A 117,439-nucleotide genomic window follows, 5' to 3' on the forward strand; every position below is an offset into this window, starting at 1 on the left:
ACCCTCGCCTCTTGCCCAGGACTTCTCCGCGGCTGGAAGGTGGGGAGTCTGAGGGAGCCTGCTGGCTGGGCCCAGGGGGAGCAGTAGTACACCTGGGACATCAGGGAGTGGGGGACATGCCCTGGGGTGACCCCTGAGAGTGGGAAATGGGGTTGGGGGGTGGTCACCCCTCCCCACTCCCCTATGAGACTAAGCTCAGAGGCCCTCAGTGCGAACTTGAGACCACGCCCATAGAGTGGCTCCCCACCCCCCACCCACGTCTCCCCAGGCCCTGGGACCCCTTCTCCAAATCAATTCTGTGTGTCTATGCGCTTGCCACACTCTCTCTTCAGTAAAAACCTGCTTCTTGAGTTATGGGCAGTGAAGAGTACAAGGAAGGGTATGGGTGTTGGGGTGAGAAATTCCTCAACAAATTCCAGTGTCTTCTCAGTCCCTCCATCTCCAAACCTCCTATGGGGGCGGTGGGAGGGGGGAAGAAATTCAAAATCGTCTCTGCGTCTGAAACCTCACCACTGAAAAGGGACAACAGGCTTTTTCCTCTTTGTATTTTGAAGTTGGTTCAGGAGGAAGTCTGGGATCATTTCTGTCCATCTGGCGCCGGCCTCCAGGCAGCGGAACGCGCTCAGCCAGGCTCGGCGGGCCGAGGAGGTGACGGGAACCGCAGCGCCCACGCGCTGAGCACTCTCCAAGCAGCCCTCTTGCCAACTGGGCTTTGGCTTCGCCCGTGCCAGCCACTCTCTTGCTCACGGCCTGGAAGAGGCGTTTTGGCAGGAAAGGGAATGGCGGGTGAGTCTGCCGTGATGTTCCCATCCCGACTGGTGGAGAGGACAGGCAGAAAACAAGCACGGGAGTGGGGTGGGGGGGGGGCAGTAGTGGTTACCTTGCAGGGTGCTCCTCCCCCAGACGCCCACCTCTTGTTGCCCAGCTTCCTGGGCAACTGCCTCTCCGCCCCACGCTGGCCCCCGCCAGCTGCCGGCTTCATAGTCTCATTTCACAAACATGTGTTGGGCCTGGCACTGTTCTAAGTGCCTCGTGTATGTGAACGGTATACCACCTGTAGGTTGATATTATTTTTAGATCCATTTTACAGATGACAAGACTGAGGCTCAAGTTCAGAAACTTGCCCAAGGCCACACAGCGGGCAGCCGGCCAAGCCAGGCTTCCTGCTGCGGCCTCTGCTCCAGATCCATCCGTGTGCTCCACCACACGGAGCTCTTTCCACCTTGAGGTGGACTCGCCTGCATCTCGCCCCTCAGGGCCCACGGTGGTCAAGGAGCGGTCAGCTCGCCCTCTGCTAATGGGAAGGAGTCAGGAGACAGGACCTTCCAGAACCCACTCTCTTCCATTTGTCCTTGAAACTCGGAAGCAGGGCTCCCAGGGGGCGATTTTTCTGGCTCCTTTAAACCATCACACCTGTGTCCAGGGGCCACTGTGTTCCAGGTTCTCCCACATAGTCCTTCCAGAGACTGCAAGGCAGCCTCTCTCCTTGCTGGTTCTGAGGGCTGCGGGGCAGATGATGGGGTTGGGGGAAGACTGTCCTTTGGGACAAGGAGTGTTTCTCAGAGCATCTGAGACCAAAGGTTGACAGCTAATTGCAGACAGAGCGTCGGGGAGGCACAGTCTCCCGTGTCCTTGGGTTTCATGCTGCTGGTCACCAGGAACATTTGCTTTGTGGATATTTGTGTGTTTATTTGCTTATAAATGCCCACCTGGCTCACGAATAGCTGGCTGTCAGCCCCGGGCACCGTGACAGCAGAAGCACTGGTGATGGATGTGGACAAACAAACCAGGGAGGATGGTGGCTAGGTCGTCATTTAGAAGAAAGAGAAGAGGAATTGGGATCCCAGGCATCTCTGAAAACTAAGAGGGACGGGAAAGAGAGAGAGCAGTGAGCCGTGACAATAAGCACTGCCTCGCACCCGAAAGGCGGGCTGTCCAGCACAACCTCCGGCCCCTGGGCGGAAGGAGCGAGCCAGGGACGACAGGTCAAGAGGTAGGCGGCAATGTGAACCAGGCGAGTCCTGTCTCCTGGGGAGAAAGGCCGGGGCTTGGCTCGGTTGTGTGCAAATGTTTTCCACCACAGACTGTTCCCTCCAAATAGATCTCACTCCAAAATCTATCTAGACCAGGCAAGCGTGATCCTTGATCCTCAGCCCTGGTCAGGGAGCGTGCGGGAGGCAACCAATCGATGTTTCTCTCTCTCTGTCTCTCCCTCTCTTTTCCACTCTCTCTAAAAATCAATGTAAACATATCTTCAGGTGAGGATTAACAACAACCAAAAAAAAGCAAGAAGCTTAATCTATACTAATAAAAGGGTAATATGCTAATTAGATCGGGAGACCTTCCAGGAGACCTTCCGGATGTCCATCCAGACAAAGCCATGGTGATGGGGCCAAGGCAGAGGCAGTTAGGGGCGATCAGGCCAGCAGGGGAGGGCAGTTGGGGGTGAGCAGGCCAGCGGGGGGGGGGGGGCAGTTGGGGGCAATCAGGCTGGCAGGGGAGGGCAATTGTGGGTGAGCGGGCTGGCAGGGGGGGGCAGTTGGGGGTGATCAGGCTGGTGGGGATAGGCAGTTTGGGGTGATCAGGCTGGAGGGGGGGCAGTTGGGGTTGATCAGGCTGGCAGGCAGAGTGATTATGGGTGATCAGGTAGGCAGGCAGGTGAGCATTTAGGAGCCAGCAGTCCTGGATTGTGAGAGGGATGTCCGACTGCCGGTTTAGGCCCAATTCCTGTGGGATCGGGCCTAAACCGGCAGTTGGACATCCCCTGAGGGGTCCCAGATTGGAGAGGATGCAGACCGGGCTGAGGGACACCCGCCCCCCCCCCCATGCATGAATTTCATGCACCGGGCCACTAGTTTCTAGATAAAGAAGGACCCACTGGCTGGGAACGGAGCCTCGGGCTGTGGAACCATCTGTGGAATAACCCTGTGCCTCCCCCCCAGTACCTTGGACACACCAGGGCCCCTTGGCCAAACCTGGGCTTCGCTGTCCCGAAGGTGTCCTAGCTGAGGCGGCAGCAACAGCAGCTGGAGCACAAGGGTGCCACGGGCTCCTGCAGGGTGAGGGCAGGGCTCCCCCAGAGGCGGGCCTGCCTCCCTGGCACCCTCACCTGTCCTGACCTGCCCTGAAGCTGCAGCCCTGCGTCCCTGCCATCACCTTCACCCGGAACGCACTGCAGGGACAGCCACTCGCTGCCCTAGTGTGAGCACCCTCGGGATCACGAAGGTGTGATTGGCCGGAGGGCTTTCCCTGGTTTTTGACAAGTCAGCTCCCATGGCCTGACTTAGAAGCAAGCCAGGCCTCTGTGAACAGCACAGTCTGGCAGGTGAGATAAAGCACTCAGAGGTGGAGGCAAGTGCTCCTGTGTCAGTCAGGGAAGCTGAGAGGTGTAACTGCCTGGGGCCACGAGGGGTGTGGTGCACCCCACCATTGTTCACGAGATCACAATCCTAACTATGCTCCCTCCATCATCTGACAAACGTGACTTCAGAGCACAGGGCCAAAGGTCTTTCAGTGGTCAGCATAAATGGGCCACGGGCCACGCTTGTCCAAGGGGCTTTCGGCCGTGGGTGCGGAAGTCAGGCCTGGAGCCTCCAGCCTCCAGGTCTCCTGGCCTCACACCGCCCGCCCGCCGCCCCCCCCCCCCCCCCCCGCCGCCCCCCGCCTCCTGTCTCCTAGCCTCACCGCCCAGCACTGCTCATGAGCTCCCGTGTGGACGGCTGGAGAAGAAGCCAAGCAGACGTTTCATTAAACATCCAGGTTCCCTCCTTCCCTTCAACCACCCGCACGATCTGGCACTGACCCACCGGGTTTGCCGGCAGCCGAAGAGCAAAGGTTTTCTGAATGTCCCTTTGTTCACAATGAAATAGTAGATGTGTTGACATTTTTAAACAATTCACAGACTAAACTGTGGATTTTTCAGGTGTTCTTAGTCTTGGGCTAATGTGGAGGGGGAGGGGCTGAGGTTCCGTGGAGGAGCCCACGTGCCAGGCCCTGTGCCCCATGTTTACCGTTTGCCCCGATTCACAGAGGAGGTCCAGAGAGGGTGAGAAGCTGAACCCAAAGTCCCTCAGGCAGGAAGTGGTGGCACCAGGATGTTTGACTTGCAAGGCTGTGCCCTTTGTGAAAACTAAGTCGGGAATCAGTGGTGTGAGTCAGCAAACCCCATCTACAAGGCAGCCGATGAAGGGGGTGATTCTTCCTGCACAAATGGGATTGTGGGACCGGTCGTTATGCGGAAAATAAACAGGGAGGACAATCGAGGGGTTTTCAGTCCTCGTGAGCGCAGTTTGGAGATGGAAGACGCGAAGGCAGCTGGGACCCAGCAGATGTGTGTTGTGGAGCAGGAGGACTCCTGCTGGGCGGGGCGGGCCGGGGCGGGGCCAGCCCAGTGGAGGTGACCTGCTTGTTTCAGCCTCAGTGAGAGAAGCACCGACAAGAAGAAGGTATGTCCAGTGGCCAAACTGGTTGGTCTGGTTTTCCCTAAAATTTCCAAGTGAGCTCAGTGGCCTGGGAATAAAGCAGGCCTCACTCAGCAAGCACCAGGCCAACACGATGACCCCGTCAGCAGCTGGTCCTCGCGGGACCCTTGCTGAAGTCTCCTCCTCGTTTTCCCTTTTTCCCCTCATTCCTTCCTGAGCACAGAGTCTCTGATCTACAGCGTCGCCCCTGTCTTCACCTCAGTTCCTACCTGAGCTACTACTCCTGGACTCCTGAGCACAGGGCCCTGGCTGCAGGCCCTCACTTGGGTTTCGGGGCTCACCGGGGCTCCGCATCTGCTGAGCCTACCACGGCCAAGTCCAACCCGGGGCCCTCTGGTGGTGGGAGAGGGGCTCTGAGGCACTGGGGTGGACAAGACATCACGTGTGGTCACTGTCCAGTAAAAAGGGCCATATGATTGTGATCAGTTCAATACCAGTGCTTCAAATAGGACAGGGGTGACGATGATGTTCTTAAATCACCAACTCACGTGGCTGCTCTCATTCATTCTTCAGGAAAGCTGTCCAGAAAGCCCCCTTTTCCCAGGCCAGGAGGCCAGCCCAGCCCGGCCACCTCTGCCACGTTAGGGGCAGCAGCTCCACCCCCAGCGCCACGCCAGGGACAGTGGAGCCACCGGAGACGGTGCCTATGTATTATATTCCGTGGCACAAACTGGCGGAAAGAGTGTGAAATGCTGGTGAGAGGTGTGTGCTGTAGCGGACGGGGTCTTAGGCTGTCGGCGGTGGGCAGTGGGCGGAGCCTCCCAGAATGGCCGCGTGTGGAGGCCGGAGAGGGGACCTGTGTGCAGGGCAGTTGCTTTCTGTCTTGTACTAGTTTCTACACCAGAAACCACAATTGTAGGAAAGCATTGAGGTCCTCACTAGAAAAAGTCAGAAACTCTAAAATGGAATTCCAGCTCTGCTATCTGCGAGTGTTTGAGACTCCAAATACATCACTTAGTGTTCAGAAGCCTCAGTTTCTCAACAAGTAAACTAGAGATAATAATTCTTGCTCCCCCGCCCTCACAGCATTGCTGAGATGATCCAATTATATTGTGAATTAAATATGTTGTTTAAAAAATATAAAGCACTTTAATAATGCAAAGTATTTATTCTTGCCCTGCAGTAGAGGGAAGATGAGAATACCGTATTTTCTGGCGTATAAAATGACTGGGCATATAGAAGATTTTCCTGGGTTAAAAAGTCGTCTTATACGCTGGAAAATACGGTAATTCGTGTTATTATATCCACACTAGAGGCCCAGCACGTGATTGAAATTGCGCAAGGAGGTGCCCTGCCTCCCGCTGTGTGAGGAGGCACCCCGTGGGCCGCCATGGGAGTCAGGCCAGATCAGCGCCGTGGGCGGCTGGGACCAGAACCTGACTTCCGCCCCAAGCCCCCCTGGACCCCTGCCTGTGTCTGCTCTGGGCCACTGGAGCTGCCGCACCAGCTCGGGCAAGCTCCCCTGTCTCTGTCTCCGTCTCCGCTCTGGGCCTCACCTGCGCACGCAACCTCCTCCTGTCCAGTCGTCCCATTATGGAGTCCTAGCCTAATTTGCATATTACCTCTTCATATATTAAGATTCTCCTCCTAGGCTTTGTGACAGTGAAGACGTGGTGTAGATTATATAAACCCCTAAAAGTTTTATTGTCTATTGATCAACAACAACAACAACAACAAAATCTTTTTTAAAACATGTAAAAATGTTTATTAAAATCTAATAAATGCATCTTTAGAAAAGTGATCCAGGGTCTTCCCATTTTCACGTGGCTGTTGGGAGGAGCAAGGACCTTATGGAGCTGCGACCTCCCCGGAACTCAGAAAAGCCATTCACATCAGCTGTTGCTGTGGTCATTGGTGGTGCAAGCCCAGAGGCAGCAACGTGCCCGACCTGAGTGCCACAGACAGAGGGAGGTGACACACTGGAAGCTGCAGAAAGAGGTGTGGGTGGGACGGGGGGCTGGATGATAAGCATGAGGGGGAAGAAGGTGGGAAAGAAAGAAGGGGGACAGAGTGCACAGAGGTTCCGTAGGTGGAAGGGGGGCCCTCCTGGCCCCTAATGGAGACCCTTATCCTTTCTCAAAAGACTAAACTCTGGTGAGCAGGGGACCTCCCTTGGGCAGAGGACAGAAACATCAGGAGCCCTGGGTCCAAAGGAGGTCGGGAACCAGACTGGTCCTGAGACACCTGCCCTGCCTCAGGTGCACTGGCCAGTCGGTAGGTCAACGTCCTGACACCAGGGACTTGCCCGCCTTCCTTCCTGATCTTTGAGACCACAGATGCCCAAACTCGTCATCCTTCTCACGGTGGGTTTTGACACTGAGGATCCGACTCTGCTGGCTGGAGTGTCACCTTTCCATCCTACAGCGCCCGCCAGGAGAGGATGGTGAAGCAGGTGACACCTGAGAGGGTTGCCGGGACAGCGGACACGTGCCCCAGGAGCCGATGGCTTTTGGACGTATTCCTGGGGATGAGGGCAGCCCAGGCTCCCAAGGGGGCTGTCTACGGAAAGCTCCTCCTTCTCCCCAGTGGTCATGCTGAGCAGGGAGGCTAAAGCTTCTCAGAGCAAGAGACCAATGGATCGTGAATCTAATCAGCACCACGAAACTGGTACCTCCCGGTGGCTGGGAGCAGATGAGGCCTCCGGGAGCTGGGTGTGGACAGGCCGGCCGAGGGTCCTCATTCCCGTGGGCCTGCCCGGAATGGTGCCCAGAGGCTGTCGGGTCCCAGTGGGCTCCACCCTGGGCAGGGTCTGGAAGCCGGGCTCCTGCAGGCTCCGGGGGCGCTGGGGGCCCTGTGCACACCTGTCAGGGAGGAACTGGGTGTGTCACTGTTTGGGGAGGAAAGAAAACAAGCAGCTTAGTCAGACAAGTGGAATACGGTTTCCACTCAACTTTCTTCTTCGGATTCACACGCCTGGGCCACTTGCTTCTGGGAATTTACCCACTTGCCTGGAAATCCCCCCTCTCTGCAGTTTCTTGAAAACAAAGACTGGAAACATAAGAAAATCCTTTCATTAACGCCTCCCCTCCCCCAAATATTCTAGCCAGGAAAAGAGTTTGCTTCAAGGGAAGGAAGGATCCATCAGAAACTGGACTTACTCAAACTGATCTGATACGGCAGCCATAGCATAGTTTTCGATCGACCACCTGTATGCCAATGCTGCCCGTGAAAGGAGGGGCCCTGGGGTGGGTGAGCATTTGCCACCAATGGAATTTCCCAAGATGCACCTGCTCAGAAACCAGCCCAGTGTCACGTGAGCGATTGCTAGCCCTGTCTGCAGCTCCGAAGGCGGACTGCAGACAAGAGGGGCTGAATACCGAGGGGTGTACTATATAAAGGATATAATTGTCTAACCACCAGGCTGTACCCCTGAAACCAATCCAAAATAAAACTGAAAGAAAACAAGAGGCCTTGCTGATCCCTTCAGCCCTGGAGACCAACCGGACCGGCTACAGAGAAGGTGCCGTTGCTGGGCGACCACAGCCAGACTGGCGGCTCTTCGGAATCTGCGTCAATTAAGCAATTGGGACGGGAGAGAATATTTGCAGGTAAAGTGTGGTTCAAAGTATATAAACTCCTCTGGTGAGTAGATTCATCTTGGGTGAAAAACACGGTTCATTTTCCCCGCACATAAGGCATCTCATGCGCGTTCAGGGTAGGGCTGCTATTGTGGAAAGGGGTGTTTGGGAATGACATATCAGTGGGGGTAGGGACTGAACCCCCTCTGCAGGACAAATGGCACAACTTGTAGGTTACCGCCCCCACCCCTGAGAATAGCAACCCTCCCCCGTCCCGTGTTCCAAACCAAGAGTCCAAGTGCCCAGAGAGGGTCTTAGCCCATCTCTGCAGATGCTTTTGGGAGAATTGCTTTGTATTCATTCCAGAGACGCAGGCCCCACGTCCAGTGCTGGGCAGGGCCAGGTGGGACCCGCACCAGCTCACTGAGAGTAGATGCCAAGTGACTGACGGCTTACAATCGTCCACAGATCGTCTGCTCCTCTGTGTGTGAGTGTCTGTGGGGTGTGTTGTGTGTCTATAGTGTGATGTGTGTGTGGTGTGTGTGTGCACTGTGGTGTGTGTCATGCACGTGTGTGTGGTGTGTATGGTATGTGTCTGTGGTGTGCCTGGTGTGTATGGTGTGTGTATGGCGTAGTGATTGTGTGTTATGCACATCGTGTGTGCTGCAGTGTGTGGTGTGTGTGTGTTATACACCTGTGTGTGGTGTGTGTCTGTGGCATGTGTATTATGTAGGTGCGTGTGGTATGTACCCATGGTGGGCATATGTGTGTTATTTATGCATGTGTATGCTGTGGTGTGGTGTGTGTTATGCATGTGTGTGTGTGGTATGTATCTGTGGTATGTGTGTGCATGTGCATGTGGCATGGAGGAGGCAGAGGAGGCTGCGGACTGGGCTGGTCGGGCACTGGGACTGGGTAATGCTTCTCGAACAGCAGGCAGGATGGATCCTGTCCCAGCTGCTGTCAGAAAGGCCCAGCTCCTTCCAGCAGCCAGACCCGGAGCCCAGGCTGTGAGGCCAGGGCAGGTCCGGGGGAGGGAGGGGCAGCACTAACTGGTCTGCTCACATTAAATCCAAAGAACAGACTTTTGTCAAAGGCATTTTAGCACAAAGGTGCCAAGTAGGGAATCCGCATAGAATATGGGAAACAAATGGCCTTAGGAGAATCCTGCCTCAGAAGTGTCCAGCAGCCTGTGTCCTGGCTTTATAGGAGCGTGTCAAGAGGGGTTTCCATAACCTCCTACGTCTTACTGACAAAATGATGACAACTCGTATCATTGACCTTTGCCAAAACTTACAAGTCTTCGTGCCCACTCACCTGAGAATGACTTAGAACCTATACCACTACTGCTCATGAAAGCTTGACTTACTAGGGTTTTCTTGTGGACATCTGCTGACACAAACAAGATTTCCGCGTCCTCAGCTTGTCCCTCCAGCCTTCCCTCACAGACAGACTTCTCACTGCCCGGCGTGTCCCTGCCCCTGCCCACCACACCTGTGGGGCCCGAACCCACCTTGGAAGCAGTGCAGCCTCCCCCTCCCCAGAGCAACAGCGCTGGGCTCTAGAGTGGCCAAGGGCCGCGTAGACCTCAGAGCATGCGCAGTGGCAAGAACCACAGCTGCCAAGAGAACGTTTAAGGGCTTCCGGGCCTGGAGGACGGCCCTGGAGGACGCTGGGCTCTAGGGAAGAAGAGGGGCCCTGGGAGCAATCGTGGGGCCCCTGCGATCCTTTCCTTCCTTCACAAATATGCACGGAGCACCTAGAGCGTGAAGCTCTGTGGAGGCTCATGGGATGTGGTAAGAAAACAGGTACAGCTGCTGCCCACCTGGAGTTTGTGTGGCTGTGGGAGGGAGCTATGCCGGGAGACAGAACAGTGACCAGAATGCGTGAGTCATTTGTCTGATTCATTTATATGATTTGTTATGAAGTGATAAGCACTATGGAGGGAAAGAAAGAGAAATAAAGAAGGGAAGAAAAGAGGGAGGGAGGGAGGGAGTTTGGTTAGAAGATGAAATAGTAGTGGGGGGTCAGGGAGCACCTGGGCAGGGTGGGGAGCATGGGGGCTGGTGTGATTGCCAATAGACAGGGGTAGCCTCTGAGCAAAGATCGCAGGAAGTGAGGCGACCCGCTAGGAGGCCAGGGCAGGTGGGCGATGGCAGGTCGGACCAGGTGGTGGCAGATGAATGAGAAATGGGTGGTCAGTTTCTGGTAAATTAAAAGGTAGAGCCGTCTGAATCCTGGTGGTTGGGTGTGGGGTGTGAGGGCAATAAATGTTCATGTTCTCTTGAATTCATGGTCTGAACAACTGGAAGGATGAGTGGAGGAGACTGACAGGGAGAGGGTGAGGGGAGCAGAAGTTCCAGTGGGTCCTGTTGAACTTGGGATGTCTATTAGACACCCCAGTGGACTGTCCAGGAGGCAGAGGCTGGAGTTGAAGGGCTGGGAGTTGAGGAGGGGCTGAGCTGCAACTCTAAACTGACACGATATTTCAAGCCATGGTTCTGGGTGAGACCCCACAGGGCACAGGAGGGGACCAAGGACTGCACCTGGTACCTCCAACTTAAGGGGCCGAGGAGGGGAGAACCAGAACGCCAGAGGATAGAGGAAATCCAGGAGAGGGGGCGGGAGAAATCGGGGTGGGGGTGGGGGTGGAGAGAATGAAGAGGAATGGTCAGCCCTGGAGCAAATGCTGGTGAGGACTCAGGTCAGATGGAAATGAAAACTCACCACTCCATCCTGGGGCTCAGAGCCAAAGACTCTTTCATACCCTTGGTTGTCCTTCCTGGGTTGTGAAGGCTCATCCCCAGGATTCACACTTGGTTTCCATCAAGGGACCCCATCAAGTTCAATGTCCAGTGTGGTGACAACAGGGAGTCAAGGATATGAGCTTATTTAGCCTTGAGCTTACAGTACAAAGTGGCCAGCCCAAGGTTAGCACAGAGAGTTAGAAAAATAAAAGCACCATGGTCATCATGTTCCCACACAGATCGCAAGGCAAGGGCACCACCAGTCGCCACCTGCAGACAGCGCCAGCCTTCCAGCCGCGAAGGCAAGGATACTTCCATTCCTCAGGGGCGGGGCATTGCTGTTCCGAACCCTTACAGACTATGGATCCACTGGAGCGTTTTCTCTCAAAACCAAATAAAAGAAAGATCTAAGGATATTGGTCAAGGAAAAGCCTAAATAAATCCGTTGCCCTCCAAACCACCCTGAGGTTACGTGGCGCATCAGCTACTCCAGCACTGGGTCCAGCCTCTCCTCCCCTTACTATGGGCAAGTGCCTCAACTTCGCTGGGTGTCTGGTGCCTCTCGTGTAAACTGGGATGATCATGCCCACTGCCCGCCATGCTCAAGGATTAAATGAGATACAGTGTGTAAGAGCCTGGCATATGGCGGCTGGTAAATAGTAACCCTGATAAGAGTTATCATTATAACTGTCCGGCTTTAAACATACTTCCCCAGAAGATAAATTTCTACCAGAGGTCCTCCTCTCCCAGCCCCCCATGAAGCCCTCAAGTCCACTCCTGACATTGCTGGGTCTGCCCTGCCCCCTCCAAAACCCCCTCTGGCCCTAGGGACCCCTAAGGGAGGACTGCCCAGAGGAAAGCAGCTGGTACCCGGGCCTGTGGGAGGGGCCACTCAGGACTTGCTCTCCTCACGCTGGGAGGAAGGCCCTTTGTGGGTGCGTGGCTGACTGAGGGGGCCCCTGCGTGAGGTGCTGGCTTGTGAGTCACATCCCAGGCCTGCGGTCGGAAACTAACCGTTGCCAGCCCGCTGTGTACACAGACGGGCACCGGTGACGTTCCTTGCCAGGTTCTTTCTTGTTGGCTTGGACTTGGCCCCCACCCACCTGAAGGGGAGACGCCCAAACCCAATAGAAAAAGCAAGCAAACTCCGGCCTCCAAACCCAACTCCACCCAACTGTGGTCAGCCAGGCTGCACCTGCACCGCTCGCTCCAGCACAGGCACCCCCGCCCGCCTCCCCCCATCCGGGTCCTCAAGAAAGTCTCTCACTCCACAGGACCCCAGGGGACACGGGTTTGTCACCAGGCAGGGAAGGCCAATATGTCAAACCCAGCGTGGAACGTTGAAAGGGTTTCTGGTAAGTTTCTATAATGGCCTAACTGAAGTCCTCGGCCTTTTAAATTAAAAACAAAACTAAATATGGTTGAACCTATATTTTCCTATCACCCTCAATAATAATAATTATTATTTATTAAAGTAATAGCTAGTAACTATTAAGCACTTAAAATGTGCCAGCTCTCCGTGAGGTGACTGGCATATGTTATGTGTTAATTTCACAATATCCAATGAAATGCACTTTATCTCCCATTTTACAGACGAGGAGGCTGAGGCCATGTGAAGAGGCAGAACAGTAGGTGAATCCTGGGTCAGGATTCAGTCCTTGTGATGGGATGGGGGTGTCTCCCCTCCCTCTCCAAATTACCCTTCCCCGAACTCCCCCACTCCATCATGCTGACGCAGCCACCCTCCCCCAGGCCAACCCATTCCCCTCATTCCCACCCCTCCCGCCTGAACTTGGTGAAATAATCTGGAAGTTCGGTTCCCCATGGGTCTGTGGGCTTGTTTTTTTACATCACGCCTCCTGTTTCAAGAATCTTTTCTTGGCTCGGCCAGGGTGGCTCAGCAGCTGAGCATTGACCCAGGAACCAAGAGATCACAGGTTCGATTACCTCCTGGTCAGGGCACATGCCGAGTTGCAGGCATGATCCCCAGTGGGGGTTATGCAGGAGGCAGCCCATCGATGATCCTCTCTCATCGATGTTTCCATCTTTCTATCCCTCTCTCTCTCTCTAAAAATCAATAAAATGTATTTTTCAAAAATATTTTTTTAAACAATCTTTTTAAAAAATTGTATGAAGTCTCTTGGTCACATTATCAACAGCTGTTCAAATTCAATTCTGAGTTTTATTCATATCACTAGAGGCCTGGTGCATGAAATTTGTGCACAGGGGGGGGGGTCCCTCAGCCCGGCCTGCACTCTCTCCAATCTGGGACCCCTCGGGGGATGTCCGACTGCCGGTTTAGGCCCATTGAGATCGGGCCTAAACTGGCAGTCGGACAGCCCTCTCACAATCAGGGACTGCTGGCTCCTAACCGCTCGCCTGCCTGCCTGCCTGATTGCCCCTAACCGCCTCTGCCTGCCAACCTGATGGCCGCCTAACTGCCCTCCCCTGCTGTCCTGATCACCCCCAACTGCCCTCCCCTGCAAGCCTGATTGCCCCCTAACTGCTTGCTCCCCCACACCGGCCTGATCTCGCCCCTAATTGCTTGCTCCCCTGCTGGCATGATTGCCCCTAACCACCTCTGCCTCGGCCCCAGCCACCGTGGCTTTGTCCGGAAGGAATTCGTATGTCCGGAAGATGTCTGGTCAATCCGGTCTAATTAGCATATTATGCTTTTATTAGTATAGATTGGTCTCTGTGTTATAAAGGGCACCTTCCTTTCCTTGAATTCCTCCTGATTCCCTTTTCCAATTGGTTGGAGTATTTCATGAGTCAGGTCTTCATGAGAAATGGCATGTTTCTGTACACCACGCTTTCCTCTCTCTGTTCCATAGGAAAGATGAGGTTTTAATGTGGCCCCACTGTTCTGCTGACTCTGTGTCTTCTTCTAGGGACACCCCCAGATGGACTCACATTTAATTTTTTTCCCCTCTTTATCCTTGGAATCCCTAAGTGCCTTTTAAAATCATTCCACCCAGCATTGGGGGAGCATTTTTTAAAAATATGTTTTTATTGATTTCAGAGAGGAAGGGAGAGGGGAAGAGAGATAGAAACATTAATGATGAAAGAGAGTCATTGATCGGCTGCCTCCTGCATGCCCCACACTGGGGATGGAGCCCACAACCTGGGCATGTGCCCTGACTGGGAATCGAACCAGTGACCTCCTGGTTCATGGGTCGACGCTCAACCACTGAGCCATGCCAGCTGGGTGGGGAGCATTTTTGACTTCAGCTCAAGGAAAACATCTTGTTTCTTTGATCATTGCTTCACCGCCACCATTTCCGTTCTCCCTTCCTGGAACCTGTGGCATGAAAACAAAAAGGACCTCTTGATTCCCCTTCTTCATAAATAGTCCCTTGTAGTCCCCACCTGTTTGCCTTTTTGGTCTGGGGTGGCCACACTTCCTTGAACTGCACTGGGCTCAATTCATCGCGCCAGAGCTCAGCTCTGTCCCACCATCTACTGCCTCTACTGTTTCTCTTTTATTCTCAAAAATTATGTTTTATCTCCAAGACATCTTTTTTGAGCCCCAAGTGCTCATATTTTAACAGCAAAAGCTCTCATTTCCTTCCTTTAATAGCTCCTGAAATTTTCCTCAGGGAACGCATACTAGAATGATATGTTAGGTTCCCCACATCTTATGGCCCCGTGTCTGGGGACCTCTCATTGTCTGCACAGATGTATCGGTCAAAGCTAAGACTGATGGATTTGGTAGCTAGTGTGGCTCTCTCTGCAACCAGCCTGGTGGGAGCCTTTGGGAGAGAGTAGAGAATGGAATGGGGGAGGGGGGAGGGATCAGCAGACGTGCTTGCTCTGGGGATGGGGCAGTGGATGGGGAGCAGGAGGGCTGGCTAAGAAGCAGCTCACAGGGGCTGGCTGCACTTTTGAGCCAGGTGGGTGGCCATGGGCCCTTCAGTCTGCAGGCAAAGGCCGAGGGTCACTGTGTAGAATTCCTGGGGTTTTTGAATTTTCCCATATCTGCTCCAGGCTTGTCCACCCACACTCCCAGCCTCTCTCTGCTGGTGGGATTTGGGGGGTGTCCCTGAGGGTCAAGGGGAAGGCCAGAGAAGCTCGCACACAGCAGGGGCCGGGCATGCGTGGGCCCTCCATTGCTGCCTGGGGCCCTCCCCCGCCTTCTTTATTTTATGGCACTTGAAGGACACTGCAGTGCTGCCCTCGCTGCCCTCGCCCCCTGGGTCCCTGCTGAGGGCCTTGCCAGACCGGAGACCGTCCCTCACCCCATAGCAGGCAGCCCCGGGGACAATCGGAGGTCAAGGGCCACGCTGGCTGCTTTATGCACAGCAAGGACCCTACCTGATTATCTGTCTCTTGAGGTCCCTTGCTTTCCCCTACCCTGACCCCCAACAGGATGCCCCACCAGAGCGACTCAACTGCACCCTGAGCTCGGGCGGGCTCTGTGCCCCGAGCTTGATGGGAGGTGATTTCGGGGCATGCTGCTTCTCTCTCTGGGGGATGAAGCTGACCTGATGGAACTGGGCCCCACAGGAGTTCTGAAACCCCACTGAACCCGGGGTGCCCTGGGAGGGGTGGTGACGATGCAGCTTCCTCCTGTCCCCAGTACCTTCTGGTTTGCATTTTCTCCAGCTTTTTCTTCCTGGTTTTTCTCCTTCATTCCCTCCCTCCTTCACTCTTTTGCTTCTTTCTCCTCCGACAAACAGGCAAATCCACACAAAGGATGGCTCCGTCCTCAAATGGCCCCCCTCACAGCAGATGCTTCTGCAGGCACGCTGGGGAATCAGGCCTCCTCCAGACTTCCAGCGGGGAAGGGAAGCGCTGGAGACTTTCGGACGGTGACCAGCACACATCCAGCACTCTGCGGAAGACGCCTGTGCAGCCAGAGGAATGGGTCTGCGGCCAGCGACCCACTTCTGGTCTCGCCACTGCCTGCATTGCCATTAATATTGATTAATCATGACGATGTGAAAGAGAACTGTGAACTCCAGAGGAATACAAGATACGGGAAGAGGCATCGCTTGCTCCGTGGGCTCCTCACGGGTGTCTCCCAGCCTCCTCACCCATATCTTCCCCAGGGGAGCGACGGGGAAGGCAGGAGAGCGAGGTCACAGTGGGAAGAGAGGACATTGGAACTGTTACCAGTGAGACGGCGGGACCTCAGGTCTCGTCTTCTTGAAGGAAATGTTTCCATCCAGAGACAACGTGCAGCAAAGCAGCAAGAATTCATTGGCCAAAGCAACACCACGCTCAGGACAGTGCAACAAGGAAGGGCATAGCAGCAGCAGGAGAGCTGGGGCTGGACTGCTTTGGCTCACTGGGAAGCCAGAGAAAGGGGGCCTCAGGGACAGGCGCAGGGGGTTAGCCTGGGACCAGCTGCTGGTGCTCATCGATCCCCTGGTGCCAAGGCTCATGGGGCCCCTTAGAGGGAAGAAAGGGGAAGGGAATGGCACAGGCGTGCTCCCCTGAGGAAGAGTGCTCACTGGGTCCTTTGTATTGAGGGTATGGCTCTCTCTCCTGCAGGTGGGAATCTTAGGGCGGGTCTCAGGGGAGGGTTTCACTACAATATTCAACAGTTTCCCAGATGTGCTTGCTCTTTCAGGGTCCAGGTCTCCACTGATTGGCTGGCTGGCACCAGGGCAGGGGGTCCTTCGTCAATGCAGCTGGTCCTGGGGCAGCCATGGTGTCGCTGGTCTGGTTTTGCTGCTTTTCTGGGCCTGGAGCTGACATACAACCGAGGCCTGGATGTTATCTTCCGGGAGGAAAGGTCAGGGGTCTAACCCACATAAATATGCCAGGGGAGGGAAGGCCACCCTGGGGCGAGGTCCTTGTTTCCCAGTTTCCCCCCTTGTTAAGCACCCGCACCCAGGGCTTTCTGCCCTCGGCCCATCGTACTTGCTCTGCTCATGTCTGTCTAACTGCCTATAACAGTACCAAGCTCTGGAATGGGGTAAACAGGAAGGACGACATGCAGATCAGCACCCCCAAATCCCAATATACATCCCCAGTGGCCAGGCCTGTTACCGGAGCAATATGGATACGGGGGTGCCGTCCGTAGGGTCTCCTGGCCTGTTGTGCATGAGGAATTCACATCAGCATGAAAACTCCAAAGGCATGGAGGCCACATTGAGTAGAGATGACATTTTGGATCAAGGAGAAATGGTGGGAGGGAGCAGGGTCTTAGATTTCAGAAGTGAACCGAGGGGTTTACAGGTGTTTGGGGAAGAGCAGAGCACACGTGGCAGGAAAATTCCTGCTGGGCAACCCAGAAACCATGGGACACGGGCGTGGGGTGGGCCACGGCTCTGCTTATAGTCTTCCTGTCAAGTCCAGTGCCAAGGTGATTATGCTAAGGTTCCCTTCCTGAAGCAGGTTTTCTACCTGAACCTCTTAGGCAGGAAAGGGGGAGGGTCAAGAGTCTTTCTTTCATATATATATATATATATATATATATATATATATATATATATATATATATATATATTAGAGGCCTGGTGCATGAATTGGTGCATGGGTGGGTCTGGCCAGGGGGAGGGGACATGGGTGGTTGGCCTGCCTGCCTGCTGGTCAAACTCCTGGTCGAGGGGACAATTTGCATATTAGCCTTTTATTATATAGGATATACACTGAGTGGCCAAATTATTATGCCTTCAGAGATCATAATAATCTGGCCACTCAGTGTATATCTTGTTTCATCTTTCACTTATCTTATTTTTAAAACTGATTTGTTATTGATTTTTTTTTTTTTTTAGAGAGAGAGAGAGAGAGAGAGAGAGGGAGAGAAACATCAATGTTTCGAACCCACAACCTGGGTATGTGCAATGGGGAATGGAACCCACTACCTTTTGATGTATGGGACCACACTCGAACCAACTGAGCCACAGCGGCCAGGGCTGAGTATTTTGTTTCTTAATAACTGGCTTAAATATCAATATCCCCAAAAGCACAGGTTTTTTTGGAGGCAGTGGGGGCTATGGCAAAACTTTGGTTCCCATCATCTGCAAACTTAAGGCTCAGCTCTCATTTTGCATTTTTCTCTTCATTGTTAACACAGTGTCTGAGACACAGGAATAGTCATATGTTGTCAATGACTTAACACGCAAGAAACCAAAGAAAGATAGTACAAAACAGCGGTTTTTCCAAGGGGGGTTTTAGTTCAAACTATTTTTTTTTAAATATGTTCTTATTGATTTCAGAGAGATGAAGGGAGAGAGAGAAAGCGATAGAAATATCAATGAGAGAGAAACATCCATTGGCTGTATGCCCCTATGCCCCTACTGGGGATAGCCCACAACCCTAGCATGTGTCCTGACCTCCTGGCATCGAATCGATGACCTCATGAGACTATGCTCAACCAACTGAGCCACATCGGCCAGAGCAGTTCAAACCATATATGTGTGTGTGTGTGTGTGTGTGTGTGTGTGTGTGTGTGTGTATATATCCTCTCTAATAAAATGGTAATATGCAAATTAACCATCACTCTGCTACATAAGCCATGCCCACCAGCCAAGCCATGCCCACCAGCCAATCAGGGCGAGTATGCAAATTAACCCCAATCCAAGATGGCTACAGCCACAGAGAGCAAGGTTTCCCAGGTAACAGAGGAAGCCAAGCTTTCCATAGCCGTTGTAGGCCTAAGCCTCCACTCAAGCTACAAAGTTTCAATTATAGAAGGTAAACAAATTCAAACAAATGGCGGCAGAATGGAGCTTGAGAGAGCAGGCCAGGGTTGCCGGCGGCAACAGGGGAAGCAAAGCTTTCTGCACACCCTGGCTGGGCTCAGGCCTCTGCTTAAGGCTACAAAGTTTCAATTGTAGAAGGTGAATTAACTGCCACAGAAATGGCTGCCACCCCAGGCTACAAAGTTTCAACTGTAGAAGGAAAATAAATTCCAGATACCAGGGCCTCCCCTTGGGTTGCCAGGGGGCGTGGCTGGCCTGCAAACCACCACAGGCCCCTCGCTCAGGCTGCCCCACGCCCCAAGGGAACCCCCACCCTTATCTGTGACACCCTTTAGGGCAAACCAGCTGGCCCCCACCCGTGCACCAGGCCTCTATCCTATCTAATAAAAGAGTAATATACAGATTGATCATCACTGCAACACACAATATAGCTGCCCCCATGTGGTCAAAGATCCTGCCCCCATGTGGACACAGATGGCCACTACAAGATGGCCAGCAGGGGAGGGCAGTTGGGAGGCACCCGGCCTGCAAGGGAGGGCAGTTGTGAGGGACCAGGCCTGCAAGGGAGGGCAGTTGAGAGGGACCAGGCTTGCAAGGGAGGGCAGTTGGAGGTGATCAACCCTGCAGGAGAGGGCAGTTAGGGGTGACCAGGCTGGCAGAGGAGGGAAGTTGGGGGCAAACAGGCTGGCAGGGGAGCAGTTAAGCATCAACTAGGCTGGCAGCGGAGTGGTTAGGGGGTGATCAGGCTGGCAGGCAGAGTGGTTAGGGGCAATCAGGAAGGCAGGCAGGCAAGCAGTTGGGAGCCAGCAGTCCTGGATTGTGAGAGGGATGTCCGACTGCCCGTTTAGGCCCGATCCCACCAGGATCGGGCCTAAACGGGCAGTCGGACATCCCTCCAGGAGTCCCAGATTGGAGAGGGTACAGGCTGGGCTGAGGGACAACCCCCCGCCGTGCACGAATTTCGTGCACCAGGCTTCTAGTATATATATATAAAGCCAAGCAACTGGAGCCACTGAAATGACCGTAACAACCAGTCGCTATGATGCGCACTGCAGCTGGCCAACCTCCTGCGGTCTTTCCCCGGTCCCACAAGCCCCCATAGCCCCATCGGGCTGGGCCCTGGGCTGGGACAGGAAACCGGGGGTGGGTGCAGCCCCCTTTCCCAGGGGGGCCAAGGGCCAATCTCCCTCGACCCCTCCCCCCAGCCGGCAAACCTCCTGCACTCCCTCCCCCAGCCAGCAGGCCCCATCCCTCCCCCTGGCGGTGGTGAGGGAAGGAGGAGTGGGGGGATGCAGGGAACCCCACGGTGGCGGGGCACCAAGGGTGGTATTGGTGTCTGGGATCCGTTCCTTCCGCACCTGGCCCAGCGATTGTCGCCACCTCTCCCGACCTCACCAAGGCCTTTGGGCCCCAAACAGCCCACCCCAATTGGCCTGGCCCCAATTGGCCCTGATCACAAGCCAGGCCTAAGGACCCCATCTGTGCATGAATTTCATGCACTGGGCCACTAGTTTTTATGATAATACTAAAATGTTACTTTCATCTTCCATGCTCAGTCTCTCCTGCATGTTGGGTAGAATTTTCCACAAGTTTCTTAACAGACTGAATGCAGGACATAGGAGAATCTAGCTGCCTTCTACTAACGCCAGATAGAGGTTTGCAAAAAACTATAAAAAAAGTAATTCTTCTCACTAGTTTTTAAAGTATAGTTCTAATTAAAATGTTACTTCTGTTGCTGTGCAATGGGTTTATTATTAAATGAGTGGTTACATATTGTTAAAATTTCTCCGTTTTATTTCCTAATTTGGTAACTATTGATAGATGCCATCCCCATAAACAACAGCTCTTTGGGGTCCTCAGTTCTTGAGAGTATAAAGGGGCCCTGAGAACCCAAAGTTTGAGGAGGGCTGGTGCAACAGGGAGCCAAAGCTTTTTTTTTTTTCCTTTTTTTTTTTTTCCTAATATATTTTATTGACTTTTTACAGAGAGGAAGGGAAAGGGATAGAGAGTTAGAAACATCGATGAGAAAGAAACATCAATCAGCTGCCTCCTGCACACCCTCTACTGGGGATGTGCCCGCAACCAAGGTACATGCCCTTGACCGGAATCGAACCTGGGACCCTTCAGTCCGCAGGCCGACGCTCTATCCACTGAGCCAAACCGGTTAGTACGGGAGCCAAAGCTTTTGGTCACAGTAGCCAGAGCCAGTGAACACCAACCAGCGGTGAGAACAGTCTCTGTGGCCAAGCACCTCCGGTTTCTGGGAGAAACGCCTGGTTAGCTCCGTGGGCTGGAGGGGGACCCTTTCTCACCTTTGGGGATGTGCTTAGTGACCACCCTGGCTCTTTGCCAGGAGGGAGGGCCCATCTCACTCCAGGCTCTGGTTTCCCTGCGTGGACCAAGGAAGTGGTGGCTGCCAATGTAGGTGGGCACAAAGGCTGGGGGGGGGGGGGAGAAAGGGGGGAGGAGGAGAGGGGAGGGGAAACCTATAGGAGCAGTGCGGGGGAATAGGCCAGCTGAAGATGTGTATGTGTGTGGGGGATGCTATCAGGGAGTGAGGGTTCACTTCTCCTCCCTCTCCCTGCATGGCTCCCCAATACTATAGGAGGGGGCTTCCTTCTTAGAGAAGTGCTTCCAGAATGACAGGAAGGAAAACCCATGTTACCCCATGTAGGAATCCCTTTCCATGTCCCGCGTGGTCCAGGGTTCCGGTTCAGGGTTCGGGTTCTGGAGAAGGGCCGCACACAAATGAAAGGAGACTTTAAGAAATACAATTTGGCGAAATGGGGGGCCCGGCGGTAGTCCAACTCTAGCGGGAGAACTACTCCCTGCTCTGGCCCTGCCATCCCTTTTATTGAGGTTTTGGGGGAAAACATCTTAGGCAAGATAAACAGAAACTTACATGTAGCCCTTAGGCAGGAAAGAACAGAAACTTACATGGGACAAACAAAGGTGGAGGCTGCTTCAGCTAACAATATCTCAACTAAAGGGTGAGTGGTTAGAGCAATTAAGGTTGTTGACCAGCCTTCCTGGCTCCCTGTCAACATCTTTTAGTGAAACTGATTTGTTTCCGGCAACCCCACAAGAGGACGGCCACATGTGACTGCCATTAAAATACCTGGAAAGAAAATCATTGTTCCCTAAACCCCGCCGGCCAGCACCGGGGGATCCAGAACGCTAAGAGCCCACCAAGGGGCCGGGTGTGGGGGCGGTCACTCCTGCCGCAGCATTTTCTGAGGAGCCAGCTCTGCCATCCATTGCGGCTGCAGACGCTAGGTCTCTAAGGCACCAGCGTATCTGCCAACCGAACTAGCCCTCTTCAGATTAAAAGCTCACACACACACTAGATGGAGCCAGGAGTTTCATGAAGGACAAGCCTTAATTAGACTTGATTTTTAAAAATTTCCCTTGTGGTTCTTAATTGGAGAGAGCAAATGTCTCCGGTGTTGAACGTACCCATCGCGTAGCCCGTGTCCATGTCCTTAATGCATTCCACGTGCTTCTGTAAGGTTCCCTTCTGAGAGCTGTCGGAATGGCCGTTCAACGCCCCCAAGACTGGACACGGAGGCGTATAACAACTTTTTAAAAATTACACCTCCTCCACAACCTTGATTTTGAAATGAGAATATATGAATGTAATCGCTCGGAATAAGTATGCAGATTTATGGAGAATCGCAATTTCGGTTTTATCCAGGGACCCAACTAGGCCTCTCTTCGTGTGCCTGGGCGTTTGTTAAAGTTGGGGATGTAGTTTGGGGGAAATGGGGTGTAGAGTTAAAGTCATCTAAAAAGCAATACCGTGAAGCTCCCTGGAAGAGCCACAGCTGATTCTAACATGGAGAAGACAGGGATAAAAGTCAAATCTTGAGTAGAAGTCGCTGGAAATTGCAGCGAGGAGGGAAGGTGGGCGCCAACCACCCCAGTGTGTGAGGATGGACTTTGTTTTCCTTTAAAACACCTAACACAATTCAGCTGTTGGAGGTAGATTTTTCTACTCCTTGTTTCGGCAGAAATCGATGGACTTAGGCTGTGTAACTGTCCTCTCTGCGTTTAGTTGCTAAAATCAAATAACCCTCATTGCTTGAATTACTACACATATTTCTGCGGTCCCGGGGTCTACAGCCAAGCAAGTGTGAATGAGAGAATCCGCCGCCTGGAGCGGCTGGGGGCGGGTGTGGGGGTCGTGCGGGTGCAGAGGGACTCGGCGGCCCCGGGTTTGGATGGTGGGATGGTGTCAGCAACTTGCCAGGTGGACTCAGGGCGTCCTGCAGGCGGTGAGCAGGCGGCTCCCGGCAGCATCAAATCTGCATCGCTGAGGAACATGGGGCGGAGAAGTCCAGGGTCAAGGCCAGTTTCGGGCACCCCCTCCCCCAGCGGGAAACGGGGGGCGCCAGGGAGGACGGAGGCTCTGGCTGCAGCGAGAGCAGCCAGGCCCTTCCCCCCATCCCGGGTTCCCAGGATTTCCATGGAGAAGTCTCCCCAGCTCTCGCGTCCTCGCCGGCCACCCCGCCAGACCTCGATCCGACCCCTTCAACATCGCTGAGGCCGCAGTGGGGCGGAGGGAGGGGAGTGGGCAGGAGTGGGGGCCGGGGGCTGGGGTCGGCGCCCGGGAGATGCCCCGGGGAGCGGCCAGACCTCGGTGGGCTGGAGGGCGGCCCTGATGCACTTGGCGAGGGGAGGCGCAGACTCGCTGACTCCGCAATGCTCACGGCTCCTTCCCGACTCCCCGCTCTCCTCTCGGATCCGGGTCACCCCTGCAGCCCCGCCCCTGCGGGGCCCGAGGACACCGGCGGGGCGCCCTCGCGCGCGGGGCCCCCGGGGGTTCAACTCAGGCCCTCGCTTCCCCTTTAAGGGTTCCCGAAACTTTCCCCCTGGTATCAGAGGAGCCTCGTCACATCCGTTGGCCGTGGCCGCCGGGGCGCGTTCCGAGGAAGTTCGGGACACGAGTTTCCCCGGGGAAGAGGCGCGGCCCGAGCCCGGCCAGTGCGGGCAGGGCCGGCCGGCGGACCTCAGCGGACCCCCGCGCCGCGCTGCGACCTTGGCCGCGCGGGAGGGCCCGGCCCTTGCGGGGCAGCCACCGCCCGCCAGAGGGGGCAGCGGCGACCAACTTGCTCAACTTGGCGGCTCGGCGCCTCCTCCTCCTCCCCAGCCTCCTCCCCCGGCCCTCCTCCCATCCGCCGCCGCCGCCGCCGCCGGCCCGGGGCGCGCCCAGCCCTTCCCCGCAGCCCCGCGCAGCGCCCAGTCGAACCGCACGCAGAGTCGCCGGGCGGGACAGGACGGGCCGGGTCGGGCGCGTCCCCCGGGCCCCGCCGCCGGCATGGGCGCGCTGGCCCGGGCGCTGCTGTGGCCGCTGCTGGCCCAGTGGCTGCTGCGCGCCGCCCCGGCGCTGGCCGCGGCGCCGTTCACACTGCCCCTCCGCGTGGCCGCAGCCACCGGCCGCGGGGTTGCGCCTACCCCCGGGCCCGGGCCCCCCGCCGTGCCCCGCGCCGACGGCCTCGCTTTCGCCCTGGAGCCGGCCGGGGGCGCGGCCAACTTCTTGGCCATGGTGGACAACCTGCAGGGGGACTCTGGCCGCGGCTACTACCTGGAGGTGCTGATCGGGACCCCCCCGCAGAAGGTAGGTCTGCGGGCGCTCGCCCGTCCCCCCGGACCGACATCCCCGCCAACCCTGCAGTCCTCAGGCTGTAGCCGCGGGATCTGGGGGGCTCGTGACCCCAAGGCTGGCTGCGGTGGGGGGTGGAGGTGGGGGGTGCGCCGGGCTCCCCTGGGCCAGAGCGGGTCGCGCGCCCCCGGAGCGGGTGCAGCCCTGCCGGGGCGCAGCCAGGGGCGTGTGCACGTGTTTCCGAACTTGTTCCTTCCCCGCTCCGTTCGGCGGGGCAGCGAGGGGAGACCTGTAACTTCCATCAGGAAATTCCTTCTGGCGGCTACGCCCCCTTCCCGCCCGGAGACGGTGCCGGGGCCTCGGGCGCGAAGCTGTTATTGGGGGAAGCACTTTGTGTTACTATTTACACCCCACCCTCCCCGCGCGTCTCTCTGCTAAGGCGGCAGGTGGCCGGCTCCGGCGGCGCGGGGTGCTCGGAGCGGGGGTTGTGCGTGCGCCCCGCGGGAAGCTGCCTGGTCCCGGGGGGGGGCGAACTGTCTGCGGGGCGAGCCGCGTCCCCTCCGCGCCGCTTCCCTCTCCCCGAGGCGGCGGCTCTGCTCCCTGGGCTCCTTCAGCCGCCCAGCCCCTCTGCTCGGACCCCAGGGTCTGCACACGCGGTGCGAAGTGTTAATGCAGCCCAGCTGCTGGGGAAACAGACCGGCTGAGCTAGGCTTTCGGGGACCGAGTGGCCTCCCGGTAACAGAGGAACATCAAACAGCTTTCTTTTTCTCCTTCTCAGAAGGATTTTCACTCATCAGCACTTTTTGGAGCAAGAAATAACTGTCCCCAGGCTCGGTCATCTTAAGAAAAACAACATCCCAGGAATCGATTGGGCCCTCCCCTTCCTTCCTAATCAAAGTGTGATTTGAAGTCAGATGTTTCTTATCAGTAGGATACGTTGTCTGAAGATACTTTATATTTACTTCTAACATTGTCATTTGGGTTTTAATTCAGCGGTGATTCCTCCATAAATAGAACAGGCTCATGACTTTGGTGTAATTCTAATTAAATTATTCAAGACTTTCTTAAGAGAAACGGCGTGCCATGCTAATGCTTTTTAAAAAAGAAACTACTGAATAACTTCCATACTTGTTTAACTCGTCTTTTAAAAAAACCTTCAAAAATGGATTCTGCTCAAAACTTTGATGCTAGTTCCTCTCATTTGAGTGTTGTCTCTGCCGTCTCCAGGGTGGCTGGAGGCTGGAGGCTGGAGGCTGGAGGGATGCCGTTCAGGGAGTGGGAGGGAGTCAGCTGAGGAGGCTTAAGGGACCACAAGACGCTGGTGCTGGTGAGATCCACGTGAAAACATGTGCCGGGTGGTGAGAGCCTTGTACGTTTCTGTCTCACAAGATCTCACGCGGTATTGAGGATGGACGTCTGTGTGGCCGAAGGACAGCCTTGGGGAACAGGCCCTAAATGCCTCTCCATTGGGAAAAGGCGTGGCTTGATGAAGAACTGGTGTTTATTTTCGAGCAGGTGGGAATTCTCTCTACTGAAGCCAAGCAGATTTCGGGGGGTAAATGGGTCCTGATGCCCGTCTCCCTCCAGAGAAGAGGGGAAGGGAAAAAGCCTAAGGAAGAACTAAAACATATTTCTCACCTGGCTGGCGTGGCTCAGTGGTTGAGCATCGAATTGGTCACAGTTCGATTCCTGGTCAGGGCACATGCCCAGGTTGTGGGTTCGATCCCCAAAGTGGGGTATGCAAGAGGCAGCCGATCAATGCTTCTCTCTCATCGATTGATGTTTCTATCTCTCTCTCCCTCTCCCTTCCTCTGTGAAATCAATAAAAAATATATTAAAAAATAAGATAAAAATAAAAATATTTCTCTTGGGCTCCCAAAAACAAATAAAAAATATTCCATAAATAATAGCTTGTCTTTATTAATCAATAATCTTTGCTTTAAAATGAGAAAGTTTAAGTTACAGGAATGTATTGAGTACCTAATGCTCATCATATCTTCACCTAGGCCAAGGAAGAAGTTTATTCAAGGTTATTTCTCAGAGAAACGTTAGCATGTTTCCAGGGAAGGCTGTTTTTAACAATCTACGTGTAACTTTTACATTTGACAGGAAATGAAATATTCCGTGCCTCTTTCCTGGCCTGATTTAGTAATAAGCTGCTTTATAGCAGATCTGTGTGTGTGATCTTTGCAAATGCCTCCTGTGAACTCTCCGGTGGTAGTGACAAGTGCATTAGGATTGCTTTTTCCCAGTCTCCCCTGCGGTGCCTGACCCCCAGCAGGTGTTCGCAGCAGGTTAGCGGGGCCGCAGCCAGCCGTGGGGTGACTTCTGAACCCGGAGTGAGCCTTCCTGCTCTCTTCGTGGCCAAGACTCATGATTTATATTCCCTGCGGGTTCTCTGGAGCCTAAAACTTGCTTAGGTGGAGAGAAAAAATGGAATTGTAAATTCAAGCGGTAAACAGCCAAGAGTTTTTGGAGAATTAAGTAATAGTCATAGACGGTGTGAAGGGCTCCCCTCCGGCCAGCACGGTGCCGTGGTGTGTGTGTGTGTGTGTGTGTGTGTGTCCGTCCGTCCGTCCCAGGGGAGCCTGGAAACCACCTCACGGTTCTCATCCCTGTCCAGGAGGTGGGAAGACTGGGGCTTGGAGAGGCTGAATGACTTGCCCAGGGCAACAGGACAAGGAAGCAGGAGAAGCAGAAATTGAACCAGGGGCCGGATTCCAGAACCCAAGTTCTGAACCGCCAGGCAGCACCTGCTCCCTTGCCTTCCTGCCTCATGGCTTCTTTTCTCTGCATTTTGGCTTCAAAGATCCCTGGACCGTACCCCCCCCCCCCAAGGTGTTAGGGACTTAACATGCAACCAAACCTGCACTCTCCCACTCCCCCATCTCTTCCTCTTCCTTCTGGGCTTAATGAATAGTTGGAATGGGAGAGAAGATTCAACAGGAACAAGAGCTCATCCCCGCCCCTCCGCCCCCCCCAGAAAAACCAGCTGTTGGACATGGGCTGGTTCCCTGAACGCTTTAATCAGGAACCGGGGCTCCTTGTTCTGCCTGACACTCTTCACGGCATCACAGGGACCTGCCCAGCAGCCCCGGGAGCGCAGGCCCGCGTTGGCATGGAGATGAGAGCGGGGTGTTTGTGACCATTATGTGACTTCTGACGGTAGAGAACCCGCCTCTGCTTGAACCGGGCCGTGTGGTCTTATTAATGATAATAATGGTGTCCTAAAGTGATTATAATTACAGCAATTTCTATGATAAAAAAAAAGGACTTTCATGCTAACACAGTAAATCCAACGGAAGGTGCTAAAGGTCTGCATCGCTATACCTGGTAATGGCTTTGAAAAGTCTTCAGGGGTTTCTGTTGAAAGACTCCTGTCATCTCCGCTAATATGGGTAAAACAGGCAGCACAATGATTTTCATAGTTAAACATCTGAATGTAAGAAAAGAAGCCAGATTATTTGGGGGACTCGCATTTTAATCATGGTGCATTGGCTTGATTATTACTTAGCACGCAATTTTTGGGGAAGGATTTGAACTGAAAATACGAACCAAGCCTATGCCATTGAGGAGGAAGGCACCCATTGTCCTCAGATGGCATTAAGCTCCCTGCCAGCGAGGCTGAGAAACAGGAAGGCGGTGGCCAGCAAGAAGAGATGGGATAGGACAAACCGAGAAGGTAAACAATTGAAGGAAAAAGAAAAGATTACCGGGGTTAAAAGAACAAGAAAGTCAGAGCTAGGGTCTCGGTGGCTTCTGAGCTGGAGACAGAATTCAGCATCGGTGGCCCTGCTAGGAAGAACTGCAAAGGCCCACGCAAGACATCGGCGCAATCGCCGGGGAGGCACAGTCTGAGAAGCCGTTCACCACCCGCCCATGGACTGCCAACCTTTACTTCAGGCGGATTGCGTGCTGGGCACCATGCTGGGTGTTCTGCACAGGGCGCCTCATCTAATCCTCGCAACAGCCCTTGAAGTATGTGCAGTTATGTGACTTCCTTGTCAGCTGGGGAGGTCAACTACTTTGTCCAAGGCCACACTGGCGAGTGGCAGAGCCGGGGGAGCAACCGGGTCCGCCCGGTCCACAGTCCGAGCCCCGCACCACTGCTCCTGCTGTGCACGTGGGCTTTTTAAATAACCACCTCGCCCAGCTGGCATGGCCCAGTGGTTGAGCATCGACCTATGAACCAGGAGGTCACGGTTCGAGTCCCAGTCAGGGCACATGCCTGGATTGTGGGCTGGATCCCCAGTGTGGGGCGTGCAGGAGGCAGCCGGTTGATGATTCTCTCTCACCACTGACGTTTCTGTCTCTTTCTCTTCTTCTTCCTTCCTCTCTGAAGTCAATAAAAATATATTTTTTTTAAATAAATAACCAACCACCCTCAGACACACCTTTCTCCTCAAGTTCATCCTCCCACCATACCCTGCGCTTTCTTGACTTCTGTCTGGTTCCCTTTGCTGTGGGATGTGGGTGTAGTGGGAAGTGTCCTGGGGCCCTTGACGCTGGTAGCATTGCACACAAGGTCACAGGCAGGTGATCAGCCTCCCCGCGTTCTCCTTTTCTCATTAGTTAATGATCTTTGAGTTTTTCTTTTCCTGAGGCTGCTGCAATAAATTATCACAAACTAGGTGACTTAATAGAAATGTGTTTTCTCACAGGTCCCGAGGCCAGAAGTTCAAAATCAGGGTGTGGGCAGGGCCTGCTCCCTCCCCGGGCTCCTGCGGCCTGGCTTTCCTTGGCTCTTCACTGCATGACTCCGATCTCCGCTTCCATCCTCACATGACACTCTCCCTGCCGGGTGTGTGTGTGCGTGTGTGTGTGTGTGTGTGTGTGTGTCTCAGTCACTACGCTGGGGCCCACCCCGATCCATTCTGACCTCGTCTTAGCTTGATGACATATGTAAGGATAGGTACCAGGGTTTAGAACGCCAACCTGTCTTTTTGGGGAGACACAGTGTAACACACAAGTTTGTTCTGAGTTTATTGTTCATGGATTTTTTTCTTTCTAACCCGTCTCTTAATTGCCAATAACTTTGACTTGGAATTCACATATTGTTTTTATTGAAGGTAGTAGCATTGCCATCACATGGAGCCTGTGACAAGATCGTGCCCTGGGGGACAGTCAGGTGGCAGAACGAGGGCCGATTTTAGATTTTTTAAAAATATATAGTTTTTATTGCTTTCGGAGAGGAAGGGAGAGGGAGATAGAAACATTAATGATGAGAGAGAATCACTGATCGGCTGCCTCCTGCACACCCCACACTGGGGACTGAGCCCAAAACCAGGAATCAAACTGTGACCTCCTGGTTCATAGGTTGACGCTCAACCACGGAACCACGCTGGAAAGGCAGATTTTAGATCCTTTCCTGTATTTCCGTGTCCGTTTCCTCACTAGAGAGTAACTGCTTACAAAGTTAAAAGAATCTCCCATCTTATCGCACTAATCCTGGAGTTGCTGGAGTTACGCTGTAATGTGGGAAAAGCCCGCTCTACCAGGCCCCTGGCATTTACATGCCTGTGACAAACAGGTTCTCATGTTCCCAACCACACAGATGAAGAAAGGCTTGGAAGCTCGTATTCCATGGTTGGAAGACTGGGAGTCATCTGTCACCCCGTTCAAATCAGATACATTTGATATGAAAGACACACCTTTCTCCTCAAGTTCATCCTCCCACCCTCCCCGGCGCTTTCTGGACTTCTGTCTGGCTTCCTTTGCTGCAGGAAGCTGGGCTTGGCCGCCTCTGGGCTTCCTGTTCCCCCCGGAACCACTGCCCATCCTTCTAACTAAAAACCAGAAGGGAAAGCGAGGCCCGCTGTCGTGGCAGCGATCGCTCCTCGTGGTGGTGCCCCGTTGGGCAGGACCTCAGGAGGGGACCTCAGAAGGGCGTTTCAGACACTGGATGGAGCAGGTCTAACCCTTGGGCCCTGGATTCAGCGCCCCCCTGGGCTGAGGGCGGGGCTGGCGGCTGCTGACTCTGGCCCCAGCCCCACGAAGAGCGCAGCAGGAGTAGGCGCCGAGTCCTGGGTGACAGTGAGCAAGGCGCCGTCCCTTCCACCTACGGGCTCCTTTTACTGCTAACAACAGGCCTCTGCTCCAGGCCATCTGCCGCAGCTTCCTCCTCACGCACTCTGAGCTGCTTGTCCAGCTGGACTCGATGTTGGCGCTGGGGCTCACTGTACGCTCGTGACAACAGATACCCCCTGGGAGACCCCGCACACCTGTGAGGCTGGTCCACCGTGGCCCCTGTGCCTTTGCGCATCCACATTTATGGGGGCGAGTTTGTGAGAGAGGGGGTGAGTCCCGCATTGCGGGCTGCTGTCCCGGGCTGCGGGGAATTGGTGTGTGATGCACAGTCGGCCTGCCTGCCAGTTGGCTCCCCTTTGCCCTCTCCTGGCCCAGATGGACCATTTGAGGTTTTGCCTATTGCTCCTCAATAAAAAAGGGTTGCTGTTTTGCTCTTGGAATTCGCAAAGAGGGGAAAATACTCTCCAGTGCTGAAATGGCCACATTAAGGGCACAGCACTCGTCGGTCCGGTGTTGAGTTAGTGCTTGCTCTGCAGCTCAGGTCCCGGGGCGGATGTTTGCAGGTGTTTATTGTACGGCACATCACATACCGGTGGCCGGAAGTACTCAGCCTCGGGCTGCCACTGTAGGAGGAGGATGGGGGCCGTCTGGAGAGTGAGGCCCGGTGCCCGGGGCCAGCTCCATCGTTCCAGGGAGCCGTGCAGGGCGGTGGGAAGCCCACTTCCATTTCATACTAAACAGAGTGGGAGATTTATACCTGGTCTCCTAGGGCAGTGGTCAGCAAACTGCGGCTCGCGAGCCACATGCGGCTCTTTGGCCCCTTGAGTTTTTAACAAAGGCCAGCTTAGGAGTACCCAAATTAAGTTAATAACAATGTACCTACCTATATAGTTTAAGTTTAAAAAATTTGGCTCTCAAAAGAAATTTCAATCGTTGTACTGTTGGTATGTGGCTCTGTTGACTAATGAGTTTGCCGACCACTGGCCTAGGGACAGCTTGCTGCTCCCACCACACACCTCCAGCCTCTCCCAAGCCAGCCGATACATGGCCTTATTAGCCGCGGACAGGGAAGCACTTCCACCGCCCACCCATGCAAACCCCTGCCTGATGCCAGCCCCTGGGCAGCCCCTGCAGAAGGTGGTGCCCTGGGGAGGGAAGGTGGAAGGCAGTGAGCGGAAACCTTTTCCTGAGAGCAGAGAGGGCGGGATAATCTGGCCGGGCCCTTGGCCAGGAGGGGACCGGTTGCTGGAACAGAAGCTGCTTTTGGAGAAGGTGGGCGAGGATGCCAGAAGCCTCGATGGGGCACCCAGAGCCCCACCCACCAGGTCAGCTACTCCTGGGGCGATTCGTAGGCTTTTCCCAATTGGACAGGCTCCTGTGTGGTTTGTGCCGTCATTTGGGGATTGGGTGTTCCGGGTGCTGATCCCAGGTCTGCTGCTTGCCAGGTGCTAGGTGTGGAGCACAAGTTCAGCCTCTCAGAGCCTCAGTTTCTGCTCCTGTAAGTCAGACGAGTTGACCAGAGGAGCTGAGATGCTGCAAACTCGAACACGCCACCGTCACGGTGCATGTTATTGGTGAGCGCTTTCCGCAGCGCTGATTTGTGTCCGCTGTAATGCAGCTAAGCTAAGCCCCGGGGTCTGTTCAGGTGCAGAACCTGCTCAGTGCCGGGGAGAGGGGAGGTGGATGGTGTTGGCGCTCAGCCGACCACAGTGGCAGAGCCTTCTCGAGCTGGTTAGGAATTCAGATTCCTGCGACCCCATCCAGACTTCCTGGGGGAGACCGGCTGCCCCGGGGCCCGAGAGTCTGCATTTTATGGTGCTCCCCTTAAGCCGCCCGGCCCAGCCCTTGGACACGATTTGGAGGCTACGAACGGCGCCAGGTGCTCCCCGGCTCCTGGTTTTCTGGGCGAAATGGGTGTGTTTCTTATCCTCTTAAACGCGGTTGTTGGGTTAACTGTCTCCTCTGCCCATTGGAAAGTCTCTGCCTCACGGAGACTGTGTTCCCGAAGCTCCCTCAAGTTGGCAGGTGGAACCTGGAGTGAGTTTTGTTCCGGGGAAGCGCTCGGAAGCCGGGCCGTTCAGTCTCTGTGCTGATGGCAGCCTTTCAGATTTCTAGTCTCCCGAGCAATAATTTGTAATTCAATAAACATGAATTCCTAGGGAAGCAAAAAGGAAAGAAAGACCTGCAGATAAAGCACCACTTCTTCAGCGATTAGATTCCGCAGACATCCCATCTCTCTTCTGCACGGGTCTCAGCGATTCTGGGGCTTCCTCCTATCCCTGTTCCCTTGCTGGGGGTTAGGACACCCCGTTGCCGATGTGTCGCTGTTTGTGGATTGGTGCCTTAGCAGAGCGCTTGGGGCTCTCAGAAGTGTTTGCTGGATGAGGGGCAGGACAAATGAGAAGCTGTTACGAATGGTGCCGGGAACAACTTTGTTGGGGCCTCCTCCCCTCAGCGGACAGGGTTAGTTTTGCTGAAGCCAGCGGGAACTGTGGTGGGCTTGGGTTCTGGGCTTCCCAGCCCTCTCGAGGGGGCCTGGGGCTAGAGCTTGCCCCCAGGGCTGGCCAGTGGTCTAACTCAGTGGTTCTCAACCCAGGAAAGTGTGCCCTCCAGGGGACTTGGCACTCGCCGGAGACAGTTTTGGTTGTTATAACTTGGGTGGTGCCATTGGCATCTAGTGGATAGAGGCCAGGGATGCTGCTCAGTGTCCTACACGTGCACACACACACACACACACTGGCATCTAGTGGATAGAGGCTAGGGATGCTGCTCAGCGTCCTACACACACAGAGATACACACACACACACACAAACACACACACACACACCTTGGCATCTAGTGGATAGAGGCCAGGGATGCTGCTCAGCATCCTACACTTGCGCGCGCATACAGACACACACACACACACACACACACACACACACACACACACGTTATAGGCAGTTAGATAGGACGATGTCTAGGCCTCGGTTGTATGTCAGCTCCAGGCCCAGAAGAGCAGCAAAACCAGACCAGTGATCCTGTGGCTGCCTCAGGACCAGGTGCATTGACTAAGGACCTCCCTGCCCTGGCACTGGCCAATCAGTGGAAACCAGGACCCTGAGAAGCTGATGAATATACTATTGAAAGCCTCCCATGAGACCTCCCCTCAGATTCCCACCTACAAGAGAGAGATAAATACACTGAGGACACAGGACCAGTGTGCACTCTACCCCAGGGGAGCACGCCTGTGCCATTCCTTCCCCCTCTCCTTTCCCACAGGCATGTGTCCCCTAACTTCTAAGGGGCCCATGAGACTTGCCAGCGGAGGAGCAATGGGCAGCGGCAGCTCATCCCAGGCTCACCCCCTGAACCCCTCTCCAAGGCCCCCTTTTCTCTGACTTCCCAGTGAGCCAAAGCAGCCCAGCCCAGGCTCTCCTGCTGCTTCTTCTACGCCCTTCCTTGTTTCACTGTCCTGAGTGTGATTTTTGCTGCGGCCAATAAATTCTTGCTGCTTGCCTGCACTTTGCTTCTTGATTGAAATCTTTCCTTCAAGAAGACAAGACCCAAGGTCTCATCATCTTGCCAGTAACACAACTACCTGCCCTCATCTCTACAGTCCGGTCTTTGCTTATCTATGTATATAAAGCCTTCTCTATATATAAAAGCCTCAGCGACCAGTATGACCAGTCAGCTGAATGACTGGTCACTATGACATGCACTAACCACCAGGGGGCAGATGCTCAACTCAGGAGCTGCCCCCTGGTGGTCAGTGTGCTCCCACAGCCAACCTCCCGCGGCCAGCCAACCTCCCGCAGTCCCTCCCCCTGGCCGGCCAACCTCCCGCAGTCCCTCCCTCCGGCCGGCCAGCCCCAGTTGGCCCCCATCGCTGGCCAGGCTGAGGGACCCCACCTGTGCACGAATTTGTGCACCGGGCCTCTAGTGTTTTATATAACACAACTCCCTATCAACAGTGCCAAGGGTGAGAAATCCTGGTAAGTCAACCCACCAACTCAGCTGGCCTGGGAGCAGCTGCCCAGAGCAGGGAGGGGAAGGTGTCTGTCAGAAGTATGCTGGTGAGGGGCAGCTGACACCTGTTGATCCCCGCCCCCATCTTTGCAGTCTGGTCTTGTCCTAGCATGATGTGCTTCTTGCCAGATACAGTCAGGCACATCAGGAATATTGAAAATCATCTCTAACTGGAGTGATAGGGTATTAAAGAGAAGGAATAATTTTTTTAATATATATTTTTATTGAATTTAGAGAGGAAGGGGGAGAGAGAGAGAGAAACATCAATGATGAGAATCATTGATCAGCTGCCTCCTGCACACCTCCTACTGGAGATGGAGCCCGAAACCTGGGCATGAACCCTTGACTGGAATCAAGCCTGGGACCTTTCAGTCCGCAGGCCAATGCTCTGTCCACTGAGCTAAACCAGCTAGGGTGAGAAGGAAGAATTTTGAACCAGACTCAAGGGATGAGCATGCTTTCATTTCTTCAGCATATTTTCGAAGCACCGACTGAATGCCAGGTCCCATTCTAAGCCTGGGAGGCAGCAGTCAACTAGACAAAGGTGTTTCTTGCTTCTGTGGAACCCGTGTGCTTGTTGGGAAGGCAGACTGTAAGACGGTAAACAGAATTTTAGACAAAGGCTATGAAGACAATACAAGCTGGTAATGCTGTGGATTTAAACAAACAAACAAGACCGCTTTAGAGAGGGTCGCTGAAGACCTTTCTGAGGAGGCATAGTTTGGGCTGTGAGAGCAGAAGAGAGGCTAACATTCAAGGAATAAAAAAAACGAATACCTTCTACCACGGAGTGCTTTTGAAAACATCATTGCAACCGAGGAACCGCAAACCGTTTTAAAGCTCTCCGTAGAACCTTCCTAAAGTGACCTAGGCTCCAGCTCCCCACGCCTCTGTGCCAGCCTGGGTGGGCCTCTCGTGGCCACGTGCACTTTGAACTCTTTTCTAGAAGAGAAAGATATGATATGTAGGCACCGAGCAAGACCACATGGTTGGGGTGGGAGGAGATTGTTTGAGGTTAAAAACAACCACAGAACCTCCCGTGATGGCGGAGTGCCCTGAACCTTGGACTTCTGAATGGCTAGTGCCCGCTGCCTACTAATCCTCCAGGTAGTCACCTGATCCTCCAGGTAGTCACCTGATCCTCCAAGTTCCTGATCCCACAAGTTCAATGGAGCCATAACTGCGTTTACCGAAGCGTGGCTCCCGTATGTTTTATATGCATAAGGCTTGATCACCGAACAGCTTGTGGATGTTTTATATAACATCAATTCTTAAGTACATACACATTTCAAAAATATATATGAAATATTTTTCATCGTCCTTCGATCAGTAAAGCAAGTAGTACATTTAGGATGTTAACCATGAGGGACACAGGCAATCAACTTCCATTTGCCCACCTTCCTGCTCACTCCGCCCAAACGAAAGGCTGTGCGCTGGGCTGTTTACAGAAGGTGGGGTCCCTGTGTACCCAAGGACGGTCCTCGCCTCTCCTCCACGTCCAGCTGACAACTCCCTGGGGCTGCTCCTCTCTCGTCTCTCTCAACACATACCTCATTGTGCTGGGTTTCTGACCCGTGAGGCTGGCCAGAGAAACTCCCAATATTTGTGTTCAGGCCTCAGGGAAGACAAAGACCTGCGACACCTTAACTAGGCCTCCTGTTCCTGCCCAGCTTCACCAGAACTCTTCTAGGTGCCCGGTGCTTAGCAGGGCCCGTGCTGCAGGGGGCGCTCCGTCCCACTTCCTGTGATTCCTGGGGGCTGCACCACCTCAGCCCCCACCTGTGAGTGACCGGAGATACAGAGCCCAGCCATCCTGGCTTCACTGGCCAGACAGCGTCTCCACGCATCTCTCAGAGTCCTGACACAGTTTTCACATTATCTTCTACATCAATGCTGTTGAGAAGCCCAATGAAATTGGAATTTTTGATTCTTTGTATGCTAACTGTATATGAGATACTGAGATGTAGGAGATATTGTATATGTGGTATTCCAAAATTTCATGAGAATATCTTAGGATGGCCTTCTATGTTTTTATTTTTATTTTTATTATTACTAGAAGCCCAGTGCACATAATTTGTGCAAGAGTAGGCCTTCCTTCCCCTGCTGCCAGCACCAGCTTCCCTCTCGCACCCGGGACCCAGGCTTCCCTTGCAGCCCTGGCTTCGTCCAGAAGGTCATCCAGAAAGATGTCTGGTCTAATTAGCATATTATGCTTTTATTATTGTAGATTTTATTGTGGCACTTGCTGAGTCTTTTCAGTTTAGAAGCTCATGACATTGAGTTCTGAGGAATTTTCTAGTAAAATGTCTGTTCTCTCTGTTCAGACCTCCGATTATCCATTGGTTGGGACTTCTACTTCGGTTTCTCCTATTCTGCATTTCTTTGCCTTTAATTTGACTCTGACTATTCATTTCTGCCATCTTTACTTTTTAACAGCACTTTGTTCCCCTCAGAATGTCTTTTGTTGTTGCTCCCTATTATTTCAGAGTTGTGTATCTTCTATTGCTCTGAGGAAATTACTTTTTTTTTTTTTGGCAGTTTTCTTTCTGCTTCCTGCCTTTTCTCTCTTGTCCCTGAGTTCCTTTCCTTGGGGTGTTTGTCATGGTTTCTGTCTCACACTAGAGGCTTTCCTCAAATACCTGGCAAGTATTGACTGTCTATTTAAAAGAGAAGCATTTAAAGGGCCGAATGGAAGTTCTGGGGCTGTACCCTGTAGGCAGAGTATACAGTTTATTTTCATTATTTATATTCAAGTCTAACTTTTGAAACATGGCAGTAATAACGGTGCTGGTACCTGACCTGTGGCAGATGTTTTCAGTTGGGTGATGAAACCCAAGCACCTTCCCAACACTCGGCCTTCTCTCTGACCCGAAGCTTTCACCGTGGCCTCCTTTGTGACAAGGACACAGCTCTGGACAAGGACCTACATGGAGGTCCCCCGGGGGATCTCAGGGATAGCTTACGTTTTCCTGATAAAAGTGGAAGCTAAGGCTGAAATGATCATTTCTCCTGCCTCCTGCCTTTGATAAAAATTCAAGGCCTTCAACAGGGACAGCCAACTTCTGACCTTGAGCGAGAAGTCAGGGGAAACCAGGGTGGTCTGCCTCTGATTTTCCTTGAGATGTTGATCCAGTCCCAACAATCTCTAGAGACGTCTTGATTTGGAGAAAAACAAACCTCCACTTGTTTGATCCACCCTAAATCTATAGTTTCCTGTTTAGTTCCTTCTAAAAACATTCCAAATGGTGCATCATCATAACCTGAGAAGGGAGGGAAAAAAAAAGCTTAATAATTTAAAAAATTAGTTTAAGGCAATTTGCCATCTTTTTCCTCTCCTGGAAATCCCCGGAGAAGAGGACACGTCTGAAAGTCTTCTATTATTGTCTTTTCTGCTGTTTTGGACAAGGCCCTTATTTCCTGTGGGCAAGGTGTGGATCCTGTCACAGGGATCTAAACTTGGCCACCACAAAAGGAGCCCCAGATGAGAGGACCACCAGAGGGGTTTGTATGGGCTAGACGGGGCGTCAGCAAACTAAGGCCCGTGGGTCAGCTCTGCCTGCTTTTGTAAATAGAGTTTATTGGGACGTGGGCATACTGACTTCTCTCCACGTGGTCTGTGCTGCTTCCTCACTACAATGTCAGAGTTGAGTAGCTGAGACAGATGCCACATTGCGGCAGCCTCCCCCATCCACTCCCTGGCTCTCTACTGAAAACAGTTGCTGTCCTCAGGGTTAGACTGTCAGGTGCTCGATAGTGATGAAGGAGGGAGTGCAGGTGGGGGCACCCCTGGTGGGTATGGGGAGGGGGAGATGGTGGCTCTGAGGAGCCCACTGCATACCCTACAAAAGGAAAGTTGAGCAAGTAGACATCAGCCATACCCAAAACCATCCATGAACTTAAGAACGATCCTCCCCCTGCTCTGCCTTCTGTCCTAAAGGAATCAGGCATCGTCATGAGCAAGGTGGGGACATGGAAATGAATCCCCACCACGCCTCCCCTTCTCTTCAGAAGGTCTCTCAGTCCAAGACAAGCCCATGACATTGGATGCCAGATAGCAGCATTGATGTTGCATAGGACTGGACTTGTCATACCTAAAAATAAGTGTATTACCACAAAGCTATTGGAAAAATGCAAGCTTTGCCTGCGATTTCATTCAAGGATGGAGAAGAACAATTTACAGAGCTTGTTTGAAGTCAGTTGTAGGACAAGGGAAAGTTCTATTAAAATGCTATCTCATCACGCGGCCCTATGGAGGGAAGTTTGGAAATGGCTAGCCAATTCCCATTCGCATTTATCCTTCGACTCAGAAATCCACTTCTAACAAAAAGTTAGGTTGGGAAAAACTATGAAAAGCAATTCACAAGTCAATTCACTATGACAGTACTTGCACTGTAATAGCAAGTGATTGTAACAGTGTTCGTCAAAAAAAGGACTGATTGGCCCTAGCCAGTTGGCTCAGTGGATAGACCATTGGCCTGCAGATTGCAGGGTCCCGGGTTCGATTCCATTCGAGGGCATATGACTGGGTTGTGGGCTTGATCCCCAGTAGGAGGCATGCAGGAGGCAGCCGATCAATGATTCTCTCTCATCATTGATGTTTCTCTCTCTCTCTCCCTCTCCCTTCCTCTCTGAAATCAATAAAAAATATTTTTTTAAAAAAAGAGTACTTTAATAAAAAAGAAAAGGAACTGACTGGTGGGATGTAGGACATAGACCATGGAACATGATGGAGCTGGAATGAGTGAGGACCATCTTAGAGAGCGTTGGGGGAGGAGAGCAGGTGGAGAAGAGAGTGGGTTAATGTGTCTGTTCACCTAGGAGAGCGGACATGCTCACCAGGCGCCTCGCTTGGGAGACTGTCCAGGACAAAGGTCTCCAGAGTGGGGGTGACTGTGCGGCTCAGCGAGCACGGCCTCCCTTGCACGTTCCTTTGCCCCCAGCCTGTTGGACCATCTGCAGACTTCAGCGCTTTCTTGGTGTGCTGTGCTTTTTAAGGACGAGGTGCATGTGTTTATTGCTTAGAAAGCCGCAGCCCCAGAAGGGCTGACTTTATGGGGACCACAATGGGCTGGCAGAGGTATGCGACTGAGTAGACACTGAAAAAAATAATAAACACAATTAAAATGGGTCCCTTTGAGGTGATCTTTTAACACCGAGTTAGAAACTGCTTTTCAAAGGACAATCCGGCTGTGGAGAGTCTTATAAAGATACTAGAGGCCTGGTGCACAAATTCGTGCACGGGTGGGGTCCCTCGGGGTGGCCTGTGGGGATCGGGCTCCAGCTTGTGCTCCCAGCCTCGTAGCCCTGCAGCCCCACCTTGGCCTGGCACTGCCCCCTCACCTGCTCCACCATCCCACTTGTGGGACGATCGATTGGGGCCAGCCCCCCACCAACGCAGCTGGTTACTGTCTGTGGGGCAATCAGTTGAGGCCAGGCCCCCCACCTAGCTCCACCAGTGCCACTGGTCACCTTCTGTGGGGTGATCAGGCCCCCACTCACACTCGCCTTGGCCTGGCACCACCCGCTCACCTGCTCCACCATCCCGCCCCAGTCCTGCTATCATCGGGACCCAGTGGGACCGGCAGCACCTCCTCTGCTGCCCGCTACCAGTGCTGCGTTGCCGATGCCCGCCATGTTCCGCACCACCCCCTGTTGGTCAGTGCACGTCATAGCGAGTGGTTGAACTCCCCGTGGAGGAGACAATTTGCATATTAGGCTTTTGTTATATAGGATGTTTAAATGTTTCCATCATTACTGGATTGTCTACTGCCAGAGATGATAGAGGTTTGCTGCCTGCAAAAACACTTTGAACCTTCAATCCGGACACTAAACTTATGACCTGTGTAAAAATCTTCCAAACAATTTCAGTTCTTTAAGAAACAAACGGTGAGAAGTAGTACCTTCTAGTTAGTTCACTAGAGCTAGAGTAGATGGGGGTTTACCATTCACTGTCCCCATTTTACAGGTGAGGAAACTGAGGCCCAGATGGTTCCATTGTGAGGCAACACAGCTCATGAGGGCAGAGCAGGATTTGAAAACGGGTGGGTGTTCCTCCACTGTGTGCTCTGAACCATCACACTAAGCCAACTGCTAGCACCGTGGTCGGCAAACTGCGGCTCGTGAGCCACATGCGGCTCTTTGGCCCCTTGAGTGTGGCTCTTCCACAAAATACCACGGCCTGGGCGAGTCTATTTTGAAGAAGTGGCATTAGAAGCTCTCCATCAAACCTGTGCCCATCCCTACCCCTGCCCACAGCCCGGGGGACAGCCCTCCATCACACCTCCTCCCAGGAACCCTGGGGTGGCAGCCCTCTCCTGCTGGGCGCTGCGTACCACCGATGGTGATGACGACAAGGAGACCATAACTTGGTTTAGTTTATTCTCTGTCCAGATCTTTATTTCAGGCCACGGTTTACGTAGTTGGTTTGTAGTGAATATACCAGCTACAGAAGGTCAGGGAAACAGAGATCCAAGGTCACGGTCCAGTCAGCCTTCACCGCCATCCCCGAAGTGTTTGCAGGCCCGTGGGGTTGGATTGCAGCCGTGTGACCTGCAGGGGCTCGGCCTCATCCCTGGGTGTGCTGGCCCACCCCCTCTATGGGCTGAATTGTGTCCCTCTCCCCCGCAATCGTAAGTTGAGCTCCTAACCGCCAGCACCTTAATGTGACTGCATTTGAGAGCGGGCCTTTAGAGTGTAATTAACTGAAGACGAGGCTGCAGGGTGGGCCCTCATCCTATGTGACTGGTGCCCCTTAAGAACAGATGACAGAGGGGGGGCGGAGAGAGAGAGAGAGAGAGAGAGAGAGAGAGAGAGAGAGGCGCCAGGTGTGCGCATGCACAGAGGGATGGCCACGTGGAGAGCCAGCAGGGGCCCTAGGACAAAATGACCTGCTGGCCTTTCTACTTCAGCCCTCAGACTGTGCGAAAGGAACTTCTGTTCTGGACGCCGCCCAGGCCTGTGGTATTTTGTCCTGTCGCCCTGAGCCAGCTAACACAGCCTGCTGGCGTCCCAGCCCCTGATCGGCATGCCCTCCCACCTCTGCCCCGCCCCCACTTGGTTCCAGGGGGCGGGCGGCCTAGGTCCCCCACCCCTCCGGGCCATGATCCCTGCCGGACCGTTTTACGTTGGCAGGAATGAGGGGACGGGGCCCCTGGGACAGAGTTGAGCCTAGGCTATGACATCCCCCCGGGCTTATTTTCTGGATCATAAAAACTATGTGTCTTATTCAGCCTTTTGTTCTTCAGTAAATGCGTGTGACTATAACAGAACCACTGAGCACCTGCTCTTACCGCGCCGAAGGCAGACGGAGGAGAAGCGTTTAATGGAGTTAAGCTTGTTTTCCACAAGTCAAGGCACATCCACTTGGGGCGAAATCGTGACATTCAGGTGACCCAGAAAATGACGGCTACTTTTATGGCTGCTTCTCCGGGGGCCCAGACCGTCTAGCTGCCGGCCTTTCTGAGCTCTTGAAACAGAGAGGATTGAGATGTTTTGTGTGAAACCGGCTCTTAAGCACACGGGGCTTTCGGCTGTGACTCTTCCCGTCTCCTTGCCATCTGGGCACTTCATTGATCTCCCTCCCCGGCGGCCCCTCCAGGAGAGGCCACTCAGACTGAGCAGCCTGCGCACGTCTGCACTGTGTCCGGAACCAGACGTGTGGCGTGTGCAAGGTGGGGGCCTGGTGACGCCCTGTAGTGAGGCCGAGAGACCCTTCCTAGGAATCAGACTTCAGGAAATTGAAGGCTGAGTTTTTTCCCAAGGTCTGCACTCGCACTCGCTTCTGAGGGAAATTGGTGTTGGCCGTGGAGGAGAGCATTTGAGTTCATGTGGGCAGTTTCCAAGAGTGATCAATACTTCCCAAACTAGCAAGCCCAGCGTCATTTAGAACCATCGTCAGTGGCCTCGCCAGCGTGGCTCAATGGTTGAGCGTCACCCTATGAAGCAGGAGGTTACAGTTCGATTCCCGGTCAAGGGCACATGCCCGGGTTGTGGGGTTGGTCCCTAGTAGGGGGCGTGCAGGAGGCAGCTGATCAATGATTCTCTCTCATCGATGTTTCCATGTCTCTCTCCCTCCCCCTTCCTCTCTGAAATCAATAAAAAGTATATTTAAAAAAAAAAAAGAATTACTGTCAGTGACTACAACTTGATTGTTTTAAGACTTCAGTTGGGTCTCTTTAGGTAGAGGCTCTGATTGGATGGGGCGGGTGTATTGGAAGACTGCAAAATCTTTCTGCAAACCCCCTCTTTGCCCCGTGTTGGCTTTTATATTGCTTTCAGTGTTTTAGGGACTGTGAAATCATGTCATACAATTTTCACTAAGAATTATTTTCACAGGTCTTTGTGCTCCACAGGCAGTTGTGGCTGCAACCCATATTTGCTGTGCGTGTCATGGCTGGTTAATGTCTAGGTGACATGTATGAACAGTATAATAAGGTGCGTGATGGGAAGGGGTAGGAAGACTTTGCCAAGGTTAAGATGTCAATTTTTTTTTTTTTTTTTTGCCCAGTCTTAGTGTATCTTATCACTAGAATGTTCTGGAAGATTTCCCTGTGACTGTTCTATACTCCAGTTAGGAAAACACTGTATTTCACTGGCCTGGATGCAAAAGAAAGATGCATCTGTGACTTCTCCTCTGGGCTGGCATTCTTTCAAGTAGCTGGACGCCATAGGAACGTGGAGATTTAAGGTCTTTTCTGAAAGGAACATACTTGGAAGGGCTTTAAAACGTCTCGGCAGAGATTATGTCTGTAATTGCTCTATGCCTTTTAAAATACTTGCTTTTTTTTCTCGTGGGTTTAACAGGGAAGAAATACCAAAGCCTTTTACAAACCACATAGAAATAGCCTGTTTCTTAAGTGGCTGCCCCGGAATTCGCACAGGGCGGCAAAACGGAAGCCGGTGGCCTTTCCGGGGTCCAAGGCCAAGCGTGTGGGCTGGCCGGACCAGCAGGCACAGAGCTGGAGATGGGGTGACGTTGTAGATTTTCAGAGGGTGCCCGTGGGGCAGCGGGCCACAGCCCTCCACACGGAGCCGCACACGAGGGACCATGGCTTACCCATCACTTCCGTCCACACACTCAGGTGCAGGCATCAGGGGAGCTGGGAGGGAGATGTTTGTGCCTTTGACCTTGGGACTGAAGTAATCGTTTCTGCTTTTGAAGCCCTTCCTGTTGGTCAGTAGCACAGGCGTATTTTCAAAGAATGAACTCTGAGAGGCTAACCTAGCAGGTCCCCTGGGTGGGTGAGTTTTAAATACAGCGCAGCCATTACGTAGCCATCTGTACGCACAGCGCAGAATAACGGAGTGTGTGATGGGCAGGCCATCGCCCTATTGGGAAACGTGCTTTTCTGGTTCTCGTTTTACACAGTTTTAAAATTGGCGATACTGCCTTGGCGAATATCATAAACACAGTAGTTATTTTTTTTAAGTGTGTTGAGGGAAAGGGCTGGAAAATTAAACGTTTAAATCATGGGTAAACCTCAATGAACTACCTCTAGTTACCTGTGCTTTAAGCCCCACCAGGCCTTCAGTCAGTTCAACAGACGGAAAACCTTATGCGGGAGGAGAAGGTCTTTTATCTGATCACTAGGTGGTGGATTCTGTCAGGGACACCTTATCTTCATCCCCGGGGCCCAAGGACGTGGTAGCTGCTCACTAAATATTTATGGGGAGGGGGGGTCCCCCCAAAGCCTTGAAACAGGATTTTGAAGAGATATTTATCCACCTGTGTTCAAGCAGCTTTATTCACCACATCTAAACTGAGCGAGCCAGTGTCCATGGATGGAAGAATGGATTTTTAAAGGTGGCCTCTACATATAATGGATTATTATTCAACCTTCCAAAGGGAGGGCATTCTAACACCTGCTCCTGCATGGACGAACCTTGAGGACATTAAGCTCAGCCGGATACGCCAGTCACTCATGAGGGGCCATAGAGAAGTCAAGTTCACAGAGTCAGAAAGCAGACTGCCGGTGGGTGCCAGGCACTGGGGAGGAGGGAATGGGGCTGGTTTCACGGGACAGGTTCAGTTTTACAAGAGAAAGGAGTTCCGCTGGTGGATGGTCGTGGCGGCTGCACAACAATGTGCATGCTAGACGTAGCGCCACTTAACTGTACACTCAAAACTGGTTCCGGCCGAAACCAGTTTGGCTCAGTGGATAGAGCGTCGGCCTGCGGACTGAAAGGTCCCAGGTTCGATTCCGGTCAAGGGCATGTACCTTGGTTGCGGGCACATCCCCAGTAGGGGGTGTGCAGGAGGCAGCTGGTCGATGTTTCTCTCTCATCGATGTTTCTGGCTCTCTATTCCTCTCCCTTCCTCTCTGTAAAAAAATCAATAAAATATATTAAAAAAAAAAAAACTGGTTCCGATGGCAAATGGTATGTTTCGTGTCTTTGACCACAATGAAAAGAAATCTTAATCCCTGGAATAATAGTGAGGAGGAAGCAAATAGTGGGGCGTGGGCCCGGGGTTTTACAACATAATTCGTTCCCAAGGCTGTTCGAGAAGCAATTTGTTTGAAACCAACCAGATCGTTTTTCCCATTAGAAATCATGTAAATTGAATTAATCCGTTCCAGACCTCCGAGAGCAAAAAAACCCAAAAAAACCATGAAAATATTCACAGCACAATTTCCTGAGATGTCAACAACACAAGGGTTAGCGGTACACGGACCCACACCTGTGCATTCTCTCCTTTGTCTGTCCCCTGAGAGACGCTGACTGGTCCTGCAGGTTTGGGCGTGACCGGTTACCGGGCTGAGAAGCAGGCTGTTGGAGCTGGGAGGCATTCGAGGACTGAGGTTTGACTGGAATGGCAACTTGAAAACCGAGCCCGCTGCTGCAAGTGTGTGCGCGTTCTCTTCCTTTTTTCTTTCTTTTTTAAACATGGACTAGAAGCTAACACTATTGGATGTGGGGAAATAAGATGAAGTTAACCCCACGCGTTGAAGTGGAAGTTCGGACCTAAAACCTTTCCTGTTGTCAGGCCCAGCTCAAGCCAAAGGGCCTGCAGAAATCGCCTGCGGTTAAGGCGTTGCACCTTGGAGGAGAGTCTGTTTCCATTCCTTTGGGAAATGCGCAGAAAGAGCTGATTTTTAGCTGAAATGCCATTTTCTAAAATCCCTGAAAAGGTGGCAAGGGTTTGGGGGGGTGTTTTTAGTTGTCTCTTTGGGGAAGAAAAGACCAGCTTGCCCTCTGTTAATAGAGGTTTCCCTGCGTGTCCCCTTCCCCCTGTAATCACCAGACTATGGGGACGAACCCGCTTTAGTCCCTCTGGCTGGCGCTTTCTGAGGAGCGGGTGTCCGTGAACGTGGGAAAAGAATCCTTACGTTTCCTGGCCTCAGTGAGTGAGGCCCAGCCTGGGGACTCTCGCGCGTGACTATTTAAACATCCGCCTTCATTCCTCCATCGATGGGGAGGCATCCTGCCAGCAGGTACATCGTGTAACCTCAGAGGCTGAGGGAGATGCCCACGGCCCAGGCAGGGATGCCCAGGCGCCCCCGACCTGCTCCAGGGAGAGGGTGCCCCCTGCTCATCTCTGCTTCCCAGCCCTGTCCCGAGTTCGCCTACAGGGAGGGAAGGACCGGCCGAGACGGGAGCAGCCAGCCCCCTGTCCCGGAGCATCCTCTTGCCAACAAACACGCACTTCCCCGCTTCCCGCTCTGACTTCCAGAGGCTTGGCCCACGCGAGGCTGCTCACGGCAGCTCCCCTCTGAGCCCCTGCTTGGCGGCTCCGTCCAAGAGGCAGAGAGCCAGGCACCGGGTGTTGGAACCCCCGAGGATAACGCCCCCACCTACAGCCACCGCGGCAGGCCAGACGCCTCCTCCAGGTGTGGCCCTGGCTGCTCCTTGAGCTCCGAGTGGTGCATCGGTGCCCGGTTCTGGCCCTGGTTCTGCCGGTCTCTGGCCCAGGGGCCGCCCTGGATGCGTGTTCACACCCCTGGGACTTGTGTGTGGATGTCTTTTCCGCGTCTCTACAGCCTGCAGGGACAGCTGGAGCCCCGGAATGTTAAGTGAGGAAGCGGGGGGTCAGCTCTCACATGTCAGGATGAGACCGGGACCTGGACGCCCGGACAGCTTCATGGAGGCGGTGGGTGGAGGGGTGGTTTTCTCTTCCTTCCCCGGAATGCTGCGATGATGTCGCTCCACTGCTGTTCAAACACGTCCTCAAAGCCCAGGACGCGCTGGGATGGGAAGACGCGGACTCACCAGAATCCCGGGCGGGCATTGGACCCTGAGAAAGCCGGAGAGCTCAAACTACGTCTCTCGGGACAGGATGCCTCTGTGGCGTCCGGGCTCCATTCATTCATCCATTCATTCACTCATTCAGCAGCTTTCCCTGAGCACTTACTGTGTGCCCAGCGCTGTGCTCAGAGCCCACAACACGGAGCCACTGGGTGACCCAAGGTGCAGCAAGGGAGAGGGGAAGGTGGGCAGCCGCAGGGAGGTTCCAGAGGTAGAAGGGACAGGACATGCAGATCCATGGAGGCGGAGGCAGAGGGAAAGGGCATGGAGGAGCTTGGGCAGCCAGGCGAGAGGGTGGCCGCTGACCAGGCTGGGGAGAAAAGGCAGGCAAGGTGAACAGAATGGGCGATTCTGGGAGTAGAGCTTCCTGTCGAGGGCGGGCACTGCCCACCACGGGTCATTTCCGCTGTTTCAGCACATGGTCACGTCCGTCGCGGCCTCACCTGCTGCAGGACCAGCCGCTGTGCCCCAGGAAGGACCGTTGGACACACCCGCCAGGTGTGCGGCTGGTGCGCGCCACTTCCCATGTGCGTCTGGACCCCAGTGAGGTCTGGTGGGTAGAGTGGTACAGGTCGGGCCGGCACAGTGATGGGAGAAGTCCGCCCTGTAACGAGGAAAGACAGAGGCGCCCCGCCCTCTCTGAGGGATGAAAGCTCCCCAGTGGCCAGGCCTTGTCCTGGGTGCAGCACTCTTATGCCGTGTGAGGACACTGAGGCTCAGAGAGGGTGTGCAACGTCCCTGAGGTTCCACAGCCAACAGAGGCGAAGCCCGGGCTCAGGTCCGGGTGTGGCAGGCCCTAAGCTGGTCTTCTCCATGCTGATCTGCTTCGGAGACAGTGCAGGGTGCCTCCTGGGGCCACAGGTGGGAAATGGACTTAAAGCAGCAGCCGGGGTAGGAACGGACCGTCTCCACCAGCTATGGGTGCGTGATAACATCTCGCCACCTTACCCTTTCTCCGCTTGCTACCAGGGAGGGGTGCTTTGGAAAGTTTCAGAACTCGGGGAGCACCCCTCCCTCCAGTCACCGCCCCACCACCCCGGGAACAGGTTTCGGCAACAGAGGCGGTTGCAGCTCCCGTGTCCAGAGGATTCTGATCTGGGCATGACTCTTAGGCTCCAACGGGGACCCCACACCAACCCTACCACACCCCAGATCCTGCTCTCTCAACCTCAACCTCCGCAGCCCGTCTTACCCGGCCACGCACCAAGCATTCCTTGGAAAGCTGGGGCCACGCCTGGAAGCAGGCAGCTGGGCCTGGCCCTCCGCTCCCCACCATGCCCTTGGCAGCTGTGGTTTGCCAAGGAGCCGAGGAGTCCGCAGGACTCTGGACAGGTGTTTTTCTAGTCGGGCCCGTAGTGCTATGGCAGAAGCACTACGCGTGTGTGTGTGTGTGTGTGTGTGTGTGTGTGTGTGTGTGTCTAGGTGCGCACACACGTGCAGAGCCTGAGTACACGGTCCAACCCAGCTCTTCCTCGCGAAGTTCCTCAACATCTGGTTAAGTGGAGCCCTTTTGGAAATGGTTCCCCCCCCCCTCCCTCCTTTATAGAAACAACCTTAATTTCAATTTAGATTGTGGAGAAATGGCGCGTGGCAGTTATTTTTGCTTTCTTTTAACAAGATGTGTGGAAGTACATGGGACTCGTTTCTAGAGCTGAGGCGCTGAAAGGACCTGATGAACGAGATGGGCGCCGACCATCCCGGGGAGTCACTGTGGGCAAACAGCCCGCGTGGCGGGGCCGGGAAGGACGCTGCGGGGGGGCGCTGGCAGCAGGCGCTGGCAGATGGGCGGCTAATGTAATTAGGAACCGTTGTGTTAAATGAGCCATCATTTAAATTATCTGCTAATTTTCCTATTAACCTGCTGAAAAAGAGACAGTGATATCTGAGAAGTCTCAGGGTGCTGATTGCTAACTGGATCCATAACCAGCTCTTCCCTTGAATGCAGCATTTTACCTATTGCGGCAATTAGCACGTGGCTTTCTGCGTGGTTATTGCCCCATGCATCACCAGGAGGGGGGAAGGGGCCGTGGGAGGCGTGCAGCCCGCGTGCAGGTGGCAGCCGGTGGCAGGCGTGCGGTGTGGTAGCTGGTTCCTCACTCCGGGAGGATCTTAGCCTCCCGACCACTCTGGTTTTGCTTTGTTGAGGGTCTGAGTTACAGGATATTTGGTCTTTGGGGTCATAAGATGAGGTGTGCATGGCTTGTCCATTCCTCATCTCTCTCTGCCCTTGAGGCAGGCGTGGAGGAAAGAGCTGAGGCAGAAAGGAGGAGCCGTGGGAACCTGGGCCCGTCCTGTTGGGGGACTTCAGGGAAGCGGCGTGGGCACACTCAAAGCTGTCCACCAGAGGAGCGAGGAAATGGAGGTCCTGGTCCTTCAGCTGCTGTGTGTTTGGGGGTGAGAGCTGTTCCCCGGAATGTTCACTCCGTGACCCTCACTTCGACCAGCCCTGGACGCTGGAGGGGCTTGCTCCCGCAGCCAGAGCAAGCTGCCAGGGCACGCGGTGGGCACCTTCAGTCACCTCCCCTGTCTTCTCGTTGGCTATCCTTGGAAAAGTAAGAGCTTTATGTATAGAGCAGCGGGGACATTAGTTAAGGTAGTCCATCCTAGCCAATTCTAGAAAATCTAAATAACATGTTGGCACACATGGAGTGGGAATTTGGCCTGGTGAACTCTCTCCGGCTTCTTCCGGCTTCTTGGCAGGTTTGGCCTCTTCGTCTGCCTCTCCTACACCCCACTGGGAGCTCCCACCCCTTCCTCCTCATCTTAGGGACAGGGATTAGTGGGTCCCTCTTGCCTTCGCTCTGGGGATCATCAGAAAGAGAAAAAGAGAAAGGACTTTGTCCTCAAGCAATGCAGGAGCTCACTGAGAGAAAACAAAGGCAAATTGGAGGAATTTAAAGGCAATAAATGTCATCACAACAGGTGACAAATGCATCGAAACAAAATCTATATATATAAAAGGCTAATATGCAAAGTGTCCCCTTGGGAGTTCCACTGGGAGACCAGGAGTATGATCACTTGCTATGATGTGCTCTGACCACCAGGGGGTGGTGTGGAACATGGCGGGCTACCAGCAGTGGCAGCGGGGTGCTGAGGGAGCGAGGGAAGAAGGAGGCGGGGGGCGGGGGGACTCGTGGTGGCGACGCACCAGCCACCAGTGGCAAGGGAAGGAGGAGGCGAGGAGGTGGGAAGCCTGATCGGCCCTGATTGCTGGCCAGGCCTAGGACCCTACCTGTGCACAAATTTTGTGCACCAGGCCTCTAGTGAGGAAATAAAGCCCTATAAAATACTTCATTTTAAAAATGAGTGAGCTTTGTCCAGGCAGAGCAAGGCATGGTGATAACATCCCGACTGTCCCCAACACTGTTCCTAAAGGACTCTTCCTGAGGATCTGTTGGATTCCAGTCCCTCTGGAGCCAGTCCCTGGCCAGAGTTCCTTGGGGTGTCGTGGAGTTTGCCTCAATGGCCACCAATGACCGATCTCAGTCTTCCCCCTTCCTGCTGAAACTGGGCTTATAATCAACACTAGCATTTACCGCTCACTGGCTGAGAGCCTGCAGTTAACTCACGTGACTGTGTTTACTCCTCACAAGCACCCCGTGAGAGGGTTGATCACCCCTCTCCTCAACGAGGGAGCAGACACGGGCAGGAGAAGAACCTGCCCGGACACCTGCTCTGAGTGGTGGAGTGGCCCTTGACCCAGGCAGGCCCTGTGGCCCGTCACTGCTCAGCTGAGTGAAGAGCCACATGAGTGTGAAGGCAGCACTCTCAACACGGGAGAAAAAACCAATCGTGTTTTAAACATGTCCAGTTCCCACCCACCTGTAACATGGATCTAATGGTGGCTCTTGTTTCATGATTGTAAAATCTTATTGAGCAAGTTTTGGTAGGACTGAGAATACTATCGAAGGAGAAAGTCTTTGTTGGGGGTGGGTAATAGAATTTTCACAGATCATATCTCCTGTCTTGGGAATAGATGGATTAAGATCTTTTGCCCTCTCAATATTTTGTGTATGATTGGTAGGTGTGCCATGCAGATTTGTGCCGTAAATGTACAAGCACATTCCTTTTTCCCAGAATATGTATTTCTGCTACTTAGTCTCCACTCAGTAAAAGGCTGTCTTATCCCCTAGTCTCCTTCATTCATTCAACTCTTTATTGAGCACCTACTAAGCCCTAGGCACTGTCCAAGGTGCTGGAGAGGAAGTGATGAGCCATGCCGGGGCCCCACTCTCACGGAGGGGGGCGTATCTGGAGAAGACGGTGGGACTGCAGTGTGAAACGACGCAGCAGGGTCTGGGGACGGAGAATCCTTAGGAACAACATGGAAGGTGTTCCCAAGAGCATGGTTAGATGAGGAAGACATATGCCACAGCGGCTGAGGAGGGGGTGGTGGGGAAACCGGGAAGAGGGGGTTTTCAAAGCTTCCAGGGGGGGCTGGTCAGTAGTGGCCGGTGGTGCTTGAAGGCTGGAGGAGGTGGAGATGGGGTTAGTGCGCAGCGGTCAGTGTGACCTTGGCTGGCACCGGACAGTGAGGCAGAAGCCCCGTGTCAGCAGGTTGTGGGGGGACAGAGAACTGAGACAGGAGAGACTCACTGATGCCCGGCTGGGAAGGGGAGGAGAGGCAGGAGCTGGAGGCAGTGTGTTTGGGGTTTCGCTGAGGTTTTGAGAAGTGGACCCTCAATTTGCTGTCAGCTCCTGCCCTTAGTTCTGAGCATTTCTGGGTCCTGCCCCTGGGTTCACAGGCAGGTTTTAGGGAAAGGCCGGGGGCACCTCATTCCTCTCTGCCGGGTTCCTACCTGCAGGGGCCAGGACACGTCTCCCCATCTCTGCTGCTTCCTCTTTCCAAGTTTCATCTCCAAGCCCTTTCCCCGGTCGCTCAGCACACTTACAACAAATACTGCATCTCTGCGTTCCTCCTTGCGGGGCGTGGAGAAATCTCCCGCGGGCGCTTCTCAGGCGTACTGGTAGTTGTGCGTCGAAAGCACAAAACATTCCACGAATCTGAGGCCGCGTGTATTCTCGGTGTCCCTCATGGGGCTGACTGGTGTGTTCTGGGGTGAGATTGTCATGTGTGTGACATTGAACCTGAGGAGGCAGGAAATGGTTTGGGGAATTCCCGGGATGAAGGAAGCAGCAGGCGATGTTGCTGGCCTGTGGAGTGGGGTGTGGTGTCCAGACAAAACCTGCACCCCGAGCCTCAGCGTTCCGACCCTTTACAGTGGATGGCACATAATTATAGGGCAAGTGGCATTCTTTTTTTCTCTTTCTCTTCAGTTGACACTACTTGCCCTGGCCCTGGGGAGAAATCAACCTGAGAAATGTCCATTTCCAGCATCATCGAGCAGGAGAAGGGGTTGGCTGGTTTACTGCTCAGAAACATTACTAGACGCAACCCTCCCCCTACCCCCCCCCCGCCCCCACATGTTTACTGCTCCCTGGATGTCCATCCCTCGCCTGATAGGGTGGTTGCCTCAGTTATCGGGGTGATCTGTCTCCTGGAATCACACTGTAGGAACGGCCGTGGCTCTGAATTTTCTTGAAAGCCGGCTTCTGCTGAGCTGGCCGGGAAGGCTGGACAGAATGCCCGGGCAGCTCGAGTCGTCCGTGTGACGTAACGCAGCCTGTGTTTGGGGAGCTTTCTCCGTGTCTGTGGCCCCTGCCTCTGTGAAGCGGGGACAGTGTGCAGCGTGGCGGGATCGAGAGGACGGGGGTGTGTGAAGGACGTGGTTCTGACATGATGCAGAGGCTGTGGGTGGAATTCCACACCCAGGAAAGAAGGGCGCGAGGTCTGCCAAGACAGTCCCCGTCACTGGGGCCATTGTGCCAAGGACAATAGTCTTGTGTCCACTTTGGCCACGCCCGTGCGCAGGCGCTGGGGGCGGGGATGTGGAATGCCAGCCTGGGAACCGGAGTCCTGCTGGGCTGTCGCTGTGTGGCTGCCAGCAGGACTCTGGGAACTGTTGTAGAAACGGCTCGCTTTCCTCACCGACCACCAGCTCGGAGAGGAGGGATGTTGGTTCCGGAATCCATATTTTGTTATCTGGGTCTTTTAATGACCGAGAAGGAGAAATCCTCACTGCACTCCCTTCTCTGAAAGGCCTGAAGTTCCCCGGTTGGCCTCATGAAGGGATTCTGGTTTCATTCCCCTCCTCCCCCACCTCTCTGCTGCTTCCACCCGGGCAACTTGAAAAGCTCACCTGGCCTCCAGGAAACAACCCAGGCCTTGGAGACAGCAATGCAGACTCAGGGCCCTGGGAGCTACATATATAGGGTGTCCCCCCAAAACGGGTACACACACATGGAATCATTATAAAGGTGTTGTAGAAGACCGAAGAAACCCAAGCGACGCTTAGAGAAAGGGAGTTACACAGCTTTATTACGCCGGCGGTCTCCGAGGAGTCGCCTCCAGAGTCTGAGCAAACCAATATGGTGGAAGCCCTTCTTTTACCCCCTTTGGTTTCTTTGTCCCCCAAATATGGATGGGGCCTTCCGGACCTTTTGTGGGCTTTGCAAAAAGCCCCGTGGGTTGGGATGGGGGCCTTGAGACCATGTCTAAGTTCCTGGCCTGGCGCCAGTGCTGATAACCCCCTCGGGGGTTGTGTGTTGTTCCTGGTTTATGGCCTCTGTAAAATGTGAGCATTTAGGCAACAGGTCTTGCAAGACAAGATTGTGGAGAAAGGGGCAGTGACTTAATTATAGGTCATCAGGGATGTACATTAGGTTACTGGCAAAGATCCAGATTTTTGGGGGACCCCCCCCATCCCCTGCGCCCAAATATCAGGGTTACATTGGAATTAGCCTTTCAGTCTTCTCAAAGCCAGTGTTTACTAAAATACATTTCATTCTCAGAATTGAGCTATCAGCTGTTAAAGTGAGCATACATTTTGGGGGACACTCTGCATTAGCTCACGTGGCTTGGACCGGGTGTCTGCTGTTGGGACAGTGGCCTTGGTGCTGGGCGAGTTTCATTCCGATGGCGGATCAGGTCGGGCCCTTGCTGTTTGCTCAAGGATCACGTGTGATATTGTGATGTGTAAGAAGAAACATATACTTGGTCTTCATCCCAGTTCCTGGCAGAGCTCCTAAAACCCTTGCAAGTTCCCAAGTGACTAGAGTGATAAAGGTGCCTTTTGTTATTCCTAACAAGCCCTTTCAGCCACACCCAGGTACCTTCCAGAGCCGGCCTTTGGAAAGCCCCTGAGGATGGGGAACTACATGGGATTAGAGGATTGGAACTTTCAACCTCACTTCCCTGGGGGAGAGAGGGGCTGGACGCTGAGTCAGTCACCAATGGCCAAAGATTTTATCAATTATGCCCAGTGTTGAGGCCTCCATCAAAATTCTAATGACATAGGAAGTGATCGGAATTGCAGAACAGGAGGGATTGACTGGGAAGGGGCATACAGGGACCTTTTGGAAAGAGTAGAAATGTCTGTATCTTGGTTTGCGGGGACACCATGTCTAAACGCATCAGTGGAAAATCGAAGGTCTTGCATTTGTATTATACGTAAATTAAACCTCGTTAAAACAAAAAATGAGACCTGTGACCAGAGTTCCCAGGTGCTAGCAGCGGGAATGAGGGAGGCCCTGTTGGATCAGGATTCCCAAGTGAGATGGGAAAGGCGGGAGTTGGTGAGCCCAGCCTGGTGACAGACCTGGCCAACAGCCCGGGGTGAGAAGGGTCTGCCTTGTTCGTGCCAGTGGCTTCGGAAGGACAGCCCCGCTATTTCACGGAATTCGTTCTCTGTAAGGCTTGCTGTGGATCGGACGCAAAACCGTTTCCCCTCCCTGCTGCAAGTTTCTTCGTGGGCTGTGTTCACATGTCAGTTTTATAGCAGCTTTCTAAAAATTGTCTAATCGATATTAGTTTTTCCAAGTAATAAATGATTAGTAGTTAGTTTTTAGAAGAATCATTCAAGAGTATGGTCTCTTTCAAGTAACCTGATGGCCTCTCTCTCTTCCCTTTAAAAATCAAAGCTGCAGATTCTCGTTGACACCGGGAGCAGCAACTTCGCCGTGGCCGGCGCCCCGCATCCTTACATAGACTCCTTCTTTGACACCCAGAGGTGAGTGATGGGTCTGGCCAGGCTTGGGGGTACCACACCAGTACTTCAAAGTACCCTGGAGTAAAACAGCCAAAAGTCTGTTTCATCTTAAGGAAGGTATATGTATTTACTAATATATAGTTGTGTGTATGTGTATATGTTTGTGAGTGTGTGTGTGTGTGTGTAGTGTAGTGTATGTATGTAGTGTATGTGTGAATGCATCTGTGTTCATTACAGGGGAATCCATAGGACATTCCAATCGTCACTGTACACACTCATGATTCGCTTTAGAAAAGTGCAAGTCAGCATCTTTGTAGTTACACCCGAGTGCAGAGCGCTCATGGTCCTGGGTGTTTGCTGTGGTCTCTCTGGTCCTAATGTGGAGGTGAACTGGCCGGGAGAGGCCCCGGAGGTGAGCGGGAGACTGCGCGGGGCCTGGGCTGCTGGGAACGTTGCCTTGGTGTTGCCCCGTAGTTTTTACGGAGTTCCTTTGTGGTGCCCTGAAAGCAAGGCAGAGGTGTTGTATGTAACCTCCCTACATACGCAGTTCTGATTGCCCTGATGTTACATTGGGGAGAGAAGGGGGTCATTTATAGCGAAGGAATCAGGACCTCAATATGTAAACACTCCGGGTCAATAGCAGTTGGAGACGCATGCTGCAGAGGAGGCTGTGAGCTCACCGTGGGCACCCGGTGCCCAGAGCAGGCTGGTAGGATGCTGGCTGAGATAGACCCGGGCCCCAGAGCAGCCTGGAGAGATGGCGGGATTTTCCTCGTCGGCGCAGAGTCTTGGTGATGCCCCCCCAGAAACTGCGTTGTGCATTCATCCCCTGGGCACTCCTGTCATTCAAACCTCAGTTGGATTTACTTGCTTGCAAATATTAGTGAGATTTTCCTTTCCTTTTCTTTAAATCCTCACCCGAGGGTATTTTTCCATTGAGAGAGTGGAAGAGAGAGGGAAAGACAGAGAAATATTGATGTGAGAGAAACACTTTGGGGATATTTTTCCATTGAGAGAGTGGAAGAGAGCGGGAAAGACGGAGAGGAATATCGATGTGAGAGAAACACATCAATGGGTTGCCTCCTGCAGAAGCCCCGACCAGGACTCGGGCCAGGAAGTAGCCTGCAACCGAGGTCCATGCACCTGATGGGAATCGAACCCAGGACCCTTCAGTCCACAGGCCGACCCAACACTCTGTCCACTGCGCTAAACTGGCGAGGGCCTGAGATGTTCTTAGTACCTTAGAACCTTACTCACATTTTGGCCTCTGTCCCTGAGCCCACCTTTCCTGTCAAGAGAACATTCTTCAACAAGGCCACGGCTTCCTCTTAGCTGAGCCAGAACGAGGCGGCTCATCGCTGACCTGCAGGCACATCTTGTCGCCAGTGGCCCCACTTCACCTTGCCTTCCTCCCTCTCCTGCCCTCCGTCTCCCAGGCTTTCATAGACTTATAGGAGCACAGACTTATTATTGTGAAGCTACGGACGACGAACGTAACTCGGCCTCTGTGGGAAGGACGTGTGATGCGTTTGTCCGACGCTTTCAGGGGACGATGGCGTTGGCCTGAGGCACACTTTCCCCCGCTGCACTCGGTGGAGGACAGGAGAAGGTTCTCGCTGCCTTCCCCAGCTCTTCGCGAGGCTTCTGTTCCGTGTGCAGCGCCTGCGCCGTGATGCCTCTGCTTGCTCGGCCCTCTGATCTCCCTCGGTTATAATGAGGCTCGGCTGGGATTGTCGGCCTCCGATTCAAGTCCCCCAGACACTGGGTATTGAGGGTTCGTACTTCCTGAAGCATTTCCCCAGTAATTGGGGACTGGGCTTGGGGCTCTTTGACAAGGTCTCCTTGATTTATGAGATGAGACGTCAGGCTGCCGTGAGTCATTGGTGTGGCTCGTTCCCATCAGACGCCGGCTGCCCAGGGCGGCGAGTGTCCCGAGAACTACTCTGCAGCAAAGGGAAGGCGGTGTGCTTTTCAAGATGTGCTTCTTTTCCAGCCAATCAAACAGCCTCCAGCCAGTTGGGTTGATGAGAGATTCAATAGACTCATCATTTCTGACCTACTAATCTATTCAGGAAATTAAGTATATTTCTATTAGCATTTCCTTTCCTCCCACACTCCACCTGGGGTGGAGCCCGCAGATCAGCATGGCACGGGAGCAATTTCTTTCCTCGACAGGGGCCTGTCGGGGGAGTTAGAATATGCGAGAATTACCTGGTGACCTAAAGGAGGCTGAGCTGGACCCCCCAGACCAAATGCCTCCTCTGTCCATGTGACAGTGACAGACATTTTTGCCTGATTCTTTTTCCCCCCCAAAATATGTTTTTATTGATTTTAGAGAGAGGGGAAGAGAGAGAGAGAGACATCAATGATCAGAGAGAATCCTCAATCAGCTGCCTCCTGTATGCCCCCTACTGAGGATCGAGCCTGCAACCTATGCATGTGCCCTGACTGGGAATTGAACTGGTGACCTCTCGGTTCATGGGTGGATGCTCAACCCCTGAGCCACACATTATCTAAAAGTGCCTGACTTTTTAGATAATGTATTGAGCCTGCCCCGTTGTTTGGGTGTCCAGGGGGGACTGGCCCTATTGGAGCCACCTCGCATGTGCCATTGTTGAGAATGTTGATGAACCACCAGGTCAGGCCGGCTAACCGAGAGCCCCTGGGCTGTCTGCGGCCCACTGTTCCGGTCACTTCCAGGACCGTGGAAGAGTCAGGGGGATCCTCCCGGGGTCAGGCCAGCCACCCTGAAGGTAAGTCTGAAATGTGCAGAGACGCCCCAGGAAGGAGTGGGCAGAGTCCTATAGGACCCTCCGGGGTGGCATGACTCAGGAGAGCCCTGGAGATCTGCCCTCCTCCTTCTCTCTCACGTCTTCTGAAACAGTCCTGGTTTCTTTTGCAATAGTAACACGTGCTGGGCTCTCTCCTCCTCAGTCCCATTGATTTCACTTTCCAATCCCAAGTCCCCTGAGCACCCTTAGCAGAGGAGAGCGTCTCCTGAATTTGGTTCAAAGCGATTTGATTGCGGTGCGTGGACTTTTTCCTGGCTCCCCGAATCCTTGATTGACTGCTGTTTCTGGGCACGCCGAGGGATGCTACCGAGGAGAAGCCGATCTGGGCTCCCTCTCAATTTGGCTAATTAATGTGCAGAGCAGTTGAGAGCCAAGGCTTTTCAACGCCAAGAGGTAGGACGTTAGACCGTGAAGAGGGAGGAACGCACCTGTTTTTTAATTTAGTGCTGGAAACCGCGCTGATAACCCGCAGAGCTGCTTACGGTGCGTCTCTGGGCCTTTGGTTGGGCTTGCGGGTCCCAGGGGATATGGTTGAGGAGTGCTTTCTCCCTTTGGAGCCGTGCTTTCCGCAAGGGCAGCCATTAGCCACGCGTGGCTCGTTAATTAATGTTAAGTAAGTGGTCAGTGTTCAGTCCCACCATCATCACTTTTCAAGTGCTCCGTAGCCCCCCACGGCTGCCGAATGGGACGGCATCCACAGAGACTATTTCTCACAGCAAGGTCTCTTGGGCAGTGCTGGTCTGAAACATAACTGTACCTTTTTAAAAAATGTATATTTTTTTATTGATTTCAGAGAGGAAGGGAGAAGGAGAGAGTGATAGAAACATCAATGATGAGGGAGAATCATTGATTGGCTGCCTCCTGCACACCCTCCACTGGGGGGTCGGGCCTGTACCCCAGGCACGTGCCCTTGACCATTGGAATAGAACCTGGGACCCTTCAATCTGCAGGTCAATGCTCTATCCACTGAGCCGAACCAGCTATCGACAGCTGTACCGTCTATAAAACTGTACTGTCTCCTCCATCTTCCTGGCCACCTTAACCAAGCCTTCCCCACACACTTTCCCCTTCCAGTGCGGGTGGCTGGACCTTAGAATGAGACAGTTTGGGATACTCAGTAAGAGTAGCTCTACAGAAGATTTTCTAGGGGGAAAAAAAGCTTACATTTTGTAATAATTCATACATTGAGTAAAGGTAGCAAGTGATTAGATAATTATAATAACAGCAGCTATTTTTGTTGTATACCTGCTATGTTCCAGGGCTTTGTCCCAAATGCTTTACATATTCACTCTTTAATCCTCAAAATTAACTCCATGAGGTATGGTGCTATATTCTCCCCATTTTGAGTTGAGGAAACTGAGGCATGGAGAGGTTAAATGACTTGACCCAGGGTCACACAGCTGATAAGTGGCTGCACTGGTATTTGAACCCGAGCAGTGTAGCTCCAATGCCTCTTATCTCTCTGCAAATGACGACAAAATATCCCGATGGTTCCCCCCACGAGGGGACTGGCAGCCTGGTGGGAAAACTGTAGAAGACATACTCAGTAGATGTTCGGGCTCTTGGCGCTACCGTGAGCAGATTCTAATGTTTTCTGTAGCCTGGACGCAGTGAAAATAAAACCATTTCTCAAAAGAAAGTGATGGTGCTTTCCCACTGTTTGGGGGTAGATAGCTGATCTTCCAGATCAGGAGCTGGCAAAACTAGGGCCCACAGGCTACGTGGGACCTCCTGTCTGCTTTGTAAATAAAGTTTTATTGGAACACAGCCAGGCACATTGGCTCATGTGTTGTCAGAGGCTGCTTGCTCATTATCCCTGCGGAGCTGAGTAGCTGAAACGGAGGTCATGTGACCCACAAGAGCTTAAACATTTATTTTTCTGGCCCTTTACAGAAAGGGGGTGCCGACCCTGTGCTAGATCACATCCTCCGAGCATTTCAAAATAATTAGCATCTTCTGTTAGCAACTGTGTGTTTTTTAACTTGAGGGATGACCCCAGATTGTCAAAAGGGACTGAATAATTCACTGTTTTTATTCTATTCAGTGTAAATGAATGCAGCCCCGGCTGTCTGCCAAGCACACCTGAATTTCTGTTGGCACTAAAGATTGGCACTTCACCAATCCTCAGGCGCCCACCTTTCCCTGACCAGACTCTACACATTCCCTAAGTCATTTCTGGAGAGTCTCAGCGCCCCCCACTCTCGAGTTTCCTCTGTACCCGCCCTTGTCAGGACTGTGCACTTCATGCTGCTCTCACTTTAAGGATGTGAGCTAACAGGCTAAATATTAAAGTTATACATTCTTCATATTCTAGATTCCATTACAAAGTTAGAACGAATTAAGTCTTTCTAAAATTTGTCTGCCTTGACATTTTTAAAATAACTTTTCCCCCTAATTATAAAAGATATATATATCCCCTAATGATAAAAGTTGTAAATACTTTTCCCCTAATTATAAAAAGTTATATATATATGGAAGTTATAGTCTTGGCCAGTGTGGCTCAGTGAGTTGGAACTTTGTCCCATATACTGAAAGGTTGCAGGTTTGATGCCTACTCAGGGCACATACCTAGGTTGCCGGTTTGATCCCTGGTCGAGGCATGTATGGAAGACAGCTTATCAATGTTTCTCTCTCTCCCCCTTTCCCTCTCCCTCTCCCTCCCTCCCTTTCACTCTCTCTAAAATCAATAAGCATACCCTCACGTGAAGATTTCTTTAAGCTATATATTCCCCTAATTATAAAAGTTATGTGTTCTCTTGCCTGGCTGGGGTGGTCAGTGGTTGAGTGTCAACCCATGAACCAGGAGGTCACCTGGGACTGATTCCCGGTCAGGGCACATGCCCCGGTTGTGGGCTCGATCCCCAGTAGGGTGTGTGCAGGAGGCAGCTGATTGATGATTCTCCCTCATCATTGAGGTTTCTATCTCATTCTCCCTTCCTCTCTCTGAAATCAATAAAAAACACATTTTAAAAAGTTACATGTTCTCCTACATATAAAAGTTACACGTATGAAGGGCCTAACCACAAGAACAAGCATTTCCCCCACAAAACCCCACCGTGCTGAGGTGAGTCACTGTTGATACCTTCATGTAATTGTCTTGAAGAAGATTCTCCCACATATGTACATTTTTTTACCTTAATTTTTTTGGTCATTGAAAATTTCTCAATGTAAAGACTGTTTTTTAGTGCTGTGTAATATTCCATCACGTGGATGTACGATAATTTACTAAACAGTTCCTTTATATGGGCCTTTGGGTGGTTTCCAGTTGTTTGCTGTTCTCAATAAAACATAGTGAGTGTCTTTGTACATAAACCTCTGTCTGCTTCCCGGGTGTTCCCTTAGGGTCAGACTCTCAGAAGTGCAATTTACTGACTCAGAGACCATTATTCTAAAACCTCTCTGATGTACCAAAAAAAAAAGAAGGTCTTGTCATCTCTGACTAACTTTGCTTCCCGACTCCAAAGAGGAGTGCACTAATTCATGTAATTCTAACACAAAGGCGTGTTAACATTAATGGTTAGAGACTTGATATTAGGACAGAGGGGGAGTGAAAACTGTAGGCCAACAAGAACACTCTAGAGCAAGCATGTCAAACTCACGGACCAGGGGCGCGTGCGGCCCACAACGAATATTTTTGCAGCCCAGCCAATATAACGGTATGGAAGAAACGTTTTAATACAAATTTTGTAACTTAATTTTTACAATATCCTGTTATACATAATTATTAATAACGAACTACAATGTTCGCTAATGACTGATTCCTATCATCGTGTTGCATTCATTTCCCTCACGCGCCTTACGCGCAGGCGCACCATTTCTCTCCACTAATACCAGCAGCGAGTATTTTAGCAGCCGATGGCCACGGCATTAGTCTTAGACTGACTTGTTTGGTGTGCGCAACAGGAAATATTTCGCTTTCGGAGAACAAGAAAAATAGGTTTATTTGTGTTACGCTTATTAATTTGTGCAGTTATTCAGTGTCTGGTAAGTTAATGTTCAAGAAAAAATACTAATTTTTATTAAAATGTTCTATTATTTTATGTTAACAATTACTCATTTATTTCAGCCCTTTGTGTTCAGCATGTCTCTTATTGAAGTAAACCTACGTTTCTATGAAAATTGAAGCTTTTGTGTTTTTGCGGCCCACATAAACCTAAACCTTGTTTACCTGGCCCGTGTTAGCCTTGAGTTTGACATGCTTGCTGTAGCTCTGTCCCCTGGATAGCTCTCGTCACTGGCGTTTTCTGTGTTCGCCTGCCTATTGTCTGTCTCTCTGTCATTTTTCCTGCCCATGATCTTCTCTTGTTCTGTTACTGTGTTTGAGTAACCTACGCTTAGGGCTCTATGCATATGGGGTGGGAGATGGTGTCCAGTGATTTGTGTCAAGCATGCCATTGCTTTATCCCCCTCATTCTGCTGTGAGTATAATCAACTTCGGGGCATTAAGGGGGAGCCCTGAACCTGGGGCATCAGGGGTAGTGTGGGGCCTAAAGGGGAAGGCCTGTGGCGTTGGTGAGAATGGCTTCGTCTTTACTCATTACACTGGTCGTGTGAATCTGAGCCCTCGGCTGCTGCTGGCACAAGCTGGTGGCGCTGCTCGCCCCTCCCTGTGTCACCAAGCCCAGTGCAGGGTCCCCACCTCACTAGACGGCCAGGCAGGTGCCCACACTCAGTTGTGCCTTCCCAGGCTGACACAGTCAAGTGAAGCAGTGGATCTACGGGCCTTTACTGGGCACGAGAGCTGTATGCAGAGGGACCACATGTTAACCCAGTATTTCCTGCCACACGCTGCCACCCACACAGTAGTGGCGATCTGTGTGGTGGGAGATGTGACCGTGTCCAATGCGCACGGGTGGGAACTGCTTGCAGCTGACTGGGTTCGGGACAGCTGTCTGCCACCGCGGCCGGCCGCCCTGTGGGACACGGACACCCAGGCCCTGCTCTACTCCCTCCAGGTCCAGCACTTACCGTCCCAAGGGCTTTGATGTCACCGTGAAGTACACGCAAGGCAGCTGGACGGGCTCCGTGGGGGAGGACCTGGTCACCATCACAAAGGGCTTCAACACTTCCTTCCTCGTCAACATCGCCACCATCTTCGCGTCGGAGAGTTTCTTCCTGCCTGGGATTCAGTGGAACGGGATCCTTGGGCTCGCCTACGCGGCCCTGGCCAAGGTGAGAACCGTCAGGGGCCAAAGGGAATGGAGCGATGGGAGGAGGTTCCGCAAACCCCTCGTCCGAGGGGCCGGTGAACGGGTCCAGGCCGTCGGAGATGGTCAGACAGAATCACAGGGCCGAACAGACCGCTGGTCACACAGTTTATGAAATGTCTAGGCCAGGGGTCCTCAAACTTTTTAAACAGGGGGCCAGTTCATTGTCCCTCAGACCGTTGGAGGGCCGGACTATAGTTTAAAAAAAACTATGAACAAATTCCTATGCACACTGCACATATCTTATTTTGAGGCAAAAAAAAAACAAAACGGCAAAAACACCCGCATGTGGCCCGCGGGCCGTAGTTTGAGGACGCCTGGTCTAGGCATTTTTAAAATTAAAGGGACATGGCACAATTTTGGGACCTTCCTGCAAGGTAACCTGGTACCATTACTTACTGTTCGTCTGTTGTTTTTATCTATTTTACTCGCATAGTTTGGAAATACTGAGAACCTGGATCACTCTGTGATTTTGTGTAGGAGTTTTTATTAGCGTAGGGTTCAGAGAAAACACGTTTATTACATCCATACACTCGTATGCAGATGGACCCTACAGGAGACACGGGGACCTCGGCGGGGGGGGTGGCCCCGGCAGGCTGAGAGCCCTCTGAGGGACACCTGCGGCCGCCGCCGGGGCACCTGGAGAGCCTGCCTGGGGACCACCGGCCACTGGAAGGAGTCCCACGCCGAGGAAGAGGGGGGAACCTTGCTCTCGGCAGCATCCGCACCTCACAAGCAGGAAGGGCAGGCTGCAGGAAGCGCTGCTGGCGGGCGGGAGAGGGAGGCGGCTGGCCGAGGCCGGGGCGTTTCCACAGGGAAGGGCTGCCTGGGGCAGGCGGCTGGGACACTGAGCACCCCTGGGCAGGTCTGCAGACACCCGAGCCAAGCAGAAGGAGGTCACCCTCCGGCCCGTCCCCGGGCACCACACCTCCTCGCTCAGGGTCAGGCTTTGAGCAGAGCTAAGAGGGAAACCAAGGCGCCCGGCAGGAGCCGCAGGAGCAGCAGGCGGGCGACCACAGAGCCCCAGGGGTCCCTGAGGGTCCCCGAGGGAAGGCCTGCTCTCTCGCCTCATAAGGACATTTGTTCCAGCTCAAGTTTACTAGCAGATGGTGCAGGGGCGGGGGAGGGGAGGGTGGAAGGGGGCAGCTAGCAGGGGGGGCGGGGATCCCCAGCCCTGTGGTTTCTCAAGGAGAAAAACCAGCCCCCTGAGACACGCGGCTGAGAACATCAAAGATGTCAGTTCTCACGAGCTCCCCGAGAGGCTGACTGTGTAAGGTCAAGTTACCCCACTTTTGAGATGTGTGTACTGAGGATCAGAGGTCCCGCCTCGCCCAGGGCAGTCAGAGCCCCAGCCGCCTTGTTTCACTGTCTATGGGGCCCAGCCCGGTTCCGGACCCCCCTCTTTTCTCGGTACCGGAGGCCAAGCTTAGTATGAGATTTGCGTAACTTTCATTTCTCAATATATGTTCACCAACCATGTGACCCCGGGCCAAACATTTCGTCTTCATGTGACTTTCAAAGTGAAAGATGTGGGTGGGACCGTTTTCATGCTGATTATTTGGAAGACGCTAAACGATCTGGAATGAATCACATGGAAAACTTCCCTTGGGAATCAACGACTTGGGGGTTTCCAGACGTTCCACATGACCTTTTATCTTTTCGTCTGTGAAATTCCAGGATTAGCAGCCATTGGCCCCACACTCTGGGAGCTGAGGAGTCAGTGAGAGAATGTGTAGGGAGCAGGGACAGGCAGGGCGGTTGGGTGGTGGCCCCAAGCGTTTCTGAAGTGGGTTGATGAACGGTGAGTGGTGGCCATGGTGTGTGGCGGTCCCTGGTGGACCCCAGATGCTTCCCACTGAGGAGCCACCCACGGGGGCTCCCCTCCTGCAGATGCCCAGGTCCACACACACCCCGCAATCAGGTTCTCTTGGTCGTGGGACTGTGTGCTTTGAAACCTCTACAGGGACGCTGGGCACAGCCCTACTGATGGTGACCTGATGGAATCCTAACAGATCCCTGACTGTGCCAGGCTCTGCGCCCAGCCCTTTATGAGATAACGCCCATTTAAGCTGAGAACTGCTCTCAGAGCCCATTATCATCCCATTTTACAGATAAGGAAACCAAGGGGCAAGTCCCAGGGTTAAGCAGGTGGAGCCAGGATTCAGTCCTGTGCAGTGGTTACCTTGCTGCCTCTCAGGGAGATGGACAACAGAAGAACACCCCTGGATCGGCACCAGCCCCACCCGTGTCCACACCCGCCTGGGTCAGCACCGGTCCCACCCATGTCCAGAGGCGCCTTCGTCTCACTGACCCAAACACAGAGTCCTGCGACAAAGACAGAGACGTCGTCCCAGGCTCACCAGATTCCACGGGAGCTGAGTGGGAGACAGTGCAAATGAACTCAACAAATGGGAAGATGTATATGTTTGCTAGTGGGGCTCCCTCCCTCCTCCCTCCAGAATTGTAGATGATAATTTGTATTATCTTACAGATAATAAATGACCGTGCCTTCTGTTAACCACAGGTTGTTGGCATATGCCTATAGCATCCATGCTACTGCAATTAAGTTTCCACCAAAAACGAACCCTCATAGTGACTAGCTCTCCTACCTCCCAGCTGTCAAAGCCAAAATCTAAACGCAAGCCTATGACCTTCCTTTGTGACCCCAGCACCCGTGGTCCACCCCCAACTCAGAGCTGTCGGTAGACGGTCCCTCTCTCCTTTGAGTCCTGGGGAAATGGGGGCGTCCTCGGCGTGGATGGCTGCGTGTCAGGAAGGCGTAGAGTGAAATTCGGCAGTGGGGAATAAACGATCCAGCTTTTCAACTTGAGGAGCAGAGCATTGCTCCTTTTCTGCTAAATCCCCGCTCACCGGAGTTCAGTAGACAGCTGAACCGTCTGGGATCTGAGACAAATTATCTGCTGGGTCTGGCATCTGTAATTTGCATGATGGACAGACAACTGTGGCTGAAAGAGGTGCAGACAACCTCCGGCCCGGGAGACCCTGCTCTCTCCTTCCTCCGAAATGTCTGCAGTGAGAATCCACCCGCTACCGTGGAAAGCCACTTCCCCAGCTTCCCACGCCGCCTCGCCGGGCTGTCGTGATGATAAATGGGACAGCCTCCCAATAGCTTCCGGCAACACTCTCACTCCTACAACCAACAGGAAAACTCCCTCGTAGTAGGAAGTCCTGTTGGAGGGTTGTGAGTTATTGTTGAAGGTACTTAGTCCTAAGCTTGTTTATTGTTTAGCTGTGAAAAACATAAAATATAAACATGCAGTGGTGTGGACCCTGGGTCATCCCTCGCCTGGCCTGTGAGTCTGAAGCCTTGTCCCTGTCCTCCCTCCGCAGCCATCGAGTTCTCTGGAGACGTTCTTCGATTCCCTCGTGACGCAAGCCGGGATCCCCAACGTCTTCTCCATGCAGATGTGCGGGGCGGGATTGCCGGTGGCCGGATCTGGTACCAACGGAGGTAGTCTTGTGGGTATCTTTCCGTCTTCAAGAGGCGAAAGAAACTCACAAACCACTGGGGCTCTTTTTTATTTTATTTTATTAAAGACCTGATAGAAATACTAGACATGTAGGCGTACATAGGTCTTGGAAGAGTTTGATAATAGTTATTATAGAACCTTTTTAAAAATGAATAAAATTAGCTATTATTTTTATCTTTCCTAATCATCCTGCCATCCAGAAGATGATTCTCGTAGCTCCCCCAAATTCCATTAAAGCTTTTTTAAAGTTTTCCTCTGGAAGGTAACCGGTTTTGATGGGTGGGGGAGGGGCAGGTGAGAAACAGTGGGGGGTTTGCAGGTGGGCCTCACTCTGGGGAGGGGACACAAAGGCGGTGCCTGTGATTTCATACGTTTGGGGAGACAAGAACACCTGTATATCTCCCCTCCCCAACACACACACACACACACACACACACACACACACACACAGAGCTAAAGTGTTAGTGAAACAGAATCATTCAAGGCCATCAGCCCTGAGTGTCCCCTTGATGGAACCTGCACCCTGATGTCTCCAGCAGGAGGTGACAGGTGAATGCACAGGAGGCCGCCTTCCTCAGGGTGGGTGCTGCCACGCCTTTGCTCTCCAGCTGTGAGAAGCAGGCTCAGCCACTTGCATTTGCTATCAGTGCAGCTGCTCTTTCCTTTTAAAATATATTTTTATTGATTTCAGAGAGGAAGGGAGAGGCAGAGAGAGAGATAGAAGCATCAATGATGAGAGAGTCATTGATCAGCTGCCTCCTCCACACCCCCTACTGGGGATGGAGCCCGCAACCCGGGCATATGGCCTTGTCCAGAATCAAACCGGGACCCTTCAGTCCACAGTCTGATGCTCTATCCACTGAGCTAAACCCGCTAGGGCAGTGCAGCTGCTTTTAACACCTGATTACCCCCTCTTTGGGGGAGAGGGGGCCTCTGATTTGTGGAGCAAGGTTATGTAGTTTTGCAAAATGAAGTTTGATTAAGGAAGCTCCCTTGTGTTCTGCTTCCGTGCACTGGGTGGGGTAGGAGGGCATCCTCTGTTCTGAGGGCTAAGCCACTGTCAGGCTGGGTGGTTAACTACTACACTGCATTTTTGGGGGCACAGTCTGGGTACGGTAAAGCTGGAGTTATGTGTGCTTCCTGTCGGTGAGGGAAACCCCGGAGCATCCTGATCACACCGGGGCAGAGTATTGTCTGACCTGTGGGTACCTGGCCCCCAAGGTCCCTGTTCACTTTTCAAGCATGTACATTTGTTTTGTAACATCAGACTGAAGCGAAAGTACGATTCCAATGTGGGTTTGACTTACAAGGGCACGCTGCTTTGTGTCACGTGCTGTATGCCTGTGTGTTTTCTCTTTCATCCCTGTTACTATTTTCCTTCCTAGGTCCTGGGAGGAATTGAACCAAGTTTGTACAAAGGAGACATCTGGTATACTCCGATTAAGGAGGAGTGGTATTATCAGATCGAAATTCTGAAATTGGAAGTCGGAGGCCAGAGCCTTAATCTGGACTGCAGAGAGGTACCTACCCTGTGAGCTCTTTGTGCCTACCTGTCTGTGTGTGCCTGAGGCACCTAAATATGGCAGCTGGGACCTGAATGTGGAAAATCAGAAGGTACATTACACTACAAGATAAATCAAAGATTCATGACATTAAAAGTTACAGGGCCTTTAGTTTTGTAACATCAGACTGAAATGAAAGTACGATTCCAATGAGGGTTTGACTTACAAGGGCACACTGTAAGTTTAAATCAAGTTTAAATCGACCTCTCTCTAAAAAATAAATAAATAAATAAAATGTTTTTTTTTTACCATCACTTGGCTCAATAGGAAAAAAATAGCACAACATGGTGAGTGAGGAGAGGTACCTGGAGCTACACCTTCGCCATTCCTATGGGCCTGGTGGTCCCTGAACTCTGCTGAAGAGGCTGCATTATGCAGGTTTCATCGGTGTCAGGGACAGAGGGGGACAAAAATAAGCCAAACGAAACCAAAAATAAATCATCAGCTTTATCTTTCCTTCAGAGTTAACCATCCCCCAACCCCCTGTATAATTCTCACTCAAAGAAAAGTTACGCTCTAAGGATGGGAATGGCTGGCTATGCTACAAGGAGGCAGGTGTGCAGGGCTATGAGGCCAGAGCCGTTGCTAACCTGCTCACCCCGCTCACTGCATGTTGGCGTATTTGTGGCACATGGTGGCATCATGATTATGATGACTCGAGGGAGCCTTCGTCTGCTATGATATCCTCGGAATGGTTTATGAAAACCCCCAGCATTTCATTATATCCCTCCCTCGTGCCTCCAACCTTGGCATCCCATCCTTCCATACGCCCCGTCGCAGTCCCCCACAAAGGCCCATGCACCCACACGCCTCTGAGAAACCCGCGGAGACGGGATGGATGGTGGTCCGTCCCACTGAGACTGCTGCATCCACAGCTCTGTGTTTAAGGTCAGAGGGCACTTGTTCGCCATGAAGGAACCCGGTGGCAGAATCCAAGGGCCTGAAATAAAATGCAAACTGTGTGTGGGTGTGTGCTGCTCTGACGGAAGGTGCCTCTGGTTCTCTCTTTCCCTGGGCAGCATGAGGGAGGGCTGGCTTGTGTGCGTTGTGCAAATGGCATTTAATGTGCCATTGCACCCTCTGAGGACAAGGGGGTCTTCCCTGGTTGCCCCGGAGGCTCCTGGGCAAGGGCATTTGGGCACCTCTGCATGAGGGACAAAAATAAGGCTCTGTATTGGGAGGGCTGTTGATTTTGGTCACGTCACTCCCCTTTTCTGGCCTCAGTTTCTTCATCTGTGAAGTGAGAACGTTGAGCTAAAAGATCCCAGGTTTACAGGTTCTGAGAATATAAAATTCATTGTAACCACCAAAGAGGTGCCATGGCTGCCCCAACTTGTACATAACGGATGCCCAGTGATGGCGGGCTGGTGCGGTGTCACTCATGCGCCTTCTCACCCCCTCCTTCCCCCCTTTTAGTATAACGCGGACAAGGCCATCGTGGACAGCGGCACCACTCTGCTGCGCCTGCCCCTGAAGGTGTTTGATGCGGTGGTCGACGGCGTGGCCCGCGCGTCTCTGGTGAGTCTCGGGGCGCGGATGAACCTCGGAGAACACCAGGTCATGACCACGTGCTGGGCAGTGTTACCCTCTATTCTAATGGCCTCCCTCAGAGGGTTTAAGGGCTGTGTATTTTTTAACTATTACTCATTAATTTCACAATCTTGTTATTTGATGTTAACTGGCAAGTCATTGTTTCATTTTAAACCGAGAGAACTGGGATCTGAAGGTGCAGCGTTTTGTATTTGAAATGATGGTGTAGTTGGTGCAATACAGTTTTTTAATCTAAGAATAAAAATTGGCAATATACTACATTAAAATAAATAGTAAACCAGGAATATGTTTGTAGCCTTTAAAACTAAAGAAATAAACCAAAAATCATACTCCTTTCAGGCCTCATTCAAGCTGTGTTGGGATTTTTTTTTAAATATATTTCATTGATTTTTTACAGAGAGGAAGGGAGAGGGATAGAGAGTTAGAAACATCCATGAGAGGGAAACATCGATCAGCTGCCTCCTGCACACCCCCTACTGGGGATGTGCCCGCAGCCAAGATACATGCCCTTGACCGGAATCGAACCTGGGACCCTTCAGTCCGCAGGGCGATGCTCTATCCACTGAGCCAAACGGGTTAGGGCTGTGTTGGGATTTTAATTCTGTTGTAAAAGAATGTGATCCACAGGTGACAAGGACCAGTGGGCCGATATAATAATTACTGTGTGGTCACGTTCAATAACACAACTGAAATCGTGGTCAGAGACAAGTGCCTTTTGGGGACCTGGCTGATGGTATTCCCAGGGTGACCCCAATTTTCCAGTTTGGGGCATCGGAGTGGACCAGCTGGCATCGATTGGGAAGGACACAGCTTTGGGCTCAGATGGAATTGAAGTTAGTCTGGTTCCTGGCACGGATGAGCAGAGTGCCTGGGGAAGGGTCTCGGGCCCCCTGAGGGCCCCCACGTTCTCAGCGGGGTTGTTCTGGGGTCTGGGGTCAAGTGCCTGTGCCCAGGTGCTCGGGAAAGAGGAGCTTCTGTCCAGTGTCCACACTGCAGTGTTGCTACTGTGTGAATGCAAGACACACATTCCTCCCAGCTGCTTGGGTGTTTTTATCATGAGATCTGTCCACGCAGGGCCCCCCTGGCAAAGGCACCAGAAATGAGTGTTTCCCGCAGAGTCGTTATCCTGCTACTAACTCGGCTGATTTCTCGCTCCGCTGGGAAGGCCGAGTTCAAAGGACGATTGATCGGAAAAGGCAGAGCAGTTGCTTTATTACAGGTGATGGCGCGAACCTGGGAAGAGAGAGAGGGCTTGTGGTTGTCCTGAATAGAAACTTCAAAAGTCTGTGCCATGGGGCCCTGGCCGGTGTGGCTCAGTGGTAGAGCACTGACCTGTGCACTGAATGGAACTCCCGGTCAAGGGCACGTACCTGGGTTGCAAGTTCATTCCCGGCCCCAGTTGGGGCGCATGCGGGAGGCAACCAATCAATGTGTCTCTCTGACATTGATGTTTCTCTCTCTCTCGCCCCCTCCCTCCCTTCCACTCTCCCTAATAATCAATGGGAAAAATTTCCTCGTGTGAGGATTAATGATAGATAGACAGACAGACAGATAGATATAAAACTGCCATGGGAAGAGCAGCAGGCAAACAAAAAGAATGCAGAGGGGAAATAAAAAAGCAAGAATGCGGAGGCCCTTTTGGAACTAAAAGGTCATCAAGGCGGCAGCCAGAGCCGTCGAATATCCGCTGAATCAGACAAGAAACGGCCTGAAGTTTTAGAGCCTGACATTCAGAATGCTGGCGGCAAATCAGACGAGGCTCGATGCTCGAATTACGGAGCCATCTGCCCATTTCCCTCAGTGAAAATGTCCGCAGCAGAGTCCACACGAGCCTCGTCAGGTGTAATGCTCTGAGCTATGAATGCTTCCCCATGGGCCAAGGAAGTGGCCGGAGCCTGGGCATGTGACCGACCGCCAGCGGAACCTCTGCGGGCCGTGAGAGCGCCAAGCTCTGGCTGGCAGGTGTTGGCACCCCGAGGTCATTGGATCACGGGTTGGGCAGTGACTGGCTTTGTAAGAAAACCACGAGGTGGAGGAAGGAAATTACAAAATGTGTTTGCCTTGTCGCCACGGAGCCTGTGACCCCGGAGCCTGCGTCAGGAGGAGCAACCTGGGAAGGCTGTTTGTCTCGGGAGGGTGTGCGCTGCTCTGTGGGCCTTTGTGTGTGCACCAAAGGCGTGTTTGTTCTCTATCCGCCGGGCCCTCGGAGCCTCTCCCGGCCTGGTCTTCTTTCGGGTCAGGGAAAGGCTGGCCTCAGAGAGCGAACACAGTACCAACGTTGGGCTCTGGCTCCTGCGTGGACTGTCGCCTTGGGATTTTAGAAATGAACTAGAAGCCCAGTGCACGAAATTCGTGCACAGGGGGTGGGGAGTGTGTCCCTCAGCCCAGCCTGCACCCTCTCCAATCTGGGATCCCTCGAGGGATGTCCGACTGCCCTCTCAAATTCAGGACTGCTGAATCCCAACTGCTCGCCTGCCTGCCTGCCTGATTGCCCCTAACTGCTTCTGCCTGCCAGCCTTATCACCCCCTAACCACTCTCCTGCCAGCTTGATTGACGCCTAAATGCTCCCCTGCTGGCCCGATTGCCCCTAACTGCCCTCCCCTGCCAGCCTGGTCTCCCCTAACTGCCCTCCCCTGCTGGCCTGGTCATCCCTAACTTCCCTCCCTTGCCAGCCTGGTTGCCCCTAACTACCCTCCCCTGCAGGCCTGGTTGCCCCCAACTGTGCTCCCCTGCAGGCCTGGTCGCCCCCAACTGCCTTCCCCTGCAGGCCTGGTTCCCCCCAAATGCCCTCCCCTGCAGTCCTGGTTGCCCCCAACTGCCCTCCCTTGCAGGCCTGGTCCCCCACAACTGCCCTCCCCTGCTGGCCATCTTGTGGTGGCCATCTTATGTCCACATGGGGGCAGCCATGTTTGACCACATGGGGGCAGCCATCTTGTGTGTGATGGTCAGTTTGCATATTAGTCTTTTATTAGATAGGATGGTGGGTAGGTCTGTATTTTGAAATGAGCCCAGTGGGACTTGTGTGTGGCAGAGACCTGGGCTCCGCTCCTCCCAGTATGACGCTGTGCATCTCAGGCCGCATGTTTCTGCAACTCTAAAACGCACAAGCAGAGGACCCGCTTCCAGGTGACTTCTGACGTTAGAGCTCTGTGACCTGAGGCCTGACCCCCACCCCCACCCCCCCACCCTCCGCTTACATGGCTTAGCCCCTGGAAGCTTCCCAGACTCCTTTGGAGGCAGATGGTCCCGCATCGAGTTCTGAGCTGGGACCTCAGGCCAGGTACTTGGCCTCTCTGATCCTCATTCTCCATCTGTGGCTGGACCTGCTCTTAGTGCTGACGTCAGAGCTGTGGGCCGTGGGCCAGCCGAGCCACCCTTTCCGGCAAAATGACTGCCCCACCTCATCATCTGGCAAGAGGTCCGTCCCTAGGATGCCCATTTCCAATCGACTTCGCTTTTATCAAAGGAGAAACTGCATTAAAGCCAGCATCAGAGATCTTGCAGGTCACTCCTGGGCAGTCCAGGGGGCAGCCTTCCATGGATGGAGAAACACAGGATATTTTCTCCCTCTGTCACCCAGGAGGGAGGGCTGGCACCTGTGTGTGCGGTTGTGTAGCACAGGACACACCCGCGTTCATCCTGTCCCGCCACGGTGTCTTCTGTACCTGCCCCACGTGTTCTGCACAGCAGTGTGCTTAGCTGCCTCGGCTTCCATCACGCCCTCCTCCCGGCACCTCTTCCCAGCCCTGGGCCGCCCTCTTGGGGGTCTCTCTTCTGCCCATTTCTCAGTGTGGGTCCTAGGTCCCTCTCCTCCCTATACTGTCCTAAGTGGTCTGTCCACGGCCACATCACTGCGTCCCACCCTCCTGTCCGTGACTCTGGAATTCAGCGTCTCGCCCCCTTGGAGGCTGGACTCCGGCAACAAGTGACCTGCATGTCCCACTGGAATGCTGCAGTGACACCGGTGTGCCGCGGAGCCCAGGCCTCTGAGAAACGGTTTCTGATAAATGCACCGTGGTGCCCTGGTTCTCTCCGTGCCTGCCTCATGCGTCTTTCTGTCCTCTGCACCAGCCTCCGTGGCTGTTGTCCGCGTCTCCAATGGGGCAGGTCTCATGCTCTGCCCTCCTCCCTCTCCCCCTCTCACCCCCCCATACCTCACCAACGCCCTTTCGTCCCTCAACTCAGCCCAGGTGTTCCTACCTCAGGGACAAACACCCGCCTTCCTCCCCATCAGTACTCTCCTAGCTCTGTCCCCACCACATACTCCCCCAGCCGTCGCCCGAGCAGGGCTCTGTGCTGGAAGGGGCACACGTGGTAGCAGAGGAGCCTCCCACACAGTCCTCCCTCAGGGAGCCGCCAGGCCTGCTCTGGTGCCTTCGCTGGTCCTGGTGAGATGGCATGCCTGGAACTTGTAATTCACTGAAGATTCAGCAACTAGTAGACATGCTTGGGTGACTATCCTTCCAGTCCCCTGACGAGAGGCACAGGTGGATGTTCTGTGTTCCAGCCCATTCATATTTCCCACAATCTGTCCTGAATCTCTCTGATGGGCTGGGTGTTAGGACCATAAGGGGATGCAGGCCTCTGTCCTTAAAGGGCTCAGATCCTAGTGCAGGAAACAGAAGTAAACAAATCACAGTAAATGTCTAACTAACTGCTACAGGGGGATACCCGGTGGAGGACCAGCATTATTGGGGGGAGTCAGGGAGGGCTTCCTGGAGGAGGCATCATCTGAGCTGAGATCTGGAGAGGAGAAAGATGTTCCAGAAGAGCAGAGAGCTCACAAGGGGCTCTGCACCTGGAGGAAGCTTGCTGGGTGCGGGGAATTCAAAGGAGCGGTGATGCCTGAAAGGTCCTGAGGGCCACAGTTAGGATCTGGTCTCTCTTTTAAAGGGTCATTGCCAACTACCGTGTTACCTTGGGCAAGCCACTTCACCTCTCTGTGCTTTGGTTTCCTCATCTGTGAAGTAGAGGGGGTAATGTTACCGCACTGATGGCGGTGTTTGAGGATTAAAGTAATTATGACTGCAAAGCGCTTATAAAGGTGCCTAATGCCGGCGAGTGCTCCACAAGCCTCAGTGTTTCAATAATTGTTATTTGTCAGCACCGTTACCCTCCCGAGGACTGATGGCTCCACTGTGCTGTCCAAATTAAACACTGTGTATCCCAGTGGGCATCTGGCGAGGTGACAAGAAGAGCTGGGAGCTGTTTCCTGTTGACGCGCCAGACCAGTCATTAGTTCTCACGTTATCGTGTTTTGTCTAGATTCCAGAATTCTCGGATGGTTTCTGGACTGGATCCCAGCTGGCATGCTGGGCGAATTCCGAAACACCTTGGTCTTACTTCCCGAAAATCTCCATCTACCTGAGAGACGAGAACTCCAGCAGATCCTTCCGCATCACTATCCTGCCTCAGGTATGAGCTTGGATTTGTGCTTTCCTCTCTTCGACGTGTAGCATGCAAAAGTAAAGCCCTTCGTGCATATTATCTAATAATCGATACCTAACACAGGTATAGATATACAGTGGTGCCGAGTAACAAACAACCATGAATAGGAGCAGCTTTATCAGTGAGCATTAATTCCTGCTCAGGAGCCTGGGTGGGTCTGCTGATTTCCTGGGCTTGCTCCCCTGTGTCTTGGCAGCTGGTGTTGGCTGGGTCTAGGTTGGCCTTAGTCTAGGATGGTCTTGGCCTAGGTTGGCCTTAGTTTAGGATGGTCTTGGTCTGGGGTCTGGGATGGCCTCATTTACTCTGGTGGCTAAGTCAGTGGAGTGATAGGGCTGTTTGTTGGCTCACCATCCAGCGGTGACTCATGCAGTGGTTTCTTCTTCTGAGAGAGAAGAAACTCAGGGACTCCTGATGTCTAGGCCCAGAACTAGCCATCACCTCCTGCACAGTGCTGCCCACACAAGGCCAAGGCCAGCCCAGACTCCCGGGTGGAGAAGTAGACACCACCTCCCAATGGGAGGCTCTGCAAAGTCATATCACAAGGGGGTGGCTACAAGGAAAGGTCAAGAATTGAGGACATTTTTGCAACATCTACAATACCAATAGATGGGTTTTTCCTACTTATGTATAAACTAGAGGCCTGGTGCACGAAATTCATGCACAGAGGGTGGGGTGTCCCTCAGCCCAGCCTGCACCCTCTCCAGTCTGGGACCCCTCGAGGGATGTCCGACTGCCCGTTTAGGCCCAATCCTGGTGGGATCGGGCCTAAACGGGCAGTCGGACATCCCTCTCACAATCCAGGACTACTGGCTCCCAACTGCTTGCCTGCCTGCCTTCCTGATTGCCCCTAACCGCTTCTGCCTGCCAGCCTGATCACCCCCTAACCACTCCGCTGCCAACCTGGTTGATGCTTAACTGCTCCCCTGCCAGCCTGTTTGCCCCCAACTTCCCTCCTCTGCCAGCCTGGTCACCCCTAACTGCCCTCTCCTGCAGGGCTGATCACCTCCAACTGCCCTCCCCTGCAGGCCTGGTCCCCCCAAACTGCTCTCCCCTGCAGGCCTGGGTCTCCCCAACTGCCCTCTCCTGCTGGCCAGATCACCCACAACTGCCCTCCCTTGCAGGCCTGGTCCCTCCCAACTGCCCTCTCCTGCTGGCCATCTTGTGGTGGCCATCTTGTGTCCACATGGGGGCAACCATCTTTGACCACATAGGGGCAGCCATCTTGTGTGTTGGAGTGCCAGTCAATTTGCATATTACTCTTTTATTAGATAGGATAAAGAATAAAACTGGATTCTCAGAGATTAAGACATCATTTCCCCCATATGCAATAAATCATTGATTCCTTCTTTATCCCAAGCATCTAATTAAATAGACCAACTTCTGTCCTCCTTAGTCATGTTCTCGCCTCTCCCCATAGCTCTCACTATGTCACTCACACCCCCTTGCATCACTTCAGGAACCTCCAGAGTGCCCTCCAGGCATCCATGTCACCACTTTGTTTCCCTTTACAACTATTCCAGGTCAGTCTTCCTAAACCACAGCTTTCAGTGCCACTGTTTAAATGCTGATGGTCTCTCTCCCTGGAGCGGCTCTCCAGGACCTCCTTGCCTGGCCCTTCCTTGCTCTCCCACCTATTTCCTGCTACACCCTTGATCCTCCACTGATTGGTCACTGTGCCTGCTCCGTCTCCCAACCTTTGCTTTCACCACTCCCCACCCCTCGCCACTCCCCGCCTGAAATGCCCTCCGGTCCCCACTCCATCTGTGTATCTAATTTCTTCCCATCCTCGAAGACCCGACTCAAACAACCCATCTTTTGTTGAACCTCTGCTGAGCAGAATAACCCATTTGTGAGCTTGCCCTTCAAGCCCATCATGCGAGTTTTCCAGGCTACTCATCTGGCATGGGGCCATGTCTTTAGGGTGTATTTTATGCCGTTGCCTTTTTTCCTTTGACTTCTGTTTTCTGAAAAAACACACACACTTCTATTCTTTCTCAATTATTTCCTTGAAGATGAGAACCATGAGTTTTAAAGACCACCCTTCCTTCCACAACACTGCCATGCAGGGCCCTGTAACTGTTAAATGGCTAAGCCCTGTGTCTATGTCATATAAGCTGGTGAATTTGGGATAAAGGAGTGTGGCTAGGAGGTAGGAAAGGAGGAATAATTTCAGAAGAAACAAGTAAGTGATAATACTGCCTTTTCTCCATTTTCAACTTTACATAAGGGAAGGGGGTGGCGTTCCAGAAATGGGCACTTGTTGGAAAAAAGACTGAAGTACAGCCCGGCAGAGGACACTGCCCTTGACTCACTCGCCCTGTCTGCGTCTACCTCTTTAACTATAAAGGAGAAATGGTAGTGCTTGCAGTGGCATTTTCAGAAGACGGCCATGACCTTGGATGCACGGCACTGCAAAGAGTGATGTTGGAATATGTTTTCAGCATCTTTAAAATAATGTACTCTTTATGATTATATTTTGGTCTGCCAACCAGCCAAATGTGGACATTATTTCATCAGCGTGGTTTGTAACTGAAGTTAAAGCCTAGCTTGAGGACACAGGTGGACGTGTTCTGGCAAATAAATGGCATGTGGGTGGTTGGCAGAGTCAGGGACTCACAAGAAGCAGGAGGAAAAAAGCAGGCAATCAGGGAAAAACCTATTATGTCCCGGGCAGGTAATAGCCGTCAAAGCTGAAAGTTCACTGGGGATCGTCAGTGTTCTTAGGATCAAGCACGGGGTGAGCATGGGGACACAGGGAGGCAGGTTGGGGAGGTGGCATCCATGTGCATATCTCTGAGAGAGAATCCAGTCTTATTCTCACTTATGAGACTGTAGATGTTTTGGGGGGTTGACTTTGACATGTTCACATTTTCGATTTTTAAAAATCAACATTCCCCATTGTTTGAGTTTTTATTCAACCTCACCATGTTTGCTTTCTGCTGCCTGTTGGGAAGGACGTGGATGGGCAGTTGTGAACCACGCACGCTCCATATGCTGGTCAGACCCCTCAAGGACACACTGGGGTCATCTAATAGCTCAGCTCTGCCTGCCCCACCCCTTTCCTAACATTCAGGGCAATCACAGGGCTCCTTGTTGCCGAGGTATTTGCCAGAGGTCCCTACCTGGGACCTTCAGGCACCAGCAGGCAGAGCTGGGCGAGTGGTTGCTAGACCAGGAGAGTCTGGTTTGTCGCCAACACCATTTTCCAAAAACACACGAGCTGAATTCTCTTTGGCCTGTTAAAAAATCTATTTCCAGCTCTCAGACAAATTCTGATTTTTTTTTTTTCACATAACCCTGTAAGTGTAAATAGTTTCAGTCCTGATGCCACTGGTTCGCCCGTTTGTACTCAGCTTAAGGCAGACAGTTTCTTCTGAGATCCAGAAATACCACAGCTTTCCCGACATGTGACAAATTTACAGTCTGGAATTTTTATTGGGAGTCGACTGGGACCCAACAGAAAGGCCAGAGTAAAAGATACAAATTCTGTTCGCATCAGTTGCATCATCCTTCATAATTATTTGGGTTTCATTATGGAATTAGTTCATTCAAAGGTAGGGGTGTGTGTGTGTTTCTGTTTCTGTGATAACTAAGCCACCGCCCCCCCCCCCCACCTTTTCTTAATTTAACACGGATCAAAGCTTAGCCCCACTCATTCATTTGACACGCATTTATTGAGGTCTTCCTATATGCCTGGCGTATACCAGGTGCCTAGGCGCCAGGCACACAGGGAGGAGCAGAATGATGCCTGGCCTTGAAGAAGGGTTTGCAGACAGACAAACCAATCAGTGCAGGGTTCTACCTGCCGAAACAGCTCCCTGGACACAGCAGCTGCTCAATGCCCAGCAGTTGGTGACTCCAGGCACTGCCACCACTGTGTCCTTGCTCCCCCCTCGGCCTTGCAGCCCCTCTCCCTCCCATCTGCCCTGCAGGTGAAGTACAGTGGCGTTAACCTTCCTCACGGTCAGTTTGATCACTTACGTTTTCGCCAGCACAACTTCTGACTTCCTTTTCTGTTTGGATTTTAAATACTGTTCTTGTGCCTACCATTCCAAAAGTCCCACGCTCAGCCCAGTCTGCCTCCTCCTCCACCTCCATCAGTCATCATATGGACGCCCCTCCCACTGGTCTCCTTTCAGTCTTTGCTCGTCCCTCCAAAATCCCTACCTCTCACCTTCCCAGAAGGCCCGAGACTGCCTATCTGAGTATTGACTTGTTCCTCCAAGTTTTCCTTAGTGCTTTCATTCTTTAGGGCAAAATCCTTCTCACTTATTTTGTTCTTTATTGTTTTTTTTCCCCAAAAATATTTGTCATGTCATACCAAGCCATTCTCTCTTAACTGCCTACATTTTAATACTTTTCCATTAAAAAAACAAACAAACAAACAGAGGAATTGTTACTAATATGATATTGATTTGCTCACTGATTGTTTTAAGATTTAACTCATGTTCCTAGTAACTCTTGCCTCCTGGGGACCTCAGGACATGGGCCTCACACAAGTCAGAACTTCTTATCCTTTGATGCCGTGTCTTCTCTCTGATTGTGATAGTTTTTGCCTCTTGCACTGAGGAAGTCATCCTACCTGTGCATCCTGACTCTTTCTTAGAAGACACCACCACTTTGGAAAAATGGCATCCTGGAGCCAGTTAGGGACCTTTGTAGTAAATCAGGAGCGAAGAGGCCAACCATGGCCTGGACCAGGGTGGTGGTGATGGAGATGGGAGAGGTGGTCAGATTCAGGTTCTGTTTCAAAGGAAGGCTGCAGGCGCTGTGTGCGGTTTCGATGGGAGGTAAGAGATACTGAGCTGGTGCTCTGGGACCCGAGTAAAGGCTGTGTCGCGGATTTAACTGAGACAGAGAGCCTTGAGATGAGCAGATCGGGGCAATAGCCAAAGTTCAGTGTTATTTTCTTAATGTTACATTTGAGATGCCAACTGATGATGAGTGGGTGAGCAGGTGGACAGAAGCGTGTGGCAATGGCAGCAAAGATCTGGGCTGGACGTAAAGATTTGGGAGTCTCAGCGTAGAGCACAGGGGGTGTGCTGAGGGCCATGGGGCTGCATGAGCACCTGGGAGGAAAGAGAGAGAGGAAGCCAGAGCTCTGCAGTTCTCGGATACGGACAGGTGAGGAAGGTGAAGCAGATCCAGTACAGATGCCTGCGAGGGAGTAGCCGGTGAGTCAGGAGGAGGAAGAGAGGGCCCTCTCTTAGAGATGAAGTGAAGAGAGTTGTGATGAGGAGAGAACTAGCAGGTCAACATTATCAATAGAAGGGACCTGTTGGAACACTTCTGACTCAATATTTACTTACCTGTCTCCCCCTTAGATGGGAAGCTGGGGCAGGAACCATGTGTTATTCGTCCTTGTATTGCTGGTACCAAGAGCAGTATCTAGGCTCAAAAAATAACTGGTGGGCAGATGGTTGAATGAATGGACAGACGGACGGACGGATGGATGGATGGATGGATGGATGGATGGATGGATGAATGGGCAAACAGATGGACGGATGGCTAGATGGATGGATGACTTGAATGGATGACTAAATAGGTAGATGGAAGTCTGCGTATGGTTGTCCCTGTGTACAGTTACAGGTGGTGCACATGTTCCTGTCACTCTCACTAATGTTTATAACCACCATGCTTATCACCACCACATTTCAACTCCTAGATCTGTAGTGCACATAGCATCTGGGAGAGTTCTGAGCACCCTGTGACCATGACAGTTGTGTGATGTTGCCTGATTTGTGCTTTTTCTTGATTTCTTTCTCTTAAACACCAGCTTTACATTCAGCCCATGATGAGGGCTGGCCTGAATTATGAGTGCTACCGATTTGGCATTTCACCGTCCACGAACGCGCTGGTGATTGGTGCTACCGTGATGGAGGGCTTCTACGTGATCTTCGACAGAGCTCGGAAGAGAGTGGGCTTCGCGGCAAGCCCCTGTGCAGGTGAGCGATGCTGGCGTCGGACAGGGGGACCTGCCTCCGGAACTTATGTCAGTTCACTCACTTGGGAGCACTTCTTGACAAGTCAGTTGTGTTGAATTGATCCACTCATGCCTGTAATCCGTGATCAAAGTCTTTTTTTTAAAATATATTTTATTGATTTTTTTACAGAGAGGAAGGGAGAGGGATAGAGAGTTAGAAACATTGATGAGAGAGAAACATCGATCAGCTGCCTCGTGCACACTTCCTACTGGGGATGTGCCCGCAACCAAGGTACATGCCCTTGACTGGAATCAAATCTGGGACCTTTCAGTCCGCAGGCCGATGCTCTGTCCACTGAGCCAAACCAGTAAGGGCCGTGATCAAATTCTTATTGGTAAAATGTACTGGGGTTTGCTGAGAGGGAAAAGCGAGTTCACCCACGTAAGACTTCCATGTACTTGGCACATGGAAAAGGCTAGGAAGTGTTGGCATTACTGTTCCCTCTCATATTAAACCTGCGTGGGCACCTCATCCCAGGAATAAAAATACTCCAAGGGGCCTGGGGGTGGGACGTCAGTGTTCGACAGTGAAAGTGAAAGGACTGAAAAAGAAAATGCATAGATAAACTATGTATATTTTTTCCTCAAAGAAATCCTGTAAAATAAGAAATAAATGCTTGTCGCTGCTATTTCTCAAAAGCCCAAAATAATGAGACCAAGGAGCCCATGTTTCTGACAGAAGTCCTTTGTGAGACGGCATGACGGTGACAGAGCAGCATTGTTCTGCGAAGCCTGGCTTGTGGCTTAGCCAGATCTACAGAGAAACCACAAGAGCACAGTCAAGTGGATAGGATGGTGACACGCCTTAAACTTGAAAATGTCTTCAGAGTTGACAGTGGGCTTGGGATGGAGTGTCCCCACTGCACACGGGCACTCCCGGCTAACAGCCGAGCTAGTAAGGAAAAGGCAAGTCATAGATGGAGTGCAGGAGACCAGTGGAGGAAGCGCGTGCCCCAGGAAGTGTGTGCCAGGCCACCGCGTCTCCCCTAGGGTGTCGGAGGACTGAAAACGTCTGGGGCATCGGTCAAGGTCAGGAACAGAATGAAGTGCTCAGCGATAGAACAACTAAGCAAGCGTGAGGTAGAACAAAGAACTAATGACGGAGGTGGAACAGAAGAAAACCGGGGTGATCGTGAAATACACCATCCCCACGTAGTGGAGGAAAGGAAACAGGAATTTGATGAAAGAAAGCCTTAAACTTGAGACACAGTAGTTGTAGGACAGGCAGGAACGCTAACCAACCATACCTTCACTCTGATCTACAATTAACCAGCGTTTGCCTGGCTGGTGTGGCTCAGTGGTTAAATATCGACCTATGAACCAAGAGGTCACAGTTCAATTCCCAATCAGGGCACATGCCCGGGTTGTGGGCTCGATCCCCAGTAGGGGGCGTGCAGGAGGCAGCTGATGAATGATTCTCTCTCATCATGGATGTTTCTAAAAATTTTCATTAAAAAACATTTTAAAAACACAAAAATCAAAAATAAAATTAACCAGAGTTCGGGGGAGAGTCACGGAGAGGAGGGTGTGCAGGAAATCCAGTCACAGATGATTTGTTCAGGAGGGAGAGATTCCAGCTATGATTTCTTGCTGCTTACGTCGTGGTCTCAAAATGGGAGTCCTGGGAAATACGGTAGGCACGTGATTCTTCCTATTCCTGTTCCCGCGCACTGCCATTCCCACAAAGTAAAGGAAGGTGGAGAGCAGAAGAGAAACAGGAGGAGGGAAAAGTAGGCCAGTTCCCATTCTACGTAAATAAAACCCCCCAATCCATGAAGGTGTGGGCGGGGCTGTGATGTACCTTCTTAAAGGTCAGCGCAGAGTTCTTCCACTTGTACTTGTGACCAGACCCGGGGGCTGGAGACTTGTCCTTTCTGAATCTTGGTCTTGAGCAAAGGTGACCCTTGCAGATGGGCACTAACTCTTGGCTTTCCCCTGAAGGGGTCCTCTCTCCCCGCGTTCCCTGGGGCCCCACCACCTGAAACACCGTGTCTCCCAACTGTGGGCGTTTTGCTTCTGTAAAACCAGGGAATCTAAGAGCCAAGCAGTTCCCCCCCCCCCCCAATTCCTGTTCCCTGGTTCAACACCACCGAAGTAGATCGGGGCTGCTATGGCAACAGCCGTCACATCGTCCACTTGAGTGGATGCTGCGGAGACCGCCATCCACGGGAAGTGCCGTGGGAACCGTTAACACGAAGCCCCTCTAGGCGGAGGCGTTTCCTGCGTTCCAGCAGGAATTCCTGGTGAGGTGTTTTTATTGACGTTTGTTTCTGCTGTTTGTTGAAAATATATTTAAGGTGTGGGCACTTAGCCCTTCGATTTTAGCAGCGGTGGGAATGCGCACCGATGAGTCTCCTCTTTAGTGCAAATCGCTTAGCCATTAAAGTGATGGCTCCCCTCGGGGCTGCAGTGAGCAGCCAGACCTGGTCTGTGGCACCGTAATACACGGAATGAAGTGCTGCCTTTTGTTCTGTGTTTCAAAGTGTTTGTTTATAACGTTTTTTAAATCTTACTTCTTATTTATTTACTTTAGTATGTTTTTATTGATTTGAGAGCGAAAGGAAGGGAGAAAGAGAAACATCCATGAGAGAAACATTGATCTGTTGACTCCCATACATGCCCCAAGTGGGGATTGAACCCATAACCGGGGCACGTGCCCTGACCGGGAATCGAACCGGTGACCTTTCGGTGCACAGGACGACACTCAACCATTTGAGCTATACCGGCCAGGGCTATCACATGTTTTAAGCAACAAAGAAAATGCTTGAAATTACAGGAAATCGTGTACTTACTGAACACCCAGATATAACAAATGCTATCCTTTTGTCATCTTCAAAAATTTGTTATAGAAATAAAAAAAAAAAATAAGTATAGCGAAAGCCCCACCTCACTGCGCTCCCAGAGTCACCCTTTATCCTGAAGCTGGTGTATATTCTCATAATCACTGCATGTGTATAATGGCACTGCATCGTACCCTGGACTGTTAGCGATCGCTATGCAACAACTTGCCCCCCAGTGTAGCGGCACTTAGCGAGCCTGTGTGGGGGGTTGGGAATCAAGGGGTGGGGGACTTAGCTGGGCGGTTCTGGTCCAGGCTCTCCCCTAAGGCTGCAGCATCTGAAGGCTGGAGGGTCCCCTTCTAAGCTCTGTCACGTGGTTGCCAGGCCCCCTCCATTCCGTGCCATGTGGATCTTGCTACAGGCCTATCTGAAAGTCCCCACGATGGGTTCCTGGTCCCCCCAGAACAAGTGAGCCCAGAGACAATGTGCATCAGAGCATCCGAGACAGAAGCCACAGGCATTCTGTAAACTAATCTTGGAAGTGACACGGTGTCACTCCTGCCCTATTCTTTTGGTAGATGGGGGAGGGGAGTACACAAGCGTAAATACCAGGAAGTGGAGTCATTGAAGGTCATCCTAGAAGCTGGTCATCATCCTCCTATATAATAAAGAGCTAATATGCAAATGCTCATCACACCCTCACGCCCTCATGCCAGAACTGCTCAGATACTCAACACTGGGGAGAGAGGGACCAGCCAGGCACAAATGAGCTCTCGAGAGAGGAATGGGGACCAGCCAGGCTGCGGCCTGGGAGAGGGACAAGCCGCCCGCCCTGCGGTCCCGGGCACCAGTGGCTGGGGCTGCAGCCCGAGGGAGGGACAAGCCACCCATCCCACAGTCCCAGGTGCCAGTGGTTGCGCCTGCAGCTGCGGCCTGGGAGAGGGACAAGCTGCCCACCCCATGGTCCCGGGCGCCTGCAGCTGCGGCCGGCCTGGGTGAAGCTGGCCTGGGTCCTGGGTGTCTGCGGCCGGCCAGAGGGAGGGAAGCCCGGGTCCCAGATGCCTCTGACTGGCCAGAGGAGGGAGTCCTGGGTCCCGGATGTGGGGCAAGGCAGAGGCGACTAGGGGCGATCAGGCCAGCAGGGGAGCAGTTAGGGGTGGTCAGGCAGGCAGGCAGAGGTGGTTAGGGGCAATCAGGCAGGCAGAGGTGGTTAGAGGCGATCAGGCAGGCAGGCAGGCGAATGATTAGGAGTCAGTGGTCCCAGATTGTGAGAGGCAGTCAGACATTCCCCAAGGGGTCCCAGATTGGAGAGGGTACAGGCTGGGCTGAGGGACACCTCCCCCGCCCTGTGCACAAATTTCAGGCACCGGGCCTCTAGTATACCTATAAATAGTGTTTACAACAAAACACAAGTTGGTCATTTGGGTTTCTTGGTATTTCTTAATTTACACGACTGCTGTTGTATGGTGGATATCCTTTGTCAACTTGCGTTACTGTTCACCATTACTTTTCCTAGATTGCCCACATTCCTACAAGTACTAGGTCATTCATTCTGACTGCTGTATGGTATTCCATTGTGTGAGTATACCCAGATCACTTACCCAGTGCCGCCTTGATTTACATCTGGTGTTTTCTAACATTTGCGAGTATAAACAATACTTTGGTGATCCTCTTGTGCACGCAAATGAGATCTGGAAATGGAATTTCTAAATGATTTGGTGTGCTGGTCGTCGGCATTACTGGCTACTGTCAAATTGGTCTTCAAAGTAGCTGGGCCACCAGAATTTCCATTCTGTCAAAGTATTATCGTAGTTGTTTTGCTTTTTGCCAATCTGTGTGAAATAGTATCATATTTTAATTGATTACATCTTAGATGACTTACCTTTTGATATGTTTATGGAATGTTTGAGCTTTTTCTCAGATGGTGGATTTTTCTATTAACAGCTTTGCATGGGTTTCTACTTTTTTATTGACATATAAATTCTTTCTATATTTGAGATTAATTTTTCTGGGCTATGTGCATGGTGAATCTCTTCTGATCTCTCTGGCTTTTTTTTTTTTTTCTTGTTTTTGGTGTCTTTTATTTACATTTTTTCTTAAATTTAGTGAAATAAAATTTACTAATCTTTCTTATGGTTTTACTCTGCTCTTATTTAAGAAATTCTTCCTTAATCTAAGAAAATAGAGTTGTTGTTTTTAAAGATACTATATACTTTCTAAAATTTTTCTTCTAAAATGTGAAATAGGAATCTAATTCTTATAAGGATATTCAATTTTCTCAGCATCATTTACTGAATATATAGTTTCCCCTCTGATTCCTCTCAGGGGAAACTCTGGAAAATTTGAATATATGTATTGGCCATTTTTTCTTCAGCCATGTTCAGTCTGTTTAACCTATTCAGTGAGTTTTCAGTTGCATCGACTATAGTTTTCATTCTAGAAATACTATTTTGCACTTTTTCAAACCTACTAGCTCAATTTTTGTAGTGTTCTATATTTTGTGGTGGCTTCTATCTCCTTTATCTCCATTATCATTTTTAATTTAATTTGAAAGGTTGGCTAGGGAATATTCAAAAGCTACAATGAATCATATAGTGCCCCGCTCAGGGACAATCCTCTGAGTCCATAAAGGCCGCCCTCATGATTATTTTTTTCAGCCTTACGATCGCCCCTGCCTGCCTGATCACCCCTAACTGCTCCTTATGATCTTAGGAAACATCCACATGCTAGTACAGTGGTTCTCAGCCTTTCTAATGCCGCGTTCCTCATGTTGTGGGGACCCCCAACCATAAAATTATTTCCGTTGCTTCTTCATAACTGTAATTTTGCTACTGTTATGAATCGTAATGTAAATACCTGTGTTTTCCGATGGTCTTAGGCTCTACAGCAGCGGTTCTCCACCTGTGGGTTGCGACATTAGAAAGGCTGAGAACCACTGTACTAGTATGTGGATGTTCCCTAATCTGTTTCACCAATCGTTATGCGTAGACATTTAGGTCGTTTCCAATCTCTGGTTGTTAGAAACAGTGGATACCATGTATATATGCCTGCTCACACCCGGGAGTATGCCTCTCGGGGAGAGTGTTGGAAGTGGACTTGCTGGGTTAAAGGGGACTCACCTGTGACCGTGATGAACGTTGCCGCGTGGCTGCGGTAGAGGGGATGCTTCTCTGTATCCGGCTCTGCCTGTTCTCTGGCGTGGACCCGGTGGCCTGTTCCTCCAGGCAGCCTCGCCAGCGTGGGACCATCACATGCCGGGGAACTGTGCCCATCTGATAGGCGTAGAACATGATCTCAGTGTGACTTTAATTTGTTCTACTTTATATGGGTGAGGTTGAGTTTATTTTCTAAGGACATTTGTTTTTCCTTTTCTGTGAACTATCCACTCATATCTTTTTCCCCTTTTTTTTCCTGTTAGGTTCTTAGTGTATTTTTGTTGTTGGTGGTGGTTTTTCTGTATTTATCTGTAGGAGCTCTCTATGTAGTTAAGAAATTAGTCATTTGTCTGGAGAAAAAAAAAAAACTTGAATTCATATCTCAATGGTAAGTTATTTTTGAACTTATAATGAATTTTAATAGAAAATATTTATTTTTATGTATTTAAGTATATCAGTTGTTTGCTTTAAGGCTCTTGGGTTTCATGTCACGTGTTAAATGGTCTTTCTCACTAAAATTTTTTTGTGATTTATTCAAGGACTTTCATGTTTGATTTACTTTGGCATAGAATGTACATAAACTATTTTCTCCCAAGATGATTACCCCATTGTGCCTATAACATTGAATAACCCACCTTTTCTTTATTAACTTGAAATCCCACTATGATTTCACATTAAATTCCAGTCAATATTTAGGACACATATATTTATTTATGGATTTTTTAATTCTGTTCCATTGATGTGTCTTATAGTATTAGATTCTTTTTATTATTTTCTTTTCAAAACTTCCTTCCTAGTCTTTCTTAATTTTCTTTCCTTCCTGAACTTTTGAATTCGCTTGTTTAGTTAAAAAAATTTTTTATTGGTATGTTAGTGAGTTTTTAATCACTTTAAACACAGTTACTGCATCGTCTCAAGCAGACTGTTGTATTTTCTGTCATCGATGTGGGGTTAATTCCTCCTTTTGTGTCTGTTGACTGTTCTCTCTTGGTGGATATTTTCTCACTTGGTCTGCAATGTTTTGCTGGGGGCTTATTTAGTGGGAGTGCCCACCCCCGCCCTCACCCTCTGGGAGAGTTCAGTGCACTTTGGGTTGTAAAAGTGCCGCTAAAAAGCAATGTTGGCCCTGGCTGGTGTGGCTCAGTTGGTTGGGCATCATCCCGTGCACCAGGAGGTTATTGGTTCTATTCCCAGTCAGGGCACATGCCCGGGTTGTGACTCTATCCCTGTTGGGGAGCATGCAAAAGGCAGCCAATTGGTAGTGTTTCTCTCTCATCGATATTTCTTTCTTCCTCTCTCTCCTCTCTCTAAAATCAATAAAACACACTTTTCATGAAAAAAGCCATGTTGCATCTGTTCTGCTGAGTGTCCTCAGATCATGAAAACTTCAGGGTTTCTGCACCAAGCCCGGAAGCTTGAGGTTGCGTTTGGAGGCTCCATTTGTCCTGGGAGATTGTTCCTTGTCCTCCTTCCCCCCACCCCCTGCCCTGCCTCCTCACACCTTAGACAGTTAGACTTCCATGTGGGTAGTTTTCCAGCTCCTTCCACCAGTGGACCAGGATGTCACTGGCATCTCGGCTCTAGGGTCCATCTCCTTGATGCTGGGGTCAAGTCTTCTGCCACTCCCCCGCCACACACACACACACACATACACCTGGGCCTTGTAATCCAACCCCCCCCCCACACACACACACACCCCTGGGCTTTGTAATCCCAACCTCCCCCACATACACACACACACCTGGGCCTTGTAATCCAACGCCCCCCCCCCACACACACACACCTGGGCTTTGTAATCCCCATTCCCCCCCCCCACACACACACACACCTGGGCTTTGTAATCCCAACCTCCCACACACACACACACACACACCTGGGCCTTGTAATCCAACCCCCCCCCCCCCACACACACACACACACACCTGGGCTTTGTAATCCCAACCTCCCCCACATACACACACACACCTGGGCCTTGTAATCCAACCCCCCCCCCACACACACACACACCTGGGCCTTGTAATCCCCACCACACACACACACACACACACACACACACACACACCTGGGCTTTGTGATCCCTAGCCCTGGGGCCTATGTCTGAGCTCAGCTACATATTTAAAAGTTGGGAATTATAGTTGATCCTCATTTCCGTGTGTGATCGTTGGAGGAAGTGCCACCTTTGTGCCAACCAGCACACGACGGAGCCAAAACCCTTTGGGAGCGGCCCTTCTCTCCCAGTGTCTGTGGGTGGTCATCTCATTTGTGTCTGACAGACACTTAGCTCCTAGGACTGGGCTTCCCTGTAAGGGTTGGGACAGGAGGCCAGTGAGTGGGAGAGCTCACCTCCTGGGGAGCTTTATAGACGCACGTGGCCCACGTCCTCACCTCCTGTCTCAGCCAGGGTATATCAGGGCGCCGGTTGGTGGGAGGGTGGTGGGCATTTTGGGAAAAGGTCCCCAGATGCTTCTGTTATGCTGCCCTGCCTCTTCTCAACCGCCCCCCTCTCCACACCCCTACCGAGAGGCACTCTTCCAGCCTCAGACCAGAGCCCGTAGACGAGGCGGCAGTCACGGTGTGCATGGAGCTGGCCCGCCTGGATCTTCAGCCGATAGTCTCACGCCCCTGGAACAGATCCTGGAGACGGGCCCTGTCAATGGCCTGTGTCTCCGGGGCCAAGCGTCCTGCAGCCAGGAAAATAATAGCGTTCAAACTGACAACTCTCTTCATGTGTCCACAGCTTCTGAAATGCCACCCAGCTCTTTTTATAGCTGGAGACGTGCAGCCCCCGGCGCTGTGCGGATGGCAGCTTGTACACGGAGGCATCGTGGGTTTGGCAGTCGTCACTGAATTTTCTTCGCTGCAGGTTGAAAGTGGATCATGTGGCCCATGTTCATGTGTAAAAATAGGAACATTCGCTGTTAAGAACAGAGCTGCAGAGCTGTGCTCTGCCTTCTACTTAGAATTCCATCAAACGATGTCAAGGCCAGCTGGTGGGGCTCGGTGGTTGTGCATTGACCTATGAACCAGGAGGTCACAGTTCGATTCCCAGTCAGGGCACATGCCAAGGCTGTGGGCTCGGCCCCCAGTAGGGGGCGGGCAGGAGGCAGCCGATCAATGATTCTCTCTCATCATTGATGTTTCTCTCTCTCTCTCTCTCTCTCTCTCTCTCTCTCTCTCTCTCTCTCTCCCTTCCTCTCTGAAATCAATAAAAAATATATCTAAAAAAAAAAAAAAGAGCCCTAACTGGTTTGGCTCAGTGGATAGAGCATCGGCCTGTGGACTGAAGGGTCCCAGGTTCGATTCCGGTCAAGGGCATGTACCTTGGTTGCAGACACATCCCCAGTAGGGGATGTGCAGGAGGTGGCTGATGGATGTTTCTCTCTCATCGATGTTTCTAACTCTCTTTCCCTCTCCCTTCCTCTCTGTAAAAAAATCAATAAAATATATTTTTTTAAAAAAAGAAGAAGAAGAAAAGAAAAAGATGTCAAAGTCACAGGACCCCCAGGGCAGAGACTGGGCAGCCCTGCTTCCTCCTTTCATAGGGGGGACCCCTGCGCCCCGGCAGCAGTGGCTTTCACGTGCCCGCGGAGCAAGTGGCCCTGGGTCCAGACGTCTGTGCTGCAGGTCCAGACGCTCCTCAGAAACCATCTCGGGACTGAGTAACGCGTCTTCGGAAACTGTTCACTTTCTTCTGCATGCCATGGCGAAAAATATCTGTCCATTCTCGTTTTTGTTCATTTATTTATTGTTTCATTTTATTTCATGGCTTCCATCGCCATTTACGCAGTCACCACACTGTTCTCCATTAGTGTAGAAGTCCTCGGACATATATTTTCATTCTTCCTGGGTAAATCCATGGTGTGGCATGGCTAGTTCATATGACAGAAATACGTTTCATTTCCCAAAAAAAACTGCCAAACTGTTTTTCATAGTCACGTTCCAGTTCCTCTACATTCCACCAACATTTGAGATGGTCGGTCTTTTGTTGTTGTTGTTAATCCTCACGCAAGGATATTTTTTCCGTTGAGTTTTAGAGAGAATGGCGGGGAGGAGGGAGAGAGAGAGAGAGAGAAACATCCATGTGAGAGAGACACATCGACTGGTTGCCTCCTGCACGTGCCCCAACTGGGGCCAGGGATGGAACCTGCAACCCCAGTACCTGCTCTTGACCAGGAATCAGACCTGACACCCTCCGGTGTGTAGGCCAACCTCTAACCACTAAGCCATGCTGGACAGGGCTCAGTCTTTTCTATAAAATTAATTATAAAACATTTTAAATCCTCACCCAAGGAGGACAATGCTCCAACCAACTGAGCCACACCGGCCAGGGCTGGTCAGCCTTTTCCATTTTAATAGCTACTTGGTGGTATCTCACTGTGGTTTTTATTTGCATTTCCCCAATGACTTAATAACCTGGAGCATCTTTTCACGTGGGTATATGCCATTCACACATCTTGGCTGAAGTGTCTTTTCAGATTTTCTTGCCCATTTTTATATTGAATTCTTCGCCTTCTCATTATTGCGTTTTCAGAGTTCTGTATGTTCGGAATTCAAATCCTTTATAAGAAATGTAACTTGCAAGTATTTTTCTCCCAGTCTTTTCTGTCACTTAATATCATCTTTCAAAGAGAAGGTCTTAATTTGGATAAAGTAAAACTCATTCTTTTTTTCCTTTACGGTGGGTACTTTCTGGTATTATAACTAAGACATTTTTTGCCTAACTCAAGGACTTTTCCTCCTGTGCTTCCTTATAGAATTCTTCTAGTTTCAGAAAAGGGTTATTTAGTTTCCAGGTAATGATGGATTTTCCAGATATCTTTCTGTTATTGACTTCTAACTTAATTCCAACTGTGGTCAGAGAACATAGAATAAACCAAGCCTTTTTATGGTTATTAAAACTTGTTTTATAGACTGTAATAGGGCCCATCTTGTTAAATATTTCATCTGCTCTTGAAAACAATGAATATTCAGCTGTGTGGGTGGAGTATTCTATAAATTGTCAATTAGGTAGTGCTGGTAAGGTAGGCTGTGTCCTTACTTATTTCTGTCCACTTGCTCTATCTATTATTGAGAAAGGGATGTTGAAATCTCTATTTTTGTGGATTTGTTCATTTCTCCTTGCAGTTTCATCATTCTTTTTCCATGTATTTTGAAACTCTTATTAGGTACATAAACATTTCGTATTGTTATGTCCTGTTTACGATTGAACATTTTATTGTTATGAAATTACCATCCTCATCCCCAGCCATACTCTTTGCTCTGAATCTATTCTGTTTAGTATTATTATAAACTCTGGGTTTCTTTTGATTAGCATTAGTGTGATACATCTTTTTCTATCCTTTATCTTTTAATATAGCTGAGTATTTACATTTAAAATGGATTACTGGTAGGCAGCATATAGTCATGAAATTAAATATTGCTTTTTATCTCATTTGACAACCTCTGCTTTCTCGTTGGGGTGTTTAAACCACAGATTGGCAGACAACAGCGTGCCAGCCAAATCTGGCGTGTAGCCTGTTTTTGAACCAAGAATAGTTCCTACATTTTTAAAGGGCTTATGTAAAAACGACCAGAAAGAGTATATGATAGAAATCATTTGTGGCCCAAAAAGCTTACCGTGTTTTCTATGTGGTCCTTACAGAGAAAGTGTGCCAGCCCCCGGGTGTAGACTGTATTGAATGTGATGAACGTTGTGGTTGTGTTTAAGTCAACCATGTTGTCATTTGTGTTCTCTGTCTCATCTGTTCTTTTTCCACCTGTTTACCTCATATCCTGCCTTCTTTTGGATTATTTCTATTCCTTTTTTATCTCCTCAGCTAGTTAATTAGCTGTTACTCTTTGTTGTGTTACTTTAGTGGTCGCCTTAGGGTTTATAGTGTACACCTTTATCACAATCTGCCACTTCATACAGTAGAAGAACCCACAACCGTATACCTCCACTTCTCCCCGCTGCCCCCTGTGCTGTCACTGTCCTACAGTTCACTTATGCGTATGTTAACCCACCCAGTACATTGTCCTTGTTCTTGCTTTAAATCAGCTACCTTCTTACCTATTTGCAGTTAAGCATGCAGGTGTTCGCATGGCCTCCGTAGTTATCATTTCTGGTGTTCATCGTTTCTTTGTGTAGGTCTAGGTTTCCACCTGATATCATTGCTCTTCTGCTTGAAGAGCTTCCTTTAGTGTATTTTATAGGGCAGGTCGGCTGTGATGATTTTTTTTCCCCAGCTTTATTGAGGTATAAGTGAAAAATACAAGTTATATATATTTAAGAGGTACAACTCAATGTTTTGGTATACACATGCATTGTAGAATGATCACCACAATCAAACTAACAAACATATTCATCCCCTCACACAGTTACCATTTTCTTTCTTTTTTGGGGGTGGTGTTGGTAAGGATATTGAAGATCTACCCTCTTAGCAAATTTCAAGTATACAATATAATATTGTTAACTACAGTCACTGCGTTGTACATTACATCTCTAGGACTTTACTCATCTTACATACCTGAAACTATATACCCTTTGGCCCACATCTCCCCATTCCCCCCTCCCTCCAGCCCCTGGCAGCCACCAGTCTACTCTTGTCTGCTTAGTTCGACTATTTTAGATTCCACATATAAGTGAGATCTCCCAGCATTTGCCTCTCTGTGTCTGGCTTATTTCACTTAGCATAGTATCATCTAGGTCCATTCATGTTGTCATAAATGACAAGGTTTCCTTTTTTTTTTAAGGATGGATAATATTCCAGTGTATATGTGTGTGCGCATCTTCTTGTGATGAATTCTTTCAGCTTATGTGTGTCTGAAAATGTCTTTACTTTATCTTTACTTTCGAAAGATATTTTTGCTTGGTATAAAATTTAGGTTGGCAGTGTTTCCCCCACTCCACCACCACCTCCACCCCGTCTTATAGCTTGCATTATTTCTGACAGGAAATCTTCTTTAATCCTTTTTGTCTCTTTGTATAAAATATTTCGTTTTTCTCTCTCTGCTATTAAGATTTTCTCTTTATCACTGGTTTTCAGGGATTCACTGGTGTAGTCTACTTCATTTTTCTTGTGCTTTGGATTCTTTGAGCCTCTTGGATCTGTGGTTTATAGTTTTCGTCAAATTTAGAAAAATTATGTTAGATCTTCAAATATTTTTTCTCCTCACCCCCTTCTTTCATTTGGGTAGTCTAATTGCATGGATATTCAGCCCCTCTAAGTAGTCCCACATGTTACTGAGCTTCTCTATATGTTTTGCTCCTTTATATTTCATTTTGGATGACTTCTATTATATTTTCAAGTTCGCTAGTCTTGTTTTCTGCAGTGTATAATCTGCTATTAATACTGTGCAGTGTATTTTTCATCTTGCATATTGCAGTTTTTATCTCTAGAAGTTTGATTTAGGTATTTTCTAAAAATAACGTGTCAGTATTGAGTTGAATCCTTGAGCACCCTGCGAGGGTGCAAGAATTGTTTGCTGGTTTTGGAACCACTCCCTCCGCACATTGGAATTGGGCTCAGGAACCCAAAACAGTGCTCAATACTTTTGTATCTTGACAAATATTTCTGAGATTTGTTCTTTTTTTTTTTTAAATATATTTTTGTTGATTTCAGAGAGGAAGGAAGAGGGGGAGAAAGATAGAAACATCAATGATGAGAATCATTGATCGGCTACCTCCTGCAAGCCCCCCACTGGGGATCCAGCCCACAACCCCGGGCAAGTGCCCTTGACCGGAATCGAACCTGGGACCTTTCAGTTCGCAGGCCGATGCTCTATCCACTGAACCAAAATGGGTAGGGCCTGAGATTTGTTCTTGATCGGTTAAGTTACTTAAAAAGAGTTGATCCTGTCGTGCCTTGCCTTTGAGCATCATGAGATGGGATGAGAGCAGTGTTTAATCTATGGTTAATTTTTCCTGTGACAGACAAAAGACTCTTCGTGCTCTCAGGGATACCATGTGAGCTGGGTTTGTTCTTTCTCTTTCTCTCTGGGAAAGAGAGTGAACAGGAAACAGTTGGCAATAGGCACTATTCTCAGCCCTATGTGAGCCCCAAGCACTGCTTCTTCTAATCCTCTCCAGTGGTTCTTGCACAGGATGTCACTTCTTTTTTTGGTCAGCCCCCAGATGAAGGCTCCAGGGGACCCCTGGGGAATGTGGAATTTCCTCTGTCCTTGACTCTCCCTGCAAACTCTACCAGGTTCGTCCACCTGTCTCCCCAGCGCGGGGCGCTCTGCTGGCTTCTGCCCGTGTCTCTGTTCCCTGCGCCGCCACCCGGAAACGTTGGGAAACGTCATCTGTTTCCCGCCTCTCAGGACTTACGGTCGCTCCTCACCCAACTTCCAAGATCTCCAGTATTTTCTTTCCATATACTTTGTCCAGTTTCTGAGTTATTTCAGGTGGGAGGGTACATCTGGTCCCTCCTACTCCGTTTTGTCTGGAAACAGAAGTGATTTCAGGTCATTTTAAGTTCTTTATGCCTCCCTGGATTAGGGTTTTTGCACTGAGTATGTTCCACCCTCATAATTGCATGTGTTAAAGCATCTCTATTTATAAAGCAAATACATGTTTTAAAAGACAGAGGACCTGCGGTGAAAAGACATTTGCAACTGCCTCCCGGGTGAGAGCCTCGTCTAAGTGTCGGCCAGCAGAAGTCACGGGATCAGTTTTAGCCGGCTTTCTCTTTGTTCGCCACTCGTCATGAATTCGATGGTGCACTCATTTACCAATCTCGATTCTGGGTCCTCCGTACACTGTGCGTGTGACGTAGGACCAGCGTGGGGTGGAGAAGGAGCACCTGGGCCAGTCCGACCCAGGTGGTCATGGACTCGATGAAGAGTGTGGGTCAGGCTGATGCAAGGACACTGCCCATTGTAGAGGTTTTGTGGTTGTTGAATATACTCTTTTAAGTACTTTGTTCTTTAAGGATAATTGACATACAATATTATATTAGCTTTAGGTGTACAACACAGTGATTTGACGTCTACATACCTTACAATACGATCAGCACATTAAGTCTAGCGATCCTCTGTCACCATGCAAACATCACAATATTCACTAACTATATCCCCCTTCACCTTTTTCACCCATCCCTCTGCCCTCATCCCCTCTGGCAAGCACCATTTTGATCTCTGTTTTTTTTTTTTAGTCTGTTTGGAGGCTTTTTAGTTTGGTTTGGTTTTTGTTTTGTTTCATTTTGTGGGGTTTTTTTTAGATTCCACATATAAGTGAAACCATACAGTATTTGTCTTTCTCTGTCTGACTGATGTCACTTAGCGTAATACTCTTTGGGCCCACCCATGTTGTCATGAATGGCGAGATTACGTTTTTTCGTCTGTTTGTTTTTTATGGCTGAGTAATATTCCATTGTGCATATGTACCACGTCTTGGTCAATTCATTTATGGACACCCAGGTGTCTTCCATGCCTTGGCTGTCATAAGGAATGCCGAATGAACACAGGGGTGCATATGTCTTCTTGCATTAGTGTTTTTCTTTCCTTTGGAGAGCTACTCAGAAGTGGGATTGCTGGGTCATATGGTGCAGCCATTATGAAAAAACAGTGTAGAGATTCCTCTGAAAACTAAAAGTAAAGCTGTCACATTGTAGAATTAGGACCCTCCAGAGCGTGGACCCAGGTGACTCCACCGGGGAGGTCCCCAGAATGCAGGTGGGTTCAGCTGAGCTTTTGGCTCTGGATACTGCTGCTCTCTTCCTTTCTCACAACCAGCCGACCCAGCTGGGCCTGCCAGGCACGGACCGATGCTCTCACCTGCCCTCCGGGGAGTGCCTGGTGCCTCCCTGTGTGCCCACATGAGCCTTGAAACACGCTGTCATTTCAGTCCCAGGGGATGGACCCGCCAGAGGCACGCCGCCGAGACCCCCCAGGGCTTGCCCAGAGGCCTGAGCCGTTGGACCTGGTGCCATGAGGCTGTGGCTTGATAAAGCGCGGGGTTATCTCTTTTGTCGTGTGTTAGCGATGGACTGCTCATCTCATAGCTGTTCATTTCCCTCTTCTGTCTCCTCAGAAATTGCAGGTACCCCGGTGTCTGAAATTTCTGGGCCTTTCTCAACAGACGACATAGCCAGCAACTGTGTCCCCACCCTGCCTTTGAACGAGCCCATTTTGTGGATCGTCTCCTACACGCTCATGAGTGTGTGTGGAATCATCCTTCTTACCTTAATCATCCTGCTGCTCCTCCCGTACCGGTGTCGGCACGTGCCCCGGGACCCCGAGGCTGTCAACGATGAGTCCTCCCTGGTCCGGCATCGCTGGAAATGAAGAGCAAAGCCTGAACTCCAGCAGCCTTGAATTCAGCTACTAAGAGAATTAAGTCGCAGGTGCAGCAGGCAGGGGGCGCCAGGCCAGGGTGCTCCCCGTGTCCATTCCTCTTAAATCTCTCTTCTGCTCCCAGATGCCTTCCAGATTCACTGTATTTTGATTCTTTTGATTTCTTCGCGTCCTTCTTCCGAGAAAAATGATAATAAAAAACCACCTCATTCTAAACCAAAACAGAGTGAACTGGGCTTCAGACTCTATGTGACTGGCATACCACACCGTCTTGATGTGCCTCGAAATAAAAGCAAGCCGTGGCTAGCGCGCCTCGCTCCGCTCCCATCTCTGCAGAAGGGAGTGCATATAGTCTCTCTCTCTCTTCTCAGCTACCAGAAGCTTTTCATCCATTGCACTTAAGGGAGTTCTGCACCGGGCATCCACCAGGGCCCGAGGGGTCCAAGAAGGCTCCCGATACGATGGCAGGAGAGGCAGCCTGCGGCCTGATGATAGAACCGTCTGCCCTTCTAAGTCGGAGACAGCAGCAGGCCCTTTTTCTGGGCCTTTCTGGGCCCTGAATGGAGATCGGCACCCAGGGCTCCTCACCAGCCTCTCTGCCGATGGAAGGCCTTTGCCCATCGCGATGGAGTGAGGAGGAAGCCCGCTTTTTGTACTCAATGCCTCCATCATGTTGTTGGCGTGGAGGTAAAAGACAAACGCTCCCTCCACCGTGACTCTGCCCGAGGTCCTAGCCCAGGTGGGGGTGCAGGAGGCTGGCTCCGAACCGCACAGGCACCGGGAGCTCCCGCCACCACGCTGGGCTTTGGCTCCTATGCTCATCTTAAAGCCAGTCCGCGGCGTTTCAGTGACAGAAACAAAGTCTATGTCACTGGCTTAGTTCCTTTTCCCAAATCTTCTACGAAGGTAGGTTGATGGTGACCCTTGAGAGAAGCAGGAAGCGGCTAAAGGCCTGCACTTTTGACCGGCTCTCGGGGGAAGGAAGATGCAAGATGTTCCAAGGACTTGGAGGGACCTTGTAGCTGTTCCTGTGCTTTGGAACCACGCGTCTCCCTTTGCAGCACCCCTTGGACTCAAGCACACCCGCCTGCATCCGCTTAAACCAACCGGCTGAGCGGGTGACCCACATGCCTCTTCCCTGGGGCGCGTTCCGTCTTTGGCGCCCCATTGGGGGTGCAGGGGTATCTCTATCTGGGGAAATCCCCTCTTGCTATCATTTGAGGCCTTTGCCAAAGAAAAGCAAAAACCTGTAACTCAATATAATCAGCCTTATATGATCTGATGTACCTGGGAGAAGGGCTCCAAGCCAGCATCCCTTCTCTCTTGTCTGTGTGCCAAGTTCAATGTTCACTCTGCATTGCCATTGCGGTGAGTTGGATGTGTAATAAAATCCCACTGGAAGGGCTAACGGTGGACGACCTCCTCTGGCTGGAGTGTTATTTGTGTCCCACATAGGCTACCTGTGGGCTGTCGGCCACCTCCGCTCACTGGGTCCCCGGGTCACCTCCCTATTTAGAAATATATGCCAGTGCCAAAGGGATGGGAGGTCGCGCACTACCTGTCCTGGTGACCTCGCAGACCAGCTCTCGCAGGTGCTTGTGCAGAAAAAACATGACCTTTCTGTGTTATTCTAGCTACAGTTCACGCATGGCAGGAATGAGCCCTCTCTGGATGGGATGGTGGGATGAAACTTACCAGATTCTCGTCATCATGTCTGGTCTCAGCTCGTTAGTATATGGAAGCTCTATCTCAGAGTTAGAAATCTCCGGAGGCCTAATCCTCTCCTTGCCTTATTGGCCTTCTCACTGGCCGCTGTTTTGTGGGCCGCTTTGCCTAGGAGGGAAGGCAGCGCCCCTCGATGGCACCTTCCCCTTGCTTCGAAAAGCCTGACCCCCTGAAATAAGAAGAGAGTTGCAGGTGTGACCTGGTTAGTTTTGCTTCCTACGTCTTCGGGGCAGGTGTCCTCCGTGCCATTTCCCTGGTCAGGTGTCTGAGCTCAGAATGTTTCTATTGCAGCCCATTAGCAGACACGTACATGATAAGAGCCAATTCGATTTCAAGCTGGGGTGTTTGGAGGAAGTGTGCTATAATTCTCTGTATTTCGTCTCAAGTTTCTCTACCTTTTCATCTCCTGTGTCATTGGATGTGACATTTTAATGGGAATACTTAAATTACAAAAGCCTAATTTAGCTCCAAGAATGAAACAGACCCTTGGATGCGGGACATTTTCTTGGCATAGCTTGCTGCTGAAAATTGGACCCTGAGTCAAAACCCCGTTAGCGGCTCCCACCTCCTCCAGTTACGTAAATTGAGACTTGGCTCGGGAAACCTTCAAGGAGCTTGTTTTGAGCAGGAGAGGAAGTAGCAACCGTCTGAGGGTGTCATTCTGAGCCGGTGACACACCGGGAGAAGTGCTGGGAGGTGGTTCTTTCCTGAAAGCTGCAGCTTAGCATCAGGCTGTTGTCAAACCCTTGTCAGCTCTCTGATGGGCAACGGACGCTTCTACGGCAGTGGTTCTCAACCTTTCCAATGCCGCGACCCTTTTATACAGTTCCTCATGTTGTGGTGACCCCCAACCATAAAATTATTTTCGTTGCTACTTCATAACTGTAATTTTGCTACTGTTAATGAATCGTAATGTAAATATCTGTGTTTTTCCGATGGCCTTCGGCTCTACAGCAGCGGTTCTCAACCTGTGGGTCGAGACACACAGGTTGAGAACCTCTAGCAGGGTCACCTAAGACCATCGGGAAACACAGATGTTTACGTTACGATTCATAACAGTAGCAAAATCACAGTTGTGAAGTAGCAACGAAAATAATTTTATGGTTGGGGGTCACCACAACACGAGGAACTGTATTAAAGGGTTGCGGCATTAGAAAGGTTGAGAACCACTGTTCTAAGGGAACAATCTTTATAATCCTGATGAAGTATTTGGAAGCCTGAAATGAAATCCTGTCTTCAGCAACCAAAGCTGTTTAGGAAATAGAACAGGCCCCTTCTTTCCTGGGGAATTGGAAAGCACCCCAAGTGAGAGCTCGGGGTCACCCGGCATTTCTCATGCTGTTCTGTATTCCTTCTGAACCTGAAACACGTGCGCAGCGTGAAAGGCCCCTGCGTGTGACAGCACAGGCTTCCTGAACATAGTCCGCTCCCCAACATCAGGAAGGATTTTACCTGATTCACCGGGAAATTCAGAGGTGCCGGTTGGAGATCAGTGTGGGGTTAACTAACTGTGGATCAAAATTATGAAAGGAGCTCCCAGCGATGCATCCCTCACTCCGTGGAGTTTCGGGTCATAGATTTTGCAAAGCAGTTGTGATTGCATGATCTCATTTAGGAGGTGAGGAGGGAGTGTTTCATTATTTAATAGGATCCCTGGGAGAATGAAAATGTGTTAATTTCCCTTGTCCGGGCCCCCGCGTCGGGGAGCTGCCAAGCCTGGTTGTCTTCTCAGTTCTGGCCTGGTGCCACTTGATGTCACTGGGAATAAATCGCCGCCCCACGGCCGGCTTCATCAACAACAATAATCTAGTTTCACAGACTTTATCCTCATTAAGGGAAACCAGACCATTGCCTGGGATCGCAGTGTGTTTTCGCTTGCACAGACTTATCACAATTGATGACAGAATTGTTCAGAATGAAGACTTGCCACGAAGAGAACCTTTATTTTTTTTTAGGAAAAAAAAAAACACTAAACACCATAAAATGTAAAATTACAGTTTTGCCAAGAAAGATACTAGAGGTTTAGTGCCAAGAAAACTGCACGCAACAGACCTTACTGTGCACGTTTCTGCTGGGTCGTGAGAATGTCACATTCAAACCCATGACTGTTTACCAATTAAACAGCAAAGGGGGAGAAGACATGCTGGGAGCGGGGAAGGAAAATTTAAAAGTAATCAGAAGCATGGAACAAAATAAGCGGAATTGGCTCTTTTAAAAAAGTAGCTTTAATTCCAGGAACCCACAGATGTCTCTTACCCTTAAAGTTGCTGAATCAATTGGAGATGCAAATTATTTTTCACAGCCGCCAACCCCAAACATCAGGAATATTCCAGCTGGGGTCCCGTGCCCCGTGTCAGCCTGGGCAGTGAGAAAGGTGGGCCCTTGCCCTGTGCATGGCCCGGGTCAGGTGAGGAGCATCCCCAGGTGACGCTGGTGAGCGCAGACATGCTTCTGGCCTTGGCCAGGTAGAGACAGCCTGCCATGGCCGCTAACCACGTCCGTGGAGTGTGGCAGTGAGAGCAGAGCCAGGCCTTCTGGTGACATCAGAGTGTCTGCCAAACCTCTGGTTCCCTTAGCTACTGGAACTAAATACAGGGGGGGCAAAAGTAGGTTTACAGTTGTTCGTATGGAAAATAATACAACAATCCTATCTAATAAAAGAGTAATATGCAAATTGACCATCACTCCAACACACAAAGATGGCCGCCCCCATGTGGTCAAAGATGGCTGCCCCCATGTGGACACAAGATGGCCACCACAAGATGGCTAACAGGGGAGGGCAGTTGGGGAGGACCAGGCCTGCAGGGGAGGGCAGTTGGGGGGGACCAAGCCTACAGGGGAGGGCAGTTGGGGGGAACCAGGCCAGCAGGGGAGAGCAGTTAAGGGTGATCAGGCTAACAGGGGAGGGCAGTTAGGGGCAACCAGGCTGGCAAGGGAGGGCAGTTATGGGTTACCGGGCCAGCAGGGGAGGGCAGTTGGGGGCAATCGGGCCAGCAGGGGAGCAGTTAGGCGTCGATCAGGGTGGCACGGGAGTAGTTAGGGGGTGATCAGGCTGGCAGGCAGAAGCGGTTAGGGGCAATCATGCAGGCAGGCAGGCCAGCATTTGGGAGCCAGCAGTCCTGGATTGTGAGAGGCAGTCAGACATCCCTCGAGGGGTCCCAGATTGGAGAGGGTGCAGGCTGGGCCTAGGGACACACACACACACCCCCCCCCCCCCCATGCACGAATTTTGTGCACCGGGCCTCTAGTACTATATAATAGAAGGCTAATATGCAAATCAACCGAACAGTGGAATGACCAGTCGCTATGACGCACACTGACCATCAGGGGGCAGACGCTCAACACAGGAGCTGCCCCTTGGTGGTCAGTGCGCTCCCACAGGGGGAGTGCTGCTCAGCCAGAAGCCCTGAGCTGGGCTCATGGCTGGTGAGCGCAGCGGCGGTGGCGGGAGCCTCTTCCACGGCAGTGCTAAGAATGTCCGACTGACAGTGGGGAGCGGGCCTAAGCCATCAGTTGGACATCCCCTGAGGGCTCCTGCACTGTGAGAGGGCACAGGCCAGGCTGAGGGACCTCCTTCCCCTCCCCCCGCTCCAAATGCACGATTTTCATGCACCGGACCTCTAGTTAGTAAATAATAATACAAGACTAAACTCCGTGCTTTGCAGACTCACCACTGTAAACCTACTTTTGCCTAGCCCTGTATGGGTGAGGACACTGCTGCAACCAATCAATAGTGTTTTCTCCCCTACCCCTGAACTTTCTCGGGGTTCCTTATAATCCGATATTAACATGCAGATGGCCAGTGTTTCTAAACGACATCGTACTGTGTGATTTCACAGCATCCTTGCTCTTCATGAGTGCCGGTCAGCTCGGGCTGGGCCAAGAGGCATGGAAAGGTTCCTGATAAACTCGGACCCAGCCCAGGAGAGAGCGACTCTGGACACCTGGTCTCTTAAGGCCCCGGGGCGGTCTGGCCCCTCGATACTGGCTGGATGGAGTTTGCAGTGCCTACGAAGCGGTGATGACGAGTGGGCGGTTCTCTTTGCAGGTGGAAAATTATTTGTATTAAGACCAACTGGGCGAAGGCTAAATTTGTAGGTTCCACCTGGGTACCCCACCCAGGTCAGTCTGAGGAGGGTATTTTGCCACTATGGACGTGTGATTGTGTAGTTACAAATGACAGATCTGTGGAATAGATTCCGAGTCCGTTGAGCCCAGCTGTCATCTTCATGGTATCACGGAAGGGGGCCTTGAACCCTCCAGTACCTTGACACCTAGCCTCCTTACCATTCGTGTTTTCCCACAGAATGCTCTTCATTTCAGTTGGAATGTTTCTATTTTGACTCGTGATGGAGGCACGGATGAGGGGATTTGAAAAGGCACGGGTCTCCCCAGGTACAGGCTGTGTTTCTCTGGGGCTGGATGTGCCCCCGGTGGCTGGGATCGCTAAGAGAACTAAGGTGTCAGCTCCCTTCATTGTATCTGTCGGAGTGAAATTTCACAGGAGCCTGGCAGTTTTGAAGTGAACGCCTCTGAGTGCAAGTTCAGAAAACATTCAATGTTTCTCTTTTTGAGATAAAGAAAAAGGGATCCAAGTCCATGAAGGATCTCTATAATGGAAACCACCCGAAATAAGCTCCCTCAACTCCAGTTTCTTAAAGAATGTTGTGTTCTTTGTGGCTAGTGTTATCAACTTGGCATTTTTCTCCCTTTCCTCATTGCAGGTGCAATGTGCTCATCAGTGGGGAGTCGGACGCTCTCAGGGTAGCCGTTAGTACCTGTGATGAGAGAGAGAAGAAATCAGATTTGTCATGTAATGAAAGCTGAATCCTTGTCATCTAAAATGGTGTCTGTCCTCCCATTTCTGTTACTTGCACAGTTAAATATGCTTAAAGTGTACAATCCCTGTGCTCTGCCTCTCAAAGCAGACACGCATGTTTCCTCAGGAAGGCTGCAAACCTGTGCCCTGAAGCAGCCGCCAGGAATTGCGCTTTGCAAGCTGTATTGTGTAGATCTCAGACTAACAGCCTTTCATACTCAATTCCTAAGTGTAACTCGTATTTTTTAAAATGCTTAAGAGGATTTTGTATCTCCCTTTTGGAATTTCCCTCTACTTCCAGTACACGGCGCTGATTTGAAGTCGCAGAGGACCGAGAGCTGGGGTAAGGAGGTGTGCGCCCCGTCTCAGAGGATGCTCTTGCAGACACTGTCCAAGTGGTGCGCTTCAAAGCGCGTTTTCTAAAATGGTCGTATTTTTTCGTACTTGTATGTTCCACCAATTTAAGGGTAAACCATTGAAAGGGAGATAAAAGACTCTGGTTTGTTTGAATAAATAATACTTCCAACACGATGGGCTTGGAATTTTTTTTCAATGCCCAGTTCAAGTCGTGGTTCTGAAGGGACAGTCGGTGATGCGTCATGGTCCCCGAAGCTCCACGATTGGATGTAGGTTCCCAGAAAGGAGCGGAGATAAAACTGAATGGAGGGAGGGTCCAAGCTCGATCGTTAAGGTGGCAGGCGTCCTCAAACTATGGCCCGCGGGCCACATGCGGGTGTTTTTGCCATTTTGTTTTTTTACTTCAAAATAAGATATGTGCAGTGTGCATAGGAATTTGTTCATAGTTTTTTTAAAAACTATAGTCCGGCCCTCCAACGGTCTGAGGGACAGTGAACTGGCCCCCTGTTTGAAAAGTTTGAGGACCCCTGGTAGAGTATTCTGAAAATGGGAGGAAAATAAAGTACGCGGGAGTGTGAGAACCATCCTGGGACTGGAGAGGAAGCACATTCAGTGTCCTAAGGATGGGACGGGGTCGTCAGCGCGGTGCTGAGACTGAATGTGGCCGCATGGGGACACCTGTGCGCCCCTCCCACGACCCTCTGCAAGGACATGGTGTTCTCCAAATTCTAGACAAGAAACCCGCTCCCTCCCCCTCCAAAAGCACACCTCGGTCTGCACCCTCTTTCCCCAGGTGCTGGCCCTCACCTGCCAGAGCGGAAGGGTCCCGCTGAGTGGGTCACTCTCTGGAGGGCTGTGCACCGAGTCGCGGGAGTGAGAAATACTTGATTAATGGAGATGGACACCGTAAGCTGTGATCTAACCAATCCTTGAGAAATAGGTTTCTTTCAATGACTGGACACTTTGTTTGACGATACCCAGACAAGAAAAAAAAAAGACATTTCAAACCATTAGGAGGTGAAGCAATAGTTACTGGAGAAACCGAATAGGAAATCTGCTTTCTAACAATGAAGGAGGTCATTTGATGTGAGTTTTCGCCTTTTTTTTTTTTTTTTTTTTTTTGGTGCCGGATTGTTATATTTTGCCATCCATTAAGTTGCGGGTGGCATTGCAGGTGTGATTTTGTGTGTTTACCACTAGGTGGTGCTGTTGTGAAACTTTGTGGCGGAAAGTTTGTGCTATTTCTTTTTTTCCCCCATTCTGTGTGGCTTTTAAAGGCAGCTTTTACCAAGTGTGTGCACATCGTTAAACTCCATCCCAGCAGCTAGCTAAAGCTGTCCAGTCCTCCATCCTTTTAAATACAAATCTGCAAAACCTGCTGGCTAGATGTCTAGTAAACCTTGGAGGTAATCCACAGCACACATTTCCAGCCCTGGCCTGTCTACCCGGCTGTCCCGCAGGGAAGGAAACTGAGTCACAGAGGTGCCATGAAGTCTCCCGGCTCTCCCCGTGGGAGGCAAAGTCCAGGTTCATAAACCAGCTTGTCTGATCACCAGCTCCATGATCTCAACCGTTACGCTACTGTCTTTATAAGGGTTAACATTGGAAATTGAAAGGAAAATTACTTTTTAAAATTAAGAATGGTGTATGCTACAGTCAAAATGCTACAGGGGAAGATATTGGAGAAAATAGGTGTAACAAGTGTATAAGGATGGAAGCTAACCATTTATTAAACAGCAGACTTTAGCTATGCATATTAGGTATATGATGACATTTCTCCTCGGAACAGCCCCATCAGGTACACATTGCTACTGAAACTATTTCTTTACTCCTGGGTGTTCAGCATTATATTTTTGCCAGTTTCCCCAGTTGCCTCTCGATTGGATAGAGTTTTCTTCTAGGAGTCTCCTCAAAAAGGACTTACAACAGTTTCTGAGTCCTTGTTTGTTAAAACAACCTGCAGCCACGCCCTAGCCAGTTCAGTTCAGTGGATAAAGTGTCTGTGACCTGCAGACCAAAGGGTCCCGGGTTCGATTCCAGTCAAGGGCACGCACCTTGGTTGCAGGTTCCTCCCTGGCCCCGGCCCTGGTAGGGGTGCATGGAGGAGGGTTCTCTCACATCGATGCATCTCTCTGTCTTTCTCTCTCTCTTCCACTCTCTCTAAAAATCAATGGGAAAATATCCTTGAGTGAGGATTAACAAAAGGAAAAAAACAACAACAACAAAAAAACGACCTGCATCCTTTATATAGAAAGAAAACTTTGGCTGGATATAAAAACCTTGTTCTGGGTTTCCTTTCTTTAGCATCTTGTAGGTATGGCATCGCTACCTTCTGATTTAAACATGGCTTTGGGGAACACTGGGATCAACTCTACGTTGCTCCTCTTATTTTAAGTGACTTGACTTTTTTTTTTCTAGCTGCCCCAAAATATGCTTTTCTTATCTTTAAAGCCTAGGAGCGAGGGCTCATGCTAACCATTTGGGATCAAGTTTCCTGGCGCAGGAAAGTTCAATATTTCTTCTCATCTATTGCTATAGCCCCTCCCTCTTTTTATGTGGACTTGAATTATACATATGTTAGATCTGCTTTGCTTGTCTCCTATGTCTATCATTTTATAGTATTTCAAGCACATTTCTTTATTTTCATACATTTTTTCACTTGCCTCACTTCTGTCTACTGTATTCCTCACTATGTTTTCACAAGTATCTATGCTCTCTAGGGCTTCTCATGACTTTGTCTTCTTTTTTTTTAATTCTGTCTTTCTGGAGTTTGGTCAGCTTGAATTTCATCTCCTGTTACTTTGCTATCTTCCCCCAATTTTTGTGTTTCTTCGTTATGGGCCTCTGTTGAAAAATGGATCCAATATGTTTTGGTTTTTTATTTTTAATTTATCTTTCTTGTTGAAAGTATTACAGATGTCCCCCTTGTTCCCCCATTGACACCTCTCTCCATTCGCAGCCCCTCCCCAGGCCTTCACCCCATGTTGTCTGTGTCCATGGGCTATGTATATATGCATGTAAGTTCTTTGGTTGATCACGTCCCTCCCCCTCCCCCTTCCCTCTGTTCCATGCTTCAATGTCTCTGGATCTATTTTGTCCATCAGTTTATTTTGTTCATTGGGTTCCACATATGAGTGAGATCATGTGGTACTTGTCTCTCTCTGACTGGCTTATTTTACTTAGCATAATGCTCTCCAGGTCCCTCCATGCTGCCTCAAAGGGTAAGAGATCCTTCTTTTTTACAGGTGCATAGTATTCCATGGTGTAAATGTACCACAACTTCTTTATCCATTTTCTATTGATGGGCACTTGGGCCGTTTCAGATCGTAGCTATTCTAAGTTGCGCTGCTATGAACAAAGGGGCGCGTGTGTTCTTTCTGATTGGTGTTTCTGGCTTCTTGGGATATATGCCTAGAAGTGGGATCCCTGGGTCAAAGGGCAGTTCCATTTGATGTGTGTGTTTTAAAGTTGTGATGAAATGTATGTTTTTCTTTTGCTCTCTGAAGACCTTTCTCCGATGCTTTTATTCAATGGTAAGTTTTGCTACTCTTTCCCACATTTTTTAAAGAGCATTTACTCTGCAATTCTGCTTGAGATCCTTTTTCCAATCTCTATCTCCCTCACTGTGGAATTGTGAGCCAGCTATTTGCCGGCAGTTCTGATGGAGCAAGGAGTAGGCTCCACCGACCTCCCAGGTTTCACAGTAATACTTCCTGTTCTCTGCTGCCAAGTGAGAGGACTGTGTTCTGGGAATTGGGAACATGTGTGTGCATCATTTCACAGCCCTCTCTCCTGAGCCCCTGCGATGGGCCACGGGCCCTGCTCACCCTCCTTCCCTCCCCCTTGCTGGGAGAGGGAGCCAGGCGGACTGCAGGAGGAGCCCCTGCTCAGGGAACAGTGTGTTCTGGTGCCTCCTGAGATTGGCGGCCGGAGGTCCCTAGGGCCCCTTGCTGGCCTTGGTCTCTGCCCTCTTCTCAGCCGCTGCTGGCAGTTTCTGCAGTCGGGCAGCCTACACCTTCCCTCTCCCTCCTAGTTTCACTAAAAGTGCAGGCTTCACGGCTTGAGATTCATTTGTTTTGTTTTGTTTCATTTTCCTTGTTTCTCTTCTGTGATTTCCAAGAGAAGAAGGAGGAAGCTGCTGAGCTCCGTGTTCATACCTGAAGTTTTGCTTTCGATTTTTATCCTATGTATTTCAACATCAGTTTAAGGGTTCGTTGTTTTGGGGTTTTTTTACTACAGAAATGTCTCAGGTTATTTGAATATTTTAAAACCTTTTTATTGAAACATAAAGGTTTATTGAACATATTCATTGCCGTGCTGTTCAAGGTGGGAAGAAAGTGCTCTAACTGTCCCACAGGAAGGAAGCAGCGTGGTCATCATCCAGGCACCCACAGGGCAGAGTCCTCGGCAGCCGTGTGAAATATGTTTAATAATTGAAAGATCAGGGAATGATTATATTATATCAAGAGGAAAAATAACAAACTCTATGCAGTGAGATCAACAATTTTAAATGCACACCCACATATACACATCTACACATACCCATACTCACATACACACATACACCTACCCACATATGCACATGCCCACACACATGCCTATATACACACACATGCCTCACACACACACACACGCCCACACACACATACATGCACACATACACATGCACTCTCACACACATACACATATACATGCCCACACACATACACAGGCCCACACATACATACATGCACACATACACATGCACTCTCACACACATACATATATACATGCCCACACAAACATACACAGGTCCACACATACATACATGCACACATACACATGCACTCTCACACACATACACATATACATGCCCACACACATACACAGGCCCACACATGCATACATGCACACACACACATGCACTCTCACACACATACACATATACATGCCCACACAAACATACACAGGCCCACACATACATACATGCACACACACATGCACTCTCACACACATACACATATACATGCCCACACAAACATACACAGGCCCACATGAACGGAAAGAGAGACTGAAGCCGGGGAGCAATGCACCAAGAAGCCGAAGCTGCTCTAACAGAATTACAGGTGAGTGTAAATATTCTTTTAAAAGTTCTGTATTTCCTAAATACAGGGTCGGGCAAAAATAAGTTTACAGTTGTAAGTACACAAAACACAGGGTTTATTCTTGTATCATTATTTATTAAGTATTATTTTCCATACCAACTATAAGCCTACCTTTACCCCACCCCATCTATTATCTATCTATATAAAAGCCTAATATGCAAATTGCCCCCTTGGGCAGGAGTTCTACCCACCAGGAGCTCAACTGCTTACTATGACATGCGCTGACCACCAGGGGGCAGCGTGGAACGAAGGAAGGCCCCGTTGGCAGTTGGTAGCTAGGGAACAGAGGCCCCGGCCAGTAGCTGGCAGCCGCTAGGGACCCTACCCATGCACGAATTTTGTGCACTGGACCTCTAGTATTTTTATAAGCAGGAAATCCTGTAAAAAGTGAATTTTAAAACGCTGCCCATTATTTTCTGTCTGTTCCTCAGACCGCCTCCTGTTAGGTTCTCATTCTCTGTCACGATGGGTGGCGCCCCACCCACGCGCGGCCAGGCAGGAACCTGAGTCACCCTTACCCTCCCCTCCCCTCCCCACACTGACCTGCTCCTTAATCCTTTCGGTTCCACTTCCTGGAGGGCTCGGCTCCCCCCTCACCAGGGTAGCTCTAAAGGTGCGCCTCCTGGACTCTCCGTTGGTTTTCTTGCCCTTTGCCTCTCCCACCTGAACCCACCTTCTCTGGGAGCGGTGCCCCTCCTCCCCCCAAGCTGCACCCTTCTATGGCTCCCTGCAGAGAGAAATCCCAATCCAGGCCCAGGGCCAGCCAGTGTGGCCCAAATCCACCTCTCCCGGGACACACCTGCTATTCAGTCTCTCAGGAGCCTGCGTTCCAGCCGTCCCTGGAGTCAGGACCCGCCGGCAAATCATGTACTAACTGGTGCATAACAACCTCCAAGCGACCAGACTCATGCCGGTGGTGCTGGCTGCTCTGGGCCGGCTGGGTCTGCCCTGCTCCGTGGATGTGGCCTGAGTGTGTGAAGCGGAGGCAGCAGATTCCTCCAGCACCAGTTCCCACCAGCCAGTTCACAGCCCCAGCCAGTTCCCAGCGCTGCTGAAGGGAGGACGGCTTGTCCTAGCTCCTAGCTCCGAGGTGCCCGAGAGCCAAGCCCCATCCCCCGCAGCCATCCCAGCAGCCAGGTGGTGTTTGGATCCGTGGAATAGTGATAAGGTGAGGAAACGCTAAGATGTTATCTCCGTACTTTCGCTTTTTCCTTGGACCTTCCTGGCAACTTCCTTAGATGGCTGGAGCAGAGAGCATCCCTGGGTCCTAGGGAACACAGGGTCTGCGAGCTCAGTGAGCTTGGGTTCTTGTCCTGCAATGATGTCCAAATTCAAACCCATACAGCAGGGGGCGAGACGGGTCACCTGGCCGATAGGAATGTGGTTTGTGAAGTGCTTGCTCGTTTCAGAGGCACCTGCTTGCCGGTAAGGTTTCCTTTTCCTCTGCATCGTGTGTTGTATGGGCTGTGCTTCATTTCCTTTTGCCTTTTCACTTGGGGTTTCACGTTTGCTCTGCCTGAAGAGCATTAATGTTTGTTTTGTTTTAATATTTCTATTGATTTTTTAGAGAGAGAAACATCGATGTGACAGTGAAACATGCATCTGCTGCCTCCTGCACGCCCCCTACTGGGGATTGAGCCCGGAAACCCCAGCATGCACCCTGACCAGGAATCTAACCAGCAACCTTTTGGTGCCTGGGGCAACACCCAACTAACGGAGCCACGCTGGCCAGGGCAAGAGCATTAGTGTTTTAATTGGGGAGCTGAACTCTGCATGTGTGAGCAGGAAACATTCAAGTACAAATCCCCAGCCACGACCCAGAGGCCAAACACTGAAAGGAGAGCCCTGTTCTCTGCTGAGAGTCTCTGAGTCAATATCCTGTTTATTGGTAGCATTTCAATCGCTTGAAACGTGGAGGTCTCTGCAGCAGAGGGAAAGAGATAAAACACTGACCCCGTGTCAGGAAACCTACATTCCAGTCTTGCTGACTTCACTCAGGAGAAAGGGGAATGGACCTAGAGCAATGGGTTGCAATCTCTCTCTCTCTCTCTCTCTCTCTCTCTCTCTCTCTCTCTCTCTCCCCTCTCTCTCTCTGCTCTCTCTCTCTCTCTCTCTCTCTCTCTGCTCTCTCTCTCTCTCTCTCTCTCTCTCTCTCTCTCTCTCCCCTAGGTTGGGCTTCTTCTGCTTTAACACACAAATTAATCACTGCAGGATGTGCATTCGGATTCTGTAGGTCTGGGGCAGGGCCTTTCTAACAAGCCCCCAGTGATGCTGCTGGCCCTGGGCCCCCATTAAGTAACAAGGTCTAGGTTACACCCTCTCCCGCACCCCACCTTCAGTAAACGCCCTACCTGGTTACTGCCTCTCACCCTTCAGGCCCCAGCCCAGCCTCCCCTCCCCATGGCAACCCTCCAGGTCCTTCTGAGATGGATGAAAACTCAGCATCCCCCCTGATGATGTTGATTAGCTCAGCCCAAATCCCAGCCGGACGGTCGTCACCAGCTAGGAAGCAGGCAGTGGGCGTGGTCCCCACAGCTCCAGCAGAATCCCGCACTGTGTCTGGCTCAGGGAGGGTGACACTGCAGTCATCCTCTGGCATCCACAGGGCCTTAGTCCCAGGATCTGCCTCAGACACCAAAGTCCAGGGACGTCCCTTATATAAAACTCGAGGCCTGGTGCACGAAAATTCATGCACTCGGCTTGTGGCTGAGCCGAGCTCCCCCTGTGGGGGTGCACTGACCACCAGGGGGCAGCTCCTGTGTTGAGCGTCTGCCCCCTTTTGGTCAGTGCGTGTCATAGCGACCGGTCATTCCGCCATTAGGATCAATTTGCATATTACCCTGTTATTATATAGGATTACACTTTGGTTGGTTGAACGGACAACCGGACACTTAGCATATTAGGCTTTTATTATATAGGATGGACTAATATCCTCCCTATGCTGTAAATCTCCTCTAGGTTACTTACAAACCTAATGCAATGTGAATGCTACGTTAAAAGTTGGTCCACTGTATTGCTTAGCGATCAGCTTCCTGGAATGGTTTTGGGATTTTTTGATCGGCAGTTAGTTGAATTGGCAGATGTGGTGCCCCTGGATACAGAGGGTGGATGCTAACTCTTTTCTGGATCAGCGGATGAATGGCTGCTTGTCTATATTTGTCTAAGCTTTTTCCAGTCTCTTTAAAACATGTTCACACTCCAGACAGTAAAATGCTAGGGGTGTGTGTTGAGATCCGCTTCTGTGCCGTGCACTTGGCAAGAGCACGTTGGTTTCATTCGTGGAGAGCTGCTGTACCCTCCCCAGGGATCACCGGGCCTCCCTGCCCCTGCCAGGCTTCCCTCCCACCCACCGTCCATGTGCCTTGCACGAGCAGTGCCTTGAACTTACCTAACCCTCCATGGGCCTGGGTTATACATAGTGTGGCCTGGTGGTTTCTTCATGGTTCCTGATGGTCAGCCTTGCTTCCTTCATCAATAAGGCCTTTGTTTCTCACGCCCTTTAAAACTAACTCAACGTGCGTGGCTCAGTGGTTGAGCTTTCACCTATGAACCAGGAGGTCACGGTTTGATTCCTGGTCAGGGCACATGCCCGGGTTGTAGGCTCGATCCCCAGTGTGAGGCATGCAGGAGGCAGCCGATCAATGATTCTCATCATCAATGTTTCTATCTCTCTCCCTCTCCCTTCCTCTCTGAAATCAATAAAATAAAATATTTTAAAGGGGCCTGGAGGGCTCTCCCTCTCAAGAGCACACCCTTCAAATAAAACACCCTGGCACTTATCTATTTGCTCATTCGTTTATCCAGGCATTGGACAAATATTTAGAGAGTGCTGGCCGTGAGCCAAGGCCTGCCGAGGCCCTGGGATCCCGCTGTGAACTAGTCAGAGACCCTGTCCTCATGGAACCTAGTCTATCGAGACAGGGCTACACTCCAGATAACAGTGAACAAGATGTCTAAATTAATGCCAGGCGCAGCTCAGTGCTAGGGAGGAGGGGCAACAGGCAGGGATACGGAGAGGGTGATGGAGAGGGGGGTGCTAGTTTTGATAAATATCACAGGGCTCCCTCCCATCACCATGGCCCATTTCCATAATAGTCTCCCACCACACACACACACACACACACACACACACACACACACACACACACACACACACAGGCTGCCCTTCTGTGGCCTCCCCTCCCCTTTAGAGTTGACCTTGACATCTGGTCCAGCCAGCCCTCACCTGCACAGATGTCCCAACAAGGTCAGAGGCAACCCCAGACCTGGTTCTCCCGGGAGTGGGATGCCAGATGGCACGGCTGCTCTCCATTCCCTACCAACCCGCAGAGGGTGTGCCCACATGCGCTGCCCTGGTGGCTCGGCCAAGCCAGTTCCGTCCCGCCCGGGCTTCCTGCTCGCCTTTGCCCCATCTGGGGGGCAGGCCCTTGCTCAGACACCAGGAAGCTCTGGCTCAGCAGGACTGTCATTTCAAGGTGTCCACGAGGCAGGGGCAAGAGGAACAGCTTGTGCCTGGGACAGCAGCGACTCCCTCGCCCAGTTTCCTGTTTCCTGGTTAGGACAGTCATTCAGGCCCCTCATTCGGGTGTCCCCACCCCAGGTACCTCTCACCTGCCCTCCCTGCCACCTGCCCTCATGAGCTCTCCTGCAAGGGACCAGACCGCCCTGGGGTCCTGGCCTGGGAGGCACAGATGACTTCCAGGTGCCTCCCGCCTTGACACCTGGTGGCTCTGATCTCATACAGTCCTGGAGCAGATGGTAAAGGGCTATTTAATCACCTAACTCAGTTGGTAAGTGTTTCCAGGGAAGGAAAACACCGGTGGCTGGGCAGCGCTCTCCAACGTGCCCGTGAATGACAGGCATCCTGTGAACACAAGCACCCGCTTGGGGTGGGGGTGGGGGCCTGCAGTTCTAACAAGCCCCCAGGTGCTGCAGGTCCTGTGACTACCCATCGAGGACCAAATGTCGTCATGGCCTCCCATCCTTTATGATCAGATCCAGTGGTTCTCAGCTGGGCGCAGCTGTGCCTCCCAGAGACACAATTTTTGGTGTCACAATCTTGTTCGCTTTATAAAGGAACAAAATAAGCCAGGGGAGGTGTCGTTGGCCGTGTAGGGGACAGAGAGCAGGAACAATGCTAAGCATCCTACCATGTGCCCAGGTTGAAAACCCTACATCCTAACTCAGTAGCATCTAATTGTCTGTACATGAGAGTTACCTGGAGTTCTTCTTAAAAGAGGTCCCGCGGGTCCCTCCTAGACCATGACATTGGCATCTTAGGGTGAGGCCTTGATTCTGTACTCTCCGACGCAAACTGGGATTCGAATGTGCCTCCAGCTGAGAGCCAGCGCCCCCCCCCCCCCCCCCCCGCATCGTCTGAAAACGTGAAAACCACGGGTGGAGGAAGAGGCTTCGTATTGGGGGACCTGTTACGTTGCCCATAGTTGCACAGCACACATTTTTGCTCACACTGGCCGACGGGTGTGTGTGGAGTGGCCAGAAAGAGACACCAGTTACCTTCTGTGGCTCTGCTCTGTCAGGATCTGGGCATCTGAGGGCCCTCTGTGTGTGTGGTGTTGTGTGTGTGTGTGTGTGTGTGTGTGTGTGTGGGCGGGGGGGGGGGGGGGGGACGGGGCGCACGGGGTTCTGCCTCTGCCCTGATGCAAAGAATAGCTAGCTGGGGTTCTCTCCTTCTCCCCTTCCAGGAGCCCCATTCCACATGACATAGGTCATTATTGGCTTCCAACACCTCAGCGACTGCAGGGGAGCTTTTATTTCATCTTTATGGGAACGGTGGAGGTTAATAACAACCATCGCCATCCTGTGATGTTACAGGTGAGAAAACTAAGGGCCAGAAGAATTAGTGGACTAGCTAGGAAAATAGCAGAGCTCGGATTAGAACCTAGAATTTGTAAATTCAAATCAAATTATGTCTTCCCTCTCTTCTGTTGCTTTCCATTGAGTTTATTTGTTTCTTCGTTCATTCATTCAACATGCATTGACAATTTGCTATGGGCCAAGTATCATTTTAGTTGCTGGATAAACAAGTCGTAGAGAGTTCTTGCCCACCAGTAACGCACAGGCTCAGGGGTGGGACAGAACGCGCACAGGTCAGTATAAATAATACAGCATTGCAAATGCCCCTAGAAGAGCACAAAGAAGAGGGCCCAGGTGCTGCCTTCATCCTGAGTCCTACCAGCTGTGGGACTCACTGCCCTCCTCAGATCCTCAGCTGCCTCATCTGTAAAATGGGTGTAAATTCTCTTCTCCCTCGATTGTGATTATACAGTGAAGCCATCGAAGTAACAGGTCCGAAGTAAATGTTTGTTCACTCATTCCCCTGCTTCGTTAAGATACTGGATAAACAGACGGACCTGAGTCAGTGAAAACTTCTTGTTTCTCTCTTTAGAAAGAAGGCAGACATTTTTATTAAGCAGGTGTTTCCATTTTTCTTGTCGTCTCTAAAAAGATGTGTGTTTAACTATTTCCCACTCCACTCAGCACTGTTTCGCTTTATAAAGGAACAAAATAAGCCAGGTTTGTTGGCATGAGTGTTGTAAGGCAGTGTGACCGAGGAGTTTTGGTCTGCATTCCTCATCAGGTATCCTGACTTCTGTTCTGCATGATGAGATCAAGAACAAGCTATGAAAATGCGTTTAGCGTTTTTAATTCTCTCAGGAAACCTCTTTTTCCAGCCAAAGCCTCTGCTGATCAAGCACACCTTAGCTGTCAGCCTTGATGGCCAGGATCAGTGGAGGTATGGCATTGTTGACCTAGAAAAAATAGTTATTTTACCAGCAAAGAATTGCACTTCTAAATATTAGGTCTAATGGCAAAACCATAGGCAAGTCTGGAGAACAAAGAAGGGGATCATTCTTTTTAAAGAGGGATGTGGGAGTTGGGAGGGCCTGTTACAAACAGAGTCCATTGGAGGAAACTGGGAGTTCAGCTTTTCATTGGCTGAGTTGTGACAATCTCTCATTGGCTGGGCTGTTGCCAGGCAAAGAGAAAATCTTCCTCCTGCTAGGGTAGTCAAATAGAAAACATCTTCCTATTGGAGAGGCAAGGCTTGTCTTTTCCTATTTGGGGTAATTGAGGATGAGTGGTAGAGCATGAGAGCTCCCCCTACAAGCGCTGCAATTCCAACTTTAATTGAGGTTTCCTTTATTAATTTTCAGAGCATCAACCCCTTTTTCCTGATCCTTGTTGCCTGAACTTGAATTACAATTACTGATAGAAGCCAAATGCATTGTTTTATGTAGCAAGTGTTCCAAAAATACCAGTTTATTATTACTCTCAGCTGAAGACAGTTGGAGGCCTTTGAAGATCAGGCCTCCAAAGAGATAAGGTTTATACATAACACGTGGGCATGGATACATCCCCACTGACAAGTCACTGAACCTGGGATTCTCAGCTTCCTCCTCTGCAGGTGAAGAGTGCGGAGAGCAGACTCCCCATAAGAAGCCTCCTTCTAACTCCCGGAAGGCAATGTGACCCTGGGTTTTGATGAGCACTGCTGTTAGAGACTGAAGGCTTGTTGAGCGCCACACCCCAGAGTTATGTGTTGAAGCCCTACCCCCCACAACCCCTGTCTTCCAGAAACCCACAGGCCAAGGTGCCACTGACATGCCAGGAAGTCATTAACCCCACTTATAACAAATACACCAAAATCCTGGGTGTGGGGGCATGGATCAGAAGTAACTGGGGAAGCGTTTTAATCTGGAAACTAACTGGAAGGCACTTGAACTGAGGCTCCTCAAGCTTTTTCTGTATTTGTTATTAATGAGGCATGATTATGAAAGGGCTGAGGATGGCAGTGCGGGAGCTAAGCCCCGACTTGAAGGAAGTGGAAGCTGCTGGAGATGAGATTGGAACTTCCTGGGGGGCTCTCATGGAGTGTCGTTGGGTTCTGCAGATTCAGCACCAGAACCCCAGGAAAGCGGCGGCGGGGAGGAGACGGGGCGGGGGGGGGGGGGGCGGGGGGGGCAGTCTGAGGGCTCTGGGCAGGCGCCTTGGGAGGGTGCCTCCATGGGGTCTCCGCAGCAGGAAGGCGGCGATGCACCCCAAGGGACCTGCGGGGTGTGGGGAGTGACAGGAGGGTAGTGATAGACCCCACTGGACACATTGGGGGGCGGGGGGCGAACACCCCACCGCCACAGTGGGGTCTGCGATGAGGGAGAGGCCTGTAAGGCGGCGGCTCCACCCGGGTCCCCCAGGGGCAAAGGGCGCGCAGGTCCCACGCGCCGCCCGGAACCGCAGGCGGCGGTGCGGAGCCGGCCACGCGGGGCCTGGGCGGGATGGCGCGGGCGCGGAGGCTCCTGGCGCGCAGAGACCGCCGGCGGAGGCTGGGTGAGCCGCTGTGCGCGGGGCGGCGGTGGAGGTCTGGGTCGGGTCGGGTCAGGGTCAGGGTCAGGGTCTCGGTCAGAGCTGTATGTGGGGCCGGGCGGGGTCAGTGGGGACGCAGGGCCGCCCCGCAGGCGGAGACCCGGGGCTGGAAGGGCCTGGCCAGCTCCCTGAAGGGCCTCGGGGCTCCCAGGGCGCCCAGACCACACTGTGAGAACGGCCGTCTGTGGTCTAAATGGAATGGTCACCGAGTGCAAAGTCCTGGGGGAAGTTATGAAAGGAATAAAAAATGTAAGTCTGATCATCTTGACCTTTAAAATGAGAACGTATGTTCGGTTCAGTAGGTGAAACTAAGGAAAGAAATGGACACATGAGTGCACAGAAGCTACAAAACAGTAAAAAAACAAACAAAAAACCCTGTAGGTTTCAGTGTGTATGTGTGCGGGGGGGGGGGGGGGGGGGTCTACCTTTGACGG

At 51.4% G+C, this 117,439-nt stretch overlaps 1 protein-coding gene across 1 annotated transcript; it reads left to right on the forward strand.

Annotated features, from left to right (window-relative positions):
- The first annotated feature begins 23,231 nt into the window (after positions 1–23,231).
- Positions 23,232–97,988, forward strand: BACE2 (beta-secretase 2). Its single transcript, XM_079766695.1, has 9 exons — positions 23,232–24,018; positions 54,263–54,351; positions 62,078–62,294; positions 65,681–65,809; positions 67,206–67,340; positions 68,799–68,900; positions 74,200–74,349; positions 80,159–80,327; positions 96,313–97,988. The coding sequence occupies exons 1-9, from the start codon at positions 23,719–23,721 to the stop codon at positions 96,564–96,566; spliced, it is 1,545 nt and encodes a 514-aa protein (XP_079622821.1). The 5' UTR covers positions 23,232–23,718; the 3' UTR covers positions 96,567–97,988.
- The last annotated feature ends 19,451 nt before the right edge of the window (positions 97,989–117,439 follow it).

The sequence above is a fragment of the Cnephaeus nilssonii genome, assembly GCF_951640355.1.
Source record: "Cnephaeus nilssonii genome assembly, chromosome: 3".
Classification (NCBI taxonomy): domain Eukaryota; kingdom Metazoa; phylum Chordata; class Mammalia; order Chiroptera; family Vespertilionidae; genus Cnephaeus; species Cnephaeus nilssonii.

Excerpts from the sequence above, each read along its gene's own strand:
- BACE2 (XM_079766695.1), top strand. The coding sequence starts at position 23,719 with ATGGGCGCGCTGGCCCGGGCGCTGCTGTGGCCGCTGCTGGCCCAGTGG. Across the intron at positions 62,295-65,680 it reads CCTACGCGGCCCTGGCCAAG|CCATCGAGTTCTCTGGAGAC; the intron begins GTGAGAACCGTC and ends CTCCCTCCGCAG. Across the intron at positions 65,810-67,205 it reads GTACCAACGGAGGTAGTCTT|GTCCTGGGAGGAATTGAACC; the intron begins GTGGGTATCTTT and ends TTTCCTTCCTAG.